The following is a 144,179-nucleotide window of genomic DNA, read 5'->3' as shown; positions in this document are numbered from 1 at the left end:
CAGATTAACCTTGAAAACATTATGCTAAGTGAAAAAATCCTCGTATTATTCCATTCATGTGGCATGTCCAGGATGGAAAACCTACAGACACAGAAAGAAAGTAGATAGTAGATGAGTGTTTGCCCAAGATTGGAGGAGACGGGGGAAGTTGGAGTGATGGCAGAGAGGCATGGGATTTCTTTTAAGGATGGTGAAAACATTCTAAAATTGATCGTGGTGATAGATGTACAACTGTGTGAATATATTGAAAACCACTGGATTGTATACCTTATGTGAATGAGTTGTATGCTATGTGAATTTCAATAAAGCTGTTAAAAAATAAATGTAATGAGGAGAAATAGGAACACTTTTACACTGTTGGTGGGAGTGTAAATTAATTCAACCATTGTGGAAGACAGTGTGGCGATTCCTCAATGACCTAAAAATAGAAATCCCATTTGACCCAGCAATCCCATTACTGGGTATATATCCAAAGGATTATAAATCATTCTACTACAAGGACACGTGCACACGAATGTTCATTGCAGCACTGTTTACAATAGCAAAGACCTGGAACCAACCCAAATGCCCATCGATGATAGACTGGACAGGGAAAATGTGGTACATATACACCATGGAATATGACGCAGCCATCAAAAACGATGAGTTTGTGTCCTCTGTAGGGACATGGATGAACCTGGAAACCATTATTCTCAGCAAACTGACACAAGAGCAGAAAATCAAACACCACATGTTCTCACTTATAGGCGGGTGTTGAACAATGAGAACTTATGGACACAGGGAGGGGAGCATCACACACAGGGGTCTGTTGGGGGGAAATGGGAGAGGGACGGGGAGGTGGGAAGAGATAGCATGGGGAGAAATGACAGATACAAGTGAGGGGAAGGAAGGCAGCAAATCAAACTGCCATGTGTGTACCTATGCAACAATCTTGCATGTTCTTCACATGTACCCCAAAACCTAAAATGCAATAAAAAAATAAAATAAATTTAATGAAAGCAAGAGCATTATTAAATTCTAGTTGGATACAGTTGTCCACCCAAAGTGTGTCACCTGTGGATGTTCTCATTTTATTAAAGAGAATAGCAAGAGTCGAGAAAACGTTAACAACATACTCCAAGATGGGGACGCTTTCTCCTTAGTCCAACCAGAGAGATGGAAGGAAAGTTGGAGAGAGGCTCATCTCTTTGTACGTGATACAGAGTATTTAATTCTGGTCCTCAGCTCATGAAAACCTGTCTCAGGTAACCCATAGTACCTGCCCCATCTTTAGAGTCAGTGAAGACAGCTGCAGCCTCTTCCCTTGACCTTTTGCTCCTGCGCTTGTCCCCTTTCAGCCTCCTATTGGCAAGGCAGGCAGGGTGATTGTGTTAAATATTGAGAACCAATAGTTAGATCACACCTTGCTCTGCTCAAAACCCTCCCATGGCTCCCATCTCACTCAGACTAAAAGCCAAGCTCTTATGATGGCCACGGAGCCCTGTCTGGTCACCATCTCTCCCTAACTCCCTGAGCTATGCTCACCTTCTGTTCATCCTTCTGGAACCATGGGCTTTCTCACTGCCCCTTAAACACAATCTCTACCAGACAGCTCTGGGGCTTTACAATTCCATTCCCTCTGCGCAGATGCTCTTCCCCCAGGCAAGGTGCACGGCTCACTTTCTCACTTCCTCTCAGTCTCTCTTCCAATGTCAACTTAGTGGCGAGGCTGTCTCTGACTACCCTATTCTCTGTTCCATTTCCAGCCTCATGCAGCTTTACCCACTTCCCTGATTTATTTTTTTGCCTATTCCATATCACAAGCATATTATTTGTGCATCTGTTGGTGGCTTCTTTCCACCAGGACGTCAGCTCAATGAGGTCAGGGACCTTGCCTGTTGTATTCACTTCTATCTCCTAGAACAGTGGCTGGCACAGAGTATGTGTTTTAAAAATATATACTTAATGAATGAATAAAAGGTTGACTGATTGGAAAATCCCAGACTAGGTGATATTTAAGTTTCCCTCTAATCCTAATGGTCTATAATTTAATTCTTGTTGATGGAATGGGATTGAACAAGTAGACTAGGAGTCTGGAGACCTGTCCTGTATCTGTCACTGCTGGGTCTTGTAAAATGGCACAGTAATTTAACATCCACCTACCTCTGGACCTCTCATTATGCAAGCAAAATAAACCATTGTTTAAGTAATGTAAGAGTCGAGTTTTCTGTTACTTATAGCCAGATGTATTCCTAATATGATTGCTTACTATGAGCAAGACAGGCACAGCTTTTCTCCCAGGAAGCTCCAAATCACTCACGTGGTCTTCCCGATGAAGACCACAATCCCTTCAATACCCCAATAGGGGTCAACCGTTGCTGGCCAGACCTGCATAAGATTGCTTAGATGACATTACATATCTTTTATTGAGTTCTGTGGGTGTCACATCCTCTACAGGTATCTCTCAAAGAAGACTAACAATATTAATCATAAAAAACCAGAGTAATACACAGTGATTGAGCACTGACCACAGGCCAGGTTCCATTGGCATGATTTATTTAATTCACACAACACCAAAGAGTAGGTAGTAGTATTCTCCCCACTTCATGGACGAGGAGGCTGAGGCACAGGGAGGGGAAGTAACACTTAAAGACACACAGTTGGTAGGTAGGAGGCAGAACTGGGATTTGAACCCTGGTTATCTGATTCCAGCAATCACATATCTAACTCTCACAAAACTAGGAGGCGCTATTATTACCCTGTGAGAAATCTGTAGCTAAAAAATAAATAACTGATTGGATATTTAAAGTCAGTTCTTTCCAACTCAAACGGTTGTAAGGAGAAGAAAGAGGAGGAGGAGAAGAGGAACCCTGTTCCCAGGGCTTAATGTGTCCCAGACTCTATTATAGAGGCTTCAGGTGCATTGTTTTATTTGAATTTCAGAGTAAGTCAATGCAGAGAACAATGAGGCTCAGAGAAGTTCAGTAACTTGGCCAAGGTCACACTTCCCTATTTCCACTTTTGGACTAGTAGTCAAGCACTTAGCCCCCAGAGCCTCCAAGAAAAGGCTCTTGGACCAAGATGCCCCAGTCGGACAAGGTCTTGGCCAAACATCTATCTCCAAAGGCCCGGGAGAAGGAGCTGGTGGGCAGAGATGCCCCAATTCAATCCAGTTGAACTTCCATCTGCCTTTGCAAGGACTCAGGGCTCAAGGGCAAAACACTAGTAAACTCCTGAAGCTGGGCAAGGACAAAGGAGAGCTAATTAAGACTGAAAGCAAGACAAGGACCCCAAGCGCTGCCTCTTTTTACTTTAGAGGGACCAGAGAGCCTTACATTTAACTCATTTATTTGCAGGCATCTATAATGGCATCTTCAGGAGACCTGTATGCACCTTCTCTGAGTTGAAGGATGCATGCAGAGGAGGAGCCAGTTATGAAGGAACAAATGCACACATTAAAATTAAACATCATACGACTCTCAAATTGTTGGTTATTAATGCCCAGTGGTCTTACTCACTCTGGGATCCACATTATTTCTGTGCACATTTGGAAGACACATTATCATGGCAAACTACTAGGCTGAGACAAACTCTGGGTTCATCCAATCACCAAATGGCTCATTCATTAATCCCTGAGACAATTTCCAATTCCTTCCATCTTTCATTCATTCTCAAAACCTATTCCTGACCCCTCTGTTCCATGGGATTTCCTTTTTTGTAAAAATAAAATAAAATAAAAAATAAAAATAAATAAAAAATAACACTGTATTTCTCAGCCTTTCCTGAAGCTACATTAGCTTTGTGGCTCTATTCTAACCACGGAGATATAAAAAGATATTTGCTGCTAAAAGGTTCTAGAAAAGCATTTCCTTTCTTGATGAAAATGGGAATGGATATGGCTAGTTGAGGCCTTTGGTCTCTTTTCTCCCTTTCTAATCTGTAAAGATGCAATGCCTGGAGGCACAGCAGCCATCTTTTGACCATGAGGCATTATTAAGCATGAAGAGAATCAAGCCAGGAACATCACAGCTTATATGAGAGCTGCTAAACAATTTTAACATCCACCTACCTCTGGACTTCTTGTTATGCAAGCAAAATAAACCATTGTTTGAGTAATATAAGAACCGGGTTTTCTGTTACTTATAGCCAGATGTATTCCTAATATGATTGCTTACTATGAGCAAGACAGGCACAGCTTTTCTCCCAGGAAGCTCCTAATCTAGAAAGGCGAGATGAGAAAGAAACTAAAAGAAACAACAATACACCTGCAGCTCTGCTGCTACCATCCAGAGAGACTGAGGCAAGGACATTCTCTGCCCAAAGCATGCTCCTAAGGCTCTTCCCACTTCCCTATCTAAAAGTCCCCCACTCCAAGAGCTCCCTGCAGCTGAAGTCACACACAGGCACTGCTCTAATGTGCCCTGCCTGCTTCTCTGCTGCAGCTACAAGGTCCAGAGTTCAGAGCACATGCAATGAAAGAATTTCTGGATTAATATCCGTTTTCGCTCAGCTAGCACTCTTGCTATTTAAATCCACTTAGCACCAATCTTATCTTGTTTTCCTTCTCAATTTAGTTTTTGTTTTTCCACCTCCCTAATAGAATGCCAACATTTCTTCTATTCACATTGGCCGGCTGAGGCCAAGATTTCTTTCTGATGGAATCCCAGGTTGACTCCTCAGTTTCAAGGTACAGTGTCCCTTAGTTCCAAGGTACAAAGTCACAAGCAGGAAAAAGGATGACAGCTGCAGATGCAGTACTCAATAATGGGGAAGGAAAATAACAATGACGATTTTTACTAGTGAAAATAAGCACAGGCTGGGCACAGTGGCTCACTCCTATAATCCCAGCACTTTGTGAGGCTGAGGCGAACAGATTGCTTGAGCTCAGGAGTTCAAGACCAGCCTGGGCAACATGGAAAAACCCCATCTCTATTACAAAACATTAACTGGGTGTGGTGGTCTGTGCCTGTAGTCCCAACTACCCAGGATGCTGAGGTAGGAGGATTGCTTGAGCCTAGGAGGCAGAGGCTCAGTGAGCTGAGATCATGCCACTGCATGTCAGCCTGGGTAACAGAGTGAGAGAAAGAAAAAGAAAGAAAGACGGTAAGGAGGGAGGGAGGGATGGAGGGAGGAAGGGAGGGAGGGAAGGAAGGAAGGAAGGAAAGAGGGAGGGAGGGAGGGAGGGAGGGAAGAGAGAGAGAGGGAAAGAGAAAGAGAAAGAAAAAGAGAAAAAGAAAGGGAAAGAGAAAGAGAAGGAAGGAAAGAAGGAAGGAAGGGAAGGAGGGAGGGAAGGAGGGAGGGAAGGAGGGAGGGAGGAAGGAAGGAGGGAAGAGGAGGGGAGGGAGGGAAGGGGAGGGGAGGGAGGGAGGGAGGGAAGGGGAGGGGAGGGAGGGAGGGAGGGAAGGGGAGGGGAGGGAGTGAGGGAAGGAGAAAGAGAGAGAGAACGAAGAAAGGAAGAAAGGAAACGAAGAAAGAAAGAAAAGAAATCACAAACATGTGAGCACTGCTGGAGTGGCCCAGGACAGCAGAGCCTCACTCTCCTGACCTCCCAGAGACTGTAAGCTCCTGGCAGACAGAGACTATGCTTGTGCTTATCCCACTGAGTCACCAGTGACTGGTACGTACTGGGAACTCAAGATTTATCATGTGAATAACTCCTCATCATGACGCAGTGAGATAAGTATGATTATCAATCCCATTTCACAGACGAAGAACCTATCTCAGAGAGAAAAAGGGCCTTGCATAGGTCACACTGCCGGTCAGTGGCAGAGCTAAGGTGTACACGAGGCAACCTGTCTCTAAGCACCCCACTCAGGTGGCTCTTCTGTCTGTCTGTGCACTCGGACACTTTCAGTGAAATTTTGGCATGAAAATGTACAGCAATTGTGATATTAGTTAAATGCGGTTATTTCTCCTCGGCTGAAACACAAAGATTCATCACTGATTCTATGAGTTGGTCTTTGCTGCTCTTGGTAAGAATGACATCTCAACCTGTGTAGGAAAGGTGGGCCTCCGTGAGTCATTGAGATGCTGGAAGATTTCCATTTTTAAGAGCACATATGAAAGGCAGTTATTCAGATGATCAAAAACCCTTCACAGAAAGGTTCTGTGCAAATGTCTCTTCAACAGCAAACATCCTTCCTCTTGTCTTAGAAATTCATTCACTCATTCATTTAGCAAGTGTTTATCAAGCGTCTAATGCATGACTGGAAATCTTATAGGCACTTGTTCGTAACTATGAACAAGACAGATAAAACCCCTGCCCTCATGGGGTTTATATCCTAATGGGGGAGACAGGTAACATGGTAGGCTGAGAAATAGTGCCCCAAAAGACATCCACTTTTGAATCCCTGGAACCTGTGAATATTAAATGTTTTTTCATCATGTCTTACCCCATGTGGTAAAATAAAAATAAAAACATCTTTTTAAATGTGATGAAGTTATGAATCTTGAAATGGGAATGAACCTAAACACATTAATTGTAAGAGGGAGGCTGGCCAGGTGCAGGGACTCATGCCTACACTTTATGTAGGCTGGTGCATTCCAACACTTTAGGAGGCCAAGGCAGGGGGATCACTTAAGCCTGGGAGTTCGAGGCCAGCCTGGGGAACATGGTGAATCTCCATCTCTATAAAAAATACAAAAGTTAGCCAGGTGTGGTGGTGTGTACCTGTAGGCCCAGCTACTTGGGAGGCTGAGGCAGGGGGATTACTTGAGCCCAGGAGGTTGAGGCTGTGCAGTGAGTCGTGATCACGCTGCTGCACTCCAGCCTGGGAGACATAACAAGAACGTGTCTCAAAAGAGAAAGGAGGAAGGAGGGGAGGGGAGGGGAGGGGAAGGGAGGGGAGGGGAGGGGAGGAAGAAGGGGAGGGGAGGGGAGGGGAGGAAGAAGGGGAGGGGAGGGGAGGGGAGGGGAGGAAGAAGGGGAGGGGAGGGGAGGGGAGGAAGAAGGGGAGGGGAGGGGAGGGGAGGAAGAAGGGGAGGGGAGGGGAGGGGAGGGGAGGAAGAAGGGGAGGGGAGGGGAGGGGAGGAAGAAGGGGAGGGGGGGGAGGGGAGGAAGAAGGGGAGGGGAGGGGAGGGGAGGGGACGGGAGGGGAGGGGAGGGGAGGAAGAAGGGGAGGGGAGGGGCGGGGAGGAAGAAGGGGAGGGGAGGGGAGGGGAGGAAGAAGGGGAGGGGAGGGGAGGGGCGGGGACGGGAGGGGAGGGGAGGAAGAAGGGGAGGGGAGGGGAGGGGCGGGGACGGGAGGGGAGGGGAGGAAGAAGGGGAGGGGAGGGGAGGGGCGGGGAGGAAGAAGGGGAGGGGAGGGGAGGGGAGGGGACAGGAGGGGAGGGGAGGGGGGGAAGAAGGGAAGGGGAGGGGAGGGGAGGGGAGGGGAGGGAAAAGGGAAAGAGGGGAAGGAAGGAAGGAAGAAAAATGAAAGAAAGAAAGAAGAAAGAAAGGAAGGAAGGAAGGGGAAAGAAAAGAAAGAAAGAGAAAGAAAAAAGAAAGGAAGAAAGAAAAAAGAGGGAGAGAGGGAGGGGAAAGAAGGAAGGAAGAAAGGGAGGGAGGGAAGGAAGGAGGGAGGGAGGGAGGGAATATAGAAGCAGAGGGAGATTTGAGACACATGGAGGAGGAAGTGCTGTGAAGATGGAGCAGAGAGAGATTAGAAGCCACCACTGTGAAGACTGGAGTGATGCTAACACACGCCGAGGACACCAGGTATGATTATCAATCCCATTTTACAGGTGAAGAAACTGAGTCTCAGAGAGGAAAAGGAACTTGCCTAAGGACTGCTGGCAAGTGGCAAAGCTGAGACGTAAATGCAGGCGCCACACACAGGCAGTGTCTCAGGCCGTTTGTCTCTCGCTGACTAGAGCCTTCCTCCACGAGTTGGAAGAGACAGGGAACAACTTCTTCCCCGCAGCCTCCCGAGGGAGTGCGGCCCTGCTGACACCTTAACTTCAGCCTAGTGCTGATTTCAGACGTCCTAACCCCAGAACTAGGAGAGAATACATTCCTGTTGTTTTAAGCCACCAAGTTTTTGGTAATTGGTTACAGCAGCTCTAAGTGAACAAACAAATCATTTTTAAAATCTGATACATAGACAGTACCATGCTGAGTGCTGTGGAAATGGGACTGAATGCTCACGGGGCTTTTGAGAGTCATCCTCTGCATCCATTGGGGTGCTCCCGCAATGGGAAGTCCAGTGACCAGGAAAGGCTTGATTTCCTGGCTCCACTTGCCTTGTGCTGACACACACAGATTCATCGCTGATTCTCTGAGTTGGCCTTTGGTCACTGAGAGTCTTGGTGTGCTCCCTGCAAGCACAGTCCCAAGGCCACGGTGGAGCCCCGATGGAGCCATCTCCCTGCATCCTGTTTAAGCCCAGCAACTTCCCTCGCCAATTAGAGGCTTCCCTTTCAGCTGGTCAGGCTTTCCCCACACCTGCCGAGGGAAGCACGTGGCGGTCATCAGTCTCTCTTCATGCCACCGCTTCGTGTCACGTCATTGTTCCCCAGTTGGCAATGGCTCTGCAGAAATGACCCCATTTGGAAATGTTCGTGGGAGTCTGAGCAAAAGAGCTACACAGCCCTCTTCTGGGGAAACCCGAGGATGATCAGAGCTACCTTTTCTCAAGCACCCATCGCATGCCAGAGCTCCTTCTCCTCGCTGCTCAAGATGCAGCCCGTGTACCACCACATCAGCAGATCTGTCAGTTCTGAAGCTGCATTTTTAGTGTCTTTTGTTTCTTTGGTTTGAGACAGGGTCTCATTCTGTCACCCGGGCTGGAGTGCAGTGGTGCAATCATGGTTCACTGCAGCCTTCACCTCCCAGACCCAAGCAATCCTCCCATGTCAGCCCTCCATGGAGCTAAGACCACAGGCATGTCCCAACATGCCTGGCTATTTGAAGATGTATTTTAATAAGATTTCTGGGTGATTCATGTGCTAGTAACAGTGGGAGCTTTCCCAAACTACCACTGGAGATATGGCCAGAGGCTGGGAGTCCTGGTTTCCATGATCACTCCCTGGTGATGAGTGAGTTCACACAAGATCTGGTTGTTTAAAGGTGTGTGTCCCTCCCTTACTTGCTTCCATGCTCAATGTGTGACATGCCGGCTCCCTGTCACCTTCCACCATGGTTGCAAGCTTCCTGAGACCTTCACCAGAAGCTGAGCAGATGTTACCATCATGCTTCTCATTCAGCCTACAGAACCGTAAGCCAAATAAACCTCTTTTTGTAAATTATCCAGCCTCAGGTACATTTTTGAGATGGAGTCTTGCTTTGTCACCCAGGCTGGAGTGCAGTGGCGCACTCTTGGCTCACTGCAACCTCCACTTCCCGGGTTCAAGCAATTCTCCTGCCTCACTCTCCTGAGTAGGTGGGATTACATACGCGCATCATGACGCCCAGCTAATTTTTGTATTTTTTTCAGCAGAGACAGGGTTTCACCATGTTGGCCAAGCTAATCTTGAACTCCTGATCTCGTGATCTGCCCGCCTTGGCCTCCCAAAGTGCTGGGATTATAGGCATGAGCCACCATGCCCGGCCACGTATTTCTTTACAGAAACTGAAGAACAGTCTAACACATACACCAGGTGAATACAAGTGCTTATCATGTGCTCCAAATCCTTTACCTGAATTAACTCTTCTAACCCTCCTTTAAACCCTTCAAGGTGTAATATTACCATTTTACTGATGAGAAAACAAACAGAGAGATGTGTAGTTACCTGCCAAGCATCACCTAGCTAGCAAGTGGTGGGCTTGGGACTCAAACCCAAAAATTATGATTCAGAGCCCCTGCCCATCCCCACTGTACCACACTTTGCGAATGGGGGCATGGAGGCCAAATCATTTGCCACATTCACCAGGGAGGTCAAAGAAGGGAAAACAGGAACAAATAGGATCTAGAAAAAAACTTTGTTCCATCCCCAGAGATGCTGATTTTCCCACACTCGCTGCTCCAGTTCTTCTGGCTAATTCTTCAGTGCCAGTCAACTCCCTCCGGGCCCCTAACTTGAAAGTCCAGCAAGATTCTGAGAGAGAAAATGACTGCTTCCTAGAAGCACCCGGTAAATTTCCCCGACACATCTTGTCGGCACTCAGAATGCCCGTGACAGCTTCTCCTGAAATATTTTCCAGGTGAGCTCTCTGACTGCCCCAGCAAGGCTTCCCTCCGATTACTGCTGCTCCCTCACGGAGCTGGAACCGCCTGTTGACAAGGCCTCTCACTCCTTCCAGGCCCAGATCTGACCTTCCCCAGTTTCTTAGATCAAATGCAGAAGCAGGTGCTTAGGGAGGGTTACTGGATTGTGTGAAAAGCTGATTTCTCCTGCTCTTAACAATGCGAGTTGGAAGGTGGTGACTGGAGGGGAAACATTTAGAGGCAGTGCTCCTCCAGGTGCCATTTCTGCGAGCAGAGGCCACTCCAACAGCAGGAAGAAAAACCACTGGGGCTGCCCGCTGGGGCTCTGGACCTGACACAGGGGTGCATTGGATAGATATTGCCAGGTCTGGAACTTTGGGAGCAGTTGCAAATGTCTGTGCTGCAATGTTCTTCCCAGCTCAACTTGAAGCATGTACCAGACTCCACGAAAAGGATCCCCCGGTAAGCAGTTGAAATGCACTTTCCATAGACCCTTAGAAGTGGCAAAGTAAGAACCTCTGCCAAACAGGAAAAATGTTTAACAACTTGACCAGGAGTTTTACAAAATCTGCCACAGGTTTGCCTACTGTAACTCTTTTAAAGGAGGGTTTTAGCCCAGGGACAGGAAGGAGTTGGGAATCTTGGTTCTAACTCTGTTTTGAACTTGTCTGTTCTCAAACATCTTTGCCATTCCTCTGTTCTACTTTCTTCTGACTATCAGAGCAAACTGCTTTCCCGTTGAGGGCTGTCTGTGATGGATTGGTTGTGACTGTTGTGTGTTAAGAAGGATTCTGAGTCATGTATGGACTCAGTGAGAAACAGTGCTGTGACTGATTGGTGATGTCTGCCAGGACTGAGGCAATAGGGAATGATAGCAAGCCAGCCATCTATTTCCCATCTCTATTATATACCAACAGGAAATGGTAATAGGAGGAAGACATCAGAAAAAAGTATCGAAAATAAATCCAATTTAGTTTACTAAAAAACCACCAGATACCTTTTAGAACCCATTTCTGAGAAGCATAGCTCCAGCTACTGACTCCAGTGCCACCCCAGAGTCCAATAACCACTAAACACCTGCAAAGCACAAAGCATATGGTCTTCTTCTGAGAAGGACACAGTTCCTTCTGCATAAGAATGTCATTACTAGACTCTGTGATCTCACTACCCTGGCCACAATCGATTGGTTAAAACAGTAGGAAATTATAGGCCACAGGCACCTGTTTGGGTAAATAAAGTTTTATTGAAACGCAGCGACACTCATTGGTTTGTGTATTATCTATGTGTATTACCTTTTGTGCTCCAACAATGGAACTGGGTCACTGTGACACAGACTGCAAGGGCTACAAAGCAGAAAATTTTTACTCTCTGTCCCTTTTCATGAAAATTTGCTGACTCTTGAATTAAAGACTTGACATTCAATGTAAATGTAATGGAAAAGAGGGGTTCATAACAGAAGTCAGCATCTATAAGTTATCTTGAGGACAGTCACTGTCATGGCATATTGGCTGATGACAAATTATTTTAGTCATCAGATTCTCTCTCTTTCCCTCTCTCTCTGAGGGAGACGCAGGGTGAATGTAGCTTACTAGAACTCTCGCAGGATCTGGAATGTTAGTGAAACACTGGTCTCATTTTCTATGAGGCTTGCTCTATACCCTAGTCTTGGAAACGTTGTGATATTCCCTACACTGCCACTCTTCCCTGCGTTTCCCTAAAATAAACCCTCATGACCCAAGGGTAGGAGAGTCCGGGGATTTCATTTTTCATGCTACCTCTGATACTGCCTGTCTAGTACAGTGTCTGCAAACATGAGGTCTGGACAGAAAGAATATCATGATGGATTAGTGATGTCTGCCATGGATCATGGAAGGAGACATAGCAGCATGTGGTGTGTATTTGACAGCCAGGTCTTAAGTTAATCTTCAGTGCCTCCTCCTTGCAACCTAAGGGTCTGTCTTCTATGTCTACCTTATTACCACCTTCTCTCATCTTCCTCGGAAGTTAAATTTAAAATACATCATTCTGTTTGTGAATATGCACCCTTGCACAGTTTTCTCCAGAGAGTTTCATATATAATCTTTATTGCCTCAAATAACAAACATCTCCTCAAACATGCTGTTTCTCTTATTTTAAAAGACTCCTGGCCGGGCATGGTGGTTCACACCTGTAATTCCAGCACTTTGAGAGGCCAAGGCAGATCACCTGAGATCAGGAATCTGAGACCAGCCTGGCCAACATGGTAAAAACCTGTCACTACTAATAATACCAAAAAAAAAAAAAAAAAAAAAAAAAAAAAAAAAAATTCGCCAGGCGTGGTGGTGCACAACTGTAGTCCCAGCTACTTGGGAGGCTGAGGCAGAAGTGCTTGAGCCCTGGAGGCAGAGGTTGCAGTGAGATGAGATCGTGCCACCGCACTCCAGCCTGGGCAATCAAGTGAGATTCCATCTAAAAAAAAAAAACAAAAAACAAAAAAAAGAACCCTAGCAGCAGATGCCAAGCTGAGCACATAACACTCATTTAATGGATTCATGAAGGGTTGAGGGTGCCAGTTTTCCCCTTAGTGCTCTGATTCTCCATTTATTCACATCAACTTTGAGAAAGACATTCCCTCTAGTTCATCTAAAAATTTCCCTTAACAACTCAATCCCCTTCATTCCTGTGCAGTGCAATGGATATCCTATGCCCCACAAGTCCAGCTGGCTTGGCTGGGAGCCACCTGGCTGCAGAGTCACTGCGTGTCCGGGTGCAATGACTACCCACCAGAAGTTGGATTTACCCTTTGTCTCCAAGTTCTAATCCTGACCCCTGCCTACTTCCTTCTTGGCTTGTCTCCACCTCTAAGCTTACCTCACTTTCCAAGGCCTCCTCCCACCCACTCTGTGACCTTTCTCTCTAAAATATGGCCTACAGAGAGTCTCTATATAACAAAGGCTCATTTGGCCGGTGACAATCATTCCAACCCTCCCCAGGACTTTCCAGCCTGCAGATCCAAAGCAGGTTATTTTACTTAAACACCCACAGGTCTCTAACTCATGGCCACTCATGGCCCCTATCTGTGGAATTGCAGACCCTCAGAATCACTTCCTACTTATTAAGTTTATTCATGATCTTCTTGATACCTGTTTTTTGTTTGTTTGTTTGTTTTGTTTGTTTTTGGAGACTGAGTCTTGCTCAGTGACCCAGGCTGGAGTGCAGTGGCATAAGATTGGCTCACTGCAACCTCCACCTCCCAGGCTTAAGCGATTCTCACACCTCAGCCTTGCAAGTAGCTGAGACTACAGGCGCTTGCTACCACACCTAGTCAACTTTTGTATTTTTACTAGAGATGAGGTTTCACCATATTGGCCAGGCTGGTCTCAAACTTGTGACCTCAAGTGATAGGCCCACCTCAGCCTCCCACAGTGCTGGGATTACAGGTGTGAGCCACCACGCCCAGCCATGGCGCATGGCTTTTGTCCGCCCCTCCACCCCCAGGGCCCTAAAACAGAACTGCCTGGACATCAGTCTTAGAAAAATCTCCATGACAAAAACTGCTTCTCATTTCCCCTCAGCTCTCCTTCAACACAGAAGAAATGCAGTGGGCTCTCAGGAAGGAGGCCTAGAGCATGGGTAAGAGGATGTTGTACTAGAAGAGCTGGAGATTTAAATTCAGATTTCCACTCTTCACTGGCCACCTAGATGTGTTAACTCCTCAAGCCTCAGTTTCCACATATGTAAAGTGGAATATAAATACAGTAATCATTAACTTAGTAGAACTGTGTAGGTGTATTTATTTTCTAGGGTTATTGCAAGAAATAGCCACATACTAGATGTTTTAAAATAGTAGAAATGTGTTCTCTCATTGTTCTGGAGGCCAGAAGCAGGAAATTAAAGTGTCCACAGGGCTGGTTTCGTCTGAAGACTGGGAGGGAGGATCTGTTCCCTGCTCCTTTCTTACCTTCTAGTGGCTGACAGTTGTGACAGTTGTCCTTGAAACTCCTCAGTTTATAGACACATTACCCCAAACTCTGCCTCCTTTTCTTTTTTTTTTTTTTTTTTTTTTTTTCTGTTCCAGCCAACAAAAGGGACACTTCATTGAGACCCCAGGGCCATGGGAAGGAAGGGTCTTATTTGACCTTCTTGAGGTGCAGGTTGTTGGCACAGCCATAATCCTTCTTGCAGCGGTGGACAGCACAGGGATGCGGGTGAGCACAGCACTGGTACAGGTCATCCTGTTGCGGTTGTATTTTGGGGCAAGCTGGTGGAGGGAAGGCTCAATAACGCCACCTCGCAGGCGCAGCACCAGGCGCAGGGCAGCCTCTTTCTTTCTAGTCTGAGAGACTGTGGCCATCCTTCAGGGGTTGGCCCGCAAATATCAGACACTGCTGGTCAGGCAGGATGCCTCCCTTGTCTTGGATTTTGGCTTTGAAATTCTCAATGGCATCACCGGGCTCCACCTCAAGGGTGACAGTCTTGCCTGTGAGGGTCTTGACAAAGATCTGCCTCTCTGCATCCGCAGCTCAGTTGCCTCCCTGAAGAGAATGAGCGTCTCCATTTTCTTATCACCTTCCCCGTGTGTATTTCTCCTCTGTGTGCTTCTTACAAGGACTCTCGTCCCTTAGGGCCTACCCTGATAGTCTGGTGTGTTCTCATTTTTGAAATTCTTAATTATATCTGCAAGGCCTTTCTTATAAAAAAAATTTGTATTTAATTTCCATGGGTTTTTGGAGAGCAGGTGATGTTTTATTAAATGAGTAGGTTCTTTAGCAGGCATTTGTGAGATTTTGGTCCACCCATCACCCGAGCAGTATACACTAAACCCAATTTGTAGCCTTTTATCCCTTACCCCTTTCCTAACCTTTCTCCTGAATCCCCAAAGTGCATTGTGTCATTTTATACCTTTGCGTCCTCATAGCTTAGCTCCCACTTATGTGTGAGAACATACAGTGTTTGGTTTTCTATTCCTGAGTTACTTCACTTAGAATATAGTCTCCATTTCCATCCAGATTACCACGAATGCCATTAATTCATTCCTTTTTATGGCTGAGTAGTATTCTATCGTGTGTGTGTGTGTGTGTGTGTGTGTGTGTGTGTGTGTCACAGTTTCTTTATCCACTCATTGCTTGACGGGCATTTGGGCTGGTTCCACATTTTTAAAATTGCAAATTGAGCTGCTATAAACATGTGTGTGAAAGTATATTTTTCATATAACAACTTCTTCTCCTCTGAGTAGATACCCAGTAGTGGGGCTGCTGGATCAAATGGTTGTTCTCCTTTTAGGTCTTTAAGGACTCTCCACACGGTTTTCCATAGTGGTTATACTAGTTTATGTTCCCACCAGCAGTGCAGAAGTGTTCCCTGTTCACCAGATCCACACCAACATCTATTATTTCTGTGTATGTGTGTGTGTGTGAGTGTTTGTGTATCTTCAAGACCTTTCTAACAAACAATGTCACATCCACAGGTTGTAGATGTAGACATATCATTTTGGGGGGCACAGTTCTATCTGCGACAGTTGGATTATAAGAGACGGTGCATAGACTATGCTTAGCACCATTCCTGGCACATAGCAAATAGTTTTGTTCTTATCATACTTTAAAGGGCCAGAACTAGGCTCTAGATTTAAAAACAAATATCTCTGATCCTCCCCATTTCCCATCTCGCTCTCTCTCACTTCCTCGCGCTCTCTCTCTCTCTCTCTCTCTCTCTCTCCCTCCTTCCCTCCCTCTCTCTGCTTAGTTTGAAATCTGCCACAAATCGAGCCTGAAACAAGGACTTGGATACAGGTAGTTTTATTGCTGATGGGGGTAACATGGATGGAGTGTCAGAGTGGGGAGGTCAAGGTGACCCCAGGACTCAGGTGCAAGGGAATGGACAGAGTGAGCCAAGGAAGAAGGAAGAGCCAATACAAGGCTACTTCTTATATGAAGCAGTAGACAATGGGATATCAATACCATTGGAAGCTCTGAGAAGTATACAGAATACATCCCAGAAATGCCCCATTGATGGATCATGAGGCATTTATACCCCAACTCCACCTGCCACTGGTTGAGGGTCACCCCCAGTGACTCCTGCTTATGGCCTCAGCGGCTTCCTCCAGCTTCACAGAGGCCATGGTGCACACTTAAACGGGATACTGTCAATTTGAGTCCGAGCTTGCAGCAACCTCTTCCCGGCAGCTGCAGCTGCATTCAGAGATGAGCAGGTACAATAAAGAACACCTTAAATCTGCTTAACTCCTCACTAGAAGCCAATGCATAGATATCTTCTGTGATAGGCTTATTTTGTTCATGTTGTTACAGATTTAATTGTGTCCCCCAAAAAGATTCACTGATACATCTTAACCCCTGTACCTGCACGTGCGATTTTATTTGGAAATAGGATCTTTGCAGATGGAGTCAAGTTAAGATGAGGTCCTTAGGACCTGTGCCAGGAATTGGCCGCTACTCCAATATAATGGGTGTCTTAAGAAGAAGAGAAATGGCAGAGGCTGCCATGCACAGGGGTAAATGTGAAGACGTATTGGACACACAAGGTCCACGTGATGATGGAGGCGGAGATTGGATTGATGCATCTACAAGCTAAGGAATGCCAAAGATTACCAACAACCAGGAGATGCTAAGAGAAAGACATGGAACCTGTAAGGATTACCAACAATCAGGAGATGCTAAGAGAAAGACATGGAACCCATTATCTCCTAGAGCCTTCAGAGAGAGCAAAGCCCCACTAACACCTTGATTTGGAACAGCCAGCCTCCAGAACTGCAAGAGTATCCATTTCTCTTGTTTGAAGCCACCCAGTCTGTGGTGCTTTGCTACAGTAGTCCTAGGAAATGAATAAACATGCTCATTAATTCATTCCAGCAATGCCTGGGTGTGTTTTATGAGCTAGATAGGGCTCACAAGTTCATCACTTAAACCAATCTTTGAGTCTCATTTTGGCTTAAATTGAACCTCACTGACCATGGGAGTCTTCAGGGGGAATCTGGGTTGGAAACCTGCATCCTCTTCCAAATTGCTGTGCAGCTCACCCACACCATCTGCCAGCATTCTTCACCCCCTGCCCTACTGCCCACCTGTTCTGAGACAGCGCTGCTCCCAACATCCTTACGAGAAATAGCTTGATCAACTCAGGCACCACCTTATAAAAGACTCAGGACTTCACCTGCCAGGTACAAGTGCATCCATTTGCACTTCTTCAAGCCGCATGCTATTCAGCCTCCCCTTCCATCATCGCTGTGGACTGCACTTTGAATCCTCCCAGGCCAGAATTGTAGAGTGCATGGGCCCTTGGGATTATCAAAGCTCATCCTTCCCACTTACCTTTGGAGAAATATTATAACTTTACCACCTACCACCCTAGGCCTGAGTCCTGCTCCAGGGTAGAATAGAACTTCTGACTTCCTCCTCCCAGTCCATCTGTTCATTCTGACCTTGTCACATTCTCTTTTTTGGGGAAGCAGGGTGGGTACCGGGAGGATAGGGTCTTCATGCCATCTCTTCTGCTTGTGCCTGGATGGTAGCCTTAAAGATCTCATCCAGATTGTCATGTAGGCAAGAAATTCCCACCAATACCAAGGGGCTAATGAGAGCCATTGTGTTTCCTTATGAAAAGCTAGGGGTCAGCACCTTTAGTTGGGGAATGAATTATGAACTTGTCTTCAGTGTGTTTCTCACAGTTCCTCCTACTGTGCTGAATGTACTAAAGACAGCTGATACCCTACCCCAAAGTCAGTGCAGAAATGCGGAGGAGCTTGAGAACATGAAATAAGAAATAAGGACAGAGAGCACAGGGGAGCCGAGGGGAGAAGAGAAAAGAATCTTCAAGAACACATAGAAAACTATCTGCTGGTTCAATTCCAGGCTTTGAAATGCAAAGAATGGCACGTTCCAGTAGTTTTATTATAGACCATGCTCTACAACAATAGAAACAAGCACAGCAGACACGGAATTTCATGGTTATATCCCAATTTGGTTATTTTTGCCAATACAGCTAAGAGATACCCTGACCAGTAAAATCCAGATAATTTCCGAAGCTGTTGCATCAAATGCTTTGGCTTAGTCCTTTCAGCAAAACATAGGATCACTCCCTGACACTACCAGAAAACTGCTACTGCAGACTGGCATTTCACCTTCTTTAAATGATTCTGACCACTTTACCCAAATACAGAGGTGTTCCCAAAGTAGGAAGAACAGATAAATGTGCCAGGCACAGCATGCCTGTAGTCCCAGCTACTCAAGGGGCTGAGGCATGAGGATTGCTTGAAATCAGGAGTTTCAGACTAGCCTGAGCAACATAGCAAGACCTCATCTCAAAAAAAGTTACAAAAAAATTATAAAAGAATAGACTACACTTCATCTTCACCCACCTCCAAAACACACAAAGGAATTCTTGATTTCCATGGTGCATGCCTGGTCATTTCTGCAAGTGATTTGTTAAAACACCTGGTTTGGGGTCATAAATTGTACACCCTTAAGTATATGTATGTAAGTTACTGCTGTGTAACAAACTAACCCAAAACTTGGTGGATCAAAGCAACAAACACCTGACTTGAGTGTATAAGTTGTCTAGTTCCACTGATGTGAGCTAGGCACGGTGCCATACTCATGCATCTGTGATGAAGGTGCAGGTTGGCTGAGGACTGGCTGGTTTCGGATGTCCTCAGAAGGGATGACTCATACCTTTTCAACAGTGGGTGTTTTCATGGTGGTGACTAGCAGAAAAATAAAATCACTGTTTCAAGTGTCTGCAGTGAGTTTGTTACCACCCCACTGTCCACAACAGGTCTCATGCTCAAGCCACAAACTGTGTGGCAGGGAACTACCAAAAGTTATGGACACAGGGAGACATGAAAATTAGACCCATGTGTCCAAAAAATTTATTAGAGGGTCGGAACCATACAAGGAGCTATTCAACAGTTGTATGCTAGCTACCTACAGAAAACAAAATGAAAAATTTGGAAAATTATCTGATCATTCCCTTAATCAGTGATCAGACAATGTTTTTGTTTGTTTTTTTAATTTTTTTTTTTTTTTTTTTTTTTTTTTTTGAGACTGAGTTTCGCTCTTGTTACCCAGGCTGGAGTGCAATGGCGCCATCTCAGCTCACCGCAACCTCGGACTTTTGGGTTCAGGCAATTCTCCTGCCTCAGCCTCCTGAGTAGCTGGGATTACAGGCACGCGCCACCATGCCCAGCTAATTTTTTGTATTTTTAGTAGAGACGGAGACAATTTTACTAGTAGAGCTAGGTAGTAAAATTGTAGGCTTGTAGAACGTACAGGCTCGGTCACAGCTACTCAAGTCCACCACTGTAGCATGAAACCAGCCATGGAAGATACATACATGAATGGGTATGGCTGTGTTCCAACAAAACTTTACTTGCAAAAACAGGGGGCTGGCCCATGATCTTGGTCATCATTCATGAAACTGACAGTTACTAGGGCCAGACTATGAGCCGGACACTGTGGGTGTGAAGATAAATAAGCCATGCCCCAATGAGCTGTCAGCCTAATACAGAGACTGGCATATTGTAAGAGCTCAACAAACACATACTGAATTAACATTAAAGGGAAAATAGATAATGAAGGAATACACTGGAAAGAAATGTTGCTGGGGTTGTGGTAGACCTCCAGACAGGGTCCAAGGGATAGGAAGAAAGAGGTTTCCTGGAAGAGGTTACGTCTGAAGACTTTCTAAGCATTCTCACAAGCATGTCTAGGGTAGAGTTTGGAATTCCAGGCTGAAGGGAATAGAGAGATTAGAGACAAGGCGATGAAAAAGAACTTGGCAACTATTTAAGTAGGGCTGGACCAAAGGGTGTTTCATTTAGCTTTCAATATTTTTGGCTGGGCTAAATTCTTTTAAGCCTAAATTATTCCAAGGTTCAAATTTCCGCAATACTTGGGGAATACCCAGTATCTGAGTGACGTATTATGACAGCATGTGTTTTCGTCCTACCAAAGTTAGGGAAGCGATATGGTACACAGAGAACGAACCGGATTAGGAATCAGCAGAACTGTGTTCTAATTCCCCTCACTCCTCTCACTGCTCCCTGGATAATCTTGACCATTTCACATGCCTCTTTACGCCTCAATTTCCCCAACTGCAAATGGGGGAAAGAATGCCTCATCAGATCGCTGTAAGAATTCAAAGAAATATCTACAATGTGCTTAAACACACTGCCTGGTTGGTGATAAGCACCCAGAAGTGTACTTCTTCATTGTTACTATTTTCGATCACCACTGCCATCTTCCTTAACTTTTCTCTCTATCCAATCCTTCCTTCCTTGAAACTCCCTGCCCCAAACACTCCCTGCCTCCAGAGATGAGCCCAGAACCGGCTCCGGAAGCAAGTCCCCCACCCGCCGCTGTTTGTTGGGTGGGGTGAGCTGGGAGACGCTGTCTGAGCCCCGGCTGTGTGCACAGCCAGCCAGGAGGCCTGGAGCAGGGACGGAGACAGGCAGTGGCAGAGGCTGCGATCTGCTCGCCAACAAACAAAAGTTGCCTTTCATCTGATCCAGTGCTCCCGAAGAGGAATCACTTCCTCCTGCCCGGGCGTTTATGAAAGCCGACAGCAGAGGCGAGAAAACAGCCAGCTCTTTCTGCGCGTGATAAAACCATTACAATCAATTTAGGCAGCTCGCAGGCACGCAGACAGACTCTGTGTCGACTGGATTCTGTTACCGGGAGTGGGGTGGGGGGAGCCGGGGCGGGGTGGGGGGGGCGTGAGGGGGGCCTTCTGGGAGACTGGAGCGTTCGGCCTTCCGTGGATGGGCCCCATTACGGCTGCAGGCTGGCGCCACTGCTGCGGGGGCTCGCTACCCAATGAAAGTGTCATCCAACTGGAAGGTGGGGGGGCCACCAGTGTTAGCTTAACTCCTGCGGTCTCGCAGACTAATTGCTCACGGTGGAAACACGCCTCAAAGTGCTTTGGCCTCGTCAATAATAGGGTATTAGATGCTTTCCATTCCGCAGCGCATTGATCTGTTTCCTCCCCAGGCCTCCTCCTGGCTCCGCTCCCTGGCGTCCCCCCACCGGTGCTGCCCTGGCTTCTACCTCTGATGACTCTTCTTCCTTTTTTTTTTTTAAGTGTTTTCTAAGCGTGTGTTTAGCATTGAGTGGTGCCTAAGTGCTAATTGTTACACCACAGATTGATTGGCGACGAGATGGCTTGCCAAGTTCCCCCAGTCTCCTGGGGGGAGGAGGGCAGGGGCGGAGGGAGGAAGGATGGGGGGGGCTTAGGGTGGGGGTGGCAGCGGTTGTTGGAGGGGGGAGGAGGAGGAGGAGGGGGAGGAGGGGGAGGAGGAGGAGGAGGAGGAGGAGGAGGAGGAGGAGGAGGAGGAGGAGGAGGAGGAGGAGGAGGAGGAGGAGGAGGAGGAGATGATGATGATGATGATCCTTGATGCTTTTGAGTTCCCTCTCAATCTATGTCCTTCTGGGAAACTCGTGCCTGTCATTGGGGAGATTAGGTGAGGAGCAGCCTCTACTGATATTTTATTAGTTGAGAAAGTGGCGTTGGTTTCTTTGCCAGTGCTGAATAAACCCTGGAACAGGCTGCAGCTGATGGAATTCAGCAGGGAGGATAAGCAGTGGGGTCAAACGTCCTTGCTGTCCCAGGCAGGGAGACATTGTTTTATCCATGAAACCCCCTCGGTAACCCCCAGGCCACATCTAGGTGAGGGTCCCAGCTATATACCCTGAGAACTGGAAGTCTGTCCTTAGCCCATCGTCCCTTATTGGAGTGACTTATTTAATGACCTGGTACTTTCCACTGAGCTGTCTTCCACACTGGTGGGAAGCTAACGCATAGCTTGTCAGTTTCAGGTTGCCGCAGCACATTTATTCTCATCCATCCAGACCACCGGGTTTTGAGGTCTTTGGAAACTGGAGTTAGCTGAGCATGTCAAGATTCCCACAGGTGGGACTCCTTTGACACCTAAAATCCTTCCAGAGGCAATGCTGGATGCTTCCTTTTAAGGGGTAGAAACTCTGTCTTGGCAATGAATGCCCTGAAACATTTGCACCTGACAGGTGAACCTAAAATTTCTGGGTGTGTGCCTACTTAAAATGAGACAGCATGGAGTCTATTAATCCAGTTATGAAATCCAACCAGTTTTGGAGAACAGCTTCTGACCCACTTGGAAACGCTATCCTCCAGGTGGAAAGTGGGGGCATAAGAGACGCAGGCAGTGAGGTGTGCTTGGAAGGCAGACAGCCCGAGTTCTACCACTCATCCATTTGGTGACATTGGACAAGGCACTTAACATCTTAGCGCCTCAGTTGTGCTCACGTGTAAAACAAGGATAATGGCAATGCCCAACCCATATCAGGATAGTGAGGGCAAAACAAAAGGCCATTTGGTGATTAATATATATTCTATCAGCAGTGGCTGGTATGATTACTGCTTTATAATCTTTCTTCTTTGTTCTGAAATATCCAGCACTGTATAGTCTTGCTGCTCAAAGTATGCTCCATGAGCAGTGACGTCAGCTTATCTGGAAGTTTTTTAGAAGTGTAGAATCTCAGATGCTGCTCCAGAACTACTGAATGGGAATCTGCGTATTCACAAGATCCCCAGGAGATTTGGGTGCATACTGAAGTTTGAGAACTGCATACTGGAACCCCTTCTTCTCCAACACAGAGCATAGTACACACACAGCTTATATTTGGACTTCTTGAGGAGGACAAGCACGACATATAGCAGCTATCCCAGAATGAGAAAACTTCACTTGCTTCACAGTGGACATGACCATGGTCTCCCATCAGAGTTTTACCCTTTGGCCAACCAAGAGCTACATGTATCTAAGGCTTGGGTTTGCAACTTTCTCTTGGGACAAGCATCCTTGGCATTTTCCTAAGACATTGGCTGGCTTCCTGGGAAATGGCAGCTCTGGACAATTCTTCCCTGAAAATACCCAGCAGAGTCATAGTTTAAATGCAGTCTTCCTCAGTTGGTGGAGTATCCAGGCAGGCAACAGAATAGGACGGTTCAGAATATCAGTGATGGGAACAGCCCTGAGTTCAAATGCAGAGAACAGCTTGTGGGACATAAACCCCTTAATCTACTCCTGTCCATTCAGTGCCTGCGCTGGGACCTCTGAATGTGCCACTTTTCCTTGTCTCTCCTCTTACTCATTATTCAGATTTGAACTAAATGTTACCTCCACAGAGACATCTCCCGTTCTGACCTCCTAAAACAGTCATCCTCTATGTCATGACCCTGTTTATTCTTCTAAAGCACTTACCAGTGACAGAAGTGACCTCATTTGTTTCTGTGTTCCTAATCTGTGTCTTCTCAACCACCAAATAGAATATAACTCCTTGGGGACAGTAATTCTGTCCTTGTTACCAGTGAACCCACAGTGCCTAGAACAGCAGAGAGTACAAAATAGATGCTCTGGAAATAACCATGGCCTGACTCCTTCAACTTTCCCATCTGTAAACTGAAGCTAAAGAATAACTTATTTGCTTAGAATGGAAGTGAGCTGACCATGTAAAGCTCTTAGATTGAGAACATATACCTGACTAGTGCTCAATAGCTATAAGTGGTTATTTATAGCAGCAACAGTGGTATAATTTAATGCTGAAAACAAGCTCAAAGAGATATTTGCCTGCCTCTATCTCTCTTGTGACATAAATAGTATTACTATTACTACTACCACAACTAATAATAATAATCCAACAAGACAGTCACAAATGTGAAAGCCCACTTTCATCTCAAACTGGTATTTTGGTTTCTGCATAAGCTTGTTTGGGGACAGAAGTTAAAATACACAGAGATGTGAATTCCACAGTACCAAATACATGGCTGGTGAATTAACAAATGAATTGCATTTCCCAACCACCTGCCCTTGGGCAAGCTACTGCACTTGTGCCAGCCTCAGTTTCCTCGTTATGTGATTTGGGGTAATGATATCTATTTCTTGGAGTTGTGGTTGTATCAAGGATAGAGAGAGAGAATGTGTTTGAAAGCAGTGGTTGGCCAGGCGCAGTGGCTCAAGCCTGTAATCCCAGCACTTTGGGAGGCCGAGGCGGGTGGATCACGAGGTCAAGAGATCGAGACCATCCTGGTCAACATGGTGAAACCCCGTCTCTACTAAAAATACAAAAAATTAGCTGGGCATGGTGGTCCATGCCTGTAATCCCAGCTACTCGGGAGGCTGAGGCAGGAGAATTGCCTGAACCCAGGAGGCGGAAGTTGCGATGAGCCGAGATCGCGCCATTGCACTCCAGCCTGGGTAACAAGAGTGAAACTCCGTCTCAAAAAAAAAAAAAAAAAGAAAGCAGTGGTTGGATAGGGTATATAAAACTCCTTCGGCAAATATTGTCTATTCTAATTTTATTCTTTCTCCATCGCCTGTGGTGGAACTATACTGGGAAGTATCTGCCTCATTTTATAGACAAGACAATGATATTCAGAAAGGTTTGAAAGCTTTTACAAGTTTCTCTCTTTCTTTCTCTCCCATTCCTCCCTCCCTCCCTCATCCCCCTCTCTTTCATACACACCCTCTTCTTAATTAGGGAACAATGAAAACTCTATTTTTTTTTTTATCCCAGATTATTCCCAACAAGAAAGGGTAACAAGACTCCAACCCAGTTCCAGCCATCAGCGTTGAAATTTTCTAAGTCTATAGTTCTATAGCAATAGTTCTATAGCAATGATATTGGTTAGCACCAGAGGGAAGTTTTTTGTTTTTTGGGTTTTTTTTTTTTTTTTTTTTTTTTTTTTTGAGACGGAATTTCTCTCTTGTTGCCCAAGCTGGAGTGCAGTGGTGCCATCTCGGCTCACTGCAACCTCCGACTCCTGGGTTCAATCAATTCTCTTGCCTCAGGCTCCCAAGTAGCTGGGATTACAGGTGCCCACCACCACACCCCGCTAATTTTTTGTATCTTTAGTAGAGACAGAGTTTTGCCATGTTAAGCAGGCTGGTCTCGAACCCCTGACCTCAGGTGATCCATACGTCTTGGCCTCCCAAAGTGTTGGGATTACAGGCGTGAGCTAATGCATTCAGTCCGTAAGTCATTTTAAGATCTATAAACAAATCCTGGAAAAATACTTATTATCTGGAAAGGATTGCTGATCATGTTGTCTTAGGCCACTGGTTTTCAGACCATTTCTTTAGCTTTAGTTCTATTTGGTCATGCAGGTTCTTACTCATACAGAGCCACAAATGATGATAATGACGATGACCATGATGAAGATAGCTAAAATTTTGAGCAGTCACTACATGCCAGGAACTCTATGTAATATTCTGGATGGATTTTCTCATTTAACTCTCAGAGTAACCCCATAACCTAAGTATTATTTCTGTCTCCCTTTTACCAATGAGGAAGCTAAGCCTTCAAGAAAGAAAGTAACTTCTACAAGGTCACATCATTAGTAACTGGCCAGCCCTAGACATGAAGCCAGGTCAGTTTAACACCCACCATGACACAGTGACCTCTGATCATGTTCAGTAGAAACCTCTGAAGAATCTCGGGGAACTTATGGCCACTGGGGAACACTGTTTGAAAAACACTAACCTCAGTCCTTTCTAAATCCAAGAAGAATCTATAATTTTTGTTTGTTGGGTATCTGAGTCTCATCGTCCCCTCTTGTGTTCATTGTAAAAGTTGAAAGAGGAAATGAAGAACTAACCAAAAAGGATATAAGAACACAAGCCCTATTGGTACTTCTTCTCCAGTGCCCATTTGGCCACCACTTAGAGGGTAACTGGCTTCCCGTTGCAGGCAAGGTGCATTTTTATGAAAATTCCTGGGTTCAAATCCTGACTCCACTGTTCTAATTGTTGTGTGACCTTGGGCAAGTATTGTGATGTCTATCAGCCTCAGTTTCCTCATCCGAAAAATGGAGATAATGATTCCAACCCCACTGAGTTGTTATTGGATTAAATGAGATTGTCTATTTAATTGCTAGCTCACTGCCTGGCTTGTGGTAAGCACTCCAAGAAAAAAAAAACATCTACATGAGTGAGAGATTACCTCTTTATTCTATGGTAATGAGGTAAAAGATGGTTTTTTCTAAACCTTTCTTTAATATCTAAAATGTATGAATATATCTGTGCTTTAAACATTTTCCGTAACAGCTGAGTCACTTTCTGTTTCAAATTAAATCTTAAACAGAGACCAAAATTAAAGAAAGACAGGGTGGAGGGCTATTCTATTTGAAGTAGCAGCCCCTCTGTCCATAACCTCTTTAACACAACCACAAAATCTCTGGATTCTTGTGATCCAGTTTAAAAACCACTAAGCTACCCAATTGCCTGTGTCCAGTGCTCAAGAGCAAAGCCCCTTTCCTCCTCCCCACGTGCTCCATGAGGGGGCTAAATAGAAGAGCCGATGGCTCCAAAATCATGTTGCTGTTGTGGTTATTGTGTGGTTCCTTCTTCTATTTCTAGAAATTTCTATTAGAATTTTATGATAAGGTATCATTTAGATCAAGCTTATTTATTATGCAACCGGTCCAAATAAATGAATGGATGTGTAGGTAAATAAGTGACAAACTGATGAGTAAATGGATGGATGAATGAATGGATAGATGGGTAGGTGGATGAATGAATGGATGGGTGGTGGGTGGGTGGACGGATGAATGGATGGATGGGTAGGTGGGGGGGTGGTTGGATGAATGGATGAGTGGTGGGTGGGTAGACAGATGGATGGATGGATGATGGATGGATGGATGGATGGATGGGTAGGTGGGTGGGAGGGTGAATGAATGGATGGGTGGATGGATGGATGGGTAGGTGGGTGGGTGGATGGATGGATGGATGAGTAGGTGGGTGGGTGGGTGGATGAATGGATGGGTGGATGGATGGATGGGTAGGTGGATGGGTGGGTGGACGGATGGATGGATGGGTAGGTGGGTGGGTGGGTGGATGAATGGATGGGTGGTGGGTGGGTGGATGGATGAATGTATGGTTGGTGGGTGGGTGGACGGATTAATGGATGAGTGAATGGATAGATGGGTAGGTGGGTGGGTGGGTGGATGAATGGATGGGTGGTGGGTGGGTGGACGGATGAATGGATGGGTGGTGGGGGGGTGGACGGATGAATGGATGAATGAATGGATAGATGGGTAGGTGGGTGAGTGGATGGATGGATGGATAGATGGATAGGTGGGTGGGTGGACAGATGAATGGATGAATGAATGGATAGATGGGTAGGTGGGTGGGTGGATGGATGAATGGATCGGTGGTGGGTGGGTGAATGGTTGAATGGATGGGTGGTGGGTGGGTGGACGGATGAATGGATGAAATGAATGGATAGATGGGTACGTGGGTGGGTGGATGGATGAATGGATGGATGGATGGATAGACGGGTAGGTGGGTGGGTGGATGGATGAATGGATGGGTGGTGGGTGGGTGACAGATGAATGGATGGGTGGTGGGTGGGTGGACGGATGAATGGATGAATGAATGGATAAATGGGTATGTGGGTGGGTAGATGGATGAATGGACGGATGGATGGATGCATGGATGGGTAGGTGGGTGGGTGGATGGATGAATGGATGGGTGGTGGGTGGGTGGACGGATGGATGGATGGGTAGGTGGGTGGGTGGATGGATGAATGGATGGGTGATGGGTGGGTGGACGGATGAATGGATGGATGGATGGATGGGTAGGTGGGTGGATAGGTAGGTGGATGGATGGATAGATGGAATGGGTAGATAAATGTAAGGTTGACAATAGGGAGGTATGAATGGATGAATGGATGACAAAGATGGATGGGATGGGATACGATGGGTGGTAGCCAGGTGGAGTAGGGGATGAATATGTGCAAAATTGAGATAGAGGTATAAGTGGGTGAGTGACTGTGATGATGGGCAGATGGATAAATAGGTGCATGACTGAGTAAGAAAGCAGATGGCTGGCTGGCTGGCTGGCTGGCTGGCTGGCTGGATGAAGGATAGATGGATGGACAATGGATAAATGGACAGATGGATAGATAATAAATGGATGGACAATGCATAGATGGATAGGTAGATGGATGGGTGTATAGACAGATGAATAAATGGTTCAGCAGAGGGATGAGTACTAACAGTTTAACCTGTCCATGTGAGCACTGATAGTACACTCTGTTACAATAGAATTAAAGTCTGACTGACAGGGGGTGAGTGACAGGAGAGAGACTAGGTAGTGGCCACCAGGCTCTGTGATGGGTACCACCTCACAGGATCTCATTTAATCATTCTAACTGCACGAGAAGGGAAGAAATTCCATTCCATTTTGCAGAAGAGGAGAGTGGGGATTGGAGAATTTCAATAAACTTGCCCAAGGCTGCACAGTTTTTAAGCGGTAAGCCCAGGTCCCTGTGATGACACCATCATACTTTCTGAATAGGGACTCTTCACCTGTAGATAATTTTCCAGAAATGTAAAAGAAAGTTATTAAAAGCAACATAGATAAAGGAACAGCAGAGAGGAAAGGGAGGAGAAAAGGCTTAAGGATATGAAAAGACTAACATTTATTGGCCACCCATGTATGCCAGACTCTGTGCTTTGCCTATGCTTTCTGGCTAACTTTGACAGTCAGCCCATTAGGTTGGTATTTTTGACTTTGTTTCGTAAGAAGTACATTGAGGCTCAGTGTGGGTAAAGAACCCTGCCAGAATCCTATTCTAATTTGTCGGGGGCAAAGCTGGGATTTGAACCCTGATCAGGTTGTGATTGGAACCTTGATGAAGCTGCCTTGAAGATCTGTCCTTTTGCTACCAACTTCATGAGATGGAATTTCTAAAAATAGAAGGGGAAGAGGAGAAGAAAGAGAGAGGAAAAGAAAGAATATATGCATACATTAAAATAAGGAAGATAAGGAAAAGAAGCATGACTGAAAGGAGGAAAAGAGAGAAAACCAATTTTATACCAAGAGAAATAAAGGGAAGATGAAAAAAAGAAAAGGCGAAAGAAGACAAAGGACCCCTTTCTTGATCTGCTTTTGTCCAGAAAAACCGCAGCACAAATTGCAGTGGACGGTTGCCCCTCTCGCAAAGTGCCTTTTAGCTTGTGCGCCTGCCTCTGAGGGCCAGGGCGAGAGAGACGGCTGGCGTCGGCTGCAACGAGTCTGAAGGCGCTGGCAGGAAAATCCCAAGGAAAGCTCAGTGTCTGGGGTCATCCTATTAAAGGAGGCAGTGAGGCTGCAAATGGACGAGACAAGGGGAAGGGGAGAGAGGAGGGGCATGGCGAGGGGGCTGCCGACCCCCATGACCTTCTGCCTGCGCTAACCTGATATAACAAATAGTCCTGGAAAACAAAATAGTATTAACCCTTGGAGCCAGGGCAGCCCCTTCTGCATTTGCCTGGGCCTGTTGAACTCAGCTTCCTAGAAGGTTTAACTCTTTCTTAGTGTCCTTTCATCACCACTTTACTGCCCCACTCTCAAATTCATCCGGATTCACCTGACTAGATGACCATGGGAGGGGCGGAGGTCTCAGTGTAGTCAGTGCAGACACAGAGAAAGTGTCTTCTGCCCATCAAACACTGGGCAAGAGCTTCTAGAGAGAAAAATGATCTCTAAATTTTTTATCAAGTCTGAGATTGTATATTGACTCAATTCTATTAAAACAGCCATCTTTCTTCCTATTCTCCCTCCCGAGTCTGAAAGTTAGATTAACATAAAGCCTTGCTAAGTGTGGCTCATGGACAGGGAGTATGGGCATTGCCCGGGAGCTTGCCAGAAATGCGGGATCTTAGGACCCCCACTGCAGATCTGCTGAACCAGAATCTGTATTTTAATAACACCCCTAGATAAATAGTATGCACATTTTAGCTTCAGAAGCACCTATGAACCCATTATCCAGCTTAAGAAATAGCTTTCCTTGGCTGAGCGCCATGGCTCACATCTGTAATCCAGCACTTTGGGAGGCCAAGGCGGAAGGATCACTTGAGGTCAGGAGTTCGAGACCAGCCTGGCCTACATGGTGAAACCCTGTCTCTATAAAAATACAAAAATTAGCTGAGTGTGGCGTCACATGCCTGTAATCCCAGCTACTTAGGAGGCTAAGTCAGGAGAATCACTTAAACCTGGGAGGCAGAGGCTACCGTGAGCTGACATCACACCACTATACTCCAGCCTAGGTGACAGAGTGAATGAGACTGTCTCAAAAAAAAAAAGAAGAAAGAAAAGATAAAGAAATAGCTAGAGGTGGTACATGCCTGTAATCCTAGCACTCTGGGGGAGCGGGGTCAAGTTGGGCGGATCACCTGAGGTCAAAAGTTTGAGACCAGCCTGACCAACATGGAGAAACCCATCTCTACTAAAAAAATTACAAAATTAGCCAGGTGTGGTGATGGGTGCCTATAATCTCAGCTGCTCAGGAAGCTGAGGCAGGAGAATCACTTGAACCCAGGAGGCAAAGTTGCAGTGAGCCGAGATCACGTCATTGAACTCCAGCCTGGGCAATAAGAGTGAAACTCCGTCTCCAAAAAAAAAAAAAGCTAGAAATAGCTTTCCTCTGTGACATCTGCCTGAATCAGAAATTGAACACACACATACCTCAAACACAACAATGGCAGTCTTATTGTTTTTTGTTTGTTTGTTTGTTTGTTTGTTTTTGAGACAGAGTCTTGTTCTGTTACCCAGGCTGGAGTGTAGTAGTGCAATCTTGGCTCATTACAATCTCCACTTCCCGGGTTCAAGATACTCTCCTGCCTCAGCCTCCCAGGTAGCTGGGACTATAGGCATGCACCACCACACCTGGCTAATTTTTGTGTTTTTAGTAGAGACGCGGTTTCACGATGTTGGCTAGACTGGTCTCAAACTCCTGACCTCAGGTGATCCACCCGTCTTGGCCTCTCAAAGTGTTGGGATAACAGGCGTGAGCCACCGCGCTTGACCAGTGGCATTCTAACTTGACCAAATTATCAGGAGTTTTGATGCTTAGGGGAGGGTCAAAGAAGTCATCATGTTCATTGATCAAGTACTGTAACTAGAGTGCATATTAAACTTGGTGGTTTCTGTAGACAGAGGTTGTTTTTGTCATTCTAGCCTGACTTTCCCTGTTATTCTGGTAAAAGTGTCCCCTTTCTTTGAGGCTACTCCTGCTCACTCACTCCAGCTGGTTCTGATGGGAGCACCACCCCGACCTCTGATTGGATGACTCAAGCCAGGACAATTGGAATCCTTCCTTAGGATTTTGTATGCTGTGTAGCCAAGTAGTCTGGAGCGTGTGAAGCCTGGAATTCCTGCAGCCAGTCACCTCTCCTCCTGGCTGCATGGTCCACGGATGGATGGAAGGCCCATCTTCTGGTAGAGAAAAAAGGACAAGCACAGAGAAAAGCCAAGCCAAGGGATAGGGAGACAAGGAAAACATGGGCCACCCTTTGGGTCCCTACAGCTTCTGAGGTCAGCCCCACTCCAGACTCCTGGATATGTGTGCTCAATAAATCCCCTTTGGGGCCCAGGGTAAAATGAGGATGCTTTTGTTTTTTGCATCTGAAATAGTTTAAGCCATGACTCTGAGCCATCCGCTTACTCTGTGACCTTGAATTTCTTGGACTCAGCCACCTCATTCAAGCTGCTTCCAGCCCTATTCTCCTGAACTCATAACTGCTATAGTGAAGCTGCCTGGCACAGAGGACATCCTCCAAATTCCAGGGCCTTGGAGGTCTCAGCTGCAACACCTCCTTCCTGGGGAGATTCTCCCTGACTCGCAACCTCCAAATTGCCTGACAGTCACTCCCATAACACTGCCATTTGCCACACTCATGATGACAAAAACCTCTCCCTGCCAAACTACAAGCTTCCTGAGAGCACTGGTTGTGTCTATCTTGGTTGCCATTAAATTTCCGGGATCCACCACACAGTAGGTACTTAGTAACTTCTTCTTGAGCCGATGAATTCTAAATGTGTGGAGTTGTCTACATTAGCAATGGATGGAGAAGCCAGAGAGAAGTGGGTAGGGGGAGAGAATATCTCTACTAAACTTTCCCTTCCGGGCAGTGTGTGATAAGCAAAATCTTTAACAACCAGTATGGCATGGAAACTAACGAATTGAAATGGAATCTAGCCATATACAACCCACATGAACAAAATGTTTCTAGAGATTATGTCTCCCTGCCTGGATTCCCACATAAAGGTCTCAGGGTACTAGGAGTGAATTCAGACCCTGAGGGGTACTCAGAGGATGGGTTGAATTCCACTTCTGCCAATATCCGCTCTATTTTTCCTCTCTGAGCAAAATCTCCACTTCAGCACCTTATGTGCAGAAATAGACACACAAAAATCAGTCTGCTGTTGGAATCCAGAGCTGGAGAGATTTCTCCTTGCGTGTTGAGTCCAAACCCTTTATTCCACAATAAGTTTAATAGGGTCAGAAGATGATATAACTTGCCAAAGCCAAGTAAAAGCAAAGTCAGAACCAGAACCCACCCCTTCCCTAATTTTTTTCTATTATACTACCCTAGGAAGATGGACAAAAGATGTTAACTCCATTTGAGATGAATCCAGAGAGCCAACAGGGCTTGCTTGGTGACTCGCAGTGGTTAGGGCAGAGTGAGAGCAGGGATCCAGTTTTCCTGACTCCACAGGCCATGTGTAAGCACTTCTCTTATAGTTTCTTCTCTTCTTTATCAGTCTTTCTTTTTTCCTCAGTCTGTTCTCCCTGATCATTTCCTGCTTCTCTGTTTATTTTTCTTCTTCAGACGCTGGTTAAACCCTCTGAGAGTCAAATACGAGAGACTCTGCCTCTGGCAGCATGGACAACTAATACTGGTAATGATGAAGATGGCAATGATGCCAGCAGTATTTAGTTACTGAGCTCTTGCTCAGCACCAGGAATTATGCTGAGGGCCTCCATGGATTATCTCATTTAACCGACAAAGCAACCTTATGGAGTAATACCATGTATTCTTGCCAGGCACAGTGGCTCACGCCTGTAATCCCAGCACTTTGGGAGGCCAAGGCAGGCGGATCACCTGAGGTCTAGGGTTCAAGACCAACCTGACCAACATGGAGAAACCCTGTCTCCACTAAAAATAAAAATAAAAATAAAAAATTGGCCAGGCATGATGGCGCATGCCTGTAATCCCAGCTACTCAGGAGGCTGAGGTGGGAGAACTGCTTGAACCCAGGAGGCGGAGGTTGCAGTGAGCCGAGATTGTGCCACTGCACTCCAGCTTGGGCAACAAGAACGAGATTCCATCTCAAAAAACAAACAAACAAAATACCATGTATTCTTGCACAAACAGCTATTTATTAGGTGACCACCATGTGCCAAACATTGGGCCAGGAGCCGATAACAGGTTTGTGAGTTAGTTCTTATTGCTGCCTAACAGATATTCCCAAGACTTGGTGGCTTAAAACAACAATAGCCATTTATTATCTCACATCATCTCTGTGGACTATGAACTCAGGAGTGGCTTAGCTGAGCAATTCTGGCTCAGGATCATTCATGAGGTGGCGGTCAAAACATCAGCCAGGGTTGCATTCATCTGAAGGGTGGAGCTGGGGGATTGGTTTCTGCCATGGGACACTCTCATGATGGACAAGGTGATGCTAGCTGATGGTGGGAGGCCTCAGTTCCTCATAAGTGGATTTCTCCGTAGGGTTGCTTGAGTGTCCTCAAAATATGGCATCCGACTTATCTCAGAGAAAATGTCTTAGTCCATTTTGTGTTGCTCTAAAGGAATAACTGAGGCTAGGTAATTAATATAAAGAAAAGAGAATTCTTTGGCACACAGCTTTGAAGTCTGTATAAGAAGCATGGTGCCAGTATCCACTCAGCTGCTGGTGAGGGCTTTTGTGTTGCATCAAAACATGGCAGAGAAGGTCAAAGGGAAAGTGGGAATGTGCGAAGAGAATCCAAACCCAAGGGGCACACTGGCTTTATAAAAACCCACTCTCTTAGAAATGAATCCATTCCCAAGAGAACTAGTCCAGTCTCATCAGAGCATGAAGTCACTCACTACTGCAAGAACAGAATCAAGCCATTCATGAGGAGTTGCTCCAAATATCTCCCACTAAGCCTCACCTCCAACGCCACCATATTGGGGATCAAATTTCAACATGAGATGTGGTGGGGATGAACTAGATCCAAACCACAGTAACATGTGACTCAAGAAGAGAGTGGGTTGAAGCCACAGTGCCTTCTGTGACTCAGGATCAGTAGGCACCATGATAATTTCCACAGTATCTTATTGGTGACCCAGGTCAGCCCTACTCTGTGATGGAACGGACTTCAAGAGGGCATGGATACCACAGATGGGATTATCGAGGGGCATCTTTGAGGGTGGCCACCAGAGTCAGTGAATGGCCAGGTGCAGTGACTCACATCTGTAATCCCAGCACTTTGGAAGGCTGAGGCAGGAGGATCGCTTGAGGTTAAAAGTTTGAAATGAGCCTGGGCAACATAGCAAGACCCCATATCTACAAAATTTAGAAAAACCAGCAGGCTGTGGTGGTTTGCGCCTGTAGTCCCAGCTGCTACAGGAGGCTAAGGTGGGAGGATTGCTTAAGCTTGGGAGTTCAAGACCTGTCTGGCTAACATAGTGAGCCCCTGTCTCTACAAAAAATAAAAATAAAAAAAAGACACAAATGAAGCTCATGGTGCTCACTCTCTATTGGACCATCATGACATTTTAACCTTAAGGAAATGAAAGGCTGCAGAAAATAAACCATTGATCCAAAGTCCATGTTTAGGAGTATAGGAGTGGAGAAGTGAAACTGCCCCCACTTGATGCCCCGACAAGTACCCCCTGTCTTCCCCACCACTGGGCAGCCAGGCTTCTGGGGTGAACCACGCCACTGCAACTGCAGCTTGGCAGGATCCAGCACCCAAGGCTTGGCCAACCTCCAGCAACCTCACCCCTCCTGCCCTCTCCTTGGATCATTTATTCCAAGAGCCCTGCTATAAATATCCACTTAGTGAAATGCCTTGCTCCTCAGGCACCCTCTTCCCCGCTCCCTGGCCACCTGCACCCTGCTCAAGCAATGCCAACTTGCAATCAGTCTGCAATCTGAGTCTGTTTTGCACACCCAGCACCAACTGGCTGCCAAGCTAGTCTGCGGGGGCATGCTGGCACGCCCCCAAGGTTGCTATTGTAAGTTAATGGCACAGCAATTGGTTGTTAAAAACGCTAATTGACATTAAATAGGTGATGCTATCCTATAACTTACAGGCTGCTCCAATTCTGTGTTTTCTTCTTTTCTTCCTCTGTTCCTTCTAATGCCTTGCAGTACCCACAGAGGTCAGGAGTCACCTAGACACAGGCAAGAGCTTAGGGCCAGAGGACAAGTACACTCCAATTGTCACTGCCTCCCATCCACAGCACAGATAAGCCCAAGACTGATGGTCTGGCAAGAAGAGCGGAGCTGGGGCTGGACTCAGCTTTCTCCTTCTGGGTTTCCTTAAGTGTCTCTAACCTGAGGATCCAAGAGATTCTGGGAGAGTCAAAGATGGAAAGGATGGGAGTTCTCTCTTCTCTATGCAAGTTAGGATTCAAGCTGTGTTTGCTTTCTATGTGCAAGGCATCATTGAAAACAAACCCTGGTATTTCTTTAGTACTGGGAGCTACATAACATCATTTTTTACTTTTCATGCTTTCTTTGGCTGATTGTTAATAATAAGAATTAATTGCTTATAATTATTGAACATAATTGATGGAGGTCAGATACTGAGCTAAGCCCTTGCATTCACTGTTCCAGGGGATCTTTCTGCCTGTTGCAATCAGGAACCTCAGGCTCAGAGAGGGGATGTTACTTGCCCAAGGGCACACAGCCAAGGAGCCCAGAGCAGAGGTTTGCATGCAGGCAGCCAGCTTCCCATTCTAACAGCTTCTCCCCTGAACTACCCTGAGAGGTGGTGGTGACCCAAGGACATCTCTGAGGTGAGAATGGTGGAAGAACATGGTGTTCATTTTCATTCATGTCCTTCTTCCAGAACTGAGTCCAGGAAAACCTCATACTCTCTTACTGTTGAACTCAAGACCTGCTCCTCAAGAAAGACAAGTACTTTTCTCTCCAGATCTGTCTTTTTCTTTGCTCCAGTCTCATGGACTAGGGGGTTTGGCATTCATTGCGCCACAATGCAAAGCCAGGGTAGCTTCTGGAGAAGTCAGATGTTGAGGAACTTTAAGACAAGCCCCAGTGGAGTTTGAGAAGAAAGACCCAAATGTGTGGTTTTCTCGGCTCAGTCTATAGCTTCCACAACCCATCTGCTGGTTCCAGGTTTGAGAAAAACTCTCAAGAGGCAGAGTCAGGGTTAGAGTCAAGGGAAAGAGACCTTGTAGAGGTTCTGATGCACCTGCGCTCAGACGTTATGCACTTACTCTATGCATAACGTCAGGCACCTTACATGGGTTACTTCTAGCTCTCTCAGTAACCCTGCAAGGGAGGCTGTATCATACCTATTTTATACATGAGAAAGCTGAGCCTCAGAAACAACTAGCTCCATGGTTTCACTTTGGGTATCACCAAGGGTTTGGCAAGGGAATTTGGGGGATGGAGGCAGTACCAGGCCAACAGGTCATTCATCCACTCTTCAGTCTGAGCAATGCCCATCAGATCGACGCACCTTTTGGGACAAAAGCTTGCATAGAGAAAATTTAAAGATGAGAAAGCTCACTCTCCATTAAGACCATAAATCTGTAACTCCACCCCAGGGCAGGGAATGGCTGTCTTGTTCAGGTTGGATTACCAACACCCACCAAATAATAAAAGTTCAATGAACATCAAGTCACCTAGAAATGCCAGATCTTTCATTTGTATTATGTCATCCTCCAGTAACCCAAGAAGCCATCTCTTACAGCCCCCAGTTTGCAGAGGCTGAACCTCAGAGAGATGAAGTTCTTACTAAAGGTCATAGAGTTATTAGCAAGTAACAGAGTCAGAGAAAGTCTGCTCGAGGCCATGAGTGATAAGTCAAATTACGGCACTCCAAAAATGTCTGCATCCTCGTCCCTGCAACATGTGCATACGCTAGGTCCTAGAGCAAAAGAGATTTTGCAGATGTGATTAAGAATCTTAAAATGGGGCGATTACCCTGGATTACCCCCATGAAATGGCAAGGGTCCTTCAAAAAGTCAGAGAAAGGAGTATGAGGGTAAAAGCTGAGTCGGAGAAAGATTTGAAGATGCTATGCTGCTGGCCTTGAGGTAGAGGAAGGAGCCACAAGCAGAGGCATGCAGGCTGCCTCTAGAAACCGCAAAAGGCAAGGAATGGATTCCCCCTGGAGCTTCCAGAAGCTCTAGGTTTTAACCAGTGACACCCACTTTGGATTTCTGCTCTCCAGAAGTACAAGATAATCATTGCATGCTGCTTCGAGCCACTAAATTTGTAGTAAATTGTTTTTAATAACAGCAGCCATAGGAAATTAATGCACCAGGTCGCACTCTTAACAGCCCAAAGTGCAATTCCCTTGCTTGCATTTTATTGTCACTGAGTTATTTAAAACCCTGGAGCACCAAACAAATTCCTTTTACTCTGCTAGAGCAAGATACTAGAAGGCATCCTCCATAACCATCACCTCCATTGAGAGGTGGGGTTAAGTGGCCTCAATAGCTTTGGCTGTAGGAACAGCTGGGGTAAGAAGAGTAATAATCCACATTTCAGCTTCACTGGAAGGACTACTCTAACCCCAGTCTCAGAGTTCACGGAGCAGATGGAAAAGAGGATTCCACGTCACAGCTGTCTCCATGGGATTACTTTGAGGCTACCTGGGGTCTTTGCCTACCTCCTCAGAGTCCCCAGACGGAGAGGCGCCTTGCCACCCTGTCATCTGGGTCCCCTGGTGGAAGGAGCCTGGCGTCAGGCCTTAATGGGGTAATGAGTTGGAGGCGTCGGAAACAATGAGTTCAGCTTGTTAAAAGGACTGGGCTGGCACCATGAGAACAGAGGGACCACAGCTGGAGACAGAGAAATGGGTCTTTGGGGGCCTGGTGGTGCCTCTGTGGGCCCCAAGGGGGCTGGGTGGCCAGGCTACCACTGGCCTTGTGCCTCTTAAAACCCATTACTTGCTGCCTTTGGCTTGGGAGCTGGGAGCTGAGCGTTTCATCAGTGCAGATTGGACCCAGCGGATCAATGGCTCAGTCTATGGGCTTTTCCTCCTCCTCCCCTCCGCCTGCCCCCCTTCCTTAACTAGATGTGGGCGCCAGACCCACAACAGGTCCTTGGCAGTTGTCAGTCAAGGGTTATGAAATATTCATCTTGTTTAATCTTCTTCAGGGACCTGCCCAGAGCCCTGATGGGGGCACAGTAGTCTTGATAAACTTGTAAAGACTGGAGGTGGGAGGAGAAGAGGGGAGGGAAGGGGAGGGGAGGGGAGGGGAGGGAGCTGAGGACGGAGATGCTGCAGAAGTCCACTGAAAAGCAGCCAGGGCCCCTCCTGCTGATGCTTTCTCCAAAGACATCCATTTAACCAGCAGTTCTGGAGCACCCACTGAGCGTCCAGAGTTGCTAAACACATTTGCATCCATTATCTCAGTGTTTCCCAAAGCTTGGCTGTCAATGAACTCACCTTTCCATTTTCATAATATCCATGTATCACCTGAAATACTAGTATTTTTTTCTTTAACCTCGCATTAAGTAATAACATCAGTGAAATCACAATGCTGGTTATCTATTTTTGAAAAAATACATTTACATATTAAAAGTAATATATAAATATGATATAGGAATGTATATATAACATGCATTTGGTTTTTAAAAGTTGTCTAGATACAGGTTCTGTCCTGGAGCACATATCTTAATTATTCCTCACAAAACCTCCAAGAAGAAGGCATTGTTGCTTCCAATTACAGAAGGGACACTGTGGCTCAGAGAGGTGCAGTGACTTGCCTAACGTCACACAGCAAGTAAGAGACCCATCCTGAGTTCAACCCCAGGTATTTAAACTGTAAGCACAAAAATAGCTTTTCGAAAAAAAAAAAAAAAACAAAAAAAACAAAAAAAAAAAACTACTAGTTTTCAGGACATTTAGGTAAAACTTACTAACTAGAACTTGTACCTTCTGTTTTCCACTCTTATTGTGACCCTTTCTTTGTTTTGATGTGAAATTATACAGCTTTTTAAAATTCTGTGTGTCGGGGGGGGAGGGGTATTAGAAACAGGATCTCTCTCTGTCACCAGGCTGGAATGCAATAGCTCACTGCAACCTCAACCTCCTAGATTTGAGGGATCCTCTCATCTCAGCCTCCTGAGTAGCTCAGAGTCCAGGCGACACCCCCATGCCCAGCTAATTTTTAATGTATTTTTCATAGAGACAGGATCTCACCACATTACCAAGGCTGCTCTTGAACTCGTGGGCTCAAGTGATCCTCCTGCCTCGGCTTCCCAAGGTGCTGGGATTACAGGTGTGAGTCACCACACTCGGCTTCATGCAGCTCTTGATCAGAGAAGCCCTTTCTACGTCAGTATCCCACAGAGTTTCTGGAAGCGTAAAGTCTCATGACCGTTTCTTAGTGAATACACAAGCAGCCAAGAAACCTGGGACACTCAGATTCTTTGTCCACACCACCCCCACACACCTCATTATTGGCTCCATCATCCAGTTCCACGCAGTGTAATTCTCCTAACATTCCCTCTGCAGTTTGACCATTGCACCTCGCTCTCCACGGTCTAAGCCAAAGCTGTCTCTCTCACCTGAGCACAGCAGCAGCCTCCTGACCCTGATCCGGCTTCCTTATCTAGAAGTGAGCACCAGGCCCTTAACAGGTGCAGCATTCTCTCTGTGCGTCCTTCCCATGATGGCCAGAGTGGTCTCAAAATGTAAGTTGGGTTACAGCAGCCTTCAACTTAAAGCATTCAAATGGGCCCCATTCCATTTAGAACAAAATCTGAACTCCTGCCTGGGTCTAGGGCAGCAGCCCTGCCCTCCCCACGGACATCGCCTCTTGACTCCCAGCACCCCTATCCCTCATAAACCTCGTGGGAGGCCCAGTCTACTTCCATCAAACACTGCAGGCCCACTCCTGTCCACGGACCCTGCAGTAACCCTTCCCTCTGTCTGGACCCTGCACTAACCCTTTCCCCAGACTGTCCCACAACCAGCTCCCTAGTTTCCCCTCTGAATTATCATCCTGAAACTCCTCCCCAACCTGGTGTCAGATAATGCACCACACCAAGCTTTTACTGAGTACGTCAGGAGACAAAATTCCAATCCCAGCTCTGCTGCCGTTTCCCCCACTCACCTTAGGCATTTTTTTTTTTTTTTTTTTTTTTTTTTTGAGATGGAGTCTCGCTCTGTCACCCAGGCTGGAGTGCAGTGTCATTATCTCAGCTCACTGCAACCTCCGCCTTCCTGGTTCAAGTGATTCTCCTGCTTCATCCTCCGGAGTAACTGGGACTACAGGCACGTGCCAACATGCCCAGCTAATTTTTGTATTTTTAGTAGAGACAGGGTTTCACCATGTTGTTCAGGCTGGTCTCAAACTCCTGACCTCATGAGCCGCCCACCTCAGCCTCCCAAAGTGCTGGAATTACAGGCGTGAGCCACTGTGCCTGGCCTGACCTTGGACATTGTTTTTGTCCTTGGTCCTGAGTTTCCTCCCCTTTAAAAAGAGGTGACTGAACCTCCATAAGTTCAATGCGTTAGTCCAAAGTCTCCAAGAAGCAGACGAAGACAGGATTAAACATTCAGGGATTTTATTAGAGGAAATACCAGGGAGAAGGAAAACAAAGGGGAAGCCTGCCCCAGCTGGAAAAGTTATCAGACCTTGACCTTGAGTGACAGGGAGAGGAGGAGAGAAGACTGTGGGCGGACAGTCTGGATACAAGAACAATGATGATGGGGCATCCTCATACCCAGGTCAGCCATGCAGGGAGCCCTGGGTCTCCTAGGAATGGGCAGGCCCTCCTTAGAGCCCCTACATGTGCACTCATTGGCTGGGAGCTTTCCCTGGGGGCGTGACCTCGGCTCAGCCCGGCAGCTGGGGCTAAGGTAGGTGCATTATCTGTGGTCTCCAGAAGGGGGTCGACGAGGTGCCTACTGGTGACCTCCACTGTCCCAGATGGGGCCATGGAAAGAGTAACCTTGGGCCCCACTACATCGTTCCTGTGGGTCACCTTATTCCTCTGTAAAACAAGGATAACAATGCTGAATGGCCACAGCCCTGAGGCTTCACCCAGATATTGCATTGTAAGGACAAGGTGTTACGCTTGCCAGGATGTCAGCCCCCCTTGGTAAAGGGATGGTTTTTTTAGTCTTTGCCTCTCCTCCAGGGCGGGACGAATGCAGGCTGCTTAGAGAGGAAGGACAGCGAGGTGGTCAAGAATCCGACCTGCCCTGCGCATTGCTGGTAGGAATGCAAAAAGGTGCAGTCGCTGAGGAAACCAGTGTGGAGGTTCCTCAAAAACTTAAACATGAAATTATCACTTGACCCAATAATTACTTCTAGCCATACACCCCGAAATACAGAATGTGGGGATTTGAACAGATACCTGTACAGAAACATTCATAGCAGCATGATTCACAATAGCCAAAAGGTGGAAACAACCCAAATGTCCATCAACCGACGCATGCGTGAACAAAATCTGGTCTATACACACAGTGGAATATTATGTAGCCTTGAAAAGGAAATTCTAATGTATGTCGCAACACAGATGAAACTTGGGGGTGTAATGCTAAGTGAAATAAGCCAGGCACACAACGATGAATACTGCATGATTCTACTTATAAGAGGCCCCTTATAAATTCATAGAGATGAAGTAGAATGGTCATTACCAGAGAGTGAGGGAAAGGGGAATGGGAAGTCCATGTTTAATGGATAGAGTTTCAATTTGGGGTGATGAAAAAGTTCTGGAGATGGATAGTGTCACCTGGGGTGCACAGCAATGTGAGTGCACTTCATGTCACTGAATTGTACACTTCAGATATTTTAAATAGCAAATTTTATGTTACGTCAGTTTTACCACAATTTTTTTTAAAAAGTACAGACTGGGGCCCTCAGAGTCAGCCCATTTAACTCGACTCTCAACCTTACCATTTCACCCAGGAGTCAACCAAGGCAGGTGGCTGCTCTTCACCATGCCTCTGTTTCCCCATCTGTAAAACAGGGAGAGTGATATCCTGGGTTGCAAATGAGATGATGCTCATGGAATGCTTAGTGTCATTCAAGGTGTTAGTGTGCAATCAATAAATGTGTTCCATGATGCTAATCAGGAGTGGGGAGGATCACATGGATAGTCCCAGGTGTTCAGGTGGCCTTGGGCATTGTAATGGACTGCAAATGCTCTCTACCCATTCCAACCATTGAATGATTGGCATTCTTCCCTGAAACTACACAGACAGTTCCTGGGAAGTAGAGATTTTTCCAACTACTGGAGCAGTCCCTTCCCCAGAACTCCAAGAAAATAAGGTCTGGCCTGGCCCCACGTGGCATGTCTGCCCCCGGGGCTGGGCTGAGAGGTCAGCGTGACCTCATGTGATTGCTCCCTGATACTTCCTTCCCACCTCCCAGCCTCCCACCCACTAACCCTTTGCAGATCTCTGGAATAAGTAAGGCTCTGTTAGGCTGAGACCTTCAGGTGCCACCACCCCAGCTGCTGAGGCTGCCAGCCCTCCAGGCAGGTGGGCCTGAGTGCTGGTAAGCGCCAGCACTTCCTCCAGCCTGATGGGGTCAGGGATGGCAGCTAATTGGAGGATGCTGAGCTGATGCCTGTCTCCGGCTTCCTGCCACCTTGCCTGGGGAGGTCATTTACTGTGGGCAATATCCCTCCACCACCTACCCCTAACAGCTGCCATGCAGACAGGAGTTTGTTATTGAATACAAGTGCTCCCCAGTGCATGGCTTCCTATCCCATCCTTGCCATTGCACTCTGGCTCCTTAATGTTCTCTGCAACTCTCATGCTAAACCTCAAGGGAGAAGGGAAGAGCTGTGATCACCTCTGTAATAATAGACTCCAACTTTTCAGTACCTAGTCAATTTAAAAATTGTATAGTCAGGCTAGCTGCTATAACAAGCAGCCCCCACCAAGGCAGGTGGATCACGAGATCATTGTGGTCAACATGGTGAAATCCCGTCTCTACTAAAAATATGAAAAAGCTAGCTGGGTGTGGTGGTGCATGCCTGTAGTCCCAGCTACTCAGGAGGCTGAGGCAGGAGAATTGCTTGAACCCAGGAGGCGGAGGTTGTAGTGCGCCAAGATTGTGCCATTGCACTGCAGCCTGGGTAACAAGAGCAAAACTCCATCTCAAAAAAAAAAAAAAGCAAGCCCCCAACTCAGTAGCTTATCTGTGGGACAGCAAGGATGTGTTGAATATGCATTTGCATTTCTGACATGTACCTGGGAGATGCTGCTGATCCACAGGCCATACCTTGAGAATCAGGGTTTGAGGGCATTAGATCCCTAGATATTTGCATCTAGCTGATAAGGGAGGGAAGAAAGGGCATGGGGAATTGTATAGGAGTTTGTTAAGAGGCAGCCCCACCTTCCATTGGCCAGAACTGCATCACAAGATCCTCACTTAACTGCAAGGGAGGCTGGGAAATGTAGTCCATATGTGTACTTGGGAAAAGGAGGAGAACCAAGGCTACTGTGAGCCCTACAGCATCCACTGCCTCAAACACTCTCTTAAATAATCCTATGACAGCTAATAAGAGAAGTGGCATTTTTACCCACATTTGACATAAAGGAAAACAAGGTCAGAGAGATTATGTTGCCCGCCCAAGTCCACAGAGCTAGTGGAAGGCAGAGCTGGAGTTCAAACCCAGGTCTGCCTGATTCTAAGACTTAAAGAGGAAGCACTCAAGGCTGGGCACAAGTCTTTGCTATGTGCCATGATGATGCTTGTTCCACACTTTTGCATCCCTTTCCAGTGCTCACATAAACTCCACGAGCTCAGCACTGTGTCCACACTTTCCAGATGTACAAACTGAGGCTCCAAGAGAGGAAATGGCTGTGTGTGGTCACAAAGCTGGCCGGTATGAGGTAGAGCCAGATCATACCCTTATGCAGCAAGGCACACAGCAGGTAGGGCCTGGGCTGCAGGGTGAGTGGGCTGGCAGGATGAAAGATGTGAGAGGCTTCAGGACTTGACATCCAGGAGGTGGCAGGTGATGGAGGAGCTAACTTCAGGGAACAGAGGAAGTTACTCCCCATCTGCACAAGTTAGCTGGAGGCAGAGGGGCCTTAAGTAGGAAGCAGAGTGAGGATGTCTGTGATCCCGAGGGGGCCAGGCTGGGGCTCATGGGGAAGCAGAAAATGAAGTCTGGAGAGAAGAAGAGTCCTGACCGTGGCTATGGAGAATATGGCTGGTTTTAGCAGATTCAGTAAAAGAAGAAATTTGCAAAGTATGTGTGATGATCACCATGATACAGATGAGGAAACCAAAGCTTAACAAACCAAGATTTGGCCAAGTTTACACAATCGTGAGCTGCAGCGCCTGCCTGCAGCCCCAGCTCTCAATTCAGTGCAGCGGGCAGCTTCATCCCTGCTGGCTGGGCAGCTGTTTCCAAACGTTCCTCCACAGCAGGCGTTCCAGGTTGGCACCCTGCAGTCAACAGCAGCATTCAGCCAGTCAGACAGAGAGACAAGTCTGAGTTCACATTCGACTCTGCCACCTCCTCGTCCTGCAGATGTGAACACGTGACTTAAATCTGCGTCTCAGTTTCCCCATCTGTAAAATGAGGCTTAATACAAGTGCCCACTTCAGAAGGAAAATGGATAACTTAATGAGATCACACCTTCAGCAATACTTTCAACTGTTATTTGTTGAGTCCCTACTATGCACCAGCACTATTCTAAGCTTGGAACTAAGCCACGTCCCCGGCTTCTTGGAGCTTACAGAAACAAACGCCAAACAAAATAATTAAGTCAGTATCTAGGATGTTCATTGAGGCTTGGTGGGGGGCACAAAAACAAAGAAGGGTTAAGAGGATACGGACTTTGATGGAGTTTGGGTGTTTCTTTGTTACAGGTGGTCAGGGCAGGATAAGGAAGGGATATAGAGGCTGAAGACAGAAAAGAGACAGTGAGAAAGCAAAGGCATTTCTGATGGCTCTCTAGAGGAGACTGGGGAGGAATTCAAAGTAAGAGAGTCAGCACAGTAGAGGGCTATGGTGTCACTCAGGGTTCTCCAGAGAAACAGAATCAAGAGGAGACTTATTTTAAGGATTTGATTCACTAGTTGTGTCAGCTGGCAAAGTCCAAAGTCCATAGGGCAGGTTGGAACTTGGGCAGGGGCTGATGCCCCCGTCTTGAGGCAGAATTTCTTCTCCAGAATCCTGTTTTTGCTCTCAGAGTCCTCAACTGATTAGATGAGATCCACTCAGATTATTGAGGAGTCTCCTTTACTTAAAGTCAGCTGATCGCCAATGCTCACCATATATCATAGCAACAACTAGGTAGTGTGCTGTTGAATATGTATCTGGGTGCTATAGACCAGCCAAGTCAGTGCAGCAAACTCACCATCATGGTGGTCGTCCAGCAGTTTGTAGCCCCGGAAAAGGACAGAGGAGTGGGGAAGATCAGATGGGTTAAGTTTTCTCCAGGCACCTCAAAGGGAGGAAGGGAGGGCAAATACAGCAAGGTTATAAGCAAGGAGACTCAGACTTCTGGGTCTTAGAAAGGGTGGATTGAGGTGGGAAGTGAAAAAGTGAAGGATAGGAAGCAGTCGAGACACTGGAATCCCCTGTGAGGTCGGGACATGTTGGAGGTGGCATTCAGAGGGGGTGTGCTGGAAAGGTAGTGGTCATCAGGCATCGGGATTATGGAGGTTGCAGTTTTGGTAGCAACAGGATTCGGGCATAAGCATGGTAGAAAAGGGCAGAGACCCTGGCCTCTGAGAACTCACAGCGAGCAGCAGCTTGTTTTGTTGTGTGAACTCAGAGAAGCTGCTTTTCCTCTCTGGGCCTCAGTTTCTCCATTCTGTGAAATGGGCGATGGCCAAGCCACTGCACAGTCTGGCATGTCATCAGACAGAAACCACATCATCTAGAACCGTGTTATCCACTATGAGAACCACCAGCTTAGATGGCCATAGAGTGCTTGAAATGAGTTAGACTGAACTGAGATGCCTCTAAGTATAAAACATAGCAGATTTCAAAGACTTGGTACACACACACACACACAGAGAATGTAGAATATCTCATTAATACTGTTATATTTATTATATGATAGTCCATGTGCACATATAATAACAAGTGGCCTGTAATCCCAGCACTTTGGGAGTCTAAGGCAGGAGGATTGCTTGAGCTCAGGAGTTTGAGACCAGCTAGGGCAACATAGTGAGACCCCATCTCTACAAAAAATAAAAAATTAGCCAGGCATAGTGGCAGGCACCTGCAGTCTCAGCTACTCTGGAGGCTGAGGTGAAAGGACTGCTTAAGTGCAGCAGGCTGAAGCTGCAGTGAGCTGGAATCACACCACTGTACTTCAGCCTGGGCAACACAGTAAGACCCTGTCTCAAAAAATAAAAATAAGTAAAAAAAAAAAATTATAATACTTTGTATATACTAGGTTAAACAGATTATATTATTAAAGTATCATTTAGTTTTTTTAACTTTGCTTTTAAATATGGCTACTAGAAAATTAAAAATTATGCAGGAGGCTCACATTATATTTGTAAGCAACAGCACTGTTCTAGAATAGGGATTTGCAAACTGCAGCCCTTGGGTCAAATCTGAGACACTGCCTATTTTTATATAATCTATGAGCTACAAATAGTTAGGATATCTTAAAGTCTTGAGAAACAAATCAAAAAAGAAAATTATTTTATGGCATGTGAAATGATATGAAATTTAAAATTTATTGTTTACAAATAAAGTTTTATTGGAAAACAGCCTGGCCTGTTCAATGCTGGTAGTCTGTGGCTGCTTTCATATGTATCAGCAGAGTTGAGAAGTTAGAACAGTGTGGCCAGCAAGGCTGAAAATACTCACTCTCTGGACCTTTAGAGAAAAAGTTTGCTGACCTCTGTTCAAAGCATTATTTATCCACCTTTATTATGCTTCCGGTCCTAGCGTAGAATCTACGCAATGCAGATTCCTTGGCTCCAGCCCCCAAGCTGTGGGGTTGGTTCAATGAGTCTGCATTTTATTAAGTAACCGAGAGCATTGTTCAGGTCCCTACTCTGCTCCAAGCCAGACGCTAAGCCTTTATGAGCATCATTTCATGCCATCCTGGTGAGTCAGACACTGGAAAATCCCCATTATACAGAGGAGGAAACTGAGGTTCGAAGAGGTGAGAGGCTTGACCTCACACCCAACACAGGAGGTGCGTGGTGATCCCCTTTGTTGTTGTGCAGAGGAATGTGCCCACCCATCTCCTCTGACGCGTGGGCCTTTGTGCTGGGCCGGAATGTCTTCCTGCCTTTCTCTGGTTGTGTTTTCCCCAGATCCTGTGGACTGAGCTGTATCCCAGGGGGCTGCCTCGAGAAGGGCTGTGTGTGGCGTCCCAGGGGGAGGAGAGGGACAGAGCCGCCGGCTCCAGACCAAGTTGTGATTTAATAAGCAGACACTTAGGGCCCTGATGCTGGGCCTAGCACGTTTTGGACAGCCCTCTCCGCTAATTGTCCATTGGCTGCCGCCGTCCTGCCGGCGTCTCCGGGCTCATTAGGAACGGGAAGCGGGGGTGATCTGGAAAGAGCCTCCTTGAGCTCCAACAGCCGTAGAGATTTTTAATCACACTAGACAGCACAGTTGCATTCACTCCTCCCAAGGAGGATCAGAACAAGGCTGGTCCAGTCCTGGGAGTCTCACGCCAGCTGCGGCTTAGAAAGGACTCAGGATTTGAGTTCAAATCCCAGCCCTATCACTGTTGAGCTGTGTGATTTGAGCAATTGACCAAATCTCTCTGTGCCTTACTTTCCTCATCTCTAAAATGCATGTAATAATATGCGAATAAAAACCTCTTCTCTAAAATGCAAATAATATAAAAGGTGAAGAGCCCTAACAGGGTTGCTGTAGGGGTTAAGTTGCTATAGTCAGTGCCATATGCATTTGCTTCTACTATTGCTTGAAAGTGTCCTCAGACTGAAATAAGGCAGAACATGGAAAAGGGCTTGACCTGTGTCAAGGAGCTCAATAAAGGGGGTTGTTTTGAGTTATAGCCATTTCTTTGGGGCTTGTTAGAAGATGTAGGAGAGCCTGGCTTGCTGCTCCCCCAAAACTCACTTAGCTTCCTTCCCCTTGGCACCCAACAATATCACATTTCCCAGCCTCCTTTGCAATTAGGTAAGACCGTGAGTGTGAATTCTGGCCAATGAACCTGGGAAGCCATGAGGTGTGCCACTTCCAAACCCAGCTGCCCTAACAAAAGTGTCTTTCTCAGAAGCTCCAGGCTCCTTTCACAATCCCCATTTGTCATCTGGATTGAGAAGATGCTAAGGAATAAAAGGAAGCAGAGCCCAGTATGGAAGGCCCCTGGAGCCCTGAATGACTGCATGGAACAGGGTCTTCCCCACCCCTGCTCTGCCAACAACTTATAATGAAATGAGCAAGCAACAAACTTGTTTTGAGTTAAGCCATGGAAATTTTGAAGATTTTGTTGTGGTGGTGGTTTTAGCAACTAGTCTATCCTGAATAAGAGAGAGGAAAAAATTGCCCCAGCCTGAGAGGAAGAACAAATTGTTAGTTTCTGTGGACAGCCATTATCATATTCTAGGAAACCAGAAACCATGTCAGAAGATACTCAGCCCTATGGAGAGGCCCATGTAGTGAGCAGCTGAGGTCTCCTACCAACAACCATGGGAGTAAGCTTGGAAACAGATGCTTCAGCTTCAGTGAAGCCTTCAGATGAGATCACAGCCCTGGCCAACATCTTCACTGCAGGAGATCCTGCCAGACACACCCAACTAATCCTTATCTGAAACCTTACCGCACTGTACAATAGTAGGTATTTGTTGCTTTAAGTCACTGAGTTTTGGGATAACATGTTATGCAGAAGTGGATAACTGATACACTACATTGTGGAGCAGGCTCCCACAGTGGTCAACTGGAAACTGAATCTTATGAGGAACTATGAAAGACTGCACTGAATATGCTTTAAAGTTATGCTCCCTGAGTGGGGAAGGAGCCAGGTATTTATTGTCTTACACTCATCCGCTGTTGAAAAATGACTGCCCCTGGGGTGTTGACTCCCCAGCATTTCTACCCTGCCTGTCACTGGGACCAAGAGAAAGTCCTTATGTGGAGAGTCTCGGGTGCTTGCCGTTGGCACCATACGCATGTTCTGGACAAGTGCCAAGAGAATATTGGTGAGGTATAGCAAGATCTGATACAATAGCGTATGTCCCAGGTTTTCCAGACGTAATGAAATCCCCAAATTTCTTCCTTTTCCATAAAGGTGAGGTGTCTAAGGAAAGAGGTTTCTTTTATGTACCTTTTGAAGATGTTTCATAGAAGTAAACTCACAAATCAGAAGAATCCAGGGCTGGGAAAAGTGGAAGGTTTTTCATTTGCTGATTCTCTTAATAAACTTACTAATTAGTGCCATAAAAGCAGAACACAAAATAGCACCTTATTCTGACATTGAATGTACCACAGTACAATTAAGCAGTGGGGCCTTGCAAAATGGCGTTTTTATATTGCCTCATAAAATATCTAATATCGAACTTTGTAAATTACATCAATGCCTTTGAACAAACATTGAGTTCTTTTTAATAAATAAAATGTTCAAAATTATTTCCTGGAAGTGCATTTTAGACATTAATAACTGGCTTCAAATGAAATTCTGTTTCATAGCGATAAGCAAATGTAATTGCTGCAAACTAAAACAGTCTGTAAGGCTTACCTGCTCCAGAAAGGAAACAAAATATTGAGCTAATGTAGCCATCAAGATATATAACCTGCTACTCTTTGAATAAACCAAATTCCATCCCTAAACACAGAGAGCTCAGAAATTCAGACCCAAGGACATAAATATAAGGTATTTCCTGAAATTAGTTTCATATGTTTTATATATTGCAGTTATCAATTGATCTGACACAATATCTGAGCCAGTTTAAAAATTACATATTGTGCATCAGAAAAATATACATTTTCATGACATATGGTACCCTGTATTATAAAAGCATATACTCATTTATTTTAAGTAAAAAAAAAAATCACTATTTCCACATCATTAAAAATAATAGTAATTTCAATAGTGTAAACTCCATTCCATTCCTTACACCAGAGGTCAGTAAACTACAGCCTGAGGGGCTAAGTCCAGTCCACCACTTCCTTTCATATGCCCAAAATCTAAGATTGGTTTTACATTTTTAAATGGTGGGGGTGGGGGGGAGGAGTCAAAAGAAGAAGAATATTCTGTGATATGTAAAAATTGTAGAAATGAGTGTCCATAGATAACATTTGATTGGCACTCAGGCATGTCCACTTACTTACATATCATCTATGGCTGGTTTCATACTACAGTCACAAAGCTGAGTAGTTGTGACAAAGATCTTATGGCCTGCAAAGGCTAAAACATTTGCTGTCTGGTCTTTCACAGAAGAAGTTTGTTGACCTTTACTCCACATTACCCCTATCTTGACTCTAAGGAGTTAAAAAGGGAAGCTGTTAGAAACTCAAAATACTTAAAAGGGTAAACAGCAGTATTGGTTATATCCACCATTTATTACTACCTCAGGGTCTCCTTGAAGCCTGCATTAGCCTAAAGAAGAAGACAGGAATGACCATGAGATAAACTATATCCATGGAAAACCACAACCTGAGTTATTTACAATCAGACAAGCATAATGTGTCTTTTCTTTCTCCACAGAGTTGAAGTGTCTGACTGAGCAAACTACATAAATTACTTTGGCTATCTACTTCTGGTAAGCCTCTGGAGACACAGATATAAACAAGCAGGAAGAACAAACATGGTATTAATAAGTAGGATTGGGAGCATGTAAAATGCAAATTCTTTGGCCTTCATTACCTATCAGAATCAACTTTCCAAGCTTCATAGAGCTCGTTTGGTCCTAATTCACCTAAGATCACTTTTAAAAATAATTCTATTTGAATTTCTTTCACAAAACTTCAATTTTAATGTTACAAAACCTATTATAGTTTACTACTGAAAATATTCAAGGCAACACAAATAGGTAAAAACTACACTTGTTCCCTAAGATAGAGTACTGCTAATATTTGGTTGTCTTGTCTTCTAGGTACCCAAGATTGAGTAACTTATAAACAAGAGACGTTTATTTGACTCAAAGTTCTGGAGGCTGGAAAATCCCAAATCAAGGGACACATCCAGTGAGGACTTCTTGCTGGATCATAACATGGTGGAAGACATCATATGGCAAGGAATTGTGTGCTTGAGAAAGAAAATGTGGACCAAATTATTATTTTGCCAGGAGCCCACTCACTTGGTAACTAACCCACTCCAGTGATAACAGTATTAATTAATTCACAGGAATGGGGCTCTTATGACCTAATCAGCTCTGAAAGTCCCTACCTCCCAAACCATTACATTGGCAATTAAATTTCAATATGAGTTTTGGAAAAGACATTCAAATAATAGCAGTATCTTTTCATACATTCATGTGCTTTTTTAACATGGCATGGACATTCTATGTCAACGAGTACTACAGCATCTCACAAATGCCTATATAGAAACCCTTTATTTCATCATTCCCCTATTCAGACATTTTAGTTGTTTTCACTTTTTAATCATAAATAATGAATGAATGAACATCTTTAGAGCTAAATTGGCTCTTAGACACACCCATAAAGATTTTTTTGAAAACATTTGAGAAATTAATATTGCTGACTCTAAGTCAACACATATTGTAAAGACTTTTCATATATATTATAAAATTTCTTCTGGATAAATTTCTTTCTTCCAACATTATAGGATGGTGGGTGTTTTGCACACATGCACACACACTTATTCAACACATTTTCTGAGGACCTACTTTATGCTAAGCATTTTCTAGGTAATAGGAATGTAAGTAAAGGAATGTAGCAAAGAACAAAACGGACAAAAGTCCCTACCATCACAACGTTTATATTATGGTGGATGAGAGAGACAATAAATAAAGTATGTAGTATGTTAAATGGTAATAAGTGCTAAAGAGAAAATACAGAGGACAAGGAAGAGGCTTATGAGTTGTTAGGGTAGCAAAGGGGTGGGAATATTAAATAGGACCATCAGATAAGATCTCACTGAGAAGAGGATATTGTGCAAAAACTGGGAGTAAGCACTCTACGAGAATAGAGGATGAAAGAGCATTCCAGAAGGAAAGAGCAGCAAGTGCAAAGTCCCCAAGGCAGGACCATGCCTGCAGGATTCAGGAGGCAACAAGAGTGCTCATGTGGCTGGAGCAGAGAGAGAGAAGTGTAAGATGGGGTCAGAGAGGATGACGGTCATAATAAAAACTAGGCTTTTACAGTGAGTGGGATGGGAATCATTGGAGGGTTTGGAGCAAAAATGACATGATTTTATATTTTAACAAAATAAATCTGGCCTCTGGGTTGAAAACGGAACTTAAGGGGAACACAGGTGTTGGCAGAAAGGTTAATTAGGAGGCTGCTGGAATAATCCAAGGGGAAAATGGCAAGACTTTCCCAGGTGACAGCAGTGGAAGAAGTCAGTGGTATATTCTGAAGACACATCACCTATAAATGCATAGATATGGATGGATGGATGGATGGACGGATGGTTGAATGACAGATGGATGAATGAGTGGGTACTGGATGGAGAATGGATGAATAGGATGGGATAGCATATTGTGATATAGAACACATAAGTGAACATTTCAAAATTTGACAGAGGGCCAATTAGATTCTTCAGTTAGCCTAGAAAAGGTAGAAATAGCACATTCCTTTCCTCAGGAAGTTTAGAGTGAGTCATTCTAGAGTGACTCCCCCAACAACCTTGGAGGTAGATATTATCATGCCCAATTTATAGAGGAGGAAAAAGATTCAGAGAAGTTGCCACTCGCCCAATGTCAAACAGCTGGTAGGCGGCAATACCAGTATTCCAAAATTCTATGTCCTTCCAAATCTTCGGGGCAAATACTATAACCTGAGAATTGGGAAGCATGTCCTTCCATCCCAAAGAAAAATACAGGGCAAAAGAAAGAAACATTTACAGAAGAGAAGAACTAAAAACGTTCTTTCAAAAGTAGTCAGTTTGTTTTTAAGTACAGGAGATGGAAATGGGGGCAAGTAGCTCATAAAAAGAGTCAGCTAAGAGAGATGAATAAAGATCTTTCCGTCTAAGATGACCTGATATGAGTAGAGACTGCATCCGCAGGCGTCATGCTCTTTCTCCAAGGCTCCAGTTATTTATCTGCTTCAGCTCTTGTTTTTTCCCTTGCTTTAAAGTGAAATGCGCAAACACTCCCACTTCAAAGGGAAAAATCCTCATAAATGTCATTTTACTGCCGGCCTAGAAGAATAGCATCAATAGATCCTGAAAGCGGGGTGGGTGCTGGGACCCCGGGCATGTCTGTGACTGAGAAGGAAAGTGGCCACTGGCGGCTGCTATAGCAGAGAAGCCAACCTTGAGTGAACTCAGCTGAGTGCATGCCTATAGCAGCTAAGACCATGGCTAAGAAAGACAATGACATTGCCTTAGTTCAAATTCAAAATGTCTCCTTTTAGTCAGACAAGTCCCTCCACAACTCTGGGCCTTGTTTTCATCTGTAAAATGGAGTGATTTCAAAGTCCTTTTTAGGGCTTTAAAAAGTTAAACGTGATGTACCTAGCACAGTGCCTGGCAAGTAAGTCTTTAGCAGATGTTAGCTGTTGTCTTTGGGTATCTCTCGCATGGATAAATCGGGGTCTGACTGTTATGCCACTGCTTGTGGCATAAAGGGAGTGTTGTCTTCTCATCTGTGTGGGTATTCCAGATGTGAATTATCAGCTGAGATGCAAGTCCCCAGGTAAGAAATAGGAACTGGGAAAGCAGGCTGTAGAAAGTGGGCCAACACTACTGACTAGAGACCCAAGAGTTATTCCTCCCCCCTTCTTCCTGGCTACCATCCACTATGCAGGTGAGAAAGCTGAAGACCTACATAGTCAGCCTCCCTTACAGCTATGGGAGTAGTCCTGTTCAGGGAACAGAAATGAATGCCCACAAGGGAGAATTTTTCAAGCATTATAATTTGGTAGAAAGAGATAGCCTTAACACGGACTTCCCATTTTCCCTTTTCTTCTTTCCCCTTTGGCATTGCAGGAAGTAGCCATCTTATAGCCAGGATGAATAGCCCAAGAGGATTCCAGGAGCTCCCAAGAAAATACTATTGGCTTACTGAGCCAATGGCAGTGGTCTACTGCATACTCACAAGGACTTCTGATATGTGGATGATTTAAGCCACTGTCATTAGCTCTTCTATGATTTGCAGTCATTTGCATTTTTAGCTCGTACAAACACACGAGGGAAAAGTCCTTCCTTTTCTTAGGCCCAGTTCCCTGGAATCTCAACTTTGAGCAGCCTAGATGTCATCAGGAGTACCTCCAGCTTGTGGAAAAATGTTGGCTTCTGAGTTATCAATAGCCAGGAAATGGGCAGAAAGACACCCCAAAGACGCGTCAAGCCAAAGAGGAATGAAACTTAGCTAGTGGGACAAATCGTCTATCTCTTTTCCATGGCCTGTCAGTTTATTTCCTTTGTGCCATCCCAGAGCTTTTAGGGAGGTGCCATTTGCATCTTGTCCTGGCCTGATATTTGCTACAGGGAATTAGAAGGGCTGCAAGTCTGCCTAGGTTAGAACATTGAATGGAGAATGAGGATTCACCAAGGGAGATTGCTTTCCTGAGGGAAAGAAAATCACATCTTCAAGATTTTCTCCCTTCTTTCACACTGTGGAGTGAGACTAATTTTCTTGAGGGTTCGGCAGGTTCCTAACTGCGACAGCAGAGTTTTCCAAACAATTTCCTTCCTCAAGGTCTCAGCTTAAACAAGAAGTTCACAGATAATTGACACCTCAACCCCATTTACATTGCTTGTTCAATCTAGTTCATTTTCCCCAAAAACTAAAGCATATGTCTATATCAGATGAGTTTCTTAATGCTTATCCTACAGAGAAAATACATTCTGCCATTACAGTCCTTAATCATGTATTCATGCATGTGTGGGCTGATTGAATGATTAACTGATTGATTCTATTAACATTTGTTGAACACCTACCGTGCCAAGTTCTGCATGGAACGGAATTTTAAGTATGACAAGTGGCACATGCCTGCCTTAATATGGAAACAAATCCAGGTTTTCATCCATTTCCTGTGATGAACCTTCTTCAAAACTCATCTAGGGAAACTTCCTCCCAATCTCTCCCTTCCATGATTTATCGCCTGGTTGATATTTTTATTGGTTTTGCTCCAAGAGAGCCTGGTTGCATTTGTTCAAACAGTTTTGCTAAGTCACCCTGCAAATGAATTTTTAAAAATATCTTGGCAAGTGGACAACTTTCATTAGAGAATTCTGCGTGACTTTATTGTGTTTTTACATAGAGTAGGAGTATGTAGACTGGAATATATCACAAAACCTTTGTAGTAGTTTTGGAAGATGAGGGACAAATTGATTTGCTTAGGACATATATAACCACACTACCACCTGGTGGTAATGTTGTACCTGAAGCCCTTGAATAAAGGTGGCTCTGAGCCTAAATTTTTGGGTGAGATTTATGAATTAGAGAGAGATTTTTCATGTATGAAGCTAAAAGGGCCAAATGTCCATGTAAAACCATATCTCAGAGATCTGAGGAAAATTCAGATCCATACTCTCCAATTACCATCTTTAACTGCCATATCATAACTGTGCTCAGTTGCAAAGTGCTTTTATATGCCTCACTTGAGACAGCATTTCTATTGCTTCCATTTCACAGCTAAGAAAACTGAGGCTCAAAGAGACCATGGAACTGCCCAGGGTGTATAGTTAGCAGAATAGGCAAGCCAGGACTCAAACCCACATTTTCTGATGCCAAAACACACATTATACCTTTAAGAAGGGTACATTATACCTCTGGGTGCTGTTGAAAATCAATTCATGGGTCAATGTCATAATAGAGCACAATGGCATCAAGGCAAAGAAATAGAATAAAGAAAAAAATAGGTAATATGTCTGTATCTGTGTTTGCTGATTATACATAGGACAGACGGCCCTGTCTTAGGTTAGGTCAGATGCCCTAGAAGCAAAGCCTAGAACAAGGATTAGGTGCCAGTGATTTATTGAGACTGCCCTTAAGAGAAACCTGTATTGGTATGGAAGAAACAAGATAGAAGAGAACTAGCAGCCAGGCAATGATATGGTTTCAGGTGAAATCTAGCCTTACCCTGATCCCACTGCGAGCCCTGGAGTGTTAATTGCACTGCACGCCTTGAGACAAGGAGACTTGACTTTTGTAACCCAGCGTAAGCCCATTGCTGACTATCGGTTGCCATGGAAGGGTATGTAAAACTCTCTGTTTCCTGCAGGGAAAGTGGCTCCAGTCACTCCAGAGCAATTCTCTGAAGAAGCATTGGAAGTATGAGCAGTTAGCAGCACCCTACACAGCAACTGGGAGATGGGAAGACTCAGTTTGCAAGGAGGATCCCAGGGGATCAGGTGAGGCACCAACAGCATGCATTCAGACCCCAAAATCTGCAAGAGGGAGACACAATGAGATGACTGTCAGTGTAGCCTAATTTCTCCGGGGAAGATTATCCACACCACCAGGAAAGAAGGCCACTTCCCTGATTCTAAGTACAGTGTAATTCACACCATCTTTCCTGATAGGGTCATAGAGAATATGATATTTCAGTTGGGAATGGAATTGAAGGAAATTATTCAGGTGGGTTCATAAGTAAAAGTGGGATAGGAATACAAATTGGAAATAATCACATGTCCAATTCTAGAAAAATGACTAGGTAAGTTACAACACAGCCACATGACATCTTTATTAAAAATGAAGATTATATTAAGAATTGGTGATCATCCCCTCTCATCGGGCTTGTTTCCATCTGAACTCCTGGCTTTCATGTATGTCTTCCACAGCCTATGTATTCAGGGTTCTCCAGAAGGACAGAACTAATAGGACATATGCATATATGAGAGGGAGCTTATTAGGGAGAATTGGCTCACAGGATCACAAGGCAAAGTCCCACGATAGGCTGTCTGCAGGCTGGGAAAGAGAGAAGCCAGTAGTAGCTCACTCTGAGTCCAAAAGCCTCAAAAGTATGAAAGCCTACAGTGCAGACTTTAGTTTGTGGCCGAAGGCCCAGGAACCCCTGGAAAATCACTGATGTAAATCCAAGAGTGCAGAGGCTGAAGAACCTGGAGTCTGATGTCCAAGGGCAGGAGGAGTAGAAGGAAGCATCCAGCTCGGGAGAAAGAGGAAAGCCGTAAGACTTAGTAAGCAAGGTCATGCCACCTTCTTCTGCCTGCTTTGCTCCAGCCAATTGGATGGTGCTCCAGCTGATTGGATGGTCCTCCTCACCAAGTCCACTGACTCGAATGTCAATTTCCTCTGGCAGCACCCTCATAGACACACCTAGAAACAATACTTTTACCACCTATCTAGGTATCCTTCAATCCAATCAAGTTGACACCTAATATTAACCATCACAGCCTATAATAAATGCGACAGCTAGAGTTTGGTTTTTAAGTCACAAATCAATTCACATGATGATTGTGCTTTCAAAACTTTCCAACAGCTTCTTATCATACTCTTAATGAAAGTCACCGTCGGCCAGGTGTGGTGGCTCATGCCTATAACCCTAGCACTTTGGGAGGCCAAGGTGGGCAGATCACAAGGTCAAGAGATCGAGATCATCCTGGCCAACATGGTGAAACCCCATCTATGCTAAAAGGACAAAAATTTGCCAGGCGTGGTGGCAGGCACCTGTAACCCCAGCTACTAGGGAGGTCGAGGTAGGAAAATCACTTGAACCTAGGAGGCGGAGGTTGCAGTGAGCTGAGATTGCACTCTAGCATGGTGACAGAGACAAGACTCTGTCTCAAAAAAAAAAAAGAAAAGAAAAAAAGAAAGTCATAGACCTCACCCTAGCTTGCAGGGTCTTATGAGTCCTCAAAAATCTGCTCCCTGCTATTTTTCTGACACCAGCTCCTACCATTCTCCCCACCCCAATCACTCCCTTCCAATCACTGACCTCCATGAGGTCTCTCAAATGCACTCGCACACACTCACCCCAGGGCCTTTGCACAGTGGCTCCTGGATGGTCTTTTTGCTCACTCCCTCAGCAACTTCAGTTCTAGGCCCAGATGCCATTTTCTTATTAAGGCCTCTACAACTACCCTGTTTAAAATTAAAAAAAAAAAAAAAAACACAAACACACACACACACATACACACACACACACACACACACTTGCTTCCTTTCCTGCTTTATTTTTCTTCATCACATCTAGTATTATCATCTCACACTTATATAGCTTATATGTTTGTTTTGCATACTATTTCTCTCAACTAGAAGGCGAGATCTGAGGGGGCAGGTATTTTGGTTCATGCCATTCACTGCTACATCCCCAGAATCTAGGATAATTACACAGTAGGTGCTCCAAAAGTATATGCTGATTGAAGAAATAAATGACTAATGACACGCTGCACTTGCTTAATGGAAAAATACACTTGTGATGAAAGTAGAATGCACAACTATATGCACTCAGAATGAGTTTAATTACACAAAATAAACACACGTCTTGCATAAGAAAGAGACTGGAAGGAAATTCAGCATCATGCGGACAGTGGTTAACTTTAGTGGTGGTAGTATTAATAATTATTATATTATTAGTACTTCTCTGCAGGGGCCAATTTTCTACTGTGGCCATGTGTAATATATTTTAGCTGAGGGGAAATTATTGGTTTTGTCTTGTCTTAAAAAAAAATAAAAGTTGAAACATGAGCTTTGATGGATTAATCAGTTTAATGATCATTTCCACAGCACAAAAGACAGGCAACATATTAAATGCCTGCTGCGCATGCCATCTGCGGCGAGACACGAAGGAAGATACAGTCTTACGTTATCCTGTGTTTAGCCCCAGTGCCTGGCTTGTCCCACGTGCTCATTAGGAGTTTAAGAATGGAAAGATGAGTGGAAAGGAAGGAGAAAGAAAGAGAGGAAGAAGGAAAGGAGGGAGAAGAAGTGAGAGAGGGAGAGAAGAAAGGAGGTGAGGGGAGGCGAAGGAAAGAGGAGGGGAGAGAAAGGCTTTGGGGGACAGGGTCAAATCTGTCTCTGCAATTTAATAGGTGTGTGTGACTTTGGACAGGGGCTGTCTCCTCTCTTGTGGCCTCAGTGTTTCATCTTTAAATTGGGGTGAATAATGCCTATCTCATCGGTTCATTATGTGGACTAAGAGACATTAAAAGGCATGCTGATGTGAACATATTGTGATGTGCTGATGTGCTGATGATCCCTGAGGGGAGGGGAGGGGAAGAGAAGGGAGGGGAAGCAAGGGGAGGGAGAGGAGGGAAAGAGGAAAGGGAAGAAGAAGGAGAAGGGGGGGAGGGAAGGGGAGGGGAGGGGAGGGGAGAGGAAGGGAGGAAGAGGAGGGGAAGGGGAGGGAAGAGGAGGGGAGAGAAGGGAGAAGGGAAGGGGAAGGAGAAGAGGAAGAAAAAGGGGAAAGGGAGGGGAGGGGAGGGGAGGGCAGGGGAGGGGAGGGCAGGGGAGGGAGGAAAGAATATTCGAGAGGGAGGGAGGAGGGAATAAATCTATACATCAAAATCTCATTCTCTTATCATGTTGGAGTATGAAGGCTTCTGCCCCAGTTCCTGGCTGGGGTGGGGCCACCTAGAGAGGCCAGTCCTTAGGCTGGGGCAATCATCTGTTGAGCATACACTATGTGTCAGACCCCAGATTACTTGGGGTCCAACCGTGCACAAGCGCCTTCAACCCTTTGAGCTCCGCCGCACAATGGGATGTGCACATCAGCACCCCTTTTAATGTCTCCTAGGCCACATAATGAACTGATGAGATAGGTATTATTCACCCCAACTTAGAAACGAAACACCGAGGCCACAAGAGAGGAGACAGCCCCTGCCTAAAGTCACACACACACCTATTAAATAGCAGAGACAGATTTGACCCTGTTCTCCAAAGCCTTTTATTTTTCCTAACTACACATGCTTCCTTGCAAAGGGCATTTGAGTGTGAAAGCAGATCTGGAAGGTGGGGAGTCTCTAAGGCTAAGAAGCAAACGTGCTGGACCTCAGACCATTTAGGGGCTGTTGCTCTGTGCTCTGATGGTGAGCAGACGAATTTGCATCTCCAGACGCCCCCGGGAATGAAATCTGTGTTCTAGAGACTGTAGTTCACCCAAGGTCAGGGTAATTGTGCATGATTAACGGTTGTCTCTTTGTGAAAGACCCACACAAACACTCCAAACCAACTTAGTTGTAATTTCATACTTCTCCCAGTCCATTTAGAAGAACAGGGTTTTATTTCCTGCGTGCACAGCCATGAAATCAGAATCTTCAGCTCAGGAAAAGAACTTTTAAACCTCTGATTCACAGACTGTGTTTTGCCAAGGCCAGGGCCAGACAGCAAGGAATGTGTCTGGCTCCTTTAGGTAAGAAGGAAGGAAAAGAGAGGTTATGATAGAAAGGGGGGGGGGGGGGGTACTTGTCCACTGCTCACTGTGTACCAAGCATCACTCCATGTTTATTAGATGAGTTAACTCCCTCAGTCCTCAAATCCAATCTGTGATTGTCTCCATTTTACAGACAAGGAAACTGAGGCATAGAGAGGATAAGTAGTTTAGGTCACATGGCTACATAGCCAAGGAGCCATGATTTGAACCTTGATCAACTGGCTCCAGAATGAGGTGTTAAGGAAGCCCCATCCAGCTTCATGTTTTAGATAGGCTCCAAACCTTCACTGTGCTCATCGGTCAAATCAACTTGATTGACAGCTGAGTGTAAAATGGTTCCTTTCCAAGCAATGACACCATGCCCATCAAAACTAGAGTTATCACCCTTCTGATGGCTCATGTCACATCACCCACCTGTTCCCAGCTCAAGACCCATCCAAACTGCTCCCTTGGTCTCAGCCACACCCACCGACCTTCTGTGTCCCCATGGGCATGATACTTTTGCCTCTCTCGACACCTTTGCACCTGCTGTGCCCCTTGCCTGGAATGCCAGTCTTGTCCAACCTTTGCCCGCTTCGCCAAATCCTGCTCACCTTTCGTGACTCAGGTTGAGCGTCTCCCCCAATAAATAGCTGATGAGTGGATGAAGCAAAACATTAAGTCCACCTTCACTAGTGACATCCCACATCCAGATGTGTCCCTCAACAGGGTTTTGTTTGGCCGCATGGTGCTTTTAATAATTTGAATTAGTTGCCTATAATTTCTAAAGTAAGGGGTATCACCTTAAACAATTTTTGGAGTTCTGGATGTTCTTGAAAAGCCACACGATCTGGCGACTGGACCTAAAACCTTGCAGAGCCACCGTTGGCCGGAGCTGAGCAGTGGCTCTCCCCTTTGGTGGATGGGACATGGGCTCTCCAGATCAACAGAGCCCGCTCCTCCCCCATCGCTGCTTGCTTCATTCATGTATCACCCTGTGTTAGTCAGGGCTCTCTAGAGGGACAGAACTAATAGAATAGATATAAAGAGGAGTTTATTAAGGAGTGCTGACTCACGTGTTCGCAAGGTAAGATCCTACAATAGGCCATCTGCAAGCTGAGGATCAAGGAAGCTAGTCCAAGTCTCAAAGCTGAAGAACTTGGAGTCCGATGATGGAGGGCAGGAAGCATCTAGCATGGGAGAAGGATGCAGGCCAGAAGACTAAACCAGTCTCGTCTTCCCACGTTCTTCTGCCTGCTTTTTATTCAGGCTGTGCTGGCAGCTGATAAGATGGTGCCCACCCAGATTGAGGGTGGATCTACCTTTCCCAGTCCACTGACTCAAACGTTAATCTCCTTTGGCAACACCCTCACAGACACACCCAGGAACAATACTTTGGATTTTTCAATCCAATCAAGTTGACATTCAGTATTAACCATCACACACCTCCATCTGGCCTGTGTAGGTCTTGGAGTTCTTCAGACTTGCTCTATAGGACAGTCTGCAAAATAGAAGTTTGGAAGCAGAGAAAGGGCAGAATTGCCTTTTCACTGTGGTAACTGCCTGGCCTTGCCCACCGCAGCATATATTACATAACAAGTCAGACCACTGGCTCCAGAAATGCGTGATAGGAAAAACCACATCCTATTCATTTATTTATTTCACAAATATTTTTTGTAGGACTCACAGTGTGCAAAGAATTCTGTCTAACTGGCATACATTTCTGGGAAGCTGCCAGAAGGCAGTCGTCTCTAACCCTCTAACTTTTTATCTTTTTTTCTTGAAACCTTTAAAAAGCAGCTTCGCCATGCTGTATCCAAGTTCCCAAGGCTTAGAAATTTCATCTTGTAAATGAGCCATTAAAGACCCCCCTCCCTGCCTCCTCTTGGTGACTCCTTTGGTGCTTGACGTGGCTCTTCGACTGTGTCTTTCAGATGCTCTGGGTCTCAGCTAATCTACAGCTCGCTTTCATGTGTGCTTACTTAGAGACGATGAGGGGAAGACGCCCAGGACTGTGCCTCCTAGTCAGGCTCATTACAGCATCCTCAGCCTGTGCAGAAGATGCGGATCCCTTACCCCAAACCCAGTCTGGCAACTTTTATTGAGGCTTAGGCTTTAACTGGGGATTTTAAAGAGCTGGGGGTTTTATGGGAGACAGCTGGAATGCCAATCCCTATAGGTAGCCACAGCCAGAGCCTCCAGAAAGGAAACAGTGGGTTTCCAGGCAGACCAGTTCAGCCTCTTCATGCCCAGGGTAGGAAAGAAGGAGGGGACTGCCAGTTGCTCTCTGATCTTTGAACCTGAGCCTGTCAGCTTCACAAGGGAGCAGTAGAGAATTCAGTCAACCTGAGGGTCCCTGTTCTCTCCATCTGGGATACCAGCCCCAACCTCCACTGTCCTGAGTGCAATAGCCCCACATCCTTGCCTATCTGTTCTCACCAGCGGGTAAGGCTGTTCATGAACAAGGACACCCCACAGCAGGAATGTGGCGTTTCTTCCAGTAGAATCACAGTGTATTTTCCTGATTCTTCTCTGGCTGGTGATTCTAGAAACTCAGACCTCAGGAGGTTGCCATGGCAACTGGGCTCAGATTTTTTTTTTTTTTTTTAACTGTGGTCTATATCCAAGAGAATGAGGGTACATTTGGGGAAGGGGTGGGGCTGGTGAAGGAAGCTCCATCAGGTTTCCCTTCCTGCTTCTGGCCTTTTATTTCAGGCTGAGACTACAGCCATGTGAGAGGACAGGGAATCATTCCTGGAGGGGATTCGGCAGGATGCAATCAGAGGGCTACTTGGGGGGTTTCCCAGGCTTCCCCTCTCCATTTCCTTCCTAATTGTGACATCATGAATGCCCTAACAAGTTAGGCCTGTGGGAGGTTCCAATTCCTGCCTGCCCTCGCACTTCCCCTGCCACCTCTCCCAGCTACAGAAACTGACCCAGACCTGCAGAGAGACAGAAAGACAGAAGGACATCCAGTCTGGGGACCCAGGGCCTCAGCTGTGCCACACAATGGCTGTGTGACCCTAGGAAATGCACTTTGATTCTCTGGGCCTCAGTTTTCCCATCTGTAAAGTGGAGTAGGTGGTCCAGGAAAAAAAAAAAAAAAAGACAATTCAGTTTTCTCTCAGCTGCCATTTCCCAACTATTGTAGAGACTGCCTGAAGCACTCCGTCGAGAGATCGGTTAGCAAATATCAGAGTTCTACTTTGCCATTTTTGTAAGACACATCCACAGCTTCTTACCTGCAGGCTGTGGTTCTGGCTTCTTTGGGGTAGGAAACAAAGGTCACTGCAAAGCCATCTAAAGGAAGAATCCTTCCAAATTATCAAGATTGTTTTCCTTCTAATCTCTTAAGTTTTCTCATCCACATCTAGTTCAACTGCAAGTACTTTTAGCAACTCAAATCCAATTGGCTGTTCTAAAGCATGCAATTTCATTTTTATGAATGCTATTCTTTTTTTACAGACTCATTGACTGACATGAAATTTTATTAAACTGTACAATTATAATAACATAAAGGGACAGATTCGGCTTATGTGGGGTCTGAAGCTTATACAATTTGGAAGCTCTTTCAGAGGAAAAGAAAAGAAATTACAAACATAAAATTACCTGCCAAACATACTTATTTAGAACGAGAACGTGTCACAATGTGAATCACAAGTTTCTACTTTTTAAAAATGAAAATACTACAAATATCACAAAATCCAGAGAAAGTGATCGTAATATTTGTATTAGTTAACTACCTCTCATATCACTAAAATATTTTTTATCCTACAACTTCTGGCTACAAACTCTTAATAATTTCTTCTTTATATAATAATTTTTCAATAATGTTTTCTAGAGAAAGACTAGAATAATTCAGTATTTTCTTGAGCATAGTTAATTAAAAATTGTTTATATTTGAAATACATAAGATATAGAACTTCATGTACAGAAATAATCACCATTGGTAGCACTGCTTCATGGTATGTCCAGGATGCACAGAAATTAATAAATTCATTTTACATGATTCCTATTCAATAAAAAGGGAGCATAGGGTATGCACACTTGAAAGCTGTACTTACAAGCAAATTCCTGCTAGAAAGGAACTTCTATTTTTTACGGGTTGTTGTTCTAATGGAATCCTCTTATGGTTTTATGGGTTTGATGACTGAACTTTCTAATTCTGTACAGTTTAGAGTTTCTCTTCCACTATCCACATACCTCTGGTACCAGGCAACACAGAACATACTCGTATTGTGACATGTTCTCTGACTCTGCACTTGAATGTCACAACATCAGTAAGTAGGCACAGTAAGAGTAGGAAGAATTCTAGAAGCCATTCCTACATTGGGATGGCTAGAAACAGCTGCATGTAGAAATGACTTTGATTCACACAAATATATCTCTTGAAAGCCAGTCGAAATATATTCCTAAATCAGCTTTATTTTAACAGTCATTCTAGTGGCCCCTGACATCTGGGAGGAGTGAAAAGATACTTGTTTTAACCAATACAATTTAAATACTTTATTTTGAAAAATGTTGAAAAACATCAGGAGATATATCTAACAAAGGACTTTATCCAAAATATATGAGGAACTCTTAAAACTCAGCAACAAGAAAATGAACAACCTGATTAAAACATAGGGAAAAGACCTGAAGAGACACCTTGCCAAAGAAGTTATACAGATGGCAAATGAGCATATGAAAAGATGTTTTACGTCCTAGGTCATTAGGGAGCTGCAGAGGAAACAACAATGGGATACCACTAAACACCTGCTAGAATGGCCAAAATCCAAAACATTGACAACACCAAGTGCTAACGAGGATGTGGAACAATAAAAACTCACATTCATTGCTGTTGAGAATGCAAAACGGTTTAGCCCCTTTGGAAGACAGTTTGGCAGTTTCTTTAAAAAGCTAAACATGGCCGGGCGCGGTGGCTCAAGCCTGTAATCCCAGCACTTTGGAAGGCCAAGGCGAGTGGATCACGAGGTCAAGAGATTGAGACCATCCTGGCCAACATGGTGCAACCCCATCTCTACTAAAAATATAAAAACTAGCTGGACATGGTGGCGTGTGCCTGTAATGTCAGCTACTTGGGAGGCTGAGGCAGGAGAATGACTTGAACCCCAGAGGCAGAGGTTGTGGTAAGCCAAGATCACGCCACTGCACTCCAGCTGGGCAACAGAGCGAGACTGTCTCAAAAAAAAAAAAAAAAAAAAAAAGCTAAACATACTCTTACCATACAATCCAGAAATCATGCTCCTTGATATTTACCCTAATGAACTGGCAACTGGCAACTTATATCCACACAAAAGCCTGGACATGGATGTGTAGGCAGCTTTACTCATAACTGCCCAGACTTGGAAGCAACCACTTACCTTCAGTATGTAAGTGGATAAACTATAGTATATCCAGACAGTGGCATATGATTCAGCCCTAAAAGAAATGAGTTATGCAGCCATGAAAAGACATGGTGGAAACTTAAATGCATATTACTATGTGAAATAAGCCAACCTGCAAAGGCTATGTACTGCATGAATCCAACAGCATGACACTCTGAACAAAGCAAAACTATGGAAACAGTAAAAGGTCATTAGTTTCTAGGGGTTGAGAGAGAGAGGAATGAACAGACAGAGCACAGGAAATTTTTTTAGGGTAGAGAAACTATTTTGTATGACGCTACAATGGTAGACACATGTCATTATACATGTGTGCAAACATACAATGGGAACAGCAAGACTGACACCCTAATGCAAACTATGGACTCAGGTGATGATGTGTCAATGTATGTCCCTCGATTGTAACAAATGTGGGGAGCATGTTGTTGATAAAGGGAGGCTGTGCAAGTGTGGGGACAGGATTGTGGGAGATCTTTATCTTCCTATCAATTTTTCTGGGAACCGAAAACTACTCAAAAAATAAAGTTTATTAATTAAAACAATTTTTTTAAATACCATGACCTTATGAACATATTGCTAGGGCTCCTTCCAGGGCCCTGGGAGGGGTCTGTGCATGTGAGGTCCAGAGCTTAAATGTCATTTGGTTATTTTTTGAGAACCAGCATCATTGAGTCAAACAGGTCTGGGAACCAAGAAGGTGTATATTTGGTAAATACACACCTCAAGATGAAAGAGAACCTACACACTTCTCTTCATCTTGAGGTACATCTTTATCAAAGTGTGCAACAAGCTTTGCACAGCAGTTAGTCTGCTTGCAGAGGGGATAGACAAGGCCGTCTCTTTGTTGAGCAGAGGATGGTAAAGAGAGTTTCTACTGTAATTGACAACATTTGTTGAGCTTCTACTACATATCAGACAGTGTGCTAAGTGTTTTCTAGAAAAACTTCATGGTAGCCATATTCTTATTTCCAATTTAGAGAGTTAAAAAACTGAAAAATGAAATGAGTTACTAGAGGTCTTACGGACACAATGAAGCTGAAATCTAAATGAAGGTGTGCCTGGCTCCGTGGAGTCACGCTGCCTTCATCCAGGGCTTCCGCAATGCATTTAACCATCTGTCTTTTTGATGTTACGGTGTAATGGTATAACGGCACCAGCCTTGATGCCCTCCCTTAGGTTGTGCATGTTAAAATTAAAATGAGATCACGGAACAACAGCACCTTTTAACTGTGAGATGCTGCGTGCGATTTTCAGGATCAAGGGAGAACAGAGAAATCACTAAAGGTCTTTCAAACAGAATGAGTTTAATACAGGGTATGGACTACCTAAATCATGGAAGAGCTGAGAAGCCAAGAGGAAAGGTTGAAGCAAACCCAAAGACCGCAAGCATAAGGATTCCCCTTGGGCTGCAGGGACAAGAAGAGAAGGTGATTTTGCCAGAGTCAGAAGCTGGGGTATCCAGTAGGTGCCACAGCCCTGGCAGGGGCTGCCCACACAGTTGAGATAATGGAAGGAAGGGCTATCTGAAAGGAGATAAACACAGGGAGAAAAACAGCAGCTGCTGGTAATGCCCCAGAAGCAGGGAGAGGGGTAGAAATGCCCTGGCTTCTCCCATTGGCCAACCCTTTACAGGAGCCTGGGAAACATAGTTTCCTATGATGAACAACAGAGCGCAGCATGGAAAGTACAGGAAGTGGAGTGAAAGCAAACTTGCTATTAACCACACCACACATACACAAGATACTATTATTATCAGAGAGAGCTCCAGGCTCCTGACTGACAGAGGAGGGAGGCTAGACATGGGATTCTAAAATAACACTCCATTTCTCTCTTCCCACATGCCTAGAACAAATAGGTAGAAAATAAAGTGAAAAAAACTCAACCAGAGGTTTCTACATTTCTGAATAAAATCTTGACTGTACAAAACAGTTGGGGTGGAAGAGTTGCTAAGAAAAAAGGGGGATGGGCAGATTCTACATTTGATTCTGCCTGCAAGCTGCAAAAAGATAGCAGTCCAAGGGCAGGGTTTATTTCCATCATAAAAATAGAGGGAGGCCTCGGGACTGATGGAAGTGACCTGCCCCCTCATCAGGGGCCTCTGGTGAGGAGGCGCGTAGGAGCTCAACCCCAGAGACCAAGAATGACAGCGTCCCTCCGGCACCCTCGATCCGTCAGAAACTGACAGCCCTCCTGTCCAGCAGTGAGCTGGCCAGCAGCTGCTGTGGCAGCATCCTGCTGGAGGGTGTTGATGAGAGGGAGAAAACAGCCCCAGCCAGAAGCCACCCATCCCACTTCTCTCTTCATTGATGCCCTCCCCTGGATTCTGTCTTGAGAGGCAAATGCAGTTCCAGAGAAGCACTCTTGGCCTCATGATTTCTGAGCATCATTTCTCCATCAGGCCTGGTATTTGCAGATGGCTCCTAAGTCCAGGACTATCTATCCTCATTTGCTGTTGGAGCCCCCAGCACCTTACATTTTAAGGCATAGGCCCCGTCCAGCTCCTTTGGGGTATGTGTTCTCAATCCCTTAGGACTGGAACACTCCTACAACTCCTTTTTGTCATGGTAGCACTGCCTCACCTCTCAGGTCTCAGTAAATGTCACTTCCTCGGGTGACTCCTCTCTGACCACCCTCCTAACAAAAGTGATCTATACTTCATAGCACTCTGTGCTTGCCTTACTTATTACACTCTATTGTTACTACTCATATAATTACTTAGACCAGGGGTTGGCAAACTACAACCAGCAGGCCAATCCAATCTATTGCCAGTTTGTGCAAATAAAGTTTTATTGGCACACAAGCATGTTCATTTATTTACATATTGTCTATGACTGCTTCTATATTACAATGATGGAATTAAGTAGTTGCAATGAAGACCTCATGGCTGGCAGAGCCTAAAGTATTTACTATCTGGCCCTTTAAGCAAAGCTTTGCTAACCCCCAACTGCAATTATAAGAAGTTTCTTGATCATCCGTCCCTGTGAGCAAAATATTTTTAGTACTCTCCCTCCTAAAACAGTATGTGGATATGTATTTCAATTATGTTTTAAAATTATATGTACTTTAATTGTATGTTTAAATTATATACATGCACTACTTAGTAATACTCATACAGTATGAAACACAGTAGTAGAAAATGTTTAAGACTGAATTAAATATATATATGGAAGCACTAATATTTTCTCCCTATGCTCAAGCATCATTAGTCCAAGATGGTACCTAAAGCATGCGGGGAGTGGGGGCATTAAAAACGTTTATTAGCTTAATAAAAGCCCTCTCTGAGGCTACAGATCTTCCCAAACTGAATGAGCAACTCTCTTGTGCCTTTGCAAGCCCTAGAGATTAAATTAGAGCCATCAAGCATAGGAATCCTCTCAAGACTGAGATGTCTCATTGGGTTTTCCCACAGTGTCCATTGCCCTGTGAGCTCCGTGACGGCAGGGACTTTTTGTCTCTTGTGTCCACTGTCATAAACCCAACATGTAGACAATGCCTACAGGCGTCCCCAAGCTTTTTACACAGGGGGCCAGTTCACTGTCCCTCAGACCGTTGGATGGCCGCCACATACTGTGCTCCTCTCACTGACCACCAGTGAAAGAGGTGCCCCTTCCTGAAGTGCGGCAGGGGGCCGGATAAATGGTCTCAGCCCGCGGGCCGTAGTTTGGGAACGCCTGGCCTAGAACATAGTGAGAATCTAATAGATACATGCTGTTAGAAGGAATGAATGAAAAGGCATACCTCCCACACCAGAAAATAGCTGACGCTTTCTCCCATTTCGACCTTCTTCCTGAACGACCCTCAGGTCAATAGGCACTTTGTTTTTGCATTGTGAATTTTTTTCTTTTTTTTAAATTAAGGTAGGGCTGGGAATGGTAGCCTACAATCCTAGCACTTTGGGAGGCCAAGGTGGACGGATCACTTTAGGTTGGAAATTTGAGACAAGCCTGGCCTGGTCAACATGGTGAAACTCTGCCTCTACTACAAATATAAAAATTAGCTAGGCATGGTGGCACATGCCTGTAGTCCCAGCTACTCAGGAGGCTGAGGCAGGAGAATCACTTTAACCCAGGAGGCAAATGTTGCAGTGAACCGAGATCATGTCACTGCAATCCAGCCTTTTTTTTTTTTTTTTTTCCAGAAAGAAAAAGAATTAAAGACTGTATATATCCCCCCGCCATGTCTTTTTTTCTTTTTATTTGTTTTTAGTATTTCAACATTTATTTTAGATTCAGGGGGTACATGTGCAGGTTTGTTACATGGGTATATTGATGATGCTGAGGTCAGGATACAAATGATCCTATCACCCAAGTAGCAAAGTGCAGTACATGACAGTTATGTTTTCAGCCCTTGCCTCCTCCCTCCTTCCTACCTCTAGTAGTGCCCAGCATCTATTGCTGCCATCTTTATGTCCATGAGTTCTCAATGTTTAGCTCCCACTTATAAGTGAGAACATGCTGTCTTTGGCTTTCTGTTCCTGTGTTAATTCACTTAGGATAATGGCCTCCAGCTGTATCCATGTTGCTGCAAAGAACATGATTCCATTCTTTTTTATGGCTGCATAGTATTCCATGATGTATATGTGCCACATTTTCTTTATCCAAACCACTATTGATGGGCACCTTGGTTGATTCTGGTTTTGTTATTGTGAATAGTGCTGCAATGAACATATGGGTGCAGGTGTTTTTGGTAGAATTATTTATTTTCTTTTGTATATATACCCAGTAATGGGATTGCTGGGTCAAAACTATCAACAGAATAAACAGACAACCTACAGCAAGGGAGAAAATAGTTACGAACTATGTATCCAACAAAACTCTTAATATCAAGTATCTATAAGAAACTTAAACAATTTAACAAGCAAAACCCAAATAATCCCATTAAAAAGTGAGCACAAGACATGCACAAACACTTCTCACAGTAACACATACAAATGGCCAACAAACATATGAAAAAGTGCCCAACATCACTAATCATCAGAGAAATGCAAATCAAAACCACAATGAAATATCATCTCACATCTGTCAGAATGGCTAATATTAGGAAGTCAAAGCACAGATGTTTGCCAAGCTGCAGATAAAAGAAAATGCTTATACACTGTTGGTGGGAATGTAAATCAGCTCAGCCACTGTGGAAAGCAGTTGGGAGATTTCCTTCATATCTGTTATGTCAGCCTCGCTTTCTGGTGTATCCTACAAGCTGGGTGCAAGCCACTCTTAAAGCTCTCATCCATAGGGCCAACTATATATTATACTGTGCCTCTATACTTCGTATATTTCCCAGGCGCATCAGATTCAAAGAGTCTGACACACACCGGTTGTCTCACCCAAATACTTCTCTCCCACCCTGTCACAGAGAACATACCACCAACAGATCCAGCTCAAGTTGAAAACCAGGGGGTCACCATGATTTCCTCTCCCACTTCACTGCACCAGTGTCCTTCTAGGTCAACCTCCAAATAATTACCTTCTCGATGCTGTGGACTCCACCTCTAGGTCTCTCTCATCAAAATTCTCCTCTGCTTCCCATGCCCACTGCCCAAGTCTAAGCCAATCCTCTTCCTCCTAGATTCCTGCAACAGCTGCATCACTAGTTTCCTGGCCTCTCCTCGCCTACTAACAAATCTTTTCCCTCACAGATAAAATCCTGGGGATCCTTCTAACAGGCACATCTGAAATGAAATTTTAACTCCCTTTCATGTCTCACTATTGGCTTCAGTATAGCATCCAAACTTCTTAGAGTTATGGGATAAGCATTGCGGACCCTGGTTTCTGCTCACCCTGCAAAGCTGCAGATGCTGAAGGTACAAGAAACTAGAATCAGAAAACTGACATCTGCCACATGACTGTGTCACACTGAGTACTGTGCTGGGTGCTTCATGATTATTCCCATCCTGACATGTCCCCTATAAATTGATCTATAAGTTTATCTATCAGCCCTAGGTTGGTCTCAGGCTTATAGCATTTTTCTTATTGTTTAATATGTTTATTTCAGAAAATAGAATGCCAACCCTGTCTGTTCCATTGAAGATCCAAATTAATTTCCTTTTAATCAATCGCAATTTTTGTTTCTTAATCAGCAGAGTGTGAGCCATTTCTTCTATGCCCGCTAGCTTCTGGGTGTTTTATCTTTAAGGTATTTTAATGTATATCAGTCGATAGTACCCATAAGTAAAACTGCACGTTTTTAAAAACCATACTGAACTCCTTAGAATTAGGTTTGGTTGCACGTGATGAAAAACCCAAAATAATAGTTTAAGAAAACTAGAAGTTCATGTCTGTCTCTCCTAAAGTAAGTCCAGAGACAAGCAGTCCAGTGTGATATGGCAGTTTAATAATAGAAGAGACCCAAGCTGCTTTTTTCTTGTTGTGCCACCTTTCTTAACTTCCTGCTTCTTAGTCCAAAATAGTTGCTGGGCTCTAGCCCTTATTTCTGCATTCCAACCATATGGAGGAGCAACAGAAGAAGCAAAGGGTTTGTTCCAACTGTCCTTTTAAGGACATTAACCATACGACAACACCACTTAAATTTTAATGGGCAGAGCATGCCCACACTTTGCTAGAAGGAAGGCTGGGAAATGTCTTTATTCCAGCTTCCATTGCCCAGCTAAAGATGGAGGTTCTATTACTAAGAAAGAAAGAGCAAATGGGCATGGCCCAATGGTCATGAACACCAATCTACCACAGGTGTTCAGCTACCCCACATTGCTCTGTGCCAGGATATCTCAATGACCATTACACAAAACAAACAGAGAACAAATTTGAGTTAAAAATTGCACAATGAGCTATCAGGCAACTCTATTTATTCATCTATTCATTTGTTCATTCATTCAACAAATACTTATGTAGCATATGTTGTGAGCTGGGCACAGGGCAAGATACAAGAACTGAAAAAGAATATAAAGCAAGAAATGAGTTGTCCTGCTTGATCCCCATAGCGGTAATCAGAATGCCGTGACAAAGGGGTTGGTGTATAAACTGTAAATGGATGACCTTATTGGAGCCTGAACATTGGTGCTCTACAGCAATGCCTTTACTTTAGCATGCAGGTTTTGACTACTTTTTTTCTTATATAAATAAGCCCTCAAAGGACAAGAAAAAGTTTCTAATCTCAAGAAAATGAGTATATGTATGCTTTAGAAGTAAAAAAAAAAAAAAAGGCAATTTCAATAAAAAAATAAAATATTGAATTATTCACAAGCTTACTCTAAGTTATTTAAAATGAAACAATGTATTACATAGTGAATAAATATCATTACATGTATCATTATGTATCGCAAGAAAGCACCAAGAATATAACAGTATAGACCAGCAGTTCCAGTAAAGCCTGCTTGATCACAAATGTGAGGTTGCAGAACTCTTCCCAGGTCTTCAGACTGGGCCACCTAGAGCTCATCTTGCCATGTAAACTTCAGAGTGTGGCCTGCTCTGCCCCCTCCCCCAGTCATGTCCAAGGTCAGAATCCAGCCAGGGGCCTCAAACAGGCAGAAATACTTATGCCAACTCCAGAATACCAAACCTAAGAGACAGAGCTGATGCCACTTGAAAGGAATCGGGGCAGAATCTCTGGAGATTAAGAAAATGACAGTGACCAAATTGCAAAGTGGAAGGGGGTGAGAACAAGTGGAGATTAAAGCAGCTGGGCCATTTGTTACTTTGATTTATGCCTTTTTTTATTTTAAAGGGAATTAAAGAAGACGAATTAAGACTTCATTAGGTCCCGACAACTTCAGGAATATTAATCCATCTTCCATTTGCATTAAGACTCACAATCTCTCCGATCTCTCTGGGGCTAGGGTGATGGAAAGAGAAAGCGAGAAAGCTAGGGATGTGTTTCTGTCTTCCCCACCCTGCACCCCCCTACCTCTCCCCTCTGGCCACTTTCCCTTTCATGTCTTTGTTTGACATCTAGGAAAGAATCATGAGGTGTTGAGTATCATTAACTTCCAAACACCTATGAAATCAGTAGGAAAGTGCAAACATTGTGGACCCCGACCGTCTCTGCAAATGATCTATCCTAAAGTCCTCCCCTTTGGAGATGAAAAGAAATAGTTTGGCAGACTGACAGTCTCAGGGAGAGAGGCCTGAATGAACAGGCAGGGGACATGCAGAATAAATGAAAATATGATTGACTTCTTACCTCAGTCCAGCTCACACATGGTTCTGAGCATTTAATAAACAGGTTGACACTCCACGTTCCCCTCATTAGGTGAACGTGGAGACCTGGACTGTCATAAATCAGGAAGGCAGGTTATCAAAGCTTGTGATCTTTAACTGTGTCAGGGCGCCCTCCTGTCTGCTGAAATGGAGGCAGCAACCTGCAAGCTGCAAAGAATTAGCCACTGTACCACGATTTAATACATATGCACCCAGGAGGAGGCAGGAGGCTGGCGCTACAGGCAATTTTTCCAGGTACCCAACACATGTGGCTTGCCCTTGGGCATAGTTTACCTGCTGCTACATGGTACCTGGAGGATAAGGGTGAGGGATGACCCTGTGATGGACCAAGAAATAGATCTGTGTTTAGTTAGACTAGGATCAATGGAGGAAAATTTGCTATGAAGTGTTAGAATTCCCAAGCGAGAACAGGCTTTGGGAAAATCCTCTCATCTTTTGATTTCCCAGCCTAACTTCACATCAAAATCTAACAGGGTTGGGCACCATGGTGGCTTTTGCCTATAATCCCAGCGTTTTGAGAGGCTGAGATAGGTAGATATCTGAGGTCAGGAGTTAGAGACCATCCTGACCAACATAGTAAAACCCTGTCATCTCTACTAAAAATACAAAACTTAGTCAGGTGCGGTGGCAGGTGCCTGTAATCCCAGCTGCTCAGGAGGCTGGGGCAGGAGAACTGCTTGTACGCAGGAAGCAGAGGCTGCAGTGAGCCCAGATTGCACCACTGCACTCCAGCCTTAGTAACAGAGCAAGACTCTGTCTTAAAAAAAAAAAAAAAAAAAAAAAAAAAGAAAAAAAAATCAAATGGAAAACTGGTAATTACTGATAAGGTTAAAAAAACTTCTATCCTATGACCCTAAAATTACATCTCATGAGAAATTACGGCATATGTCCACATAAATACTTGCATATGAACATTCACAGCGACTTTGTTCATAAGAGCTTCAAACTGGAAATAGCCCAAATATCCCCCCACAGGAAAGTGAATAAACACACAGGGGCACATCCATGCAATGGAATACTATTCAGCAATAAAAAAGAAGTGGGCACTGCTGATATATGTAACAACATGAATGAATCCCATGGACCTGATGTTGAATGAAAGAATCTAGGGTCAGGAAAGTACATGCTCCGTGATTCTGTTTCTATGAAATTCAAAGACAGACAAGGCTAATCTTGCCTGACAATAAAGGTCAGGACAATAGCAGGACAGAGGGGCAGGATTTGGGGCACAAGGAAACTTTCTGGGGAGGTGGAAGTGATCTACAACTGAATCTGGGTCTTTGATACAGGAGTGAATACATTTGCAAAAATTCATCAACTGGTACATTTAATATTTACATATCTTACTATATATGTATATAAAAATCATATCCCAGTAAAGTAAAACAAGTCAATGAAACAAATAAGTGAAAACTAATAAGTACAGAGTCTAGAGCCTTTGCATATGCTGTTCCCTTGGCTTGGAATATCCTGTCCCCACTCCCTAATATTTAAGGCTAGCCCCATACTATCATTCAGGTCTTAGCTTAGCTCTCACCTCCACAGAGAGCTCTGCCATTCATTGCTGCATCATCTGGGTTTTGGGTTTGTTTTCATAGTCCTAATCATGCTCAGAAATTTTCTTGGGTGTATCTCTGTCTCTCCATCCACCCCTGTCACCAATAGACTATGAGTGTTTAAGCGCAGGGATCTTATTGTGTTCACTGACTGTGCTGTCTCCATTTACTGCATGGCACCTGCTGTCCACCACTCGCCGCCTGCTCTCAGCCTCAGAGTCGGCTTGTTAGTGTGCAGCAGTGCACTCCCCAGACTTCTGACTTCTGGGTGAGTCATGCCCAGTGAGAAACCTCAGCAGGAAATAGAAAGGAAAGAAGAGTGGGAGAATGGGGTGACACATCTTCTCTGTGGCATCCCCACAAACTGACTGCACCTCTAGGTCAGTGGTTCTCAGTCAAGTGTAATGTTGCCCCCCAACGGATATTTGGTGATGTCTGGAGAAACATTTGGTTGCCACGACTAGAGGTGATGGTGCTACTGGCAGCTGGTGGGTAGAGGCCAGGGATGCTGCCAAACATACTACAATGCAAAGGACAGCCCCACAGCAAAGAATTACCTAACCCCAAATGTCAACAGCGCCCAAGGTTAAGAAACTCTGCTCTCAGTGAAGGTCACGGCTCTTCTGAGGAAGCGTCTCCATAACCCTCTCCTTCCAGGGTCAGGTGAACATTCCCCCTGAACAATCCTTCAGGTCCAGAGATTGTAAAATCCCCACAGTTGCAATCCTTGCTGCTTCCCCTATATCCTGCTCACACCTTCATATCAGCCCCTCTGTGAAAACTCCTCTAATTACCCTAATTGGAGTGCACTATTCTATTTCCCATTGGAATGCTCACGAGCCGGCCGTTTCCTCTCCAGCAGCTACATGCTTAGTAAATATAAATAAATATTTATTTAAGTAATGAATGGATAAGACTCTCCTAGAAGACCTGGATTTAAATGTCAAAGATAAATCTTAGAACTCACATATTTTTACAGCTTTATTGAAGTATAATTGATACAGAAAACAACTGCACATACTTAATGTATATAATTTGATGGGTTTGGGCATGTGTCTACAGCCATGATGTCATCACCACAATCAAGGTAATAAGCATATTTATCATCTCCAATAGTTTCCTTGTGTCCCTTTGTAGTGCGTGCATGCGTGTGTGTGTGTGTGTGTGTGTGTGTGTAAGAACACTTAACATGAAATTCATCCTCTTAAAACAAATTTTTAAGTGCATACCATATAATTAACTATACATTAACTGTTGTACAGCATATCCCTAGAATTTACTCATCTTGGGTAACTGCAGCTCTATACTCATTGAACAAAAATTCTCCATTTTCCCCTCCTCCCATTCTGTGGCAACCACCATTCTAACTCTGCTTCTGTAAGTCAGACTATTTTAAATACCTCTTATAAGTGGAATCATGCCATATTTGTCCTTCTGTGACCAGAACTTAACATTTTTTACAAGATTCCCCAGGTGATTCTAAAACAAGACCCACATATGTACATGGGGAAACTGAGGCCCAGAGAGGGGAAAGAAATTTTTCAGGGTCACGCCATTGTGAGAAGCAGCCTGGGTCCAGAAAGCACCCATTCTTGACATTGATCATTAATTCCATTACCTTTTGCTGCTTTCTCTCAAATTATTTTTTCGATACATAACTGATGCCTTCAGATATAATGCGTATTCCAAAGTTCATGCCTCCTGCTTCTTAAAGAAAAACATTCAATCTGTATGATTCTAATCCATTCACTCACACACAGCTCTGACTGTCCTGGCCTGGAGGGGCAGCCCCACAGAGGGGCCAAGGGCCTGAGGACAACAGATATTTCTGGTTCAGTCCCAGGTTCTGCCATATCCAAGCTCCCAAGCTCCATGACTTAAGACTCAGTTCCCTTGTCGAGAAATTGAAGATGATAGTGCTTACCTCTTAGACTTGTTCAAAGGCCTCCATGAGATGATGGCTCTAAAGTGTGTGGCACAGTGCTGGGCATGTAGTGAGGTCTCATAGAGTGGTGGTTATGGCTAAGATGCCCTCCAAGTGCAATTTTCTCTGCATTTTGTCTGCTAGAATCCTTGAAATGTCCAATGTGACTAGGCAAGATATCTTGAATCCCCAAAAATAATAGATTCTGCTTGCATTTCTCTATATATTCTTAGCTAAATTGTGGACCAGATAGAAGCTAGTTCCAAGCCACTAAGACCCAGACTGTAGGTCTAAATTGCTGACAATAGGTTTAAACTTGCCAATGAAAAAATCCACATTCTCATGTAAGCTTAAGAGAACAAAGCTCTAGGTTTTTTTAAAAGAGTGGAATTAGGATCTCATGTTTTTGCCTTTCCTCTTTATACCCAGATTAAAAACTTTAATACTAAGGGAACTTTCTGATTTTCCACTTAGAAAGAATGAGTTCTGTAAGTCAGGATATTTTAAATACCTCTTATAAGTGGAATCATGCCATATTTGTCCTTCTGTGACCAGAACTTATATTTTTTAAAAGATTCCCAAGGTGATCTTTTAAAAGAGTCCCCAGGTGGGCTGGGCACAGTGGCTCATGCTTGTAACCACAACAATTTGGGAGGCCAAGGTGGGTGAATCACTTGAGCCCAGGAGTTGGGACCAGCCTGGGCAACATAGTGAGACCTCATCTCCAAAAAAATACAAAAAATTAGCCAGGCATGATGGTGCATACCTGTGGTCCAAGCTACTCACCCAAGAGGCTGAGGTGGGAAGATCACTTAAGTCTGGGAGGCAGAGGCTGCAGTGAACTATGATTGTGCCATTACCCTCCAGCCGGGATAACACAGTGAGACCCTATCTCCAAAAATAAAAACTAAAAAAAGAATAAATTAGTTGAGAATGGAAGAGGCAAGAAGATTCATGCCTCTCTTCCTCCATAACTTGCAGACCTGAACACTGATTAGTCTGAGAGAGAACAAAAATGTTTGCTTCTAGCATGGCTTATAAGGCAGACTCAAGAAAGGTGGAAAGAGATGGAGAGAATAAGGGTATTTTCTCTTTAGTAGAGACTTTAAATGCAATGGCTCCAATATGTCCTTAGTAGATTCTGAGATGTGGGCTCTTCACCTGTAAAATGGGACCATACAATACCTACCTCATGATGCTGCTGTAAAAATTGGCTGCTACCAACAGTGTAAAAGCATTTCTATTTCTCAACATCCTCTCCAGCATCTGTTGTTTCCTGGCTTTTTAAGGATCACCGTTCTAACTGGTGTGAGATGGTATCTCATTGTGGTTGTGATTTGCATTTCTCTAATGACCAGCGATGACGAGCTTTTCTTCACGTGCCTGTTGGCTGCAGGCATGTCTTCTTTTGAGAAGTGTCTGTTTATACACTTCACCCACTTTTTGATGGGGTTGTTTTTTTCTTGTAAATTTTGCGGAAATTCCTTGTAGATTCTAGATATTACCACCATAGCACGTATATACCTATGTAACAAACCTGCACATTCTGCACATGTATCCCAGATCTTAAAGTATAATTTAAAAAAAGAAAAAAATTGACTGCTACACATAATTGTAGTATTACTTACTATCTACAAGTTCCTGTGCTGCCTTTTTTAGTTAACACTCTAGTGATTGCCCCTCAGAAAAATTGATATAATTTTTTTCTTCAAATTATATAGTCAATATTACTTTAGAAAATGTGGGCACTGTTTCTAAGAATATTGAAGAAAGTAAAAGGTATCTGAAACCCCAAGATCCTAAAATAGTTACCATTAACACTTAGGGAATGGCTTTTCTTGCATCTCTTCATGCATTTATCCAACCTCGTGTTTGGATGAGCTGTACATTTGTGGAATTTGATCCCAGCTAGGGCACTTTGGAATGCATGACTTGGATAAGTTATTTAATCTTTCTGGGCCTTGGTACCTTCATCTATAAAATAGTACATTCACTTCCTGGGGCTGCTGTAAGAAATTGTCACACACCACATGGCTTAGAACAACAGAAATCTATTCTCTTTCAGTTCTGAAGGCCAGAAGTCCTAAATCAAGGTGAAAGCAGGGGCTCTTCCAGAGGAGAAGGCCACAGAGGCTCTGAAGGAGGATCCGTTTTCACCTCTCTCCTAGCTTCTGGTGACTGCTGGCAACCTCTCACGTTCCTTAGCTTCTAGACACATCACTCCAACCTCAGCCTCCATCTTCACATGGCCTTCACCTCCATGTCTGTGTCTTCTCTTCTTATAAGGATACTCATCATTAGATTTAGGGCTCATTCAGATAATCCAGGATGATCTCACCTCAAGATCCCTAACTTAATTACATCTGCAAAGACTCCTTTAGAATAAGCAAACATTCACAGATTCCGGGTGGATGTATCTTTTTTGCAGGAGGTGGGGGGCACCATATGCCCTCCTGCAAATGGAGATAAGAATAGCTGCCTTCCACAGTTACTTTGATAAACAAGTTGGATGGGATAATGCATATGCAGTTTCTGGCATATGATTAATGATCAATAAATGTTGTGTATTAATAATCTTATCCGAAGGAGGACATTGCTCCTTCAGCTCCTTTCTGAAGGAATGAAGTAAGATATAAATAAACAAACAAAAATGAATAATTTTGAAGTTCAGATGGCTGCCAAAAATGTGGTTTTCTTGGTTCTGTTTGAGCTTTCTCTAGTGTTTTAAAGTGGAGAGTTTTTATATATGTATGCTCTAATTTTTTTCTATAAATATCCTTTAGTTTCTCTCTTCATTCTGGCTTCTGTTCTTCCTGTCATAGCTCAGTAGTTTGGCCATTTTACCCAGAAAAAAAAAAAAAAAAAAACCCAAAGCTTCAGAAGGTATAATAGATTCAATTAAATCAATTAGATGAATTATGTTTTACTTAGCATGAAAAACCTACCATTCATTTCAACATGTAGCTTTTCATGCTTTCATGACATTGATTGAGGTTAAATAGAAATTCTTTACAGCTTCGTTATTTCAAAACATAGGGTTGCTCTGATTTTTTTTAAACCTGATAAATGAAAATCAAGACTTATGGAAGAGCAAAGAAAAAGAAAGCAACTACTCACGGAAAGATCTGTCCTTGACCGAAAGGTGTTCCTAGTGCCTTTTTGATGACTCGGCTTACAACAAGTGAGTAATAATAGACTGAGAAAACTAATTGAGAGTCCAGAGAAGTGAGTTTTATTCTGGGATATATTACTCTCTACCAGTGCAGCATCTGTTGGCAAAGTGACCTCTCTGTCCCTCAGTTTCCCTCCTATAGCATGAGGGAGGATTGGAAGAGGTTACCACTGAAGTCTCTTTCAGCTCTGACTTTCTAGAGCTCCTAAGTCAAATGTTAACATTGTTTAAATTTAATAGTTAACTTGAATCCCTTCACCAGTGGCTAAGACAGCATTAGAATGGAGTTGAGTAACTCAATTTTCTGCTCTCAGAACTCATAATGGCATTTGTTGACTTGGAAACTTCCAGGTCTTTTGATCTAAGAACAGGGCGTTCTGGAGTGGATGAGCAAGACAGGAAATCAACCACCTCACAGAGGAAGCTGAATAACAGTCTCAAGACAACACATTCAGACTTGTCCCAAGACTGTGTGTCCACTTGTCCAATGGCAGAACCCGAGGTGAAAGTCCAAGGGGAAAATATCAAGAAGGACATTCGTGGACAGAAGGGGATTTGGCTTTCGAAAGAGGAATAGCTCAGGCAAGGACTGGATTTTACAATTCCTTGTTGTCCCTCCCAACAAGTTTTATAACAGAACGGTTTTTGGTGAGCAGTCAGCTGACTCACTGACTGCCAGTTGTTCAGGAGGGGTAGAGGAGCAGAAGGGGATAGGGTATCTCCTGGAGAGCTTGGGTCACCAAAGAAAGCTTCATGAACTCAGGAGGCAGGAAAAAAATGTGAAGAGATGGCTCCATTGTGGATCTGCCTGCCTGCCACCCACACCCTGTTACCCCACAATCAGCCACCGACCTCATTCATTCTGGGCCTTTGTTTCATCACACTCATCATCTTCAGCATCTTCTTCTTCCTCTTCTCTTCCTTTCCTTATCCCCTCCTCCTCCTCGTCTTCCTTCTTCTTCCTCCTCTTCCTCTTCCTATTCTCAATGAATCCCTGCAATAATCTGTGATAGATATAAGCACTGCCCAACCATATGTCTGGTTCTCCTTCAGCCCTTAGGGCAACTGCACAACCCAATACCCTTTGCATCTGTGTTGAACCGTGTGACTAATTCTGGCCAATATAGTGTGGGTTAAAATTATGCCTGTCAAGGAAGCAGCCACCAGAGTAGCCCTGTTAAAACATTAAGGGAGATCCTATCATGCTGCTGTTCAAAATTAAAAAATGGTTTCTTTTTCTCTCAGAGAACAGCAAAGCCTTGACAATGGCCACAAAAGCCTCTATGCTGCAGAGTGAACACTTCCTTTATCTCCCATCCACCCTCTGGGTACTGTCCTCCAGCTCCCCACACTGCAGCCAAACTCATTCCCTTGGTGGTTCTGACACCCAGATGCTCAAGGTATTTCCACTGTTCTCTCCTTTTGGGATGTTCTTCCTCCATAAACAAACGGCTTACTTCCTTGCCTTCTTCAAGTCTTTGTCAGATGTCACCTGCTCAATAAGGACTTCCCAACCACACCATTTAAATTACAACAATCTCCCATCCCCATCCCATCACTGAGGCTCAACTCACCTTCACTGACTCTATGTACTGGTCACCAACAGACTATAAATTGCCTACTTAGTATTAAATAGTTCACAGTTTATGGTCTGTCTCCCTCCCTACAGAACTGTTCCCCCTATACAACAGTTACTCTTGCTCCCCACAGAACAGTATCTGCAGACATTGCTAAATATCTTGGAGGCAAAAAGAGTAATTTTTTGCTCTACTGGCATCTAGTAGGTAGAGGCCAGTGAGGCTGCTAAACACCTTGCAATGCACAGGACAGACCCCACAACAAAATTCTCTAGCCCAAAATGGCAGTAGTGCCGAGGTTGATGAACTGTGCTACAGAATGAAGCTGCACAAGGACAGGGCTTTGGGATTGATTTTCTATGTATTGCTAATATTTCAGCATCTAGAACAGGACTTGTCACATAATAATCACTCAATAAATATTTGGGGGCTGAATCATCCTTAGAAATGGTCCCCAGAGTGAAGACTTTCAGATTCTGGAGATCTCAAAAACATGCAAAATTCCTTTTAAAATCAGCAGCAGAACAAATACATGGACACTGGTCGGACAGTGGGAAAGACACAGTTTCTTGTTTGTAAAAGAATCGCTTCCACCGGAAAGAAAGAAAGATGTCCTCCAACAGCCCCACCCGGAACTCGCACATTGTGTTCTAAGTTTAACACATCTTGTGTTCTCTCTGCTGAAACCCTTGGCTCCAACCCATAATATCTCTGAATCCAGGAAACCATTATGACTGGGCAGGGTCAAAGGTTGCTCCTATTGTAACCCACTTCCTCCATCAGAGTTTTAAATTTGGAAAACGTTCTTATTGCTATTGTATGGAATGTCAGCTCTCAGATAACCTCAGAATTATTTTTATTTATCTACCATAACCACCACCCCCACACACCAAAAAAAAAAAAAAAAGGTTAAAAAAAAAACTACCAAGTGGGAGGGGGCTTTCCTCAGAACATACTGTTAACAGAGAAAGAATCAGATAAGAGCCAGCTGGTATTTTCAGCCTTTAACTGAATAAAGGTAAGGAGAGGTCGTTAAATTCCCAGAGGGCACCCAAAATGAAATTCCAACATAGTTTTTGAGATGGCTGGGATAGGAAAATGATGAGAACCCTAAGAGTATAGCAATTTTAGGTATTTGTAAGCACTTAAAACTTTAAAGGAGGTTGTTCTAATAGTCTAGGACATTTCCGGAACTCAGTGCCCACTTTTTACGTAAGAATATGTCCTGGAACTGTAATGAGAACAGCAGAGATATCTCTGGATTTGACCAGGAAAAGAAGAGAATCCTAAGGGAATTTGGGTGATGAGGAATGCCAAATCCTGGAATTACATACAGTAATTAAATGGCAAAAGGAAGATTGTGTTGGCCAATAGTGTGGAAAGCTTGGGCACCCTGCCATTCTTAAGGAGAAGGCATGCTAGAGGACAGAGTAGCTGGAAGGTCTTTGAGGCACGTACAAAGTCAGAAAAAAGGATTTCAGTCAGTTCTGCCAATACTCAGAGCCCTTCCTCCATTTAAGGCTCAGTGCTAAGGGTTGGCAGTACAGACAGGAGATGCCAGAGTGATGCCAGGTGCATGGGCTTTGTGTTTTGATGGCTGCTCTACCACTTACATGCTGTGAGCCTTAGAAGCATGCTTAACCTCACTAAGACTTGGTTTCCCCATCTGAAAACTAGGATGGAAAATAATAGTTACTTCATGGGGTGGTTGTGAGGATGCTGTTTGACAGGGTGTCCAGCATGTTGAAAGTATTGAGTAAGAAATATTAGCATTATGGAATCGCCACACTGTCTTCCACAATGGTTGAATTAATTTACATTCCCACCAACAGTGTAAAAGTGTTCCTATTTCTCCACATCCTCTCCAGCATCTGTTGTTTCCAGATTTTTTAATGATCGCCATTCTAACTGGTGACCTAAAAATAGAAATCCCGTTTGACCCAGCAATCCCATTACTGGGTATATATCCAAAGGATTATAAACCATTCTACTACAAGGACACATGCACACCAATGTTCATTGCAGCACTGTTTACAATAGCAAAGACCTATAACCAACCCAAATGCCCAACGATGATAGACTGGATAGGGAAAATGTGGTACATATACACCATGGAATATTACGCAGCCATTAAAAATGATGAGTTCACATCCTTTGTAGGGACATGGATGAACCTGGAAACCATCATTCTCAGCAAACTGACACAAGAGCAGAAAATCAAACACTGCATGTTCCCACTCATAGGTGGGTGTTGAACAATGAGAACACATGGACACAGGGAGGGGAGCACTACACACTGGGGTCCATTGGTGGGAAATGGGGGAGGGATGGGGGTGTGGGGAGGTGGGAAGAGATAGCATGGGAAGAAATGACAGATATAGGTGAGGGGATGGAAGGCAGCAAACCACACTGCCATGTGTGTACCTATGCAACAATCTTGCATGTTCTTCACATGTACCCCAAAACCTAAAATGCAATTTAAAAAAAGAAAAAGAAAGAAATAAGGAGAACTCAGTCATCCAAAAAAAAAAGAAAGAAAGAAAGAAAGAAAGAAATATTAGCATTATTAGAAGTAAGAGAAGGTTTTTCTTAAAATGTTCAGATTCTAGTGGGGCAAACATCATCATAATTAAGAGAGCAGTTATCATTTATTACGCATCTGCTATATGCCAGTTTCTGTACTATCTCATTGAATCCCTGCAACAATCTGTGCTAGATATAAGCACTGCCCAACCATATGTCTGGTTCTCCTTCAGCCCTTAGGGCAACTGCACAACCCAATACCCTTTGCATCTGTGTTGAGCCATGTGACTAATTCTGGCCAATATAGTGTGGGTTAAAACTGTGCCTGTCACTGCCTTGCTGGAACATTTAATTGCCCATGTGTGACGCTGACACTCATAATCTTCTCCTTCCCACCATGGCAAGTGCCATTCCAGTTAGTGGGGTCCTGGTCACCACTGAGCCCTCCCTTCCCAGAGAGTCACATTTGCCCACTAACATACCCTGTACTGGCACCTTTCCCTTTTTTTCTCATTTTCTCACTTCCCTATCAGTACTTCCTGGCGAAATCACTTTCCCCAAAGCTCCCTGTACTCAAATTCCAGTTGCTTTGGGGATTACCCACCCTAAGACAATCATCTTCACCACTGAAGATAGACCTTGAAAATCCCATCTGGAATGATGTAGAGATGAACTAAACTCACTATCAAGTTAAAAAAAAAAAAAAAAAAAAGTGGGTGTTGCTCCAACTCCTTAATCTAATTTATCTTGAACTATCTTTTGTCCACGTGAATATTGCTCTTAGTTCTAGAGTGAGGATAACAGAGAAGAGGCCCCGGCTAATGTGCAAAGGACATGTAGCGTGAGGAAGAAATAACCCTGTATTGCTTTAAGCCATTGAGATTTAGGGACAGGTCATTACTATAGCATGACTTAGCTTCTCCAGGCCCTCATGCAACCCTATACAGTAAGCACCACACTCATCGCCACTCTGCAGGCAGGGGACATAAGCTCAGAAAGGTTGTCATCTGCCCACTTTCTAAATCTCACATCTAGCGAGCTCTGGGGACAGGATTTACACCCATTTCTCTCTGAATCCAAAGTTCATGCCCAAAACTGTTATACCATACAGATAAAAGGATCATTCATTTGCACTTAAGATTTGTAAATTATAAAACATTAAATAACATGAAGAATTTGTTGACAGTATAGAATGTTAGAAGGCTACTCAAGCAAAACGATGCCTTCTCCTAAGTGAAAGTCAGGGCTTTAAAAGCACTTTGTTGCCTAAAATAGGTTGACACCTCTGATACAGATAAAATGACCAACTATAGCATCCAGAACTGAGACAACACTCAATACACATTACTATGTGAACAATAGGATGGGAGAGAGGGAGAAAACAGGGGGAAACTTTTATTTCTGTTGCCATGTTCCATACTGTCATTAGACAAGGGCAGATGAAGAGAGTCTCTGGTTACTGGGGTTGGGCAAGCCTTTATTCTTCATCTCCTTCATCTGTTCAGAATGATTTCATGAGCTAATTAGCCCAGGAGTAGCGCTCAACCAATGATGAATATAAGGTAGATGATAACTGCTCAGGTCTCTCGCCTCTCCACTCAGAGATGGGACAACTCTGAAGGATGTTCTAAATACTATCTCCTAGAAGTCCCTGGTGTAGGATTACCAGATTAAGCAAAGAAAAGTACAGCAAGCCAGTTAAAATTAAATTTCAGATAAACAATGATCAAGTTTTAGGATGGGTATGCCCCATGCAATATGTGGGACACACACTAAAAAATTCCTTGTTTAGATACATTCAAATTTAACTGGAGCCTTGTGTTTTATCTGCCAACCCAAAATCAGTGGGCTAGAGCCGCAGTGCCCTGGGTTGTAACTTGTTTGTTAATACACCCTTTTCACCTCCTTACTGCCCTACCAGTGATTCCTAGAATTATTTCCCAACTAAACTATTGATCCCCAAATTCTAGATGCTTCTAGAAAAACTCAACTTGGGACAGACACCTTAAGCCACTAATGGTAGAGGTATGGAAGTTTCCCTATCCAAGACTCTCTGGAATTTATCCAGTCAAGAGCTATGTTCACTGGCAATAATTTCTTAATTATGACATCAAAAGCACAAGCAACAAAACCAAAAACAGACAAGGGGGACTACATCAAACTAAAAAGCTTCTGTACAGCAAAGGAGACAATCAACAGAGTGAAAAGTTAACCTATCGAATGGGAGAAAATATCTGCAAGCCATATATCTGATAAGGGGTTAATATCCAAAATAAATAAGGAACTCCTACAATGCGACAGCAAAAAAAACAAACAAACAAAACAAAACAAAACAAAACAAAAAAAAAAAAGGAATAACCCAATTTTAAAAATGGGCAAGGAGCCAGGTGCAGTGGCTCACGCCTGTAATCCCAGCACTTTGGGAGACTGAGGTGGGGAGATGGCTTGAGGCCAGGAGTTTGAGACCAGCCTGAGCAACACAGTGAAATCTCATCTCTACTAGAATTACAAAAATCAGTCCGGTGTGGTGGTGCATGCCTGTAATCCCAGCTACTGGGGAAACTAAAGCAGAAGAATCATTTGAACCCAGGAGATGGAGGTTGCAGTGAGCTGAGATCACACCACTGCACTCCAGCCTGGGTGACAGATGGAGACTCTGTCTCAAAAAAAAAAAAAAAAAAAAAAAAGGCAAGATACCTGAATATAAATTTTGCCAAAGAAGACATATAAATGACCAACAGGTATATGTAAGTATGCTCAGTATCACTAATCATCTAAGAAATGCAAATTAAAACCACAATGAGACATCACTTCACACCTGTTAAGATGGTCATTATCAAAAATAATCATAATAATTTTAAAAACAGAAAATGTGGAGAAACTGGAACACTTGTGCATTGCTGGTGGGAATGTAAAATGGTGTAGTTGCTATAAAAAATAATATTGTTTCCTTAAAAAGTTAAAAATGGAACTACCATACAATCCAGCAATATCACTTCTAAATATTTATCCCAAAGGATTGAAAACAGGATCTTAAATAAATATTTTCACACTCATGTTCACTGCACTATTATTTATAGCACAGAGGCAGAAACACTAATGAATAATTTGATAAAGTGTAGTAGATACATACAATGAAATATCATTCAACCTTAAAAAAGAAAGAAAATATGCCATTTCCTACAACATGGATGAAGCTTGAGGACATTATGCTAAGTGAAATAAGTCAGGCACAGAAGGACAAATGTTTCATTATTCCACTCACATGAAGTATATAAAATAGTCCAATTCATTGAAGCAGAAAGTAGAATGGTGGATGCCAGGGGCTGAGGTAAGAGGGAAATGAGGAGTTATTGTCCAAAGGGTATAGAGTTCTTGTTATCCAAGATGAAAAAGTTCTACAGATCTGCTTTACAGCAATATACATTCTTTAGCCATACTATACTGTACACTTAAAATTTGTTAAGAGTGTAGATAATGTAGGGTAGGGGTTTTTAAAACCACACTTTAAAAAATAAAAAAAAATGCTAAGTCCATTACAAGGTCACCAAACTGGGTATTGATCAATCTCATAATTTCAACCTATGTTGAAATTTTTCTGTTTCTTGAAAAGTTAGAAAAGGACGCTCATGTTGGTCTCATCACTGGGTCTCAGGTTGCAGAAAATGCTGTTAAGATTCGCCGGGCTACCTCTTCATCAAGGATGCACAAACTTCTCATCTTTCAGGGAATAATTCATTCCCCAGGAGCAGACACCAATGGGTAGAAGCTTGTATCAACATATGAAAATCGTCTCCCAGCTTCTACTCTAAGTTGGAACCAAGCTGTGTAATAAAATAAAGCACTCGACTTCCACCCAGCCTTTTCACGATATTTCATGTCGGCCAGGGACACAGGGCTCTGGTCTACAGAATCGAGAGTGAGACATGGCTTGCTGCTTCCAAACTATGTGACCTGAATGAGTGACCTCACCTTCAGTTTCCTCATCTGTCAAACAATGACAATAATAACTACCATACAGGACAGTTGGAAGCATTCAGTGACATGATGTAAACAAGGCACTTAACCAATGGACAATCGCTAATCACTAATCAGGCTACTAATCATTGTTGGCTGTAACTATTATTATCATGCTATCCTGTGGTTGAATATGTTTTACACAACTCTAGGCTTTCATAGCTTATGCATTCTGAGTCCAAGGCAGACACTGGAAGTGATACCCATAATGTGTCAGAGAGTTTAAAATGACTTCTCCGAACATGAATCTGTGGCTCTGAGCATTTTGCATAGCATTGTCTTTCAGGAACAAGTTTGAAAGCTAGGAGTAGAAGTGACCACTTTTTAATAGTTCATCCGACAATATTTCCCAAGCCTGTGGTGCAGCAGTGAGTACCTCTTAAGATGGAACATGACTTTCTCACTTTAGTGCAATCTCCAACCCAGTGCACTATACTTATTCTTCACTTGCCTGACTGCTGTAAGCATCCTGAATGACTTCTGATCTAATACTATTGTATTTCCTTCAACATTTTTAAAGAGGCATGCTTTCCCCCAAATCCTTGAATAATACACATAAGTGATACTTTGTAGGTTTATGTATCCCTGGCATTCTATATATACCCACTGGGAGTTTGTGTATCTCAGTTTGAAGGCACAGCTAAAGGCAATTTTCTGTGTGCACAATTGACTTTGGTAAGAGATACAGGGTACTCTTCCTTCTAGGGAATACAAGGGAATTCCAATTTTCAATAACAGAGAAGAATTCAAGGGACTCTCTTTTCCCAGGTCACTGTAAGAAATAGTTTTAAAACTATAAAGCTAATCCTCATCCCCCAAAAAATCTAAAATCGGGTGATTTCTAAAATTTCAAATCCATCTTAAAAATGTATCAGCTCTTTGCTATCAGTCCACTCCTAAATGATAACAAAGTAAAGCTATCAACTCCTAATAGTTTTTTGGTTTTGATATTCTTTTTTTTTTTTCTTAAACCAAATCACATCTTGCTTGGCAAAGACATTTTATTATTTTTTATATTCTTGATTCATAGGGCCTTAATGAAAGCAAAATTCACCCTTACATTGGTCTTGTATGAATTAAGGACCGTGTAAACAGTACTTAACAGTTCTAATTGAAGGTCAGTAAATCCCCAAGAGATTAAATGAATCCTGCAGGGAGCCGTGTAAATCTCCCTCTCTTTTATGGCAGAACAGCCAAGCCCCCAGCCTGCCTTGTGCAAGGCTTAATAAACATGGCATGCATCTAATCAAAACCATTTTGCACCCAAAAAGGTTAGGGGTGTAAATCACAATTACTCTTGGCACTAAACCCTTGGCCCAGAGAGGCCCGAGGTTGCCAAATACCATCAGGAGCTAACTTCTAGGACTTAGTTAGCTGTCTGGCATGGGTTTCCTGAGTGTCCAGCCTGCTTCTCAGCGGGAGAATCCAGATGGGAGTATAAAATGTGAAAAGGATATTCAACTGACCCTCTTGCTCTCTCTGGTTTCTTTACTCTTTGCCAGCTCTGGCCTGATCAAAAAGAAATTATAAATTCATAGATGTCAATGCCTAGATCTGCCCTTGAAGTGCCATGAATTCATTCATCGTGTCCAGACATGCACCATTTTAAAAGAAAACGGTGTAAAGTCTGAAGTACTTAGCTGTAAAAAAAAAAAAAAAACCGAAGTGAAGAGCACAATTAAACTCAGGAATGTCAAGAAAGGGACCTGAGCCTTTGTACTTATATCTGAATATCCAAATGAGGACCATGTCTGTCTCTAGCACAGCTGGACATTACAGTTATCCATGAATAAGAGGACATAATGAAGGAAATTGTAAGAATAAAATATGGTCTATGATCTTGGGAACTGGTGGAACCAGAACCAGAGCCAGAGCAACGGTTCAAGATTTTCTCAAATATTCAGAGGGATCACCATCCTGGATCTGTTACATCTGTTAAATCTGATTTTTGGATCATCTATTTCAATAGACATTCTTCTCTCCATTTCACACATTAGTAAACTGAGGCTCAGAGAAGAGAAATCACATTTTCAAGTCACTCAACTGGTTCAAAGCCTGGGGTTCAAAGCTAGATCCACCCCAACTCCAGAGACTCTTCCCTGTCCAACGTGCTGCTTCTCATAAGAACAGGACAAGAAACATATTCAAACCATCTCCAGAAAGGCTCATGCAAAAAGGGAAGTGATCTCCAGACTGCTAAGGAATACCTCTTCGAAGGCAGAGGCTAAAGCCAAGAAAGCAAGCTTTAGAACAAGACCAAGTAGCTCAGCAACGTCCACTGGTCAGGACTCTAAGCCCTTCTGAAGATGTGTTTCAAGGGCTACTACCAGTCAGGGTAGCCCTTGCAATAATTCCTGTTTGCCATCCCAGATGCAGCCACCAATTGGAGATCAACAGGATGTTCATTTCCATTTTGGCAAATTGTTGCCCTGGCCATGGGCCCTCTGGCCATGCTGAATAGGAGCTCTCTACTCCCATTCTTGATGTCTAACCTGAAAGTTGCTTAACATGTTCCTGGATGACCCCAGATTTAACATGTTCCATGACTTAGAGCCATATCTTCTCTCCTTCCTATAAATTGTCCCAAACACCCTTGGAGCTCACTGGCAATGGCTTCTTCCTTCAGTACTTTGGAACTCACTCACATGTATGGCCACATCTTTCATTTTATACTCTTTTCCCTTCCTCCTTCAGCACTTTTGGAGTAGCTAGCCTTTGAGTGCTTTATTGGTGCAAGAATGTGTCATTTTACTGGTGCCAGAATGGTTCACCAGGATGAAGAATTCTCAGTCCACCACAGAGAAAAGGGGATTTATTTTAAGATGAATGGAAACTTTAGGTTTACCAACAGAAACCTATCAGAGCCCTGATTTTATCCAGGTATTCATTCCATCCTCACCTCCAAAGGTGGAAGTGGCTCAGTCTAAATCAATAAGCATCTTTTATTATTCTTTCAGGGGTAGCACATTATCTAAGCTGGATCAATCTAGCTGGTGTGAAGAACTCTTTTTGCATGTGACTATAGAACAGTTTCTTCTCGCTCAACCCCTACTACCAGGTGTGAACAAGGAAGCCCATTGCCCTGTGGCTGTTGGTTGTCATGTTGCGAACCATGTGGAGAACCAGCCAGCCTGAGGATGAAGCCACAGATGAAGACAATGGAGTGAATAAAGGCCATGAATCACTGAGTCAACAGACATCATTGAGCTGCTCACCAGTCCATGCCTGGAGTCCTCACTACCTCTGGACTCCTATGACATGGCTTTACAACTTTAGTTATGGCCTGAGTTTGAGTGGGAGTTTTTTGTTACTCCAGCCAAAAGCATCTTAACTGATATTTAAGAATCCTTAAGGTCAGAAGTGAGAAATGAAAGAGATTTCACAGCTCAAGAACTGGCCACTCCCTCTGCCTCTTCTTCCCTCAGAACCTGCTTACTCCATTCTCCTCTCTTCCCCATCTCTTTTGACTTCCAAATGTTCCCTCAAGTCCCCACCTAAACTTAGCCTGCAACAGGCCATTTTGGCTGCAGGGTTACTCCATCAGCCCTCAGCCAGCCTATGTGTAGATCACCATTGATCAGAGACTGCCAGCTACCTCTCAGAAACCATCCACCCCTCTTCCTTTATTAATATAACCTATACATTTTAACTGGGCACATGGCCACTTACATTTTTAAAAAGTAAAATATAAAAACCTTTATTTTTTCACCTTCCTTTCTTTTGAATCTAAGTCATGGCCATTGTCACTAGATTCTTGCCAATGGGAAGTTAAGTGATTGGTCATACCCTAAAAGGGAAGAACCGGCCTTCTACACCTCCTTTCTCCCACTCCATTGCATAGAATGCAGAGTCAATGGCTGGAACTAGAACAGCCATCTTAGATCACAAGATGCTAATACAGACAAATGAAACAAAAGGAGGTTGGGACTGGAATCTGCCACTGTGTGATTGACATGCCAAATGGACTGCTTATGCTTGGTCTGTTACAGAAAATAGAAATCAGTTTCTCAGTTTCCTTAGGTCACTATTATTTTGCCCTTTGTTATACCCTAGGCCTTATCCTAATTAATATGCCACCTTTAATCAATTAGTGCCAACCCCTATGCAAAGACCACCCTGTGTCTGCTCACCTCACAGGGAGCTAAAGGCAGGGCAATTTCAGTGATAGAAGGGTATTGGGTGAGTCAGAAATGTATTCAACATGTCTAATACTGTGATGAATACCCCTTTCTCACTCTAATTTCATTCTCTTTCTCTTTGCTTCTATGTGACTATTCTCCAACCACAGGGTGCTATCGATTTCTCTCTCTCTTTTATTCTTCCTACTAATTTGTATTTATCCTTTCTTCTCTCACTGTCATATTATCACCCTTTTTACTCAGCCATACTTGTAACCCAAATAAACCCATAATCCCATGTGGTCCAGTTTCTAAAGTCAGAAAACAAAGTAAAAGTATCCAAATCTCTATACACTCTCTCAAGAAAAATCTCAAGGGAGGAGGAGATGGTATGTTGAGAATATAAAGTAAACATCTTTAAAATTCTGTCCCCATTTTTTCCTTTCTCAATACTCTCCATTCAGATGCCAGCCACACCCAGAGAAACCTTCTCTCCCCACTTTTCAAATACCAGTCTCTGAAACTCTGCCTTCACAGTCTTTCTGTTGTTTTTCCTCTTGCCTAATCTTGGGGATGTCTGTTACGTAGATCAAAAATCCTTTATGACTTTTTTGTTTCTTCATTTCACCATTAACCAGATTCTCCACGGCACTGGAGAGTCCAGAGTTTAATTTAGCAATTAACTTGGAAAGGGAAAAGTAAACATTATGATCAGTCATCCACTAATAATCTTTTTTCATGTGAAGTGTTTGCCTTAAGTCTGGTTCTCTGCAAGAGAGATTTGCATATAGGGGCTGCACTGGGAAGTGTTCATAGGAGTTACCCCAGCAAGGCAGTGAGGGAAACAGGATTTGGCATAGGGAGGACTTGGGCTGAGATGCAATTGTACCAAAGGTCTCAGTCAATCCTATCCGGAGCTCAAGAGCTGGGATGGCCCATCGGAGCTGCTTCGAATAGTCACTGCATGTAGATTTCCCCCAGAGACTGAGCAAGCAAGTTCCTGCAGAGGGACTCAGCTGTGAGCCATAAACAGCTAATAGTCTCTGGAGCTGAAGGAATAAGTCCTATGGTTCTGAAGGTGGGTGGGGGTGGTATTGGGTGGCACACTACAGCATCCACCACAGTCTTCACTTATTCATTCAACAAATACTTACTGTGCACCTACTCTGTGATAGAAGATGTGCACCTTTCCCTAACTTGCCCTGCTTTCAACCCTTTCCCTGCTGCCATCCCTTCCTGTTCCTTCCTCCTCCATCTCCCTCTCCACTCCCTACAGTTCGCCTGGAGCTAGAGCTTCAAGAATGGGCTGGCGCCTTAATTGCTTCTCTCTCCTCTGTGACATCAATTGGAGGTGACATTTCCCGGGCACGGAGCTGCATCCCTGTGGCTGCATATTCCCCCTGTCACAGGAGATCACTGAAGCTGTCACAAGTGGAAAGCTAGAAGCCATCGGAAGAGTGGGGGGGGCACAGAGATCCCAGGCAGCATTCAAAGGGTTGGTGAGACACACTTCCCAGAGCGGGTTCCAGAGGCGCTTTCTGCCCCACCGATCTCTGCCTCAGGAGAGTCGATGGGATCTGACATTTCAGGGGTTACCCAACTGAGCTACACCAACCAGGTCTCTCACCCAAAGCAAGGGGAAAAGGGTTGGATCCTAGGTGGCAAGCCAGTCCCCTAGGAAAGAATGGAGCCATGCAAACGAGAAAAAAGAACTCAAGACGAGAGGCTCTTCCATGGCTTCTAGTGGCAAGCCAAACTATGTTTGCTTGTTCTGTCCCGTAGAGATGCCTCAGTTTCCTCAGCCATAAGACGGGCGGCTGTGAGGATTAAATATGAAGTATGAAAGTCTGTTGGATCAAGTAAGCCAAAAACACAGAGACATTTTTAAAATTTCCTTCTTTTGATTCCTCCAGTTTCCCTGGTTACCTGTAGCCAGTCCATCAGCAAACTGTGTCAGCTTCATTTCCAAAATCTGTCCCAAAAATGACCACCTGCCCCACCTTCACTGCTCCCAAGCTACCATCATCCCCTGTCAGGACAATCTCACTCGGCTCCCACGTGGTCTTTCTGCTTCCATTCTTGCCTTTCCACAATCCATTCTCCACACAGCAGTCAGGACTATCTTTGCAAAACAGATAGATATCAGATCATTTCATACCCTTCAGGAAGCTCCCTCTGTGCTTGAAAGAAAAAGACCCTTCATTTTCTGGCCCTGACCCCTCTCCAGCTTCTTTTCCAACCTAACTTTTTCCTTTGTTCACTAAACTTCAACTCCCATCCCCACACCCACTGCCTTTCTCAAACATGCCACATTTGTTCCCATGTCAGAGCCTTTGCGTGTGCTGTTCCCTGTGCCTGGAATGCTCTTCCCCTGAGCTCACTGGATTGAATGGATTGAATGCTTTGGCAACTTCAGATCTCTGCTCAGTTATCAACATTTCAAGGAAGTCATCTATTCTTTTCTTTCTTTTGTTCTCTTTTTTGTTGTTGTTGAGACAGAGTCTTGCTCTTTTGCCCAGGCTGTAGTGCTGTGGTGCAATCACAGCTCACTGCAGCCTCAACCTCCTGGCCTCAAGCAGTCCTCCCACCTCAGCCTCCCAAGTAGCTGGAACTACAGGCACGAACCACCAGGTTCTGCTGATTGTTTTTTTTTTTTTTGTATAGAGGTGGTCTTACTATGTTACCCAGGTTTGTCTTGAACTCCTGGGCTCAAGAGATCCTCCTGCCTTGGTTTCCCAAAGTGCTAGCCTTACAAGCATAAGCCACCATATCTGACCTCCAATACCATCCTTAATTGAATTCTCCTCTGCTCTTCTCCCCTCCTCCGCCTCTTCTCCTCTGCCTTTTCTCTTCTACCCCTCCTCTCCCCTCCCCTCCTCCCCTCTCCCCCTATCTCTTCCCCTCCCCTCCCCTCTCCTCTCCTCTCCTTCCCCTTACCCAATGGCTACTATTTAGTTTCAGCATCTTATCCCTTGCCCATATTTTCTGGCCCACAGTCACTTCCCTGAGCTCTGTCCACCTGGAGTCTGCATGTCTCATTCACCACTGTATTCCTCAAACCCACCACAGCACTCAGGACTGAGTAGATGCTTGAAAAATATTTGTTGGGCATGTGAAGAACGCATGTGGCTGGCAAATGGTAAATAGACTATAACCATCTCACAACTGTCACTGTTAGAGAGAGGAAGTTTTCTAACCTGGTGCCAATTCCTAAGGCATCTTTAGGTGTGCCTGTGTCAGTGGTACCCATAATGGAGATGAAAATGGCAGCTGGAAATGTCTTGTTCCACCCTCAACAGCTTCCCAGAGCTGCTTTTAAAATTATTATTCAGACTGACAAAGGCCAAACAGGTGCTGGGAATGTCCCAATCCATCTCAATTTCAGTTTGTCACCCAAGATTCATGAGCTTGCAGAGCTCGAAGGGCCCCAGAGACTGTCCAGTGCAGGCCTCTCATTTTTCAGATGGGGATATTGACACTCAGAGAAGTTAATCACATCACTGATTCTTTAGCACAGGAGCCCTTGTGCTGGACCTGTTACCCTTGGCTGGGCTCTGGTTCTTGCTCTCCTGTTCTTTGCATGGCTATCTGCATGACTGGCTTTTCATACATCCTTCTTGTGAGAGCTTAAATGTCAGTCCCATTGGGAATGACTTTTTGCCCCCTCCCATGGATTTCTCATAAGGCCTGTTCTATGAGTGTCTTTTTCATGCTTTGAGGAATTGCTTACCTAATTATCCACCCTTCCTTCCCAATAGATTCAACACCATGACGGCAAGAAGACATCTGTCTTATGCACCCCTGTCATCTCAGCGCCCACACATAGTAGGTGTTCCACATACACATGCTGAGTGAAAATAAGCATAAGCCTGCATTGCAATGGGAAATTTTCTGAATTCTCAAATCGTTTGTTCATGGATGCAAGACAAGTCTATTTTCAAGCCTTGCTTCTCCCATGCTGCATTTCCTTAGCTCTTCTGGCATCAGCTGGACTTTATTATTAATAATAAAAACAGCCTATGATTTATGAGGCACCATGGAGACCAGGCTGACTAGTGAGCTTACACTTTGCACATAAAAATCGAGCCTGCTACCTGAACCCCAGTGGCTCAGAAGGAGGGAAAAATGAACCAAATTAGGCATTTGTGGACCAAGCGGCTTTGATTTCCTTCTGACAGCAGGGCCTGCCCAGCTTCAGTGGGTGAGCAAATTCTTCCTGCTATGTTCCTGCTCTCCTCTCCAGGATGCCATCCCAGGTTTGCCAAAGACAAGGCTCTGGAACCTGGGGGTATTCCCATAAACCAGAAAATCACAGCACTGGGGGCCACAGAGAGACCTCAAAGATGAACTAGATTAGAGGTCACTTTTGGCCTACAGGATTGCTTTGTTTGGCCCATGTCGTGCTTGTAATAAATTTGAATCCATGGCAGACATTCAAAAATTTGATTTTACATAAAAATCTTGATTTCTCTCTTCTCTTGAAAATTAAGTGGCTCTGGCAACATTGGGCTGGAATTCTTGTCTGGCAATGATTTTCAGGAGATGAGTGATGCCTGCATGCTTTAGAGGGACCAGGGCTCCCCCATTTTACCAAGGTACCATTTCTCCTTGGTATGCTACCACCCCAGGCTCACTTCACTCACTTGCACAAATTGCTTGGCTTGGAAGAGCTTACCACCCATGAAGATACAGGTTTTTATTTCCTAATTGGGGATACTAAGATTTTCAGAGAAAAACTCAGTTATCTTAGATCACCTACAAGAACATGACAGAGCCAGGTGTAAAACCCAGGTCTCCTGGCCTTTCATCTAGGACTCTTCAGTCCAGATCGCACCTGCAACAATGCTCCCCATCAGGCCACTCTATTAACAAATTTCCTAGGGCTACTGTGATGTTACCATGAACTAGATGACTTACAACAACAGAAACTTCTCTCAGCTCTGAAGGCTGGAAGTCCAACATCAAGGTTTCAGCAGGGTCACACCCCCTCTGAAAGCTGCAGGGGAGGGTCCTTCCCTGCTTCTTCCAGTCTCCACCTGCCACCTGGTTGCTCCAGGAGTTCTCCAATCTCTGCCTTCATCTTCATGCCCTTCTCTCTGTTTCTCTGTATGTTTGTGTGTCTGTCTGTCTAACCGACCTCTGCCTCACTCTTCTAAGGGCACTTGTCACTGAACTTAGGGCTCCAGGTGCTCCAAGGTAATATCATCTGGAGATCCTTAAGTTAATTTATGCCTGCAAAGACACTTTTTCCAAATAAGGTCACATTCACGGGTTCTGGGGGTTAGGACATAGACGTAGCTTTTTGCAGGCCGCTATTCAACCCCGTACAGTCACTGAGCCTAAAGGGTTCTGTAAAGAAGCTCAGCCCTGTGGAGAAGAACTTGGCCTAGAATAAATTTTAATCGGCCAGCGGTTCCAGTGCGTGCCATTCTGAGACCTTGGGTTGCGTAAGAAGCTGCAGGACAAACACAGAAGTTTCAAATAACCCTCACAGTGACCTCCCAGAAGGAAAGAGATCAAAAAGAAGACATAGTAATAATAAATACCTTCATTTATATTACTGATAATAACCATGGCAATAACAGCAATAGTAATAATAGATATAGGCATTATTGCATTTAAACCTCTCGAAAACACAATGAGAAAATTAGTAACATTGCACTTATTACCTCCATGAGGAAACTGGAGGCTCAGAGAGGTTAAAGCACTTGAAATGAGGTCTCACCACAAGTCAGTGGTAGAACCAGGATCTAGCCCAGATCATTCTGACTCCAAATAATGGTTTTCATCAGCACCTGACTTAAGCATGGGCCTAAGTTGCAGGGAGCAGAGAGGTGCCCGAATGTGCACATATGGACTGAATCCCACCATCCTGGACCAGCCTCTAAATGTTTCCTATACCAGCCTCCAGTCATTAAATATCAGTTCCTTCCAAGAAAATGGTATTTTCATGATGAGGCATTTAATATCCTTTGGGAGGCAAGGTCACCGGGAATGGGAGGGCTTAAACTCCAATGGTGGCAAAGGAATCATGCAAAGGTATGTTAGCCCTTCAAGAATCCAGCCTGCACGTATCACATCAAATGAATTTCTCACCTGCCTGGCATCCGCCAGTTTCAAGAAAAGGCCAGAGGTCATCCTTGAAGTTGCTGGAAGTTTATACGCCCTGGATTCTTAACTACCCAAAGTGTTCTGGACTTGCCCCAAAATATCTGTGTTCTTCACAGCTTTTGGTTCTGCCATTCAGGAGCCATGACGTATAAACTCCCTCATCGTCTTTAATTATTTAATCACACCTTTTAAACATGTCAAAAGGATTCCTACCCCAAAAAATGCTCAATGAAAGGATGCACATAGCCACGGGATTTGAAGATAGAGGCAGGGCAAGGGAGAGCACACCCTCTAATTTAACAACCCACATTTCAAGAAAGGACAGAGATAATGAAGAAGACAAAATTATCAAAGAAATCATAGAATATTTAAGGCCTCTTGTTCATAAATCTTCAGATTGAAAGGATCTACTAAATGCCCATTTCACAAAATTTAAAATACCTATTCCTAGATGCATTACTATGAAATTTCAGAACATTAAGCATAAAGAGAATACCTCTAAAAAGATACTAAAAAGGAGTATGAAGTTACCATATTATAAACTTTCAGTATCTCTTTAACTTTTTTATTTATTATTATACTTTAAGTTCTGGGATACATGCACAGAACATGCAGGTTACACAGGTATACACATGCCATGGTGGTTTGCTGCATCCATCACCCCGTCATCTACATTAGGTATTTCTCCTAATGCTATCCCTCCCTTAGCCCTCACCCCCACTGCTATCTCTCCCCTACCCCCACCCTCCAACAGACCCCAGTGTGTGATGTTCCCCTTCCTGTGTCCATGTGTTCTCATATCCAACACCCACTTATGAGTGAGAACATACGGTGTTTGTTTTTCTGTTCTTATGTCAGTTTGCTGAGAATTATGGTATCTCTTTATCTAAAAATATAAAATGTGGCACTAATATAAAGATAATAGACATATCAATAAACAAATTCAAAAGCTAGATGGTTTGATAAAAGTTGTTAAGAAACTTGATTACTATTATGTTACAGTATTAAGAAAAATTAATAATAACCTTAACTAAGAAGCTAACGCTTGATTAGACTTAGCTTGTGCCAGGCGCTAAACTTTATACAACTTAACTAAATTAATCATCTCACTCACTGTATGAAGTAGTATTGTTATTCCCAGGTTAGAGACAGGAAACTGGACCATAGAGAGGGTAAGTGGCTTCCCTAAAATCAAAGAGCTAAATTACAGGTGGACTAAACAGTTCATGTGAATAATCTAAATATGAACACAGTGCCTAACTATTAATGGGAAAGATCTTTCCAAGCATAAAGTCAGTGGCAAAGATCATAATGCAGAAAATTAATGAGCCTGACTATATGAAGAAATAAAACCCATCACATCATCAAAAAGCAAAACCAAGTAGCAACAACAATAAAAAACATCAGTTAAGGTGGGAAAAAATCTTAGAAAATTGAGTGAATATATTTGTAAGTTACGTTAGTGATGTGATTTGGTTGTGTCCCCACCCAAATCTCAACTTGAATTGTATCTCCCAGAATTCCCAAGTCCCAAGCTGAGAGACTTGGTTCCCGGTGTCCCAGCCACTCCCATCGTAGCTGAAAGGGGTCAATGTAGAGCTTGGGCTATGGCTTCAAAGGGTGAAAGCCCCAAGCCTTGGCAGCTTCCAAGTGGTGTTGAGCATGCGGGTACAGAGAAGTCAAGAATTGAGGTTTCAGAACCTCTGCCTAGATTTCAGAAGACGTATGGAAACCCCCAGATGTCCAGGCAAAAGTTAGCTGCAGGGGTGGAGCCCATGTGAAGAACCTCTGCTAGGGAAGTGCAGAAGAGAAATGTGGGGTGGGAGCCCCCACACAGAGTCCCTACTGGGGCACTGCCTAGTGGAGCTGTGAGACAAGGCCACTGTCCTCCAGACCCCAGAATGGTAGATCCACTGACAGCTTGCACTGTGTGCCTGGAAAAGCCACAGACACTCCGTGCCAGCTCATGAAAGCAGCTGGGAAGGGGGCTGTGCCCTGCAAAGCCACAGGGGTGGAGCTGCCCAAGACCATGGAAATCCACCTTTTATACCAGTGTAACCTGAATGTGAGACCTAGAGTCAAATGGACAGCTTTTTGGAGCTTTAAAATTTGACTGCCCTGCTGGATTTCAGACTTGCATCGGCCTTGTCACCCCTTTGTTTTGGCCAATTTCTCCCGTTTGAAATGGCTGTATGTACCCAATACCTGTACCCCCATTGTATCTAGGAAGTAACTAGCTTGCTTTTGATTTTACAGTCTCATAAGTGAAAAGGACTTGCCTTTTCTCAGATGAGACTTTGGACTGTGGACCTTTGGGTTAATGCTGAAATAAGTTAAGACTTTGGGGGACTGTTGGGAAGGCATGATTGGTTTTGAAACATAAGGACATGAGATTCGGAGGGGCCAGGGGCAGAATGATATGGTTTGGCTGTGTCCCCACCCAAATCTCAACTTGAATTGTATCTCCCAGAATTCCCACAGGTTGTGGGAGAAAACCAGGAGGAGGTAATTGAATCACTGGGGCCAGCCTTTCCTGTGCTATTCTATTGATAGTGAGTAAGTCTCATGAGATCTGATGGGTTTATTAGGGGTTTCTGCTTTTGTTTCTTAGTCATTTTTCTCTTGTTGCTGCCATGTAAGAAGTGACTTTTGCCTCCCGCCATGGTTTTGAGGCCTCCCCAGCCATGTGGAACCGTATGTCCAATTAGACTTCTTTTTATTCTTAGTTTCAGAAATGTCTTTATCAGCAGCATGAAGATGAACTAATACAGAGAGCAAAGGTTTAATTTAAAATGTCTAAGCTATAATGAACTATGTAAATCAGTAAAAAGGGTAAACACTAACAGAAGTCAGAAAAGTACATCAACCAATCAATTCATGAAAGCAAAACTATAAAAGCTAAAAGGCATATGTTCAACTGCTATTGTAAATAAAGAAATGTAAGGAAAAAATATACATATATTTTCTTCCCCAAATTGTGAAAGATTTAGGGATGATAACGGCTAGCAATAGAGAAGGGCAGAGCACGTGGCCTTCTCACATACTACTAGCAGGAGCGTGAGCTAGTATAAAAAATGTGAATTGGCTAACCTCACAGTGGCAATTTAGCGAAATACTTTTACCAATCAAGTCATCGGTTTCTCTCCTAAAGCATCAGAGGCACACAGATTTATGTCTAAGATCATCACAGCAAAATTATAGGTAGAATAGAAAGAACTTAAACATCCAGCAATAAAGATCCAGTTAAATAAAGTTAGGTGTAATTTTATAATGGAATAGTCTTCAACTGTAAAGATCATGTATTTGAAAAGTTTGTAAAGTATTTCAAGATCAGAGAAATTAGAAAATAATGTGTTGCTAAATGAAAAACAAAAAAACAATATGGATGGTATTAATTACAATTCCATGCTGGTGTATATGTATGTGTGCATGTGTGTGTCAATGTGTGTGCCCAGAGAAAGAACTAAAACGATATAAAGTCAAACAATACAATATAACAGTAGTTATTGCTAAGAGTTGGAATTACATGTTTATTTGTCTTTGTGCTTTTCTACATTTGCCAAATTTTCTTCAATGAACATATAAGTAGTTGTCATTCCTGTTGATCATGTGTTTTTAGCTCACCAGCTTCTAGGCACATAGGAAGAGTTCACTTTCTGGCCTCATTCTGTTTGGGTAAGGCCATCTGACTAGCTTTGGCCAATGAGTTGTGAGTATAACTGACATTCATCACTTCTGAGCTGTAGCATTTAAATGACATGCTATCTTACACGGCAAGCAGAGAACCACTTACTGCCCCAAGGTGGACAGAAAAGAGAAATAAACATATTTGTCTTTGTTTGCTTTCAAGATCACTGAGATCTGGGAGTTGTTACCATAGCACAACCTAGCTTACCCTAACTGAAAAAAAAAAAAAAAAAAAAAAAAAAAGTTTTATTTTTTGTTTGTTTGTTTTTTGAGACAGAGTCTCGCTCTGTCACCCAGACTGGAGTGCAGTGGTACGATTTTGCCTCACTGAAGCCTCTGCCTCCCAGGTTCAAGTGATTCTTGTGCCTCAGCCTCCTGAGTAGCTGGGATTATAGGCATGTGCCACCACACCCAGCTAATTTTTGTATTTTTAATAGAGATGGAGTTTCAACATGTTGGCCAGGCTGGTCTCAAACTCCTGACCTCAAGTGATCTATCTGCCCTGGCCTCCCAAAGTGCTGGGATTACAGGTGTGAGCCACTGTACCTGGCCATGTGTTGATTTACATACAAAAAAAAAAAAAAAAAAAGAATACTCTGATACTCTGAGAAGAAAGATTTATGCATCTGCTAATCCCAAAGACACCTTAGGGGCCAGGTACAGAGCCTCATGCCTATAATCTTAGCACTTGGGAGGCCAAGGTGGGCAGATCACATGAGCTCAGGAGTTTTAGACCAGCCTGGGCAACATGGTAATAGTTATTTACTATCATTATTACTTTGCAGAAACAAGATCTTTCTGTGCTCCCAGGCTGGTCTCTACAAAAAAGTACAAAAGATTAGCTGAGTGTGGTGGCATATGCCTGTAGTCTCAGCTACTCAGCAGGCTGAGGTGGGAGAATCACCTGAGCCCAGGAAGCTGAGGCTGCAGCACACTCTAGCCTGGGTGATGGAGACCATGTCTCAAAGGAAAAAAAAAAAAGGACACTTTAAGATCTGGAAACATTTAAATGTTTTTACTATAAAAGAAAAAATTGTCTTATCCCAGACCAACTGTTCATAAAAGTTCAGCTGCTTAATATGCCTAATATTCCTTCACTGAGGCTGGCACGAGTGGCCGTGCAGCATAGGGACAGCAGCCCCAGCTCTGGAGGGAGATGGGACCTGGGTTTGAAACCCGGCTGTGCCATTTACAAATTGTGTAAACCTGAGCCAATGCCTTCATCCCTCTGGGTCTCAGATCTTCACAGGCATATATGGGGATAATAATTGGTCCTCTGTAAGAATTAGCAAGAAGATAGAATGAGATATACAAGGAATAACTACATCATTTATTGTCCAAAGGATGGCACTTTGAGAAGTGAATGTCGTTACTCTTCTGGGACAATGAATGTAAACAGTAAATGTCTTGGGAAAATCTGGACATAAAGTCATCTTAGATCAGAAGTTCTCTAACTTGGTTGTACAACAGAATCACCTAGAGAGCTCTGGCTCCCACCCCCAGAGATCCTAATGTAATTGATCCAGGCTATGCCTGGGCATTATGAATTTCAAAACTCTTTGAGTGGCTCTGGTATTCAGCTGTAGTTGAGAACCACCATCCTTAACGTATATGAAGCAAAGCACATAGTGAGTACTATCAATGTTAATTGTCATTACTATTATTATGACATGTTATTATTACTAGAGAGAATGACATGTGTAATGCTGAGCCTATTTTAAACTATTACTATAATTAACAATCATAATTTTAAAAGAGAACATTCCAGTGGGTGGTATCTTGTCAAATACTATGGGCTTAATTTAGAATAGTGGGATTCGATTGGGGTGATTTTATCCCAGGAGATATCTAGCAATGACTGGAGATTTTTTCTTTTTTAAGAAGCAGGGTCCACTTTGGAAGGCTGAGGCAGGTGGATCAAAAAGTCAGGAGATCAAGACCATCCTGGCCAACATGGTGAAACCTCATCTCTACTAAAATGCAAAAAACTAGCTGGGCCTGGTGGCACATGCCCTGTAGTCCCAGCTATTCAGGAGGCTGAGGCAGGGGAATTGCTTGCACCCAGGAGGCAGAGGTTGCAGTGAGCCAAGATTGTACCACTGCACTCCAGCCTGGTGACAGAGCAAGACTCCATCTCAAAAAAAAAAAGCAAGGTCTTATTCTGTTGCTCATGTTGGAGTGCAGTGGTACAGTCATGGCTCTCTGCAGCCTCAAAGGCAGGGCCTCAAGTAATCCTCCTACCTCAGCCTCTTGAGTAACTGGGACCACAAGCAACTATACCCAGCTACTTTTAAAATTTATTTATTTATGTATTTAGTTATTTACTATTATTATTATTATTATTATTATTATTATTATTATTATTGCAGAAACAAGGTCTTTCTGTGCTCCCAGGCTGGTCTCAAACTCCCGGCCTTAAGCAGTCCTTCCACCTTGGCCTCTCCAAGTGGTGGAGTTACAAGTGTGAGTAACTTGTCCAGCTTGGATATATTTTTTAATTGTCAAAATTGGCAGGTGTAGGAAGAGTTACACCCCTGGCATCTAGAGAATACAAATCAGTGATGCTGCTAAAAATCCTGCAATGCCCAGGGCAGCGCCCCACAACAAAGTATCATCTGGCCCAAGTGACAATAGTGCCAAGAGGGAACACTTGCTTTAGAAGTTGGATTAAGGAGAGACTCTTGAACTAAAACGTCATGTCAGAAACTCAGGACCAGCCTTTGTAGTCCTGCCCTTGTGTTCCCATTGCCCTTGCCAGCTCTCAGAGGAGAAACAGGCCCCTACAACCTGTCCTGGGTTATATGGTCAGCACCCCACTTAAAACTCCCCACGGATCCAGATCATCACACACCAGGTATGCACTCAAGATTGCCTTTCAACTTAGAGAAGCTCTTCAAATGTCTTTGCATCCTCCGGTGCTGGAAGTGTTTATAAGAGACTTCCTCTGGAAAGACGGGTCATGCAGGGAAAAGCAGAAACAGATTTCATCCTCTGGCTAACTTCCACCAGGAGCGTCAAAGAGGTTCACTAGCACCTTAGTCATGGAAAAGGAACATTTGAGAGAAGGGAAGGGGAAAAAGCTGAGTTTGTGCCATTGCAAAGAGGCCCACACTGAGGGTCAGGCCAGGCGGCGGTCTGCTGAAAGAGAAGGAAGAGAGGGAGAAAAGCAGCAAGGGAGCAAGGAGGGAGCAAGCAGAGGGAGGGAGGATAAATAGATGATGAAAAGATAGATGACTAGGAGGGTGCATGGACTACCGTATGAATGGGTCAGTGGGGAGGCAGATGAATAAATGAATGGATGGCTGTAAAAATGGATGCATGCATGGATGGATGGATGGATGGATGGATGGATGGATGGATGGATGGATGGACAATTCAGTATGAGGAAGGAAGGAAAGATGAATGAATGAATGAATCAATCAATCAATGAACAATATATGGGAGGGTGCATGGATGTGTGAGTAGGTAGTTAATGAGTAGATGAATGGATGGATTCATCTCAATCAAAGCCTTATCATCTCCAGGTAAGACTGCAAATTGGTGACTCCTTAGCTGAATATGGCAGCTAGCATGCTTTTTGCCTTTACTATGTTCAGTCGGTACTTTTACATAAGGCTGTTTGTCTTGGTTACACACTAAAATCACCTGGGGAACTTACAAAAATCCTGCTGCCCAGGTGCCATCCCCCATACCAGTCATATTCACCATTTCCAGGGATGGCACCCTGCATTAGTGTTTTCTGAAAATCTCCACTCGATTCACATGGCAGCCAAGCTTGAGAATCAGTTTAAATTCAAAAGAAAATGAAACTAGGTTGTTGTGATTTGTCAAAATACCTGTAGCTGCTCAACCCTTGTCTCACGGTCCTTTTCACCATTGAAGTTACATGCCTGGCTTTGGTATCTAAATTTGTCACCACAAACTTTGGTACCAAACTTGGATTGATATCTGCCCCTGTCAAAAAACTATGTGACTTTAGCCAAGTGGTTTAACTGCCCTATGCCTCAGTTTCTCCATCTACAAAATGAAACTCATGACAGTAAAAGTAAACAGCTTACAAAGTTTCACAAAAAGTAAATAAAATAATGTCTTGTACTTTATAAGCACTTGATTCAGAACTACTATAACTAATATTATGAATATAATACCTCTCAATTCATAGATATCATTCCTAATCATACATAGCATTCATTGATCTGCCTTTTGAGCAAGAAATTATTCTAACTTTATATTTTATATGTATTAATTTAATCTTTGTAAAACCTCAGTGAATTAGATATTGTGATTATTCTCATTTTTTAGATGAGAAAACTGAGGCATAGAGAGGATGAGTCACTGCATATCAGACACGAGCTATGAATGAATGAATGGCTGCAAGTACTGATAGATGGGTGGATAGATGAATGGATAGGGATGGATGGATGAACAGATAGATGAAAAGATGGATGGGTGGATGGGTGGTGCTTAGGTGAAAAATTAAGAGAAAGGAAAGAATGATGAATGAATGAATGAACGAATGAACAAACAATATATGGGAAGGTGGATGGGTATGTGGGTGTCACCAGCGAATCCTGGTGAAGTGATGACTTGGGACTTTCCTAACCAAACTCTTCTCTCCTCTCCACTTCACCACTTCTACCTCACCACACAGAACTCATACAGTCCACCCTCATTGTTCCAGATGGGAAAGACAGTCTTACCACTAGTTAGCAAAGAAAGATGGCTATGTGTCTGACTTCAAATCCCGAGACCTCTCCTGCTGTGCTCTGTGTCGGTATCCTTTGAAGTGAACCCAGACCCTTTATGTCTTTAAGGCCTTCTCTGATTTTCGGAGTTTTCATTAAATTTTAAATGCTCCTAAGAGACAGTCTCTGGTGAGAAGTCATTCATTTGTTCACTCTTGCGAGGAATAGTTATGAAGCACATACTCTGTCCTGGATACTGTGCTAGCTTCTGAGGACATATTGTGAGTGAAACGGATATATCCCTTCCCTTAGAGCAGGCTGGTGGTCCACCAGGAATCACTGGAACGCATTGCAGGGCTGGGGTATGGGCTGCAGGGGAGTGAGATGTAGAAATCCAGGAGCAGAGAGACAGTTCTCTAAAGCACCAGCCTTCTATTCTTGATCAAACACCCCTACATCACAACTACACCAGTGTCCACCCGACTTTCACACGGCCCCTTCTGCTTAAGACTGGCAGTCCCTACCTAGGCCTCACATCCAGTCCACTGCAGAGGGAATGAAAGAGGAGTTCTCTGTAATCTTTAATTTTCCTTTAGGAAATGTATGAAATTTCCTTTATGAAACTGCCAAAACAAGATAAAAGAAAAAAAAAAAAAAAGAAAGAAAACCACCCTTAGTTGCAGTACCACACACAAGTGCATTAGGGGCATTCCCTCCCGACCTTTGTTTGCCATCTGCTTGACCTCATGGTCCTGGGGAAAAATTAAACACACCAGATCTCTGATTTTTGTCCTGAGCCTCTGGTTTCTCCTTTGCAGAACAGAGCCAATATTCTCTTCCTGCCTTGTAGGACTGTTTCATAGAGAGTTTGAAAAAAAAATATGTATTTGTTCAACTTCTGGTACATAATAGGCATGCTATACATGATTCCAGTTATGCCCAATTTTAGAGGTTTAGAGGAAAGCATAGCCAACCCTGGGTCCATGTCCTAGTTCTGCTACTTACCAGCTGTGGGACTTTGGGCAAAACAACTTCCCTGAGCCCCAAATTCCACATGTGTGTCCTAAGACAATGCCTATCTCTACATCATGATGAGAAGTAAATAAAATGGTGTGCAGTAGGCCCTCTAAAACTAGCCGCTATTATTATTGTGATTGTTACTATTAAATATTATTTCATGCAATATTTACATCTCAACATTTAATGCCAGCAAAAGAGCCATATATCATTCAAATCACCATGAACCGATCCAGGCCCTAGGGTCCTATGGCTTATTCAAGTGGGAGGACCTCTAAGAGAAAGCATGTACATAGATTGCACTTTTGCAAATTTTATAAGAATAATGACCACGGGAATATTTGCAAGGTCCCCCACTCAGGGTCTGAGAAGAGGCTCCTGCAAACGTGGAGTCTTAGAAGTTAAGCTTCATTAGCTTTAAGGGAAATCTGCTTCTGACCTGAATTGTTTTTGGCGGGGTGAACAGAGAAGTGTTACAGGCTTGGGGAAGAAAAGAGTCCCCGCTATGAGTCTTTTCCTTCACTGTTTTGCCAGTCTGTTACTAAACAGCCTATCAAAAGTTCCTCACTCTCACCCTTTAGGTTTTCACTGGTGTTGGGCAAGTGGTACCCACTCTGCCTCCCTCTTCTCCTTCCTCCCCCCACCCTCCCATACCCCCAGCCACCCCTCCCTGCCCCCACCATTCCCTGAGACTTGGCTGGCTCCGAAGTTTCCAGACGGAGGAGCTAAACATGTTATCCGACAGACTAGCAAGACACAAAAGGCGGCAGGAATCAAATAAAAGGAAAACGCAGCAGCCACAGGTCAGTCCTGTATAAATATTTATGCTGGAAGAAAAGTTGGTGCCTGAGTAATGACCTTGTGGCTGGTATTAATAGAGATAATGTGTGTCTCTAGAACATGCCGCCAGAAAGAGAAAGGGGGTGGGCCAGGGGGAGGGGGAGGTAGAGCCAGAGCAAGAGCTGGGGAGGTTATAAATCTTCATGCCAAGCCCAAGCTCCAGCTGACCTTTAGACCTCTCTCCCCCTTCCCCTCCAGTGACGCGCTCCCCTCGCCCCCTCCCAGTCTGCAGCTTCAAATCCATTTTCCATCATGTCTCCAGGCAGGCGCTTACTTGCTGGGTATCAGCCACCTGGAGGGGATGAGTGGTGCCAATGTGAGCGCCTTGGTACCATACTGGGTACGCCCTTGGTGTTTAATGAAGGTTCAGGGCCATGAATTGACTGAGCCATCCATGAAAGGAACCCAGCCTCTGCTGCCTCGAAGACGGGCCTGATTCTGTCTTTCAATGGTTTGTCTTCCTTCCCCTTCTCCAATCCAGCCAGACTCCACTCTGTTGCAAAGGGAAACTTCCCAAATGCAAATCTGACTCCTGCCAAAATGCCCTCAGTGGCTCCCGTGGTCTTGAGATCAACTCCTTAACACGACCTACAAGAGGCTTCATGACCTGAGTCCTGCTCACCTTTTCAGCTTATTTCTCATGCTCTCTATCCCTCAATGACTCCCCTCCCCAGCAACACTAAATGGGTTTTAATTCCCAAAAATCCATGCTTCTTTTCATATACAGATCTTTGTAGTTTCTTCCCCCTAGCATGCCTTCTCTGTGCTTCCTTAATTTTTTATTTGTTCTGTTTTTTGAGACAGGATTTCCCTCCGTCACCCAGGCTGCAGTACATCTGTGGGATCACTGCAGCCTCCACCTCCCAGGCTCAAGAGATCTTCCCACCGTAGCCTCCTGAGTAGTTGGAATTACAGGCATGCACCACCACACCTGGATACTTTTTTAATTTTTTTGTAGAGATGAGGCCTCACTATGCTGCCCAGGCTGACCTCAAACTCCCAGGCTTAAGCAATCCTCCAGCCTCTGACTCTTAAAGTGCTGGGATTACGGGTGTGAGCCACCACATCTGGCCTCTCTATGCTTCTTAATGTGGCTATTTTGTCTGCATCTTATAGGTTTCTCTGGGGTCACACTCCTTCCTCCAGGAAGCCTTCCCTGAATTAGATGCTACTTTTCTCTGCTCCCATGGCAACCTGTGCCTCTCACTTATCCTGCTAAAAAGGCATTGTCATTTCACTTGTTCCTCTCATTCCTTCAAGGCTCTGAGTACCACGAGGGCAACAAGGTGACATCAATTGCTACATCCACATACCTAACACAAAACCAGGCAGAAAGCAGTGCTCAGGAAATGTTTGTCAAATGAGCCACAGGGACAGGACCATACCTCTTTCTGCTAGGCTCAGACTACCCCTTCTTGGACACAAGAAAGCAGAAGCCCTAACATCTGGAAAAGGCCCCACCTTCATCCCGGATGCGGGAACCCAGGATTTCTCTCTTTCCTTCGATTGGTGGGTGGAACTCCCATTTAGAGGCAAGTTTGCCAAGGTTGGGCAGGAGACAGCCCCCTTCTGCACATTAAATAAAGGAAATAAATAGCAGAGACAAGCCAGCTTTGCTCAAAGGGGTTCAAAGGCAGCATTCCAACATGAAGATACCAACATGAGGATCTGGATCTTAAGATGTAAAAAACATGAAGTTGAAACCACAGCTTCTTGGAAGCCGATGAGGTCTCCCAGGGCAGGGAGCCACAGAGTGAGACTTTCCTGGAGGAAACTGGAGGCCTGGAGCCACTGCACCCTCCCCCTCTTCCTGAAACAAATCCTGACTTCAGACTTTAGTACCTCTCTGCCTGAAACCATAGTGGCAGAATCTGTCCTTTGAATACTCCGATCTCTGTGCTTCTGGGCTGATGAAGCCCTTCACTATGCAAGGCTGGAAGAAGTTGAGCAGGATCGAGCACCCGCCCATGCTTGCTCTGAACACAAGTTTCTTTTCACTTCAAGATGGTCCCGGAGCACAGGAAACATTGTTCCCATTTTCCAGATGAGGCAGCTGAGGCTGGTAAGGATCGAGCCTAAATTCAACCCCAGATGGTGTAACACCAAGTCCAAGCTCTTTCTTCTCAAGCATCCTGCCATGCCACTTAGAATATGGATGCCCCATTGGACACCACTTCTGACTGTCATTCCACCACTTTATTCTGTCTCCCCAGTCCCACCCACCCTAAAACCACATACCAAGCTGATGGTCGATACCTATTTGTCCTTAGGCCTGGCTGATCTGACTAGGCCCATTGACTTTGACATGGGATAAAAAGCAAAGCTAGAGGCTGCTGGGTGAGTCCCAGAAGGACACTTCCCCACTGTGACCTTAAATACCTCTCTGAAGAAGGCGGCAAAGGCAAGGAGATGCGTGTATGCCTGTGCTCATTACAGCAGGATTCACAATAGCCAAGAGGTGGAAACAGCCCAAAATGTCCATCAACTGATGAACAGATAAACAAAATGTGGTCTATCCATACAATGGACTATTATTCAGCCTTAAAAGAAAGGAAAGTCTGCTATATGCAACAACATAGATAAAACTTGGAAAGTATTATGCTAACAGAAGCAGACATTAAAAGGACAAATCATAGGATTCCACTTATATGAGATACCTAGAGTAGTAAAATGAATAGACATAGAAAGTAAAACCATGGTTGCCAAGGGCTAGAGGGAGGGGGAAATGGGGAGCTATTATTTAGCAGGTACAAAATTTCAGTTTGGGAAGATGAAAAACTTCTAGAGATAAATGTGAACTGAACTGTAGGCTTAAAAACAGTTTAAATGGTAGATTTTATATCCGTTACCACAAGTTTTAAAAAATGTAAGGGAGGGAGAGGGAAGAAGTAAATGAGGATAGAAGAAAATGGCCAGGCACGGTGGCTCACACCTGTAGTCCCAGCACTTTGAGAGACTAACACAGGAGGCTAGCTGGAGACCAGGAGTTCAAGACCAGCCTGGGCAACATAGTGAGACCCTATCTTTGTGGAAAATTTAAAAAATTAGCCAAGCATAGCAGCACACTCCTATAGTCCCACCTACTCTGGAGGCTGAGTGGGGAGGATTGCTTGAGACCCGGAGATCAAAGCTGCAGTGAGCCATGATCACACCACTCCATTCCAGCCTTGGTGACAGAGAAAGACCCTGTCTTCAGAAGAAAGAGAATAGAAGGAAAGAACAAGAAGGCACCTGGAAGTGGAATTAGGAAGAAGGAAGGCTAGTTGGGAGGATTTAAGGAGGCAGGACAACCTTTTGTTACTGAATCTTCCACTGTCCTTTGCACAAGACAGGGTGCTTAGCAAATTCCTGCATGAAAACTCACCTCCAGAAGCATACAAAATAGAGGTGATAATTGCCCTTCTCTTATATACCTTAGTTCAGAATGATTGGCCTCACCACAAGTAGTCCAAGAATATCCACTCAATTATTGCTCCAAATGCCTTCACTAATTTAGGGCTGAAAAAAGGAAAAGATTATAAAAGTAATTTGGTGGTTTCAAATGTACTTTCCCCTTGAAAACAGCCTTAAAAAGAGCAAAACCACAGCAATTTTTTGCAAAATGAAATTTAGCCACTACTTGTTTCTAATGTAGATTTATTTTCAGTTTTAATAAAACTCAAATCATCCAGAATGCATTATTAATATGTCATGGCTTCATCTCTTGGGACAGAATGTTTTCAGCCCCTCCAGAGTTTGCAGTGGAAATCTTGAATACCAGCAGTCATCAGGTGTAGAGGGCAAAGTGGAACTGACCCTCCTTAGCATACGTTCACACCAAATTAAGTCCACCCAAAAATGGCCTTGTGACACCTGATGTCACTCACTTTTCTACCACTCTAATGAACCTTCTACTCCTCGCAATGCTTTCTGGAACCAGGCTTGGGGACAGTGTCTGATCCCAGGGATGCAGTGAGTAACATGAGCAGCAATGACATTGAGCTCCTATGATACATCATCTACACAGGTGTAACAGGCAGGGTCCTTTGTAGACTCTCATCTTACAAGGACATCTGACACCATGTGCCTAGAGACCTTGTGCCCTGGCACTCCTGGAGTGGAGTGGGGAATCCCACATCTGTAAAGTCGGCCACTCACTATGGTGTCAGCCATCCAGCTCCTCTGTCATAGTCCCTTCATCCTCTGTGATGGTGTCAAAAGGCACATATTTGTGTTTAATTCCACTGGGACCCAGAATTCTGCCTAAGCCTCCTCTGTCTCCTTCACATGGCCATCCAACAGGCTTTGGAAGACAGGAGGTCAATAATTATTTTTCAGTGAAGTAATACATACTGCTCTTTGTCCCCATGTCATCCCAAGAATATTTAGATGCAGAGCTCAGGAAGCCCAGAATTTGGGCTTTGACAATCACTGTGTCAAGCCCCCTCCTGTTATCTCAAAGCAAAAAGGAGGTGAGGATATGCAGGAGCTAGAAATGGAACCAGAATAGATTAGGATACAAAGCAATGTCTCAATTCCTGTCTCCTCTCCTGTCCCTTCTTCTTCTCCTTTATCCCTTCCTTCTTTGTCCTTCCTCCTCCCCTCCACCTCCTCTCCACCCCTTTCCTTCCTCCCCTTTTTCTCTCTTCACCCTTGCTCTCCCTTTCTGTGTCTGTTCCATCACCCCCCACTCTCTAACATTGCTGTTCTCAGAATATTGCCCCAACTTGGCTCCTGTCTGCCCCAGCCCAACCTCAACCTCTTGCCCTTCCTAACATTTGGGTCCACTTAGTTCATGTTCCTAAAAGATGATCTGATTGCCCAGTCTCACCCCTTCTGATGGGCATATTTACTGATTGGCTGCCCTTAACCAGGTGCTCACTTCTTATCCAATAAGCATGGCACAGGTGAATGAAAGGAGCAGGGTCATGTGATCTACAGCATGGCAGCCTACATGATGAAAACTCAGGACAGGATAGTTTCCTTTAGAAGGCAGTGTGGGCAGAGCGAGCTTGTCCTATACCTCCTGCATTGTACAACTGAGGACCATTTCCCAATAAGGGAAGGAACTTGGAAAGAGAGGTTGAATGGCATCGTGAAAATAAAGCAAGACTTAGAATTAAAGACAAATGTTCAACTCTTGGCTCTACCCCTTAGGCAAGTCATTTACCCTTAATTTCTCCATCTGTTAAATGGAGAAAAATCAAGCATGCCCTGACTACCTCTCTGGTATGTTCTGTGAAGCAAGTTAGCTTATTGATAGAAAAGTGTTCTGTAAGCTGTAAGGTACTACATACACAGACACACACATACACACAAACGTATACACACATCCCAATGTATAGCTGTGTATACATCATACATATATATTATTTATATATATAATTATTTATAATAATTATATGGTTATTTCCCAAGATCACCTAGCTACTTATTAGAAAGATGTTATCCAACTTGACTTTGCTAATTTTTGTGTCAAACTGCTACCTATTGGGTACTATGCTCGCTACCTGGGTGAAATACACCCATGTAACAAACCTGTACATGTACCCCCTGCATTTAAAATAAAAGTCCATTCTCAAAAACAGCTAACTTGATTCTACCTGGAATTAAGCATGGCTTATCTTTACATGGTGGGGAGAGACGGGTATATAAGACACATTTTCCAAAAAGAGAGAAAAGAGGAGTCTTTTCAGGGACCTCATACATGGCAGGACCTTATGATACGCTATCTCACTCCTCACAGCTCTGTCAGAGCTCTATGCTACGATTCTTTATTTGATGAGATCACACAGCTAATAAGTGATTACATTCAGATTCAAACCCAGGCAAGTTGACTCCATCCCACCAATCCCCCCTCCTACCAGCAGGTCTGCAAGGAGGGATCTTCATTGCTTTCCTCTCCTGCTTCATTTTGCTTCTCTCCCTCCATTCACTCAGCCCTTCCTGGGACCATCAATACTTAATGCTTTATGCTATCACATTTGTAGCTGTGAAGGATCCAATTGTGTGGTTGATCTATAATGTAAGGTTAATGTCTAATTAGCTCATTTAACATTTCTTTTGTGGATAATTCATGATAGGTCATTAACAAAAGCCAGGGCAAGTGGAGGGGCATGTTCATTGCCATAAATCAGTGGCCTAAAAACATCATAGAAAGAGGAAAATGCATGTATTATTCACGTCAAACAAAGAGCCAGGTCTGCATATGGCTTCTCAATGCTCTTCTGACCCTGAGGTCAAGGGACCAAGTGCAAGGCATGAGAGGTATTTGCTATTAGTAGAAATGGACCATCCAGGGCTTAGTGGGGACACACATCTCCTGGTCAATACATAGCAACACAACTCCTGGTTAAACTTATGACTCCTCAGATAGAAAAGCCTTCTTCAACCACCAAATAATGCATACCTCCCACACCAATAAGTACCTATCAGTTATTAAGCACCTACTATGTGTCAAGCTAAAAGCATGTGTCTGGTGTGTGTGTGTGGGTGTGTGTGTGTGTCTATGTGTGTGTCTTCCATGTATAAGGTAGTTATTGCTGCGTAACAAACTGCCCCAAACTCAGTGGCTTTTCATAAGTCCGTGTCTTGGCTGGTTGGTGCTGCTGATCTGAGTTCATCTGATCTCAGCTGCATTCTCTCATGCATCTGTGTTCCGCTGCTAGGTTGGCTAAGGGCTGCTTGTGTAGAATGGCTTCATTCGCATGCCTCACTATTGAATGGTGACAGAGGTGACTGGACCACATATCTCTCATAATGAAGTCAGGTTTCCACGAGATAGATTAGAAGCATGTAAAATCTCTTGAAACTGAGGCTTGGAACCGGCACGCTGTCACATCGGCAGCATTTTATGGGCCTCTTTTAATGGCCACCACTTTATTGGCTTGCGTTAAGTCACAAGCTCAGCTCAAATTCGACTTAGGCAGAGCAATTGACCTTAGCTTTTGACGGAATTAGCTGCAAAATCACTGCAAAGGATGCAAAAGAGATGAAGAATATGCAGGGGTTTTTTTTGCAATTATTCTACCACAATCCATTTATTCCTTATAACAAACTGTTAATCCATTCTTCCATTGTTTATTAAACACCTACTATGTGCCAAAAATTGTTCCAGATGCTGAGGAAATAATCAGTAAACTAGAGAAAGTCCCTACTCATGCAAAACTTCAAAGACTGAACAGGTGAATAAATATACATATAAGATACTCTTAAATAATATGAAAGGCTATAATGAAAATATAACAGAGTGACTGGCTATTAGGTACATGGCTAGAGGCAATTTTTGATGTTGTGGTCAAAGATAGCCTCTCTGGGGAGGGAGCATTTGACCTGAAACCTGAGTGATGAGAAGAAATTAGCCTGCAGGACTGGGAGCAGCACATTCTAGCAAAAGGAAGAGCAGGTGCAAAGGTTCTGAGGCAGGATTGCCTCAAGAAATAGGAAAATGGACAGTGTGGCTAGAACACAGAAGGTGAGAGGAAGAGGACCATGAGGCGAAGCCCAGGAAGTATGCAGATCCTTAACGTATGGTAAGGATGGAGGGAGGTATGATTACTTTTAAGAAAAACAAAACTCAGAAGTAAAGTGATTTTCCAAAGCAGGTCATTAAAAAGTGGCAGAACGAGGATTCAACACTGCCACCCTCTAACTTCAAAGTCCATATTCTTTCTACTGTCCCATTCTGCCTCCTGGGTATAAATATCAAGCTGGGGCTTTTTCATGTAGGCAAAAAAGATCGCAGGCAGCACAATCTAATGTGAGTCTCTTGTGAAATTTCATGACAGCCAAAGATGGACACTGAAACTCAGTCCAAGCTAATCTCACCTTTGGCTGATTCTGCCCCAGGTTGCTCCCTGGGCAGGCGACAGACAAACCCACACACCACAGGGACCCAGGACAAGTTGGCCACAGCAGCATCCCAGCTGTCTTCTCACAGTGTATTTTTTCCCACTGGTTCCATTATTTCCCAGGAATCTCTAGTCTTCTCCCTATCTTTGGTCTTTCTTGGGGAAGCCATTCTTTTTTTTTTTTTTTTAACTTTTAAGTTCAGGGGTATAATTGCAGGTTTGTTACATAGGTAAACTTGTGTCATGGGGATTTGTTGTTCAAATTATTTCATCGCCCAGGTATTAAGCCTAGTACTCATTAGTTATTTTTCCTGATTCCCTCCCTCCTCCTACTTTCCACCCTCCAATAGGCCCCAGTGTGTTGTTCTTGGGAAGGACATTTTACCTCCTAACTATCTATATTCCACCAGGAATCTCTAAGACTTCTGCTGGAGAATCTCTGCCTGCAGCTAGAAAAGAAAAGCAAGATGGACAGTTAAGATATCTGCTAAACCCCATACAGGTGAGGAAGCCCCAGTTCAAGAATTCAGTTGACTTACTTATTGGCTAAACCAACGCAAAACTTTGCATTGATTAAAATATGACATTCATTGATGCCAAATATTTTAATAAGGCACTTCCTATGTGTCAGGGGCTGGTGCAGGCACTGGGGATAGAGTCATATGAAAAAAAAAAAAATCCTAAATCTTATGGACCTTGCATGCTTTGCAGGAGAAGATCGGTGGTGAGCTGACTACATGAATGGTATATAAAGTGTCATGAATGCATTGGGTGATATTGAAGCTAAGAAAAGGGATAAGATTCCTAGGGAGGGGTAAAACTGATCAGGGAAGGCCTTTTACATGATGCGCTAGTGGTGTGGAAACTTGAAAATGAAGGACTGAGCCTCATGGCCAGACAAGGGAATAGCAAGAGTGGACTACTTGGACTACTCTGAGCTGTAGGGAGACCAGGGTGGCTGGAACAGAATGTGCAAGTGAGGACTGGCCAAAAATGATGCTAGAGAGATCACAGGTCAAATCTTGTAGAGCCTGGCAAGCCACTGTAAAGAAACTTTCACTCAGAATGAGAGGGGAGCTCCTGGGAATTTCTAAGCAGAGGAGGGACATGATGTGACTTGTATTTTCAAAGTGTGCCTCTGGCTGCCGTGGTAAGCAGATGCTGCAGGGGTGGAGGCTGGGGGAAACAGAGAGATTCACGAGGATACAGATACAATTGCTCTGATGAGTGGCAGTGATGGCTCAAATTTGGGGCTTGGCAAATAAGAAGTAAGCAAGACCGGGCCAGGCACAGTGGCTCTCACCTGTAATCCCAGCACTTTGGGAGGCTGAGGCAGGTGGATCACTTTTACCATTTGGCCAGGAGTTCGAGACCAGCCTGGCCAACATGGTAAAATCCTGTCTCTACTAAAAATACAAAAATCAGCCAGTTGTGGTGGTAGACAGCTGTAATCCCAGCTACTCAGGAGACTCAGACACGAGAATCACTTGAACATAGGGGCAGAGGTTGCAGAGAGCTGAGCTCACACCACTGTACTCTAGCATGAGCAACAGGAGAAAAAAAAGTGAGGACAACAGGTCATCAACAAATAATCGCACAGTGTATAATTTAATTGAAAATGGTGAACAGAACCACAACAGAGAGGAACAGGATGCTGTAAGAATGCATAACAAGGAAACTGGTAGTCTGTTCTTTTGGAGGGGGGATGTTATCAGGCAGGGAAAGCTTCCCAGAAGCAGCAGCATAGAATCTGCAACTTGAAGCTGGAATTGGTTATGTGAAAATGAGAACAGTATCTCAAGTAGAAGGAAAAGCATACGCAAAGGCCCTGGGTCAGGAAGTAGAGGGTCCAATATGGCCATTTGGATGCTCATAGAACATGTTCTCCTTCTGCCATACTACTCAAGCGGCCCTTAGCCAACCTAGCAGCTGAAAACAGATGCATGAGAGAATCCAGCTGAAATCAGATGAACTTAGATCAGCAGCACCAACCAGCCAAGACACAGAGTTACAAAAAGCCACTGAGTTTGGAGCAGTTTGTTATGCAGCAATAACTACCTTATACATGGAAGACACACATGCATACACACACACAGGCACACACACACAAAGATGTGCTGCCTGGTTTGCTGACTGCTGAAATAATTAGTGAGTCAGACACTTCACAGCAAGAGGACCACACTGGCTCCACATTGCTGTTACTGCTCTTTTCCTCACCCCTTGATAGGCAGTTTGGAATGACCCAGACCTCCCCACCTAGTAAATGAATAATGACGACAGATCAGACCGGCTAGGTTGCAGCGAGATTAATAATGATGGTGTGAGTTTTACCTGTCCAGAGTTGAGTGCCCCTCATTGAGAAGAGCCTGAGAAACCCTCCTTTGGTCCCAAATCCCCCATAGACAACTCCACTGCTTTACTGAACTAAGCAGGTGTGGGGGAGATACCAGGATGGCCCCTCCAAAGGGGAATCAAGATTAAGCACATAAGCTGGCCTTTTAAAAGCTTAGCAGGCCTTTCCAATTGGATCCCAAATGGACCACACTTGAGAAATTAAATAAACAGCATTTGTCAAGGGCTTTTGTGGGCTCCCAGCTGTATTTATTTATAGGTTGGTCTGTTATTTATGGGCACTCGTGCTCCGTATAAAAGCTTTGTCAGAGAGAAGTGGTGGGGAGGAGGCAGAGGGCTTAATGCTTACTCGGACACTTAAGTATTCACTTCAAGGAGCTCAAACAATGGGCATTTGCTGCTTTTGTCCCATGGAAGCTGGGTGCTGGTGCACAATAAGATGGCATTCCTGGAAATGCTGGACCACTGAGCACACCCCCCAAAAAAGGGTCAGGAGTCCCTTTGGAGATCTCTGGGGGCCAGTTCCCAAAGAACAGTTGAAAATTTCAGATCAGCTACATCTTTGATTCATTGTGATTCTCACACACAGCTGATAAGGCCCAATGGTCATGCTTTCAGAAACATACCCACAACTCCTGGCACAAAGTGCATGCTCAATAGATGTTGGTGAATGAAGGAATGAAGAAATGCAAGAATAAATGACTATTTGTTGTCCCCATAGTTATGATACTGGAAAATAAGAGACCTCAAGATGTCACATGGAACATATTGATCAAAAAGCAACCTGGTAATAGCAACCCAGGACCTTAACATTTCCATGGCTTGGATTTAGTAGTTCTCTCCAAAGAGCTCATCCAGAAGAGGAATCCAAGCATTAAGAAGAGAAAAGGAAAGGGAAGTGAAGGGGAGTGGAGAGGAGGAAAGGGAAGGGAAAGAGAAGGGAAAGGGAGGAGAAGGGGAGGGGAGGGAGGAAAGGGAGGGAAGGGGGGAAAAGGGAGGAGAAGGGGAGGGAAGGAGAAGAGGAGGGGAGGGGAGGGGAGGGGAGGAGAAGAGAGAGGACGGGAGGGGAAAAAACTCCAGCAAAAAAAGGTGTTCAGTGCTTTGTTCTTTGTAGTAGTGAAGAATTAGAAAACATGAAATATCAACATTAGAGAAATTATTAATTCCCTGCTTTGATGAACTATTAAAAATTTGTTCATAAAACCATACAGTAATGCAGAAATGCTCATGTTAAAGTATTACAGGAGAAATGTAGTAGTATATAATATTACCTTAACAGTATATTATTAAAATTCTGTATGTGTTTTCAACTGTTAGAGAAAAAAAGACTGAAACAAAAACACTCCAAAACATTAAGTGTGGTCATGTCTGGACAAAAGAACTGTGAGTAATTTTTTCTTATTTCTTTTCTTTTTCTGAATGTTCAAGTTTTTATTAAAAATCACAAATGAGGCTGGGCATGGTGGCTCATGATGCCTGTAATCCCAGCACTTTGGGAGGGTGAGGTGGACAGATCATGAGGTCAGGAGTTCAAGACCAGCCTGGCCATTATAGTAAAACACCATCTCCATTAAAAACACACAAAAAAATTACTGTGCATGATGGTGTGTTCCTGTAGTCCCAGCTACTCAGGAGCCTGAAGCAGAGACTTTCCTGAACCCTGAAGGCGGAGGTTGCAGCAAGGTGAGATCGTGCCACTCCACTCCAGCCTGGGTGAAAGAGCAAGACTCCATCTCAAAAAAAAAAAAAAAAAAAAAAAAAAAAAAAAAAAAAAAAAAAATCACAAATGAGGTTGATGATTAAAAAATAATAATTAACCATTTAATCAGTAAATTGCATTCTCCCACCTCAAGGAAAACCCCTCTTTGAGGCAAAGAAAGAAAGATAATCCACTGGGGTATTTTTGTTAACACTGTTACAAAATATTTTTTAATGTTTTATACATATACAACTGTTTTGTCATCATGGAAGCAAAAGAAATGTTCACACAAAAATTTAAAATATCAGATCACCAGGTAATCCTTTTGGCTTCTTCTAAGTGCAATGAACAATAATATGTATTCTTTTTCTATGTGTGTCTTTTTTCTTCTTGCCTTTGTATAGATCTGCCTCCAAGCCATACAAAAGCTTCACACCCATCCCCACTATCTTCTCTCTTCCAAGAATTGTGGTCTGTGTTTGTTCATTGGCTCCTTTTCTTGTACCTGAGAGCTATAAACCTTTGTTGTGCCCATCATTTACCCACCACCTTAGTACCTTTTTCATGAACTCAGATAAGATGGCAGGGCAAATAGGAAACCACAGATTCAGAATCATGTGGACCTCAGATCAAATACCATCTCTGTCACTTGCAAGCTGCGTGACCTGGGGCAAGTCATTTAATTGCTCCATGCCTCAGTTTCTAAGCTTGATAACGGCCAAAAGGAGATGATTATGAAAACAAAGAGTTGCAAAAGGGATGATGAACACAGCTTGGCCACCTGGAGCATCCCAGGCATTATGCTAAGTGCTTTACATGCATGAAGTCATTCGTGCCTCACCATAAGCCAATGAGGTAGATGCCTTTTTCACATTTTACAGATAGAAAGGCAGACCTATAAGTAACAGTGATCATTCATGGGGTGCACATCTGTTAGATCCTGTTCTGATTCCATCCTAACAACAACTTGCCTGCTGGTTCATTATTATACCCATTTTCTAGAAAAGGTCACTGAGGCTCAGAAGGGTAAGGGGTTTGAGCATGTTCTCCCAGCTCACAGGTAGGGAAGGCAGGACCCTCATTTTGCCATCTCTCTCTCTCCCCAAACTTCTAAGTTACATGTGGACTTGATAGACACTTGACAACGGTGTCATACTGGACAAGGAAAGGAGGCATGTGCTACCCAGACCAGGGTGGTTCAGCCCTTCACAGAGCTGGGTAATCTTGGCTCCTGACAATTACCCCACCATTAAGCCAGGAGTCTGGTTACAGGGAAAAGCTTTGAAGCAGGACAAGCTCAAGGGACATGGACATTGCTCAAGCCGCTGCCGTGTCTCTGTAGTAATGGCTACTGTCTGACCAGATGCCATACATACCCTTCTGCCCTTCCCACACACATGGAAGGTCATAAAAAGAAATCTCCAAGGAGGCAGATAAAAGTTGGTGCCCAAATGTAGCCTGGAATGAAACGCCGTTTTTGTCCAGAGCAAATAAACTTCAGCCCTGTCTTTTGAGGTATCAGCAAGACAAGAAAGTGTGGGATGTGGGATGTTACATGGAATCCTTTAGAATGGATTCAACTGAGAAGTTTGACTATTTCATCTAGATTCCTGCAACTTGTATTGAATTGTAAATGTTCTATCAGTAAGGACCAGACTGTAGCCAACTGGGATATTTGGGGTGAAAAGGAAAGTGGGGAGCCAGAGACTCACATGTGGGAGCCATTTGGGCTTGAAATGATCATATTTTGCTGGGCATGGAGGAGAGGCTAAGGCAGGTGGTTCCCATTAAGCTTAGTTAGCCTGAGAATTCCCTGCATGCAGATATGTTCTGGCCCCAGCACCATCCCAGAGGCCAGAGCACCAGGGCCCCAGTGCAGCCTGAGAATGTCCCTCCAGCTGCTGGCACAGGGGACCCGAGTGTTTCCACTGGGCCTCTAGAGAAAGAAGCATCCAGAAAGCCTCTGGACACCAGAACTCCCATCCCTCCCATTCTCCAAAGCCCCTAATTAGGCATTTACATGACAGACCAATTAAGTCCCTGAAAGAGTGGTTACAGGCTATTGGGTAATTAGCAATGTTTTTAAAATATATTTTTAACCACACAAAACCATGTTTACACAACACTAAGGAACTGGCTTCAAACTACAGAAGTGAAATAAAACTAGCTCTGGAGGGCAAAGGGCAGTCATGTTATCTTTGATGTACAGAACATGGGTTTGGTCGATCTGCCCAAGGGTTGGTAAGTTTTTCTGACTTCCAGGATCTGAGGGCCTACTATGCACCAGGCATTGCCCGGTGAGTAGGTACCAGGCATTGTCTGGTGAGTTGAAGATACAAGATAGATCACAAATCAGTCTTTTAACTTGAGAAACTCAAATTCTCAGTTGCATTTCAGCAGTTTTTATATTGCTAGCTTCATTCATGAGTAGACTTAGTAATCCATTCAACATGCATTAATTGAGCCCCTACTGTGTGCCCAGCAAGGAAATATAAAGATAAGAAAAAGCCTGCTCTCCTCTTGAGGAGTTCCAAGTTCAGAATCCCCTTGGGACTCTGTTTGTTGTTAGCATCTTTGTGCAGTCATGTCTACAGTCAATGAATGTGCCAAGCACCTCTCTAGGCTCAGGATTCAAAGTAGAGGTAGATCTAGATTTTTCCTAAACTCACAGCCCTTGGGTAAAGTTTGTTTTTGCAATACTTTCTTCATTTCATTCATTTACTCATTTATTCACAAATATGCTGAGTTCTTACTCTGTAATAGACACAGGGCTAAGTCCTGACTTCAGAAATAAATAAGATCTAGTCCCACCCCAGGCTCAGAGGAAGGTGCATGTGTCCATGGTGTCAGCAGAATGAGCAGCTGACAGGTAGGTTGTCAGGTGAGCTCCGTGGTAAGGCAGCCCCAGAGGAGAGAATTAAGCCCTGAGTGGTCAACTATGGACAGGAAATGGCTTAGCTGTGAATTTAAACAAAGATCCATGAGGGTGGTCAGGCGTGGTGCCTCATGCCTGTAATCCCAGCACTTTTGGAGGCCGAGGCAGACGGATCACCTGAGGTCAGGAGTTCGAGACTAGCCTGGCCAACATGATGAAACCCCATCTCTACTATAAATACAAAAATTACTTGAGCATAGTGTCAGGTGCCTGTAATCCCAGATACTTGGGAGGCTGAGGCAGGAGAATCTCTTGAACCTGGGAAGTGGAGGTTGTATGGAGTTGTGGACAACAAAGGGTCTGAGATGGAGGTAGGGGAAACAAGAGGGCCAATTCTAGTCCCTGCTTTGACATTAAATAAACCCGGAACCTTAAGCCACCCACTTACTGCCTTTAGCCCTCAGTTTTCCATCTGTCAAATGGAGAGCTCACCATCTACTGCATAGATTCATAATGATGACAGTGATAGCAACAATGTCCGATTAATTTATGTAATACTGTTAACACTAACTATAATCACTGACATTTTAAAGCACTGTTCATCCAGGTACCCTTCCAAGTTCTTTACGTGCACTAGCCATTTAACCCTTATATAACCCTAATGAGCCAGTGTTGCTACTTAGTCCCATTTTAAAGATGAGGAAAGCAAGACCCAGAGAGGGTACGTAACTTGCCCAAGGACACAGAGCTAGGAAGCAGCTTCAGGATGCATGTTCCTCATCCCTATGAAATGAGAGCATGTCTAGAAAACGGCAATGCCATGTTGGCACATGGAACTTCTCAGCAAAGGTTAGTGGAACTCAAAGCTGGAAGGACTCAAAATCACTAACATGTACATTGAGCAGAGGATGGCCACATCTCCACCTGAATTCATTTCCCATTGCTTTGTAACAAATTGCCACAGATTTGGCAGCTTAAAATAACACACATTTATTATCTTACAGCTTCCATGGGTCAGAGGTCCAGGCAGAGTTTAGCTGGGTCCTCTGGCTCAGAGTCTTACAGGATGCAATCAGCACACTGGCTGGGCTGCATTCCCTTCTAGAGGTCCCAAGTCTTCTTCTAAAGTTCACATAGCCGTCAGCAGAATTCGGTTTCTTGCAGCTGTAAGACAGAGGTCCTCACATCCTAGAGGGTGGCTGCAGTTCTCTGCACCCCAGCATGGGTAATTGCTGCTATGATGTGGCAGTTCACATCATAGTAGCTTGCATCTCCAAGGCCAGCAGAGTCCTTGGCTCCAGTCTGCTAGGACAGAGTCTCATGCAACATAACATAGTCACGGGAGTGAGATTCCATCTCCTTTGTCATAGTCTACTGGTTAGAAGAAAGCTACAGGTGCTGCCCACATACCAGGGCAGGGGATTATACAAGGACATAACTTGTGGGGGGGATGGTCACTCTAGAACCAACACGGTACACGACTGGGTTAGTGAGTGTTAGAGTGTAACTGGATTGTTTGTGATCCAATGGATAAATGTTTGAGGGGATGGATACCCCATTCTTCATAAGGTGTTTACTTCATATTGCATGCCTGTATCAAAACAGCTCATGTATCCCATAAATATACATATCTGCTATGCACCCACAAAAATTAAAAATCAAATAAAAATAGAGAACCAGGCAAGCAGTGCCTGCCAATAAAGACGGAGAAAGAAAAAACGACCTAGGGGATTGGTGGGTCCACCTCTATCTGGGGTTTCCCTGGCCTCCCCAATTTGATCAGGAATATTTCATGTCCTTTTTCCCATAGCTCTCTGCACTTCTGAGATCCTCAGGGCTATAGTTTTTTCATCCATAAAATGGCGATCATGTCCTCATTTGCAGTATTGTAGAAATAATTCAATGACATAAGATATGCATTTGCCTTATTGAGCACTTACTATGTGCTGAGCTCAGTTCAAGGGCTCTATATGGATTATCCCATTTAATCCTACAACAACCCTGTAAGTCCATCACTATTATTGACCCCATTTTGTAGAGGCAAAAACAGAGGCTTAGAGAGGGTAAGTCGCCTGCCAAGGTCACACAGCTAGTTATGGTGGAAACAAAATTCAAGCACAAGAAGAGTCTGTGCTCCTCACTGTAGCACTAGACAAATTCCTATGTTTGACAGAGGCATTGCTACATTGGAATCCTTCAGTTAATAGTAGGCATGATTTTAACCATGTATCATTTATCATTACATTGTCGTTACATACTTATCTTACATCAGGGCTCATCACACTGTATTATAGAGCATTCTGTTTAATTCTCTGCCCCTACTGGACCCAGAGGAGGTATTTTTTCTTACTCATTCTCCTAATGCCCAACACAATGCCTGCACATAGTGGCACTCAAATGTTTATTGAATGGGATTGAGCTGTGTTGTGAATTTGCAAAGGGCTTTCACAACAGTGGGATAGACAGGAACCAGCTACTATGACCCCATTTTGCAGACAGGCAGCAGAGATCCCAAATGAACCCAACTTGTTTACTCCAGCTTAATCTTGCACACCTAACAATCAGATCTGAACTCAGCTCTTGTGTCTCTGCCTAAGACTGTATCTGCAGTCTGGGAAAGCAAGACCCAGAGAGGGTAAGTAACTTGCCCAAGGACACAGAGCTAGGAAGCAGCTTCAGGATGACGCTAATAGTGACAGTGATGGTAAAATATGTTATAACCATGATGTTAACCATTTATTGAGCAGGGCTATACTCTATGCTAAGAAATGTACCTGCCATATTTTGAAGCCCATTTTATAGATTAAAAAGCAAGATTAAAGATTAAATCACTTGCTCAAAATCTCCCTGGTATATTGGAAAATGGTCAAAATCTTTTACTCTTCCCTGGATTTACATACTTTGCAATGGCACTTTGCAGTTATCTCCCATCAAGAAGTAGAGTTTGTTTCCCAGCCTCTTGAATTAGAGCTGACCTTGGATTCGATGTGGCCAGCAGAATGAAGCAGAAGTGATGATATGCTAGTGCTACGTCTCAAGAAATCTTGCAAACTCCCTCTTCTCTCTCCTCTCTCTCTCGAATTCTCTCTCTCTCTCTCTCTCTCTCTCTCTCTCTCTCTCTCTCTCTCTCTCTCTCTCCTGCCACTTGAGCTGCTATGTGCATAGAAACAAGGCTTAGCTAACCTGCTGGAAAAGAGACCTCACAAAGCAAAGGTGACTGGCAGGGCTGAGCTATCTTAGACCAGCCAGCCCCATACTGACCCAGAAGCTGTCTGAAAACATATAAAAACCCCAGTGGAGATTGGCCTAAACCAGCAGAGCTGCCCAGTCAATCCACAGATGTATCAGTGAAATAAATGTTTGCTGTTGTGGCCACCAAGTTTTTGGGTGTTTTGTTACACAGCAATAGCTAACTGATATAGTCATGCAGCTACTCAGTGGCAGATTTAAATCCCAGTTACATCTAACTCCAGAGCTTTCTTATTTTTCAATACATACCTTTCAATCCTCCTGTGAGAATCAAGTCCCAAAGCCTTGCCCAACATTCACATGCAGTGTTGTGTGGTGTCCTGTGTCAGTGACTGTCTCCTTAGCCGAACAGTCATCAACCAGTCTCCAAAGCAGACTTCAGCCTTTTATCAACAACCCATAAAAGGCATGGCCTGAAATGCCTCACTCACTCCTCCCCACCCATTCAAACCTTTTGCATTCTTAAAAGTCCAGTTCAAATGCCATAGCCTTTGGGAAAAACTCAGAGCCCTCCAGCTCTATGCTCAGACTATTATAGCATCTCAATTCACCATTCCGCCAACATTCAGCACCACCTGCATCTACTTCACTGTGATTTCGTTTGTGTGCCCATATTTTATTTCTCTGCTTTGATTATATTTCTCTAGATATTACATGGAGTAGACCTTCAACTATTTAATTCCATTAACAATTAGTTTTTGTAAACTGAGCACTGTTCCAGCTATTGGAAATAAGCCTATGGACCAGATACGCAAGGTCTTCATCTCCAGTAGGGAGACCATATCATGAACTAGTAGACATATCAGAAAATTCTACGGAGTAAATGGGGAGGTCTCCTCTCCTAAACAGGAGATGAATTAACTCAATACAATAGAAGGTCACTAGAGGGAAGGACTTCTTTAAATAAGGTGGTCAAGGAGACATCTCTGAAGCAGGGACATATGAGCAGAGACCTAAAGCAATCAAAGTCATCAGCCATAAGAACAGCTCTTGGAACAAAGTCCCAGGCAGAGGGAAGAGCAGATGCAAAGGCCCCGAGGCCCTGAGAACAGATGCGCCTCTTCAAGGAAAAGAAAGCAGGTAACACAGCTACAGCACAGTGAGCCCCAGGAGGTGAGGTAGAAGGTGAACTCAGAGAGATAGACACAGACCTGACCATGAAGGCCCTGGAAAAGGGTTGAGGCTCATTCTGAGTTGAGTTGAGTCAACAGAGCACTCCCTTCTTGGGAGCTTCTGAACTGAACTGCACGCAGCTGCAGGAGTGCATCAACCCTGTCTTTCGTGAGCGTCATAGTCTCTTACCATCCTGGATCAATTAGGCCACTGATCCCATCACTCCTGACTTCAAAGGGGGGAAAAAAATCTACAGAGAATTTACAAAGAACAATAAACCCAGTTTGTAGTAGGCTGCAAGCCCATAAACTTTTACCAGCCTTTCCACTGCCCAGCATATATCACTCCCTGCCTCGCCACCAAAACACTGCCTTTATCCACAGCCAGTACAATTAAAAAAAATAATTTTATGGGATGCTATACCACCTGGAAGAAAAATCCTAGAAATAATATTTGCTTCAATGACTCAATCTAATTTGGGATGATCAAGGCTATTATTGGGGATGCCGGAAGATAGTTACAAGTTGCTGTTTATCAATGTTTGAAGAGTCCAAACTTTGCCATTGACTCACTGTGTGGCCTGGGGCAAGTCCTTGTTCCTTCTAACCTGAGCTTTCCCTATTTAGACAATCTATAAGGGACTCTCTGCTCTGCATATGTAGAAGTACACAAGTACTTACATTTTTTTTTTTTTTTTTTTTTTTTGAGACGGAGTTTCGCTCTTGTTACCCAGGCTGGAGTGCAATGGCGCGATCTCGGCTCACCGCAACCTCCGCCTCCTGGGTTTAGGCAATTCTCCTGCCCCAGCCTCCTGAGTAGCTGGGATTACAGGCACTCACCACCATGCCCGGCTAATTTTTGTATTTTTAGTAGAGACGGGGTTTCACCATGTTGACCAGGATGGTCTCAATCTCTTGACCTCATGATCTACCCGCCTCGGCCTCCCAAAGTTTTGGGATTACAGGCTTGAGCCACCGCGCCCGGCCCACAGGTACTTCTTAAGGATTCCCTAAGAAGGTACCAGGTAACACCATCATTGGCAAACATGAGGAGGAACAGTGTTTGCAGGCACTGCAGGGGGCCTTATGAGTTGGTACAACTTTTGTGGATGACATTTGGACACTATGCATCAAAAACCTTTTTAAAATAGCACAAACATTTGGATTCGGGAAATGTTTCATGACAGAATAAAAAGGGTATAGTTCAGTGGTTCCTAAGAGAAAGCAATTTAGCACCTCCCTGGAAAAAGGACATTTGGCAATATCTAGAGACACTGAAGGGAGTGCTAATAGCATCCAGTAAGTAGAGGCAGGGATGCTGCTGAGTATCCTACAATGCCAGGACAGTGCCCACAACCAAGAACCACCTGGCTCAAAATGTCAAGAGGACCATAATTGAGAAAGTCTGGTGGAGATAAAGGACATTTGCCCCAATATTGTTTCCAGAGATGTAAAATAAAATTTCAAAAACTGAACCAAAATACCTTAGTGCAAAATAAGAAGGAATGAGTTAAATAATGTGTGTTACACTCATACAAAAAGGATTCAGTGCAGTTATAAAAAGATGGGCAGTTTTGTGGCCAAGAGCCTGAGCTCTGAAAACAGACTGCTGCTTGGGATCAAATCTCACTTCAAACACCCAGTACATGAATGACTTTGGGCAAGTCTCTTTACCTTTCTGAGTCTCCATTTACTCATCTGAGAAATGAATATGGAAGCCATGGCTCTCTCACGGGGCTGCTGGGAAACTCTAAACATCACATGGGTGAATCTGGCACATAATGGGTTCAGTTCATTCCCGGCCTCCATATGCATGTGGGTTTGCAGCCCCAGAAAATAACACAGAAATGTTCCTGGTGAAATAAGCCAGAAGCCAAGTGAGCGTGATGACTTCAAACTCTGCCACTGACACTGAACTGTAATTATGTGGTGAGAGCATTGGATGGAGGCTGCATTTCACATTTTCTCAGAGGTGCCCTGTGCTGACTGCCTGACATACATTATCTCATTTTCACCTCACAATAACCCTATGAGACAGATGTAAGCATCATTCCTACTTTACATGTGGGGAAACTGAGGCTCAGAGAGGTAGGAAAGCTGTCCAAGGTCACTCACTGATAAGAAAGTGGTGCTGCTGAAATTGCACACCAAGTCTGATGCTGAAATGCAGGTCCTCAGCCCTACCCTGGATGGCATTCCTAAAAGGCTAATAGACCACAGGTTTAAACAGGTTCTCTGTAGAAGAGTTTACCAAGTCACAATCAGGATGGAGTGACTGATTTCTTCCAAGACTTTTAGTCTTGAAAGTCTCACCCTGGGAAACCCCTCAGTCCTAGGTAAACCAGGATGATTGTTAACTTTCCTTGGGGTCAAGGAGAGTTTATGACTATGAATGCTTTCCTAGGACTTAGAAACTTCTCTGATATGGAGAAAATGAGGCAACAGAGAGAGAGGCAGAAACTCTGGCCAAAGTGTCAAAAACTCTGGCTCTGCCCCAAATTCACTGCTGAAATCTGGCATCCTGCCAGGTGCCTCCCTTATCCACTGCAAATAAATGGGATTGGGTTAACTTTCTCTAAAAGTCTTTCCTCTATCAATCCAATGCCTATCCTTCCACCTGTCCATTCATAATACGTTATTGTGGTTGGCCACCCAGTTTTGAATACCTGTTCTGACTTTCTAGCTGTGTAACCTTAGGTAAATCATTCACCTCTCTGAGCTTCAGTTCCCTCATCTATAGAGATGAGAGTGGGAATCTACTTCACAGTACACAGAAGCTATTTATAATGGGGCCTTGGCATATGAAAAATGTTCTATAAATATTGGTTGATATATCAATGCTCTTTGTAAATGAATTTATTTCACTTAGCAAATATTAACTGAACACAGTAGATGTGACACCAGGGACAGAATGGTCAACAAAATCCTCACAGCTTTTGCATCTTTCACATGAAAAAAAGCCCAATTTCAAACTCCAGATGAACTGATCAACTCCTTCCCTTCTGAAGTTGAGATTAAAGAGAGTGAGAGAGGCAAAGAAGAGGGAGAGGCCAAGCTCTCTCAAGTGCACAAGCCAAAACATATATCCCACTCTGCACGGCCAGCCATAAATCCATCACTTGCTGAAGGCTCTTCCCAGCTAGCATGGTGACCAGTTGGAATAGGCAGTATTCCTCCACAACTGGCTGTAATTACCAGCCAGATAATTACCCACTCAACCTACTTCCCTCACATACCTCTCAGCAAGCAGGGAACAGCATGAGAAAAAAAAAAAAAAAAAAAAAAAAAAAGACCTTCCTCTGTTCTTGTGAGCCTCCCAGCCTCCTAGCTAGGCCAGCTTTAGGAGGTCTCTGCCAAAAGCACTCCCTTGAGAATACACTGGGTTGTCAAGCTGAGCATGCCAATGCCTTAAATTGTTTTGTTTTTTGTCTCTATGAATTAGAAACCATTAAGAGAAGGCCACCCAAGGAAACCAAGCACAAAATATATTTGGTCACAGATGGATGGGAGAGGTCTGTTCTTGCTTTTTTTTTTTTTTTTTCCTTTTTTCTTCCCCCTGAAGAGAATAAGTATATATTTTTTCATGGCTGATACTTTTGGAGCCAGGTTTCTGGATCCCAAAGAGTGTAAGGAGCACATTCTCCTGGGTGTGGAGGAGATGTTCCCACTGTAAACATCCTTGCCAAAGCAGCTGGGCTTGGCCTTGGATCCCCTTCTCGTATACATAGTCAAGGCGACCTTGGGAAGCATGAAAATCCTGGTGAATCAGCTGCAAATCCTGGCAAGGGAAAGACACACTGCTGAGGTGGTAGCTGCATTTGTATGAGCTTTGTGCTCAGATCCCCAACCAGCACAACCCCACATGACGAATGCCTCACCGCCATTCCAATTCCCGGTTCAGCTAGTGGATTCTGGAGTAAGTAATCCGGCTACAAAATCCTGCATCTTCTTACCACGTGAGCAAGTTATTCAGAGAGTAACCTCTCTGTGCCTCAGTTTTCTCATCTGTAAAATGGGGAGAATAAGGGTACTACCTCATGTGGTTGATGTCAGGATTAAATGAGGTGATATTTAAAACAGTACATAGCACCTATATGGGACCAACAAATGCTACCTACTATTAAGTTACTTTTCTGTTAAATGAGCTATAGCTCAGTTTACATAGCTTTAAAATGGGAATTCTTTGGGTAGTTGTTGCAAGGATTAATTTAATGACATTTTATAGATCAGATACCAATTGCAAAATAAATATTTTGGGCCCAGAACTGTACTGAATAGTCTATGTACATTATCTTATTAGATCCTTATTTAGTGCAGAAAACTCAGCATTATTTGCCTAATGAGAAAATTGAGCCTCAGATAAGGCACTAGTTTAAAATTTTGCTCATCTCAAATCTGTCAGATTAGAAAGATTAGAAGTTAGATTGCACCTTACAAAAGAGATGATGTAAAGCAAGGTTAGATGTAAGTGAGTCTTTCTCTAGGATGGGAGTATATGAATGCTTATTAGGAATTATTCTTGCTTTTCTTTCCTTTGATATTCTCTGAATAAACCTTGTGTCTAATTTGGCTTCCCTGTCTCAGGATTAGGAAAGCCAAAATAGCAGACTTAAAAGTTTGTGATAAAAAAGAATAATTACGCACCATCAATTACCCAATTATGCACCATCAGTTACTGGTTGCTACCTCAGTCTTACGGAAATTTGGTGAAGATGTTAACACTTTCCCAGATTCTCATCAACTTGTTTAGACTGATCAAATCAAGTTTCTGGGGTATATTAACCCCACAAATGAACTACTGCCACTATCTTATCACCACCAACACCATGACATTTTTATCATTATCACCACCACCATTACTCCACATCACTCTCCACCATCACCACAACCACCATCACTATCACCCCACTGTCACTACTTTACCACTACTAATTCTACCACTATCAGAACCACCATTTCCTCCACAACCTCCACCTCCCTCACCACCATCACCACCATCATCATACTATCTCCACCACCACCACCATCCCCACCAACACTACGACCATCACCATCACCTTCACCACCATCATCTCCACCATCACTAACACCCCAAAAGTTCTTATCTAAACAAAATCTAAATTTTGGAGACAAGAAAGAGTTTTAGAAGTCGAGTAATTTGATGCATTAGCAAGAGTATGTCACACTCAACATGTGACCCCGTACATCATCTCCTGAAGTAGTGACGTTTTCTTCCAATTCCCAGTTCCCTTTGCATCATCTGAGCCTGAGTTTCAGCCAAACCAGATGTCAGTTAAAGACAGCAGTATATAACAGACGCTACTCAGAATGATGTCTACAAGAAGAACGTGTGTCAGAGTCAAACACAGATTTGAACCTGCTCTACCGCTTACCATCTCAATACCCACTCTGACACTCCATTTCCTCATCTGTAAAATATGGATAATAATTCCTGCCTTTCAGATTTGAATTGCAATTAAATGAATACCATGGCCAAACACCATGCTTAGCATATATTAGACTCTCAGTAAATATTTTATCATATTATTATTAAGCCAAGATGACTACAGAGCCTTATTCTCTACATACTCTCGCAGAATAGTTTTATTAGATGCAAAATAGCATCTCACTATCCCAGAGCCAGAAGGAAGAAATTAATTCTGGAGATATTAAAATATTTGAAACATTTAAATTAAAGATCTCTTGTTTTCTAATTTTATTTTATTTGTTTAAATTTTATTTATTTATTTATTTATTTATTTATTTTAAAGCCTACAATACCCGGTATTCCCAGGCGGTCTCCAAGATCTCTTGTTTTCATTGTTAAAAAAAAAAATGCTGCAAATTACAACAGGTCAGCTGTACGAAGGAGATGCACCTTATTAGAAATGCAATCTCCTGGCCAGGTATGGTGGCTCACGCCTGTAATCCCATCACTTTGGGAGGCTGAGGCAAGGGGTTCCTGAGGTCAGGAGACTGAGACCATCCTGGCTAACACAGTGAAGCCCTATCTCTACTAAAAATACAAACACTCAGCCAGGCATGGTGGCACATGCTGGTAGTCCCAGCTACTTGGGAGCCTGAGGCAGGACAATCACTTGAATCTGGGAGGTGGAGGTTGCAGTGAGCTGAGATTGCACCACTGCACTCCAGCCTGGGCAACAGAGTGAGATGAGGTGGGGAGAGAGTGAGAGGAGGAGAGGGGGAGAGGGAGAGGTGGGGAGAGGAGGAGAGAGGGAGAGAAAGATGCAATCTGCCAAGAAGGGGTCATTTGTTGTGATAGAGGACACCTGAGCTCACAGTGTAATCCATTTGAGTCCCAAGCCTAAACTGTACAGATTAAGATGTGTCTCATATCAGAAATGCTTGAAACCAGAAGTGTTTTGGATTTTGAAATTTTTTTTAGATTTTAGAATATTTGCACTGTACTTACCAGTCCAGCATCCCTAATTCAAAAATCCAAAACCCAAACTTCTCCAGCGAGAATGTCCTTGGAGCATAATGTGGGTGCTCAAAAAGTTTCCAATTTTGGAGCATTTGGGGTTTTGGATTTTTGAATTAGGGATGCTCAACCTGTATGAATAAAGAGCTCTCGTCTATCGTCAGTCTTGCTTCTTGTTCTATTTCTCTTAGATTTTTTTTTTCTTCTCTGGATCAAAAAAGAAAAGCTCATGGTTTCATCAAGGAAGTGAACTTGCATTTTCCTAGACAGTTCCTATAGAGCATAAAGTTTATTGCCCTGTAATCAAAGGACGCAACCTAGAGCTCAAACAGGGGTAGGTTATGTGACAAGGAGATAGAAACAGAGCTGGAAGTTTGATCTACCTTCCTTCCTACCTGCACAATGAGAAGATTATCCAGTTGCTATGACAGGGCTTTGCTAACTACAGGTTCAATGTACCTAAGGAGGAAAAAAGGAGGCGAAACCCACCCAGGGAAGATAAACCAGAAGCCCCCTAAGTTTTCATTGTCAATGGCTAATGGGCAAAAAGATAAAAATGTCATGAGTTTTTCATATAGGTAAAAATACTCAATACCAGAAACTGCCCTTTATTCTAAGATTCTGTTTTTCTATATTTATTGTTATTAAAAATTCTCTTTGGCAATGGAACAAGAGCAATTCATGCTGGCCAGCCTTTCTCCTTCCCCTACCAGCTATAAAGATCCAATTTTCCTGCTGGGCACGGTGGCTCATGCCTGTAATTCCAGCACCTTGGGAGGCTGAGGTGGACAGATCACGAGGTCCAGAGATTGAAACCATCCTGCCCAAAATGGTGAAACCCCATCTCTACTAATAAAACAAAAATTAGCTGGGCGTGGTGGCACACACCTGTAGTCTCAGCTACTTGGGAGGCTGAGGCAGGAGAATTGCTTGAACCCCGGAGGTGGAGATTGCAGTGAGCCAAGATTGGGCCACTGCACTCCAGATTGGGACAGAGACTCCATCTCCAAAGAAAAAAAAAAAAAAAGATCAAATTTTCCAATGTCTTTCCTTCTTTATCCAGAGAATGAGGTCTGCCTTTGTTAGATAATTGGAACGGGATGCAGGAAGGTTTTTTGCTGCTGAACCAAAGGAAGGAAGGAACAGACCACTGCCAGCAGAAAGAAAAGTAGGTAAAAGACTGAGAAGGTGGGATGTTAAGTCAATCTGCATTGCAAACAGCTGGAAATGCATGGGGCAGGAAGGGGAAGAAAATTAAAACCCTGCAGCAGGCATAAGGCGGGTGAGAAGATCTGGAAAGTTTGGGTGCAAAAACTTGGGGAGACAAGAAGAGAGAAAATGGGTTTTAAGAATTGGTCATTATGTCATTTAAAAAGTAAGATGACTTACAGGCTGGGAAGATGCTGTGTGGATGCCACTTCTTTGAGAGCAGCTTCGCTTCAGAACTAAAACTTCTGAACCACAGTTTTAATCAAATGCCACATTTACAAACTGATAGTAATTGCAGATAGCTATTTTTAAAATGTTACCTAACTGGGCAAACAAAAGAGTTGGCAACCTTTTGTCAGTCTCCCAACCCAACAAGTTTTAGAATTGCTTTCAAATTTTACAAAGCATTGCTTTGGCACACAAAGTTGATTTTTCTCCAGGGGTCATTCCTTTTATTCTGGTTATTATGGGATCTCTTCCTAGAAGAAAGCAGGTGGATAAACCACCTTCTGAGTTTAGTTAATATAAATCATCTCAATAAATTTTAAAAAGCTGATTATTGACTTATAAAAGTCTGTATGATCCCAGGTTTTGAAGTAATGGAAATTAACATATAATGTTTGGAAGTAACTTCCACAGGCCAGGCACAGGCTAAGGTACATTGTGTGCCTTACTTAGGGAAGCAGAGAAGGAGGGCCTGAGATCTTCATAAAGGAGGAATTATGACTGATGGAATGCTGAGGAGGGAGGAAGAGAAAGGGGTCCAGGACAACTCCTGAACTTTTGTTCTGACTTACTGAATTGACAATGGGGCATTCCTTAAACTAAGAGACATTACAGAAGATGAAATTAGGAAAGTGGGGAAAAAATAATAAGTTGGATTTGAGACCTGTAGGGTCCCCAGCACCTGAGATACAGCCAAGTGCCAATGCCCAGGAAGCTTTGGGATACGTGGATTTGAAGAAAAGACACAGCATAAGAGATTTGAATTTAGACGTCAATCCTAAACATAGTCCCAGACAAGACTTAAATTGGTATTGAGCCTTACCCAAAATCCCACCACCCTCTCATCTTGTTGAAATTTGGAAATCTTGTTCATTTTCAAGGGTTACTCCTAAACTCTTGTCATTTAACTTTCAACAATCTTTAAAAAAAAAAAAAAACTTTTATTTTAGATACAGGGAGTACATGTATTTTATTAATTTTTTTTTTTTAGATGGGGTCTCACTTTGTCACCCAGGCTGGAGTGCAGTGGCACAATTTCGGCTCACTATAGACTTGACTTCCCAGGTTCAAATGATACTCCCACCTCAGCTCCCCAAGTAGCTGGGACTACAGGTATGTGCTACTGCACTGGCTGATTTTTGTATTTTTTGTAGAGACATGGTTTTGCCACATTCTCCAGGCTGGTCTCAAACTCCTGAGCTCAAGTAATCCACCCTGCTCGGCCTCCCAAAGTGCCATGATTAGAGGTATGAGCCAGGTACATGTATCTTAGATACAGTTGGTACACGTGCAGGTTTGTTACATGGGCACATTGCGTCTTGCTGAGGTTTGGGGTATGGATCCTGCCACTCTGGTAGGGAGAACGGTATTCAGTACATGGTTTTTTAACCAATGCCCCCCGCCCCAACCTTCACGTCCCATCTGGTAGTCTGCAGTGTCTCTTGTTCTCATGTTTATGACCATGGGTGCTCAATGCTCAGCTCCCACTTAAAATTGAGCATGTGGTATCTGGTTTTCTATTCCTCACTTAATCTGCTTAAGCTTATGGCCTCTAGCTCCATCCACATTGCTGCAAAGGAAATGATTTTGTTCTTATTATGGCTGTGCAGTATTCGATGGTATATATATTTACCACATTTTATATATATCATTGCACTTTATGTTCTGGACTCCATTGAAGAACATGCAGGATTGTTGCACAGGTATATACATGGCAATGTGGCTTGCTGCCTCCATCCCCATCACCTATAGCTGACATTTCTCCCCATGTTATCCCTCCTCAACTCCTTAACCCTCACTGTCCCTCCCCTAGTTTCCCCCAACAGACCCCAGTGTGTGATGCTCCCCTCCCAATGTTCATGTGTTCTCATTGTTCAACACCCAACTATATGAGTGAGAACATGTGGTGTTTGATTTTCTGTTCTTGTGTCAGTCTGCTGAGAATGAAGGTTTCCAGGTTCATCCATGTCCCTACAAAGGACACAAACTCATTGTTTTTTATGGTTGCATAGTATTCCATGGGGTTTATGTGCCACACTTTCCTTGTCCAGTCTATCATCAATGGGTATTTGGGTTGGTTCCGGGTCTCTGCTATTGTAAACAGTGCTGCAATGAACATACGCGTGCATGTGTCTTTATAATAGAATGATATATAATCCTTTGGATATATACCCAGTAATGGGATTGCTGGGTCAAATGGAATTTCTATTTCTAAGTCCTTGAGGAATCACCACACTGTCTTCCACAATGGTTGAACTAATTTACACTTCCATCAACAGTGTAAAAGTGTTCCTATTTCTCCACATTCTCTCCAGCATCTGTTGTCTCCAGATTTTTTAATGATTGCCACTCTAACTGGCATGAGATGGTATCTCAATGTGGTTTTGATTTGCATTTCTCTAATGACCAGTGATGATGAGAATTTTTTTCATATTGTTTATTGTTCTCACAAAGGTCTTCTTTCGAAAAGTGTCTGTTCATATCTTTCATCCACTTTTGAATAGGTTTGTTTTTTCACTGTAAATCTGTTTTAGTTCTTTATAGATTCTGGATATTAGCCCTTTGTCAGATGGGTAGATTGCAAACATTTTTTCCTATTCTGTTGGTTGCTGGTTCACTCTAATGATTGTTTCTTTTGCTGTGCAGAAGCTCTGGAGTTTAATTAGATCCCATTAATCTATTTCGACTTTTGTGGCCAATGCTTTTGGTGTTTTAGTCATGAAGTCCTTGCCTATGCCTATGTCCTGAATGGTTTTGCCTAGGTTTTCTTCTAGGGTTTTTATGGTTTTAGGTCTTATATTTAAGTCTTTAATCCACCTGGAGTTAATTTTAGTGTAAGGTGTCAGGAAGGGGTCCAGTTTCTGCTTTCTGCTCACTGCTAGCCAGTTTTCCCGACACCATTTATTAAACAGGAAATCCTTTTCCCATTGCTTGTTTTTGTCAGGTTTGTCAAAGATCAGATGGTTGTAGATGTGCAGCATTGCTTCTGAGGCCTTTGTTCTGTTCCATTGATCTATATGTCTGTTTTGGTACCCATACCATGCTGTTTTGATTACTGTAGTCTTGTAATATAGTTTGAAGTCAGGTGGTGTGATGCCTCCAGCTTTGTTCTTTTTGCTTAGAATTGACTTGGCTATGTGGGCTCTCTTTTGGTTCCATATGAAGTTTATGGTGTTTTTTTCCAGTTCTGTGAAGAGGGTAATAGGTACCTTGATAAGGATAGCATTGAATCTATAAATTACTTTGGACAGTATGGACATTTTCACAATATTGATTCTTCCTAACCATGAGCATTGAATATTTTTCCATCTGTTTGTGTCCTCTCATTTCCTTGAGCAGTGGTTTGTAGTTCTCCTTGAAGAGGTCCTTTACATCCTTTGTTAGTTGTATTCCTAGGTATTTTATTCTCTTTGTATCAAGTGTGAATTACAGTTCATTCTTGATTTGGCTCTCTTTAAGCCTGTTATTAGTGTATAGGAATGCTTGTGATTTCTGCACATTTATTTTGTATCCTGAGACTTTGCTGAAGTTGCGTATCAGTTTAAGGAGATTTGGGGCTGAGACAATGGGGTCTTTTAAATATACAATCCTGTCGTCTGCAAATAGGGAAAATTTGACTTCCTCCTTTCCTAATTGAATATCCTTTATTTCTTTTTCTTGCCTGATTACTTGGCTAGAAATTCCAATACTGTATTGAACAGGAGTGGTGAGAGAGGGCATCCTTGTCTAGTGCCAGATTTCAAAGGGAATGCTTCCAGTTTTTGCCCATTCACTATTATATTGGCTGTGCATTTGTCATAAGTAGCTTTTATTATTTTGAGATACATTCCATCAATACCTAGTTTATTGAGAGTTTTTAGTATAAAGCGCTGTTGACTTCTGTCAAAGGCCTTCTCTGCATCTATAGCGAGATCATCATGTGGTTTTTGTCTTTGGTTCTGTTTATGCAGTCAATTACATTCATAGACTTGTATATGTTGAACCAGCCTTGCATCCCTGGGATGAAGCCTAGGTGATCATGGTGGATAAGCTTTTTGATGTGCTGTTGCAATCAGTTTTCCAGTATTTTGTTGAAGATTTTTGCATCTATGTTCATCGTGGATATTGGCTTGAAGTTTTCTTTTCTTGTTGAGTCTCTGCCAGGTTTTGGTATCAGGATGATGTTGGTCTCATAAAATAATTTGGGAAGGGTTCCCTCTTTTTGGAATAGTTTCAGGAGTAGTATCAGCTCCTCTTTGTATGTCTGGTAGAATTTGACTATTAACCCATCTGGACCTGGGCTTTTTTTGGTTGGTAGACTATTAATTGCTGCCTCAACTTCAGCCCTTGTTATTGGTCTATTCAGGGTTTCGACTTCTTTCTGGTTTAGGCTTGGGAGGGTGCAAGTGTCCAGGAATTTATCCATTTCTTCCAGGTTTACTGGTATGTGTGCATAGAGTTGTTTGTAGTAATCTCTGACAGTAGTTTGTATTTCTGTGAAATTGGTGGTGATATCCCCTTTATCATTTTTTATTGCATCTATTTGATTCTTCTCTCTTTTCTTTTTTATTAATCTGGCTAATGGTCTTTTTTGTTGATCTTTTCAAAAAACCAGCTCCTGGATTTATTAGTTTTTTGAAGGGTTTTTTGTGTCTCTATCTCCTTCAGTTCTGCTCTGACATTATTATTTCTTGTCTTCTGCTAGGTTTTGAGTTTTTTGGATCTTGCTCCTCTAGCTCTATCAATTTCAATGATAGGGTGTTGATTTTAGATCTTTCCTTGCTTCTCGTGTGGGTATTTATTGCTATAAAATTTCCTCTGAAGATTGCTTTAAATGTGTCTTAGAGATTCTGGTACGTTGTGTCTTTGTTCTCATTGCTTTCAAAGAACATCTTTGTTTCTGCTTTCATTTCATTGTTTATCCAGTCGTTCAGTTTCCATGAAACATTCAACATTCAAGAGCCAGTTGTTCAGTTTCCATGAAGTCGTACAGTTCTGAGCTAGTTTCTTGATTGAGTTCTAATTTGATCTCAATGTGGTCTGAGAGACTGTTATGATTTCCGTCCTTTTGCATTTGCCGAGGAGTGATTTACTTCCAATTATGTGGTCAATTTTAGAGTAGGTGTGACGTGGTGCTGAGAAGAATGTATATATTGTGTATTTAGGATGGAGAGTTCTGTAAATGTCTATTAGGTTTGCTTGGTCCAAATCTGAGTTTAAGTCCTGGATATCCTTGTTAATTTTCTGTCTCATTGATCTAATATTGGCAATGGAGTGTCAAAGTCTCCCACCACTATTGTGTGGGAGTCTAAGTTTCTTTGTAGGTCGTTAAGAACTTGCTTTAGGTATCTGGGTGCTCCTGTATTGGGTGCATATATATTTAGGATCATTAGCTCTTCCTGTTGCATTGATCTTTTTACCATTATGTAATGCCCTTCTTTGTCTCTTTTGATCTTTGTTGGTTTAAAGTCTATTTTATCAGAGACTAGGATCGCAACCCCTGTTTTTTTTTTTTTTTTTTTCGCTCCGTTTGCTTAGTAAATCTTCCTCCATCACTTTATTTTGAGCCTATGTGTGTTCTTGCATGTGAGATGAATTTCCTGAATATAGCACACCAATGGGTCTTGACTTTTTATCCAATTTACGAGTTTGTGTCTTTTGATTGGGGCATTTAGCCCATTTACATTTAAGGTTAATATTGTTATGTGTGAATTTCATCCTGCCATTTTAATGCTAGCTGGTTATTTTGTCCATTAGTTGACGTAGTTTCTTCATTTTGTGGTACACTTTGGTACATTTTTGGAGTGGCTGTTATTGATTGTACCTGTCTATGTTTAGTGCTTATTTCAATAGCTTTTGTAAGGCAGGCCTGGTGGTGATGAAATATCTGAGCAATAGCTTGCTCATAAAGGATTTTATTTCTCCTTCACTTATGAAGTTTAGTTTGGCTGGATATGAAATTCTAGATTGAAAATTCTTTCCTTTAAGGATGTTGAATATTGGCCCCTACTCTCTTCTGGCTTGTAGCATTTCTGCAAAGAGATCCACTGTGAGTCTGATGGGCTTCCCTTTGTGGGTAACCTGACCTTTCTCTCTGGCTGCCCTTAGCATTTTTTCCCTTCATTTCAACCCTGATCAATCTGATGATTAAGTGCCTTGGGGTTGCTCTTCTTGAGGAATATCTTTGTGGTGTTCTCTGTATGTCCTAGAACTGGAATATTGGCCTGCTTTGCTAGGTTGGGGAAGTTCTCCAGGATAATATCCTAAAGAGTGTTTTCCACTCTTTGGATTCATTCTCTCCATCACATTCAGGTACACCTATCAAATGCAGATTAGGTCTTTTCACATCATCTCACATTTCTTGGAGGCTTTGTTCATTTCCTTTTACTTTTTCTCTAATCTTGGCTTCTCATTTTATTTCATTGAGTTGATCTTCAATCTCTGATATCCTTTTGTCTGCTTGGTTGATTCAGCTATTGAAACTTCTGTATGATTCACGAAGTTCTCATGCTGTGTTTTTCAGCTCCATCAATGCATTTATATTCTTCTCTAAGCTGTTTATTCTCATTAGCATTTCCTCAAACCTTTTTTCAAGGTTCTTAGCTTCTTTGCATTGAATTAGAACATGTTCTTTTAGCTCAGAGAAGTTTGTTATTACCCACTTTCTGTAGCCTGTTTCTGTCAGATCATCAGACCCATTCTCTATGCAGCCTTGTTTCTGGTGAAGAGTTGGGATCCATTGGAGGAGGAGAGGCATTCTGGTTTTGGGTGTTTTCATCCTTTTTATGCTGGTTTCTTCCCATCTTTGTGGATTTATCTACCTGTGGTCTTTGTGGTTGGTGACTTTTGGGGTGGGGTCTCTGAGTGGACATCCTTTTTGTTGATGATGAAGTTATCTCTTTCTGTTTTTTAGTTTTCCTTCTAAGAGTCAGGCCCCCCTGCTGTAGGACTGCTGGAGGTCCACTCCAGACCCTGCTTGCCTGGGGATCACCTGCCACAGCTGCAGAACAGTAAGGGTTGCTGCCAGTTTCTTCTTCTGTTATATTTGTCCCAGAAGGATACCCGCTAGATGTCAGCCCGAGCTCTCCTTTATGAGGTATCTCTTTGGATATACGGGGGTTGCAGAGCTGCTTGAGGAGACAGTCTGTCCCTTATAGGAGCTCAAGTGCTGAGGTGGGAGCTCCATTGTTCCATTTAGAGCTACTGGGCAGGTACGTTTAAGTCTGCTGCAGTGGAACTTATAAGGCCTTTTTTCCCAGGTGCTCTGTCCTGGGAAGGTGGGGCTTTATTTATAAGTTCCTGACATGCTGCTGCCTTTTTTCAGAGATGCCCTGCCCAGTGAGGAGGTAGCCTAGTCACAGTCTGCCAGCAGAGGCATTGCTGAGCTGCCAGGGGCTCTGCCCAACTGCTGTTGAACTTCCTTGTGGTTTTGTTTATAGAGGTATAGTCAGAATGGCCTTGTTTATGGCAGTCTGCCTCGGTAATGGCGGACTGCCTCGGTAATGGTGGACTGCCTCGGGAGTGCTGGACTGCCTCAGTAATGGCAGACACCCTTTCCCCCATAGAGCTGGACCATCCCAGGTCCTGCTGTGCTTGCTGTGAAACTCTCAATCCAGAGCATTTTGGATTGCTGGTCTTTGTGGGAGTGGGACCGGCTGAGCCAGATCACCTGGCTCCCTGTTTCGGCCCCCTTTTTTTCAGTTGAATGGGCAATTCTGTCTCCCAGGCGTTCCAGGTGCCACCTGAAATGGCACACAGATTTGTGTGAGTTTTTGTGCGGAAACCTGCTGCACCAGCTGAAACAGCCATGCTGGAGACTCATGGCACTTTTCTGCCTGGGAATCTCCTGGTCTGTGGGCAGTAAAAATTTATTTGGAAATGCAGGGATCACTAACCTCTGCATTCTCACTGGGAACTGCACTCCGGAGCTGTTACTAGTCAGCCATTTTGTACCCACATTGTTTTTATCT

Source organism: Saimiri boliviensis, chromosome 7, assembly GCF_048565385.1.
Source record: "Saimiri boliviensis isolate mSaiBol1 chromosome 7, mSaiBol1.pri, whole genome shotgun sequence".
In the NCBI taxonomy this organism is placed as follows: domain Eukaryota; kingdom Metazoa; phylum Chordata; class Mammalia; order Primates; family Cebidae; genus Saimiri; species Saimiri boliviensis.
This window is presented reverse-complemented; position numbering follows the sequence as displayed.